The following is a 144179-nucleotide window of genomic DNA, read 5'->3' on the forward strand; positions in this document are numbered from 1 at the left end:
TTGTTTCGTCACTAGAAACAAATAACTAGTATAAGAAAGGTTACTGTTGATAGAGTTTCTACATGTCGCGACTCCTGACTTTATTGTGGTTCAACTTAACGTCTACTTGGAAGAGAAGGAATATCATCTTTAATGTGAATGTCAGACCACAATGCCATTATACCTTCTTCACTCGGCGTAGCCAGAAGAGAACAGAATCTGTCTCTCCTTATGAAAAATCATCAGCTGAAGTTGGAATCGAACCCAGACCATAAGAATATGAACCTATCATCAGTCCAAGAGACCACCAAATTCTCTTCTCTGTCACTCATTTCTCTATCATAACAATGTTGCGTCACACTGGATGAGAATTCTGACACACAGACTCCCTGTAGTGCTTTGCAGCATATTCAGTACATTCATTTGCTTGGTTGACCGAATCGCCATGAACTAGCTGCCTCGGCTACCCACTCCATACATTCGACTCTATTTTGTAATCACCGAAATAAAATCACGTAACTGACACCTACACAGAACTGCCAACAGTGTAGGATGCATAAATTTAAACAAGGAGTGTTCCTTTCGACTTGAGCTACTCTATTGCGCTATCTGTTTGTTAAAAACGTCGTGCAGTGCAAAAAAAAAGCTGTAACTGTCTGCCTCTCAGAAATCTAGATCCGGCCATATGCATAACCTCACAGCACTGTGCAATTCGCAAGTTCTGGAGGAATGGTTGTTGAGTTTTGGAGGTCAGCTAATAGCGTAACGGTAAGCGTCGCGCGCTGTTGATAAGACGTCGCGAGTTTGGGTACATTCCCTGCTACATTTTTTAAAACGCCATACTGCTGTCTGCTGAAATTATTGATCTAATGGAACTTGGAACATAATTCCCTTCACTTCTCAACCCAAAATAGTCGCATGTGGAAGAAGGGTTAACTTCTGCGACATTTTGTTCTTTTCAGGTTTGATAGACGGCCAGGCTGCAGATCCATCTCGAGACCGCATCGTGCCAAAATACGCCAGAAAACTATTTTCGACATTAGCTGTCGTGTGGCAGTGACATTTTATTCTTCATAAAACCTTCTTTGACAGCTTGAACTCAGAACACGTTTTCTACATGCATGTAATCAATAAACTGTATGTGCATTGTTAGGCTGTTATAGATAACATCAGAGAATTCGCATATAACGTTGATGATTAATTTCTCTCTCACGTTAAGTAATGTTTTAACAACACTGAAAGAAACAGTACGAAAATTTTGCACTGTATTATGAGAAATGAAATAAAACTACCCACGATAACCTTATGACGAAAGTCTGTTTCAGTAAAACTGAGTATCTGTACACAAGCGTGCCTCTATCGGCACGAATTAGTAAAGCACTGTTCACTTAGATTCCGATTGGGTCTGTGTTTGATTGGTATGCTGTGTCATACTCAAGTGGTATGCAAATGTGGCATTTCATAAGTACCGTTATGTATTCCTAGAAACCCAAAATTTGTTTGTCAGCAGCAGAAAGAGGCGTTACCTGTTGTGCAGCATTGTAAGTTTTTCACCATTGCACTTTTAGCCGAAAGTATTTTCTTGCGATTTCCTTATCGATGTGTCATCTGACTGCTTGTAGCTCTTTCACATAAGGGATAAAAACGTTACAGTCAGCAAGACTGGAACCGAAAAACCATGAAAGACGCTTTTTCTCTGGTTAGCACGTTTCCACAGAGCTAGGGAAGAAGCATGCGTCTACGTCTCCTCTTACGAGACCAGTAGTGGCTATAACTCGTAAACTGCTATTTAAACGAAGAGATTAGATGTGATTTTCACGTGCAACGACTTTCCTGGGCTGAAAACCGTAAATTTACAATCATTTGTTACAGCTCAAGCGTTAATAACAACTCAGATTATGCAATAGAAATGACAGGAAAAATCAAGTGAAATTTGAGGCTTAATTCCGTGCACACCAGGAAGTAACTCGTCGATCACAGAGTTGCCAAATATATCTTGCCTTGTTGCCATATCTCAGTTACATTACCAGCAGGAAGAAGACGAACCGATGTGATCCTACAGTGGGCTGGGAAGTGACCATAGCTGACGTCTCAAAGACGCGGCTGCTACGGCCTGGAATACGTAATGCGTCTGATTCACATTTATGTAACTGGGTTTAGGGACTGGAGCGTAGTTACTAATAATACTCAGAACTGACTGCAAACTAAGCTTCATAAATCAGTAACTCTCGTAGTTGTTTTTATATATCTTTCATAAGTGTACCCAAAACTAAGAAATTCATTGACGAACGTTTTCGTGCCTCCTGATAGTCGAGCACAACAAACAAATAAAAATAAAAAAAGACTGTGTGCGTGTGTGTGTGTGTGTGTGTGTGTGTGTGTGTGTGTGTGTGTGTGTGTGTGAGAGAGAGAGAGAGAGAGAGAGAGAGAGAGAGAGAGAGAGAGAGAGAGAGAGAGGGAGAGAGAGAGAGAGAGAGAGAGAGAGAGAGAGAGCGAGGGAGAGAGATAAAAATAAAAAAGAATGAGAGAGAGAGAGTAAAAAATTGTGGCAATGAAACGGAATCATGGTATGTAAAGAAATCTTTCATTAAAATGACAAGTTCTACATCATTACGAAATGTCATATTCATGATCTATGGAACAAGTATTAGTCTAATGTAATCTAATCATATCATATTGCAGACTAGTCATGAAGAGGCACGAATTATAGAAATTTTCACCAATATCAGTAACTAAATCTAAACTTGAAAAACAAACAAGATGACATTTTTTGTAATAAACTGGCAATATGCTTGAGTAGCTATGTAGCACGTTCTGAAAGGTATTGACACTATGCTTTGCATCCATTTACCAGAGGGAATCAAAGAAAGGAATAAACACATTACAGTGCATTTACTCTCTGTGCCTTGACTAACACATATGATTCCATGAAAAAAATAAATTTTTTGAAGAATCTCTTGTGAATGGAAAAAGAAAAGGATATGACACTTTAATTATAGCGCACTAGATCAGAATGAAATTAAATCTGTGCCACATTGATGTATTGCATACTAGTGTAATAAAATACTCACCAAATAAAAACGGTTTTGTGCCTCCGTTGCAATGGAGTGTGAAACACAAATTGTAGACAGATTTTATGGGTCGCCACTCAACAACATTAAAGCATTTCACATCGTCGAGAGTGAGGAGTGGAGCCGACGTTGTCGGCAGAAGGCGGGGCAGTGCAGTGCCTCACCCCCGCCGGTAGGCAGAAAACGGGTCACAGAGAACTCACACGCATGCGGTGTTCAGAGAGCAGATGGTCGGCCAAGAAATCTCTCGCTAAAATATTGTTGAACCAAACTGTTATTACCAATGTGACAGAAAGCGAAATATTTTGAAGATTCGCTTGAAATACACTCATAGCTTCAGCACCGAGAGGAAAGGCATGATTAAAATTATGTCGGCGTGTGCTCTCGGTTGCCAGATGTCATACTAGCTCGTCCTGCGTTTTACCTCAAGATTACAGTCGCAGTGGAAGGTGATGCACTCAGACTGCACTCAAGACTTCCTCCAGGAAGTGACGCAGTCTACAATGTAGCCAGATCGAGCATATTGCCGGACATAGAATTCTGATGGCAACACGATTGTATTATCCACCTTGCGGACACGTTTTTTGTTTAAGACTGTATTTACAACACATATTGCACGCTGAACACCCAGAATAATTAACAAAACAAAATTATTTTGTGAGAGCAACGTAAGCTACAGCGTTCGAAGTATTCATAGTATCGTATACGTGTGTGTAAATGTCTTCCAACGCCCGCTCAAGGAAGACAAAGGATACACAGTCTAGCTGCCGTATTATAAATACGCCTCAGTTTGTGGATGAAATCAGACTTAGGTTGATAATCATTTTGAATATTTAGCAGTACTGTACCCATTGGCGTTAAACTCTTTTTCAACCAGTGATTCCCACAGCTACAGGAACACTACTTGTGATACCTCTTAGACAAAATACTTATGCAGTGCCACTAGACGAAAAGATCAACCTGACACAACCTGTGGGAAGTTTGTCTCACAACCTTCGTACCTAGATAAACAGCTTTTCCTGTTTGAGATATCTATGAACGTTGCTGCATAAGACGATTTAAGAAGAAACTAAATTCCTTCAGCTACGACAATGTTCAAAGAAATCGTCTTAACGGCACTCAATCGTGTTACGTGAATCGTTTACTGGCTGTACTCTGCCGCATTTCGCTGGTTGGAAGGCAAAAAGTTTACTCACAAATTTCTCACAAGGAGAAGGGGGACGAAATTTCTCCCACTGGAAGGCCTTGTTGTTCTATTTAGATGATTACAAAATCAGCTAAAACGAACAGTGAGGTTGTCAGTATAAGCACATTACTGTTGTCAGTATGATGTTGCACTGCCCAGGGCCTGTAATGATAAAGGGCCCGTTTAGGTCAGGCATATTGTATACATAAGTGGAAGAGAGAGCACCACCCATTTCCACAATCCGCATGCGTTGCATGCACTCAGAAATTACTGTTACAGTGTACTACGGGAGCCAAATGAGTGAATCGCATATTTTCCGGTGAAAAAGAGCACTGGCAAACAGTCTTCGCTACATTAGGTTACTTAAACTGGTGTCACTCTGAGCTACAATTTATGGTCAGCGACTAAGTACAGGGCTATTACAAATGATTGAAGCGATTTCACAGCTCTACAATAACTTTATTATTTGAGATATTTTCACAATGCTTTGCACACACATACAAAAACTGAAAAAGTTTTTTTAGACATTCACAAATGTTCGATATGTGGTCCTTTAGTGATTCGGCAGACATCAAGCCGATAACCAAGTTCCTCGCACACTCGGCGCAGCATGTCCCCATCAATGAGTTCGAAAGCATCGTTCATGCGAGCTCGCATTTCTGGCACGTTTCTTGATAGAGGAGTTTTAAACACTGAATCTTTCACATAACCCCACAGAAAGAAATCGCATGGGGTTAAGTCTGGAGAGCGTGGAGGCCATGACATGAATTGCTGATCGTGATCTCCACCACGAGCGATCCATTGGTTTTCCAATCTACTGTTTAAGAAATGTCGAACATCATGATGGAAGTGCGGTGGAGCACCATCCTGTTGAAAGATGAAGTCGGCGCTGTCGGTCTCCAGTTGTGGCACGAGCCAATTTTCCAGCATGTCCAGATACGCGTGTCCTGTAACGTTTTTTTCGCAGAAGAAAAAGGGGCCGTAAACTTTAAACCGTGAGATTGCACAAAACACGTTAACTTTTGGTGAATTGCGAATTTGCTGCACGAATGCGTGAGGATTCTCTACCGCCCAGATTCGCACATTGTATCTGTTCACTTCACCATTGAGAAAAAAATGTTGCCTTATCACTGAAAACAAGTTTCGCACTGAACGCATCCTCTTCCATGAGCTGTTGCAACCGCACCGAAAATTCAAAGCGTTTGACTTTGTCATCGGGCGGGTGTCAGGGCTTGTAGCAATTGTAAACGGTAAGGCTTCTGCTTTAACCTTTTCCGTAAGATTTTCCAAACCGTCGGCTGTGGTACCTTTAGCTCCCTGCTTGCTTTATTCGTCGACTTCCGCGGGCTACGCGTGAAACTTGCCCGCACGCGTTCATCCGTTTCTTCGCTCACTGCAGACCGACCCGTTGATTTCCCTTACAGAGGCATCCAGAAGCTTTAAACTGCGCATACCATCGCCGAATGGAGTTAGCAGTTGGTGGATCTTTGTTGAACTTCGTCCTGAAGTGTCGTTGCACTGTTATGACTGACTGATGTGAGTGCATTTCAAGCACGACATACGCTTTCTCGGCTCCTGTCGCCATTTTGTCTCACTGCGCTCTCGAGCGATCTGGCGGCAGAAACCTGAAGAGTGGCTTCAGCCGAACAAAACTTTATGAGTTTTTCTACGTATCTGTAGTGTGTCGTGACCATAGGTCAATGAATGGAGCTACAGTGAATTTATGAAATCGCTTCAGTCATTTGTAATAGCCCTGTATAAGGTCGATGAGTCGGATGCGGGTTTTGCAACTGTGAAATACTTTCCTTCATTATAGAAGTTAATATTAAATCTGAACAAATAATGCGAAAATTTTGAACTTGGATAGCTTGCAATGAAAATATTTCTGTTTATCGCAAAGGAAAACAATTGATTTTCTGAAACATTCTCTCCCATACACAACTTGAATCAGGTCACGTCGACCTAATCTTGTGGAAGAACTGACAGCGACGTATAACGAAAGGCAGTAAGATCTCTTGGCTTCTGGTTCGGAAGTATTCGACAGCCATTTATAGGCGCAAGTAAATTAAGAAAGGCAGCGCGTTTTTGTTATCAAGTAACGTCTTCGTCAATTACTGTAGTTTTAATGTAATCTGCGAGTAATTGCTGATGTTTGATATTAACATGAAAAGGGCTCCGTAGACAGGGAAAGAACCTCTTCTTGGGCAACTACTTCTATAATGACCAAAAGGCATTAAATGATCTTCAAGCACATGTGTTCCAGCTACGGTATGAAGAAAATGATAGTAACAATGACGGTAATAATCCAATTATCCGGTAACTTCACATTTCACAGTGGATTTTCTCGAACTAAGAAATTTGCTGAATTAGTGAATATTTCAAAATGACTTTACATCGAGGCCATGATGCCTAGAAGAATCTTTACATCCTGCTGACATGAGAATAGCAAAATCTCCAAGTCAGAGGATTGCTTCTACATAACCATTTAATAGACTCGCATTTTTTCCACCGTGACTAATTTTGTAAGCTAAGCACATCATCCGTTACAGCACACTCCTGGGGCTGGGAAATGTGGCCACAACGGTCTGGTGGAACGAACAGTCACAGGGGCAATGCGTAGGTTCAGGCATTTACTTTTAAGAGGCACAAACTGATTTACTTTTCCGCTGGTAACCTCAAGAGAAAGACGTTATAATCCAGAATCCGCATTAAACATCACGTTCCTTCATTACCAATTGGCCAGAGCCGCTTTACGTTGGGAAATGACATAGGCGGAAGTCATGGTAAACAGAAATACTCTCTCCAGTAAACTTACTTACATTGAAAAATGTTATTTTATTTGATGAAACGATAGCCATTTAAAGGAACAGGGCTCTTATTTTTCTTGTACTTGATTCAACTAGAGATGTTGAAAAATTTGGTGCTGGACTGTGATTCGAATTGGTATCTCATCTTTCGAGGATCTGAATCTCTCGGAACAGTATACTTCGATCATTTCGTTCCTTTTCCCCAGACTGCGATCTTCTCTAGGTCTCCTCCGAAGGTAGGTATGTGGGTCCGAATCCTGATCCAGTACATAAATATTCATAATTTCATTTCAAGCCCTATCATGTGCATACCAGTCTGCTAGTGAAAATGAACGTGCACTTTTAATGTCTGTTCATGTGTTCCCAACAATCGCAATAGGTGTCGTTATTTCTGGTCAAACACGCACACATCTTACTGTTGGTGAGAAGCAAGTGTTACTTAAGCTATGTTCGTGGATGATAAAGAAGGACGGTAGGTGTGCGGTTCGATTGTCGCTCAGGCACAAAAATTTGTATCGTTATTTTAGATTCAAACATCTAGCAGCTGGTAAGAAAAAATGACACGTAACATTTGATTTTACTTAGTTAACAATCCTATTGCGTGCTGGGTTCGTATCTCCGTCACAGAACTTCACATCATGCGCTTCATCTTTGAATGCATGAACACTTTGTTCCTTCTGAATGCAGGTATATCCCACATCTTTCGTGGTTAGTTAACAGGTACGAAAGGGTCTTTAAAGGAGTCCCAGTTTATTACAAAAACTGTCGTCTTGTTTGTTTTTCAAGTTTAGATTTAGTTATTGATACTGGTGAAAATCTCTGTAATTCGTGCCTCTTCATGACTAGTCAGCAATATGATATAATTAGATTACATTAGATTAATACTTGTTCCATAGATCATGAATACGACAGTTCGTAATGATGTAGAACTTGTCATTTTAATGAAAGATTTCTTTACATACCGCGATTCCGTTTCTTTGCCACAATTTGTTACTCTCTCTCTCTTTCTCGTTCTTTTTTATTTTTATCTCTCTCCCCCACTCTCTCTCTCTCTCTCCCCCACTCACTCTCTCTCTCTCTCTCTCTCTCTCTCTCTCTCTCTCTCACACACACACACACACACACACACACACACACACAAACACACACACGCACACAGTCTTTTCTTTTATTTTTATTTGTTTGTTGTGTTCGACTATCAGGAGGCATGAAAACGTTCGTCAATGATTTTCTTAGTTTTGGGTACACTTACGAAAGATATATAAAAACAACTATGAGAGTTACTGATTTATGAACCTTAGTTTGCAGTCAGTTCTGAGTATTATTAGTAACTACGCTTCAGTCCCAAAACCCAGCTACATATATGTGAATCAGACGGATTACGTATTCCAGGCCGTAGCAGCCGCGTCTTTGAGACGTCAGCTATGATCACTTCCCAGCCCACTGTAGGATCACATCGGTTCGTCTTCTTCCTGCTGGTAATGTAACTGAGATTTGGCAACGAGGCAAGGTATATTTGGCAATTCTGTGATCGACGAGTTACTTCCTGGTGTGCAGGGAATTAAGCCTTAAAGTTCACTTGATTTTTCCTGTCATTTCTATTGCATAATATGAGTTGTTATTAACGCTTGAGCTGTAACAAAATATTGTAAATTTACGGTTTTCAGCCCAGGAAAGTCGTTGCACGTGAAAATCGCATCTAATCTCGTCATTTAAATAGCGGTTTACGAGTTCTAGCCACTACTGGTCTCGTAAGAGTAGACGTAGACGCATGCTTCATCCCTAGCTCTGTGGAAACGTGCTAACCTGAGAAAAAGCTTCTTTTATGGTTTTTCGGTTCCAGTGTTGCTGACTATAACGTTTTTGTCCCTTCTGTGAAAGAGCTACAAGCAGTCAGATCACACATCGATAAGGAAATCACAAGAAAATACTTTCGGCTAATAGTGCAATGGTGAAAAACTTACAATGCTGCACAACAGGTAACGCCTCTTTCTGCTGCTGACAAACAAATTTTGGGTTTCTAGGAATACATAACTGTATTTATGAAATGCCACATTTGCATACCATTTGAGTATGACACAGCATACCAATCAAACACAGACCCAATTGAAATCCAAGTGAGTAGTATTTTACTAATTCGTGCCGATAGAGGCACGCTTGTGTACAGATACTCAGTTTTATTGAAACAGACTTTCGTCGCAAGGTTATCGTGAGTAGTTTTATTTCATTTCTTATAATACAGTGCACAATTTTTGTACGGTTTCTTTCAGTGTTGTTAAAACATTACCTAACATGAGAGAGAAATTAATCATCAACGATATATGCGAATTCTCTGATGTTAACTATAACAGCTTGACAATGAACATACAGTTTATTGATTACATGCATGTAGAAAACTTGTTCTGAGATAAAGCTGTCAAACAAGGTTTTATGAAGAATAAAATGCCACTGCCACACGACAGCTAATGTAGAAAATACGACGTTTTTAACAAACAGATAGCGCAATAGAGTAGCTCAAGTCGAAAGGAACACTTCCTGTTTAAATTTATGCATCCTACACTGTTGGCAGTTCTGTGTAGGTGTCAGTTACGTGATTTTATTCCGGTGATTACAAAATAGAGTCGAATGTATGCAGTGGGTAGCCGACGTAGCTAGTTCATGGCGATTCGCTCAACCAAGCAAGTGAATGTACTGAACATGCTGCAAACCACTACAGGGAGTCTGTGTGTCAGAATTCTCATCCAGTGTGACGCAACATTGTTATGATAGAAAAATGGGTGACAGAGAAGAGAATTTGGTTGTCTCTTGGACTGATGATAGGTTCATATTCTTATGGTCTGGGTTCGATTCCAACTTCTGCTGATGATTTTTCATAAGGAGAGACAGATTCTGTTCTCTTCTGGCTACGCCGAGTGAAGAAGGTGTAATGGCATTGTGGTCTGACAGTCACATTAAAGATGATATTCCTTCTCTTCCAAGTAGACGTTAGGTTGAACCACAATAAAGTCAGGAGTCGCGACATGTAGAAACTCTATCAACACTAACCTTTCTTATACTAGTTATTTGTTTCTAGTGACAAACAAGTGCTATGTAGTGTCACAGGACACTTATTCCATCTTTTATTTGAGCTTCTGTATGTCGATAAAATTGGTTCTGATCTTGGAATGCAACTCAGACTGCACTTAACGCGGAATTTGATCCCTTTGTGACAATACAGTCCGCCTGCAATTTGTTGTATGTTCAAAACTGCAGATTCCTCAACATCTCCACATATTGCGTGTGAAAGGCTTCGAATCCTGGCCCGGGCTATAGCTTTCATTCTGTATTATCAAGCTCTAGCATGAGAACACCTATCTGCCGGTGGGTAACAATTTTGATTTTTAATGTATTTTCATTCGTTGTCAAGACTAACGGTATCTGACGTTTTTGAGTCCCAGTGAGACACAGAACTGGTGCGAAATCATTGTAAATTCAAGGATGTTATTCAGAGCTGCTGGTGGAGAAAAATTCGGTAGCTGACGTCTCTTTGTGTGCAGTCAACAACGATATGTGTGGGGCTCGATTCCCAGTCAGCACTGAACTCTTCGTCATATTATTTCTAGTTCCAACATGCTCGCATGTCGCTGCTGGTGTAACAAACCCATTTTTAACGTTCGTTTTCTCTAGAATATAACAGCGATAGATGCCAGGTTGGAGTCCATGGAAAGAAAAAATTAATGTTTCGGCCCGTCATTTCAGTTAAAACATGTAACTACTGCCGAGAAAATTCGATATGTCACAGTTGATTGTGCTTCGATGACAATCCAGTTAGGTTCTGGGTCCGAATCCCTGTCCAACACAAAGCTTTACCTCACGGCATTCCAAGTAAGCTACTTGTGAAGAAGCAATATTTAACATCTCTCGTAGTTCGTTAACAAAGACAATAGATGCTGAATAGGAATTCGCGTCTGTTAAAAAGATTTGTGTTATGTAATTTAAAGTTGATATTTGCTAACTGATAGTGTCTAAAATCGAGGTATATCACTGTTTGTTTGCCTAGTCAGGAATGACTGTTAGTTTCCGTCAGTCACGAAGTCTTTGCTTAGTCTGCATGACCGGGGTTTGAATCCATATGCATAACGAGACGGTTCGTCGTGTCATTTGAAGTTCATACATATTCTCAACTAGCTGCTCGTGAATAACTCAAATTTTTAATGTCATTTTGCGTTAAATAACAAGTACGGTATGTTATTTTGAAGAGGAAATCATGAATACGATGAACTTACTACGTGAATTACCCATCTGACGTAATAATGAGAGTGGTAACATTTCATGTATGTCATTTATTGTAATAAATGTGAACTTACAATCCTGAAGAACCGTCTTATCTGTGAAAAGGTGTTCCCTGATATTTGTAGTACCTTCGTATTAGTTTACATCTTGAGTTATTGCGATACAGAGCAGTGTTTTCCAGTAGTGACTTGTTGGAACCATTTTCAATAGTCAAACGACTGTACCGAGGGGCGATTAGAGGATCTGCTCGACAGCTGCTCCATGTGGTTTGCATTCGAATCAGGCGAAATGCAATTCAGGTCGTTCGGATACTTTTGAGCACGACTGTACATCAGGTCAGCTTGTGCAGGGGGCGGTTGACTCGTGGCCGTTGGCCACAGTGGATGACCGACTGACCTCACAGGAGACTATGTAAGGAACATGTTTCTCTTCTGGGATCTGTCTGTCTTCGCGTTATATGTACAGGTGTCTAGTGGTTGATAAGAGTACGTATTAAGCAGATGTAATAATACTGTATGGTCCTGGATACGAATTGTGTTTACTACGTTGATATGGTACGGTGGTACTATCGTTTGTGGTGACACAGTCTATTCGGAGATTCGTTTCACACTGTAAAATTCAACCTTTCCTCAATAGTGGCAAACCAGTGTAATTTACGAAGTGTCTTTGGCGATAGTTTCCGTATTTCATTATCTGTAGCCCACTTTTGCAGGGTTTAACTGTTAGTGCAATATGGCTGCTGTATGTTTTCCGATTTGTACGGAATGGTTTGCCACTGCAATCCTACTAATCTGACATTTGCAGAAAGTGGCCGACAATGCTCCCACTTTGGCCAAAGCAATTTTTTTGGGGGGGGGGGGAGATCAGTAAAAGAACCAATCAGAATGCTTCATTTGACGAAGATACATCACATGTGGGGGCTTATCAAAACAAATTGCAAAACAATTTAGAAAAGATATCTGCAGGGTGCAAAAATTGGCAGTTGACGCTAAGCAACGAAAGTGTGAGATCATCCACATGAGTGTTTAGGGGAATCCGTTAAATTTTGGGTTACACTACAAATCAGTCAAATGTAAAGACCATAAATTCAACTGAATACTTAGTAATTACAAGTAAGAAAAACTTAAATTGGAAGGAACACAAAGAAAATGTTGTGTGGAAGCTAACCAAAGACTGCGTTTTGTTGGCAGGACACTTGGGAAATGTAACAGATCTGTTAGCGAGACTGCCTACACTACGCTTGTCCGTCCTCCTCTAGAACACTGCTGCGCATTGTGGGATCCTCATGAGGTACGACTGATGGAGTACATCGAAAAAGTTCAAAGAAGGGCAGCACGTTTTGTATTATCATGAAGTAGGAGAGGAGTGTCACTGAAATGATACAGGACTTGGGATGGACATCATTAAAACAAAGACGTTTTTCGTTGCGGCAGAATCTACTCACGAAATTCCCACCACCCACTTTCTCCTCTGAATGAGGAAATATTTTGTTGACGCAGACCCAAAAAGGAAGAAATGATCACCACGATAATATAAGGAAAATCATGTTACAGAAACGCAGATATTTCATCTCACACTTCTTTCTCATCCTGTTAAGAGATGTCTGAAGAGAGGTCAACTTCAGCAATCGTTGTAGATATTCCGCAATGTGTGCTTTGTTTATCGTTCACATTGGTTTATTTTGTTTCAACATCATTAGCGCTCTAGTGGTGTTGTGAGTTGCATGCAGACTAAGCAGGTCATCTACGCTCCGTAGCGTCATCCTGTGCTCATAAATGGATGCCTCCTGTCCCGTCCCCTGTTGCGATTAGCAACGAATATTTTGGGTGCATGATAGACAATATGAGGAGCGTAAACATCACTGGCCTCTTACGACTTCGAACTTGAGGGGTTCCTTGTGAGAACAGCACTGCCACCAGCGAGACTGATATTGGGATCGTTTCACCCTGCATTTCAGCCTGACTCCTCAATCTTTCTTTTATTCTCGTCAACCCTTCACCGAAGCACAGGTTGAACTCTAGCAGAGAAGCACTGCGCTCTGCCATAGACCATCACCACAACTGTGCGCTTATTTCGATCCTCCGTTCTCTACTATCACTCTAAAAAAAATTTTAAATCTCCCCTACTTTATGGCATACTTCGATACATATAATGTATTATTACTTACGATATCACCAAATTATCGAGTTCTTTGTATCGACATGTCCACTGAAAGTAACAAAACTAGTATGTAGGTACATTCCCGTACCAGTAATATTGACAAGTCACCACCTGTGTGCGTGCATTCCTTGTTGCAGTCAGCGGCTCCGTCAGCTCGATGGAGGCGTTCGGCTTTGACGACTGGTCTTCGTTACCGGGCAGCGGCAACTCGACGCTGCCACTGTGGGAGCTGGTGGCGCGGTCCCCCGCCCTGGACGCCACCACCACCACCGCCAGCCCGAGCACCACCGTGCACAGGTCTGTCCGTACTGCACTAACTGCAGGTGTAAACAGGTCTGCCTGTGCTGTCCGTACTGCAGTAACTACACATGTAAACAGGTCTGTCTGTGCTGCACTAACTACACACGTGCACAGGTCAGTCGGTACTGCACTGACTACACACTTGCACAGGTCTATCAGTACTGCACTAATTACACAAGTGCAAAGGTCTGTCTGCCATGCACAAACTGAACACATGCACATGCCAGTTGGTACTGTACTAACTACACATGTGCACAAGTCTGTCAGTATTGTGCTAACTACACACATCCAAAGGACTTTCTGCATGGTACTAACTATACACATGCACTGCACTAACAACACACATGCACAGGTCTGTCTCTACTGTAATAACTACACATGTATCAGGTCTGTCTTTACTGCACTAACTAAAAACATGCACAAGTCTGTCTCTACCACAGTGCCTACTCACATTCACCAGGCTGGACTGTACTGAACTATCAACATCCACAGGACGTCCCACACAGCACTAATGACACACGTGTACAGGTCAGTCTGTACTGCACCAACTATATGCTTGCACAGGTATCTCTACAAGACACTAACTGCACATGTGCTCAGGTGTGTCTGTACTGTACTAACTATGCAAAGTGCACGTCTGCCTTTACTGCACTACCTACACACCTGGTCAGGTCTGTCCGTACTGCATAAACTACACACATGCAGTGATCTGTCTGTACTGCATTGACCACAAAGCTTCTCAGATCTGTCTGTCTGCACTAAGTACACATGTGCACACATCTGGCTGCACTGCACTAACCACACACAGGAACGGACCTGTCTGTAGTGCACTAAACTACACACGTGCACAGGTCTTACTCTACTGCACTAACTGCACATATAAACATGTCTGTCTGCACTGCACTAACTATACACATGCACAGGTGTGTCTGTACCACACTAACTACACAATGGCCAGGTCTGTCTTTCCTGCACTACTTACACATGCACAGGTCTGTCTATAATGCACTGCCTACACAATAGCAAAGGTATGTTTGTAATGCACTGAACACACACAGTCAAAGGTCTGTCTGTACAGTATAATCGACACACATGCACAGGTCTGTCTCTACTGCCTAATTACACATATAAACAGGTCTGTCTGTAATGCACTAAATACATTCATGCACAGAGCTCTATGTGCTCCACAAAGTATACACATGCACAGGTATACGTGTACTGCAGTAACTCCATATGTGCACAGGCCTGTCTGTAGTGCATTGATTACACACATCCACATGTGTGTCTGTACATACACACGTGTACAGAAGTGTCTGCTACACTGACTACATATATGCAGAAGTCTGTTTGTACCTACCTTAGTTACACAAACGTATCTGCTTCTACCAGCCGCTCTGGGTGAACCGTTCCCCTCTAGACGCCGCGTTCCTCCACGGTTCGTCAACATCGTCGAACAGTGGCATCACTCCTGTTCGAATGTCGAGCGATTCGTCGATTATTCCATACGTCTTCACTGAGTCCTCTCTCAACAGCTGATACCTGCGCATGTTCACACTCCTGTCTATAAGGCATCGTTACTGTTCAGCTGAGTACACATAATGGAAGTCCCAAAGACATTATGCTCTGGTATCGACATGTCCCCTCTTTATTATCCTTGCAAGCCACTCAGCACAATTGCGCTCGAGCGTCACACGTCCATTCGTCTGCTGCCAAAGTTTACAATTTTGAATTTTCCGTCAATGTCTGTACGAATATCAGTTTGTGATCTGACGTTCTTGCGTTGCTTGGTCACCACCTTAGCGTGTTCGGTCAGAGGGTTAGCTGGCTTCTGTAGGGAAAAGAAAAGTGAGTGAACGGATGGACGATGAACTTGGATGCTTGTCGTGGGACGTCCGCCCCGTCCCCGAACAAATAGAACGAACTGTAACGAACAAAATGTGGTCAACACAGAACAAAGTTGGTAGGGCATTTGGTCATCGTGCTAAAGGTCCAAAGTTCAAACGTCACTGCTGACAACTTGTTTTAACTATTAACTCGTTTAACTGTTACGTGAGAGAACATTTTCCAGGGATGTAAAAAGATTTTTCGGAGTTTGTAGCAATGTCGGTTTGGCTGTGTACTTTCGCTTCGTTAGTTGAAACCAGCAAACCATTTCTGTACATTTGTACAGATAGTTGCGGTGTTCTGTCGGACATGTGTGACAGAACATACACCCTCGTAGCGAAGGGGCCAGTCTCACAGAATAAACGGAAACACTCGGAACGGTAGAATAAAGGAAGAATTGCATGGCATGTGCGGAAATATTACTAGCCCCATATAACACTTTTACGGATAACAGAGTAAAAAAGTTGTCATAATTAGGATGTGAACCCAGGACACGTGGTACAACGCTCTAACGCTCTACTAACTTCGCCACCTCTTTTTTCAGTAAAACTAATGCATCTCAACCAACATGGAACCAAACTGAGCGAACCCACAGTCACCCAAGAGGCCAGTCACACAGACAACTGAAATGTGAACACGAGGCTGATGGCCATGCTGGAAGTTGCTCTTGTTTTCAGTTTCACCTATTCGTCTCTGCAAAGTTCTTAATTGAAACGCCCTGCTTAAGTCTTCATGATAGAACACGTAGTTGGAATTGTGGAAAGGGGCCAAAACTTACTGTCACTTGCACTCAAACACACATAACTTTATTTGCTTGTCCAAACAATACAGCAAATATTTTTGGACTAAGTTATCGGCTGAATAGGCCACACTATTTTATGCCTTATGGGCACAACCACTTAAATTTAAAAGCGGCTGAAAGCCATTGACTTAAAATTCAGACTCAAACAGAATACTTAAAAGGCAGAAGGCCTCACGTAAGTAAGTTCTATAACTTGGCTGAAGGCCCAACAGATCTAACACTTGAAAAACAAACAAGTTTAATTGAAGGACTGCTGAAGGCCCATGATTTCAGACGGCAGGTAAAATTAATTAAAAAAACACAAGGCAGAAGGCCTTATCTTCAAGTACGCTGAAGGCCCAACACAGACTGATACTTGAAAGACAAGATCCAAAGCTTTATCTTTAAACAATATTTACACAGGCAGAAGGCCCAAACAGTATAAGATTTAACAAATAAGGAATTAAAATTTTAAAGCGTCCTACAGCCCATTATTGAAAAACACAACTACAATAAATTTCCAAAAGGCAAAATATCCAAAGCTTTATCCAATAAAATATTTTAAATGAGGCTGAAGGTCCAAACAATGCAAGACTTGACAAGTAAGGAACTTTCAATTTTAAAGTGGCTGAATTGCCATTATTAAATCCCCCATCTAAAAGAATACAAATTCAAACCATAGGCTATAAGCCATTAAAATACACAGTCAAACACCAATAAGAAAAGGCAGTACAGCCAGCGGCACTCAGAAGTTTCTGGGGGTCGGTCTGCATTTGAAATATTAACGTTCGCTTAGGGGAGACAGGTAGTCGGCCCAACTATATCCGATCCGCCGGCAACCCAACAAAGAGACAGTCAACGGACCTACCGACAAGACTACTTGCTTTCGACCCGACCAGGACACAAGGAACTCCAAAGCATAAACGTAAAAGGCGTAGCCGCCCACAAACAAGAATGCATAAGCTGCCAAAATTACACACACGTGTTGGACAGAGACAACACGGTGAGGAAAGGACACTGCCTGAATTTTACGTCAGCGGCCAGGGCTGGTAACCGGAACGCTAACGGCCACAAGGCACTTGGACTTCAAAGAACCAAAATACAGCTACAATCCACCGGATGGTGGCCAAACTTTCGCCATCTCGAACACTCGCTGTTGCTCACGGGAATACCGCCAACAGCCAGCCACGAAGACCGACGGCACAGTGTGAACGGACTGGCTTCGGTAATTAAATCACCACTCAGCTCTGACGTCCTGGGTCGGTGAGCCACGAAGCCCGCGGCACTCTGAACAGCTCCCACACACTCCGACACTGCGCAGAGACCGCCAGCTGGCCCGGCCCACTGCGCAGTGCGGAGATTTCCCGGCTGATCCACACCGACCGACCGACTGCCGCACACCGGCTAGCCGGAAACTATAAGGACCGGACCAAAGACAGAACGAGATGCGAATATCGATACACACCGCTGCTGCCACACGTAGAAAGAGGAAGAACCACGGCATAACCGCAATAACCGCGGGAAACCGAACACACAGTATCAGTCAAGGTTTAAACCAACACATACGCCGGAGCCAGTACAGATCATTAGTTACCATTCAAAACAATGAAAAATTTACAGACAGGTCTGAACACAATCATATTCGCACTTTTCTATAGAAAAGAAACTCTAATACATTGGCTTGTTTAATAATTTAATCAATAAATCTCACATAAACTGCACCCCCGATCGAAACAAACATTATACATAATGAGCAACATGACATGGGAACCCCTCAGCTGACATTCATCCTCTGACACATTATTACTGCAACAGTCTTACTGTACTCAATTACACACAGAACATTCAAGGAATTTGGTATCTGAATTATAGTGTAACGTTTTTGAAATTGTTATTAAAAGAGCAAGAAACTTTGTAGCACATTATAAACAAGAACAGCGTAGAAAACGTGAAAATGTAGACACTGATTTAAATTATTAAAACTGCACTCATGTGTCGCTGAATACATATAAATTCCAACAATGGTTAAATTATAGACAATAATTTTCATATTCGCTGTGGGAGTGGTATGATTAGTATACAGTAATGTGTCGACAATACATAAAACCCAAAATATTGACCATAATATATATGGCTTATCAGAATCACAGCATCAGAAGGAAATAATAACTTTTTGAGCCACATATTAGTTTCAAGACCGAATACAAGAATAATAATGCAGATAAAATTCGTGTCTCATTGATGAAATAGATAGCGAAGTGTTTGAAACTGCTACTAATATTGATTGGAGAATTGTGATGGAGGTATGCGATATCTGAGCTTAGTAATAAATCAAAAAGTTCACAGTAGCAAGTTACCAGCAGTGCGTGGTCTTCAAACTTATGTTGTACAGACATAGATGTGACAAGAGAAATCGTTTTGTATTTTATGGGAGTTGTCCGACGACAAACAAACCCACACTGACAACTACAATCATATAGCAAAAACACAATTATTATGACTCGCTACCGAGCGTTAGTAGTTTGGTGAGAACCGACTGGTTTCCCCTGACAGGTAATAACTGAGCAGAAACGTGGCCGTACCCCTGAGGTCGTGGATCACTAGAGCTTCACACTCTAGCGCGAATCACTAGCACTTATCACACACAGTATTTCAAAATTAGACTGCACTGACAAAGAAGTGTTGCAGCGCCCTTGTGACCTCGTGAGTGCACTGTGGTATGCGGGAGCCCCCCCTCCCCCCCCCCCCCCCTCCCCAGCACGGGGCACAATGGCACCACGAGCAGACAGCAGCCGGCCGTTGTTTGCGTGGGTGAACCGTGCTGGGAAGTCGACACAGCAGGAGGACTCGACGTAGACACCTCGAGGGGCAGCCATAGAAGCCTATGGCGCCGACTTTTCCTGTAAGTGGGAAAGCATGTGTACCACGACTAAGGGGAACTACGTAATTTTTGGCACCCCCTCAGGCCCTTTAGCCAACTGTCCGAAGGCAGTGAGATCCAACTTGCTCATGGACGACCAAAAAACTGGGTAACTACACTGAAGAACCGAACAAACACCTGCCTGACATCTTGAAGGACACCCCACGAGCACCAGAACTGCCGCAATGTGACGTGCCATTGACTCGGCTAATGTCTGGAGTAGTACTAGAGGGAAACGAGACCATGAATCCTGCAGGAACAGCTGTCCGTAAGACTACGACGGAGTTGGAGATATCTTCTGAACAGAACGTTGCAAGGTATGCTCAATAATGTTCATGTCTGGGTAAAATCTGTAGCAATTATGGACATGTGGGGTGTCGCATTGTCCTGCTGGAATTTCCCAAGTCCTCAAAATGCACAATGTCTACTTACACAGTTTCAAGAACAAGCTTGAGATGATGAATCTGGGGATATACACTGAAGAGCCAACGAAACTGGTACTCCTGCCTAATGTCGTGTAGGGCCCACGGGAGCACGCAGAAGTACCGCAACACGACGTGGCATGGACTCGACTAATGTCTGAAGTAGTGCAGGAGTGAAGTGGCACCTTGAATCCTGCAAGACTGTCCATAAATCCGTAAGAGTACGAGGGGGTGGAGATCTCTTCTGAACAGCACGTTGCTGGTCATCAAAGATATGCTGAATAATTCTCGTATCTGGGAGTTTCGTTGCCAGTGAAAGTGTTGTAAACTCAGAAGAGTGTTCTTGGAGCCACATGACAACAATTCTGGACTTGTAGGGTGACACATTGTCCTGCTGGAATTTTCCACATCCGTCGGAATTCACAATGGACATCAATGGATGCAGGTGATCAGACAGGATGCTTACATACATGTCGTATGTCAGAGACGTAGTCCAACTGCACACGGCCCACACTATTACAGAGCCCCCACCAGGTTGAACAGTTCCCTGCCGAGATGCAGGGTCCATAGATTCATGAGGTTGTCTCCGTACCCATACTCGTTCATTAGCTTGATACAATTTGCAGCGAGACAGGTCTTACCACGCAACATGTCCAGTGTCGGTGTTGGCGGGCACAGGCGAGGCGTAAAGCTTCGTGTCGTGCAGTCATCAAGGGTAAACAAGTGGGCCTTCAGCTCTGAAAGCCTGTATCGATGTCGTTTCGTTTAATGTTTCACACTGTGACACTTGTCGATCGCCTAGCATTGAAATCTCCCGTAATTTACGGAAGGTTTACAGTTCTGTCACTTTGAACGATTCTCTTCAGTTGTCGTTGGTCGCGTTGTTGCTGAATATTTTTCCGGCTGTACCGATGTCGGAGATTTGGTGTTTTTCCGGATTCCTGATATTCACGGTACATTCGTGAAATGGTCGTATGGGAAAATTCCACTTCATTGCTACCTCTGAGCTACTGTGTCGTCGCTCTTGCGCCGTCTATAACACCACGTTTAAACTCACAAAATCATGATAACCTGCCATTATAAGGGGCGTTCGAACAGAAACGATCCGGAGATATAATTACAGAAACCAGTACCTGTATGTTAGAAGTTATGACCCTGGCTGTTGAGACCCATGTGACACAAGTTGGTGAATGACCGTCTCGTAAAATTCCTGTGGCTGTGATATGAACCAACTCCGCATGTACAACTGGACGTCGTCGTACGAGGTGAATCGTTTGCCCCTCGGAGCCTTTTTAATGGGGCCAAAAATGGTGCAATTACAGGCAGACCTCCCATTTGAATTTCTACAGGAGTGCCGCGACTGTGTTGGCCCTATAAGGCTTTGCATTGTCGTGGAGCAGAATGACCCCACGGGTGAGATTGCCTCCTCTTTTTGATTTGATCACTTGACGAAGGGTGGTCGAGGTTTGCGAGTAATGGTCGGCATTCACTGTTGTCACTCGTGTGAACGACTATGTCCAGCTGTACGTGTGGAACTGGTTAACATCGCAGCCCCAAGAATTTTATGAGACAGCCATTAACCACCTTGTGTCATAGTGGGACAGGTGTCTCAACAGCCAGGGTCAGTACTTCTAACGTACAGGAACTGTTTTCTGTACTTATGCCTCCGGCTCGTTTCTTTTCGAACGCCCATTACAGCAGCAGTAACAGATCTCTAACAATGCACAGTCACTTGTTTTACATAAGCTTTGCCGACCGCAGCGCCGTATTCTGCTGTTTACATATCTGTGTATTTGAATATACATGCCTATATCAGTTTCTTTGGCGGTTCGGTGCATGATCTAAGACAAAAAAGCAACGAATCGTGATAGAATTATTCTAATGGGAGAGTCACTGATACGTATGATGTTCATGTAGAGACAAACAAATGAGTACAATTTCTAAAAGTTGTAACGATTTATTCACAAACTGAGCAAGTCAATAATGCAGTGATCCACCTCAGGCCCTTATGCAAATAATTATTTGGCTTGGCAGCTATTGTCAGTCTTGCTGTTTTATATCCTCGAGGATATCGTGCCAAATTCTGTTCAAAGACGCGTTTCATTGTCAAACTCTCGAGCTAGGCGGAGGACGCTGCCCATAATGCCCCACCTATTTTCAGTTGGGGAGATATCTGATGTGCTTTCTGGTCGAAGAAGTGTTTGGCAAGCACGAAAAACAGCAGTAGAAATTATTGCCATGTGCGAGCGAGCGTCATCTCGCTGGAATGTAAGCACAGTATATGTTGCCGTGGAAGGCAAGAGGGCGGAGTGCAGAATATCGTCGACGTACCACTATGTTGAACACGTGCTGCATATAACAACCAAAGGAAAGAGATCCCAGACCGTCACTCCCGGTTGTTGGGTCGTGTGGTGGTTGGCTGTCAGGTCGGTTTCCCACCACTGACCGTGGGGCTCCAGATCCGTCTTCGGTAGTTGTCAGGAATCAGATCCGATCGCAATTCTTCTCCAGTCAATGAGATTCCAGGCCTGCCTGGCGTGTCTGGTGACGCCCCAGACAGAGGTGGGATACCTACTGGACTGTTTCCGACGGGAGGTCCCGACAATCAGCAGTGACCGTCAGGGGTGTCGTTTCAGTTCAGAGCAGGACCTCTTCAGATGTCATCCGCGGTAAGCCTTACAGTGGAGTGGCGCAGCGACGATAGTCTAGGGGTCGTTTTGTTTCCCTTGATGGCAACCCATGCTGGGCTTACATTTCAAGAGGATATTGTTCCCCTGTACTTCCCCTCTTGCTTACCAGACCCTACCTTGGCCACCATGCTACCGAATCTCTCACCAAACGCCAACTGATATCGTTTGGTGCATTATGGAGTAGGGCCTCGAACTGTGTCATGATTCTGACAGTGTAACACGTCAGTTGGACAGAATTTGGCACGATATCCCTCAGGGGACATCCAACCATTCTATCGATCAATGCCGAGCCCAAAACTGCTTGCTTAATGGCCTGTGTGGACCAACGAATTATTGACTTGAGCAGTTTCTGAACTCTTTCTCTCGAATTGATCGTCCAATTTTTTTGTCATTGTAATCATTTCTTGTACATGCATTTCACATCTATCGCTTTTCGTCCGATTTGGATAGTTCCTCCGTGGGGTATCGATTTGTTTTGTCTTAGAGTGTATTTCAAGATCGTATCTATAGTTTCAACACGGAACGTGAGGACAACATTCCAGTAACACCAGCGTTTAAATAGTCATTCTATCCTCCCTTGTCCGCAGCTCATAGTCGCGCGGTCGCGTTCTCGCTTCCCGAGCACGGGGTCCCGGGTTCGATTCCCGGCGGGGTCAGGGATTTTCACCTGCCTCGAGGTGACTGGGTGTTTGTGTTGTCCTCATCATTTCATCTTCATTCGTGAAAGTGGCGAGATTGGACTGAGCAAAGGTTGGGAATTTGTACGGGCGCTGATACCTACTCAGTTGAGAGCCCCACAAACCAAACATTATCATCATCATCATCATAACCTCCCTCCCCTCTTGTTACTGTGGGGGCTAGCATCTGTCATGCACTTCACATTGGTTTGCGGACGTAGATGTAGTAGACGAATAACGTTTCTTAGACGTCTCGTAAAGAACGTGAAACTGGATCTGGTTTTCCTACAGCATTATTGCTTGTGGTCATTCCACTTCAGATCGGTGTGGGCAAGTTACCTCAGTTTCTTATCTCGGTCCTTATCGTTTCAAGTGATTCAGGACCAGACGCATAATATACGAATAACGGGCCTTTCCTCCTATTTAGCATTGTTTGTGTAGCCCAGGTCCTAGTACATATCACTGGAGTTTTCCGGCATGCTGATCTCCCTACATTCTACATCATGCACTGTTATCTGTCAATCGGCCGACGCCATCATTCTAATGTGTGTGTACTGTGCGTTAAACTGGGGACCTAGAAACGACGGAAAAGGCTTCGTGCCCCCAGAGCCCTCAGTGATGCACCACCTCCACAACAGGCCACAGCAGTCCACCTGTTCCACTGCCATCCCACACTGAACCCAGAGTTATTGTGCAGTCCGGACCCCAGTGGACCCTGCCCCCCACCCTCCCTTGGAACATCTCATATCAGACCCGAAATGTTTGCGTGGTAGAGTAATTATGGTGTATGTGTACGTGGAGACAGTGTTTGTGCAGCAGTCGCCGACGTAGTGTAAATGAGGCGGAATAAGGGGAACCAGCCCGCATTCGCTGAGGCAGATGGAAAACAGCCTTAAAAGCCATCAATGGGCTGGTTGGCACACTGGACCTCGACACTAATCCTCTGCCCAGAGGACTGGTGCTGGGACCGGCACGCCTTCCTTCTCCCTCAGGAAGCAAAATGTCAGAATGCACAGCTAGTTGGGCGGGTGTGTATAATAAACTAAAGTCCCCGTGGACAGGCCACAAAGGCCCAACGGTACTGAGCGGCCGCCGTGTCATCCTTAGCTCATAGGTGTCACTGGATGCGGATTTGGATGGGCATGTGGTCGGCACTCCACTCTCCCAGCCATATGTCAGTTTCCGAGACGAGCTCCTCAGTTTGCCTCACAAGGGCTGAGTGCATCCTGGTTGACCAACAGCACTCGGCAGACCGAATGTTCACCCATCCAATAGCTAGCCCAGACCTACAGCGCTTAACTTCGGTGATTTGACGGGAACCGGTGTTACCACTGTGGCAAGGCCGTTGACCATGTATAATGTACAGCCTTAATATTTCGTTGTCATGTGAATAATCTTCAGACTCGTTTGACGTGCACCCCACTAATTTCTCACCTGCGTCATCAATATCATTTCAGGGTAGTACTTGCACAGAAAGTTCTGGTTTGTTTATTGTATGTATCTCAAACTCTGCGCTCTACACATCTTTTCTAGAAGCGTGGTAGTTGTTCCTTGACGCCACTGCATGTGCCTCATCACTCTAGTTTTTCTCCACTACATGGACGCCAGGGTTTACCTCTAATGTGTTTTCTGATTACTTCTCATTACTTCTCTTTCTCGCTTTGCCTGCCTGTGCCACGGCTGAACAGGTGTGAGCAGTGTATGGCTCGTGCTCATGCCATTTCTTATTTTACATCCGGCTTTTTTTTTCGTGCTCCCACCTCGTTATGTTAGTATCAATTTCTGTTGTCACTGAGTTTCTGCTTTGTCTGCCCATGGGCCACAGCAACAGCGTCTATCAGTATAGCCCTCACGTCTTACCCTTGCTGCACTGCTATTACTTCCTGGTTGTCGTCTGTCGTGGGGTCAGTTGGAATGTGCCAGGAGTGCAGTTCGGGCCTGCCGGTCGGGGAGTTGGAACGCGGCACCAGTTCAGTCACTTGGAGCAGCAGTGACGCCCGAATGTCCACGGCTGGCCCCACCATTGCCGCTACGCATCACTTGAGCTGGGGATGGACATCGTGGATCGTCGGTTGGTCGTTCTACTGGACGACATGAATTGGCTCGCCAATCGCTTATAGGTTGGCTGCGTGTGTGAATCGATTCCCGATTTGTCTCCGTGATTGCACAGCCAAAGCTTAGTGTCGTTCAAGTCTTCGTGCAAGTGTTTGTCCAACTGTGTGTGTAGTTGGTGTCATTACCACTGACAACTTGTTTTAAATGCTGACGGCATACTGGCAGCGAGTCAGTCGGTCGGTGTGGATCAGCCAGGAAATCTCCACCCGGCGCAATGGGTCGGACCTGCTGGCGGTCTCTACGCAGTGTTGAGCATGTGGGAGCTGTTCCGACTGCTACAAGGTTTCTTGGCTCACCGAGCCAGGACATCAAAGTTGAGTGGTGATTTAATTACCGAAGCCAGTCTGTTCACATTTTACCTGCAGTCTTAAATCACGGGCCTTCAGCCGTCCCTAAATTAAACTTGTTTGCCTTTCAAGTGTTAGATTTGTTGGGCCTTCAGCCAAGTTATAGAACTTACTTACGTGAGGCCTTCCGCCTTCTAAATATTCTGTTTGAGTTTGAATTTTTCAGTCGTTTTTAAATGTAAGTGGTTGTGCCCTTAAGGCATAAAATAGTGTGGCCTATTCAGCCGATAACTTAGTTCAAAAATTTTCCTGTATTGTTTGGACAAGTAAATAAAGTTATATGTGTTTGAGTGAAACTGACATCCACTTTTGGCCCCTTTCCACAATTCCAACTACCTGTTCTGTCCTGCGGACTTAAGTAGGGCTTTTCAAGGTCCTCTAAATCCACATCACTTTCACTGAGGACAGGAATGTCACCAGCAAATGTCGTCATGACATTACTGCAAGTTGGATGAGATCGGGTAATTACGATCGACCCCTTCCTTCTAAAATATTTCTCTCTTTCACTCCGCCTCTGTGTTACCACAGATGACGTATCACTGATCTCATTTGTACTGAGACTGCAGTACACGCGCAAGGTGCCAATTTTGTTCCAGCGCCCTGAGTGGAATGCATAAGTTCTAACAAATGCTCACTAACTTGCAGTCTTCTGTAGTTGTTGTGCCCTGCGCAAAAAACGACACGTAGGTCGTGAACCCCTAATCTCGACGCTGTAAGAAAGTCTTAGGGAGTAGTTGTTATTTTATAAATAATTAAGGCTCGAATCAGTTTGTTTATTCGGGATGTCACATGCTTTTTATTGGCGTAACACGAGAAACTGCATAATTAGATTCCACTCTGGAGTCACACACGGCTTTTAGTCTTCAACAAATTAATGAAGTGCATATTTCCGTAATTGGTGTCTCACTGTTCTCAACTATATATCCAAATAACCATATATTGGTGATAAAGTCTTTATAAACACCAACCGCAGCGGACAAGTCTGTCCTCCGACACTGCCGAACCAGCTCTGGTTTAGACACCAGACATTTGCTAAGTCTTAACTGAAACCGCGGCCGAAAACATGTCCGTCTTCCGAGGTTGCCGCCTTTACAGCCGAACCACCTCGCCTGCCATCCAATTTAGGTGCAATCCGAAAATCACCTAAGTGCTTCGTCTGCGTTTTCGTTTCAAAATTATTTATTATTCTGCTGGTTATTAGTACTTTGAAATAATGGAATGTTAGCAAGCTATTGAGAAATGCTTTAAATATGAAATGCAAGTAAATACGCTGCTTAGTTTGTCTAATATTAATACAGAAAATTGTCATTTTGGCGAGCAACTTCCGAATGCAGCAGCTAATCGCGGAGAAGGACCACAATTTAGGCGGTATTTCTCACGATACCCGTACCTAACAAGCTATCTGTGATCGGTACCTCACACCACACTACATTCAAAAAAATGTTCAAATGTGTGTGAAATCTTATGGGTCATCAGTCCCTAAGCTTACACACCACTTAACCTAAATTATCCTAAGGACAAACACACACACCCATGTCCGACGGAGGACTCGAACCTCCGCCGGGACCAGCTGCACAGTCCATGACTGCAGCGCCCCTGACCGCTCGGCTAATCCCGCGCGGCCACACCACACTACGTCATCTTGTCACAGCTGCCTTCTCAACTGATCTGGAAGAGATTCATGCACCTGAGTATGATAGTCACAAAGCCAGAAATATTACAATATTGTATACAAAGTGGTGACCAAATTGACAGGGCGCCTCCTAATATCGTGTTCCAGACCTTCTCTAAATACGATAAGACACAGGTGTCCGTGGACAGAGGTCAACTAACAGATGTCAGAAGACAGGCTGCCACAATACACCATTATGTATGAGTTACAAGTATCTCGATGTTATTTCCTTCGTTACAGTGGATTCAACTGAACCTGATCGAAAGTGGAATGTGAGCACAGCCGCCGGCAGGATCTTCTTCAGTTGCAGCAGTGCTCGGTAGAGCGGCCGCCGCGGCGAAGACACTGCCGTCCACATTATAATGTGTGTATTTTGTATTGAACTGCGGACCTAGGAACGACGGAGAGGCTTCGTTCCGCCGTAGCCCTCAGTGGTTCAGAATGGCGCAACAGGCCACAGCAGTCCACCCACCACACCGCCGCTACACACCGAACCCAGGTAATTTCGGCCCCCAGTGGACCCCCCGGGAATGTCTCATACCAGACAAGTGGAACCCCAATGTTGGCGTGGTAGAGTAATTGTACAAGAACGTGGAGACAGTGTTTCCGCAGTAATCACCGACATAGTGTAACTGAGGTGGAATGAGAGGGAACCAGTCCGCATTCGCCGAGGCAGATGGAAAAACCGCCGTTAAAACCATCCACAGCCTGGTAGGCACACCAGACCTCGCCACGAATCCGCCGGGAGGATTCGTCCCGGGGAATGGCATGCCTTTCCGTTCGGGAAGCAGCACGTTAGACCCAGGGGGGCGCAGAAAGCTATGCACAGAAAGCAACGCGTTTTCTCAGTTGTGCGCATGACGTCACGGTGGAAGCAGCTGTGCCAAACAGTACACAGTTCGAATTGTGTGTGATTGTTTTTCTTGTGTTGTTTTGTGTTTGAAGGAGTATTTTGATTGAGTTCTTTCTTCTGAGGTACTCAGTCAACAGCGGAAACATTCGGAATTCGGGAGTGTTAACGGTTTTTGCTGTAATTGATATTTGATTCGGAACTGAAATAGTTAGCGTTAGTGGGCAGCGGAATCAACATTGTGTTCGCCAGCTCTATAGTTTATGGTTCGTCCTGTGAAATTCTTATTGAAGAATCTACAAGTGAGTGAGAAAATTAATTTTTACAATGCCAGGCTGTGCTATAACGGGCTGTTTTTCCTACAACTGGAGCACAAAGGGAACTGACGTAATGTATCACAGTTTCCCGCGTAATGAAACATTACAATAACTATGGTTGTCGAAATGTTGTAGGAAAGACAGTGTAAATGTTGCGGATGCAAGAATATGTTTTCGCCATTTCGCAGAAACAGATTACTTAAGGGATTTACAGTCTGAATTGCTTAATTTGTCCCGAAAAAGAATGCTCAAGCGAGATGCAGTTCCTTCGCGCAATTTGCCGTGCAGTAGTGCAACTGTCAATGTGTCACCCGCAACAGAAGACAGAACCAAACGGTATAAGAAACGAGAAGTACATAAGAAATCTCTGGAAACTCTGGAAAAGCTGTCACCAAATAAGAAACATCATAATAAGAGCACATGTACAGATGACAGTTTTTTTTTTCAGACACAGATAAAGTTACTTTGATGAATACTATAGCGGCTTTAGAAAGAAGGATTGCTGTTGTTACAAACAAGTGTGTGCAACTTCGAGCTCATAAGTAAATTCATTTCAATGCGATTAAATGAATAGTTTCTGATTTATTTGAGCCGAGGTTTCTAATTTCAAGTGTGTGTCAGTGTGGTTGTGATCTGACATTTTACCGACGTGTGAGGCATAAGCTGCGAAAGAATATAACTCACCAGTTTTAACTGTAATATTTTAGCTGCAGAAAAGCAGTTTAGACATCTCAATTCTGGTATAAACAAAATCTTCCGCCAAAAACTTGACGTAAACGCGCATGCCGTGTCGTCTGCTTGTGAGCGCTTGCTTCCACGCTGACGTCACTAGGCCAGCCAATGGCAGAGCAGAGCGCTTACTGCCCAACCTTATTATTTAGTAACCTTGCGTTAGACCGTGCGGCTAGACGACTGGTCACCGTCGTCATAGTCCATCTCTCTCAGTCTCGATCTCAACAAACATTAATGTACTGTATAATCAGTCGGCCGGTGTGGCCGTGTGGTTCTAGTCGCTTCAGTCCGTAACCGCACTGCTCCTACGGTCGCATGTTGGAATCCTGTCTCGGGCATGGATGTGTGTGATGTACTTAGGTTAGTTAGGTTTGAGTAGTTCTAAGTCTAGGGGACTGATGACCTCATATAGTCCCATAGTGCTCAGAGCCATTTGAACCATTTTTACTGTATAATGACAAAAACGTTACACAACATATACACTGTCCTCGGTATTTGTTAGATGCAAAGTTGCTGCTCCAGCACAGTTCGAGTGCCCCTGCAATTCTCTTCGAGTGTGGGTGGAGTACCAAATAGGTTGAGGCCTGGTTAGGAGGGAGGCGTGCTAGGGTGGTTGTGCAAAGCTGCTGTGGCAGGATGGTGTAGTGGTCAGCACACCTGCCTAGTGAGCAGGAGATCCGCGTCAGAATCCCGGCAGTAGTACACATTTCCATTCGTCGCTTCAATCTGCTCGTATCGTAGATGTTTAGAGGTTAAGAGGTTATAAAGTCTCTAGAACCCTGCATCGGTCTGAGAGCCGCCACATAACTTCGCAATGTATCTCGAAAACTGGCTGTGATATAGCTGTGTCCAGTTATTTCGGCTCTACAAGTGATCGTCATCAGCAGCACACGCAGCAGCCGCCCCCGGGTCCGTGTCGGTTAGGGTCTCCTTGCCGCCTCTGTTGTTACACTGTGTCACTCCGCCGACAGACAGACAGACAGACAAACGAATAAGGCAGCACCAGTGGCGGGGCGGCCACCAACACGGCCCTCACCCCTCGCCACTTGCGCACCTCACTCTGAGCACGACATACACTATGTGATCAAAATTATGCGGACAGCTGGTTGAAAATGACTTACAAGTCCGTGGCGCGATCCATCGGTAATGCTGGAATTCAATATCGTGTTGGACCATCCTTAGCCTTGACGACAGCTTCCACTCTCGCAGGCATATGTTCAGTGAGGTACTGGAAGGTTTCTTGGGGAATGGCAGCCCATTCTTCACGGAGTGCTGCACCGAGGAGAGGTGTCGATGGCGGGTGACGGCTGGCACGAAAGTCGGCGTTCCAAAACGCCCAAAAGGTGTTCTACGGGATGTAGGTCAGGACTCTGTGCTGCCCAGTCCATTACAGGGATGTAATTGTCGTATAACTGCTCCGCGACAGGCCGTGCATTATGAACTGGTGTTCGATCGTTATGAAACATACAATCGCCATCCCCCAATTGTTCTTCGACATTCGGAAACAAGAAGGTGCTTCAAACGTCGATGTAGGCCTGTGCTGTGATAGTGCCACGCAGAACAACAAGGGGTGCAAGCCCCCTCCACGAAAAACACGACCGCACCATAACACCACCGCCTCAGGATTTAAATGTTGGCACTACCCAGGCTGGCAGATGACTTTCACCGGGCATTCGCCATACCCACACCCTGCCATTGGATCGCCACATTGTGTACCGTCATTCGTCACTCCACACAACTGTTTTCCACTGTTCAGTCGTCCAATGTTTACGCTCCTTACACCAAGCGAGCCGTCGTTGGCATTTACCAGCGTGATGCGAAGCTTATGAGCATCCGCTCGATCATGAAATCCAAGTCTTCTCACCTCCCGCCTAACTTTCATAGTACTTGGAGTGGATCCTGATGCAGTTCGTAATTCCAGTGTGATGGTCTGGAGAGATGTCTGCCTATTACACATTACGACCCTCTTCAACTGTCGGCGCTGTCTGTCAGTCAACAGACGAGTTCGGCCTGTACGCTTTAGCGCTGTCTGTCCCTTCACGTTTCCACCTCGCCATCACATCGGAAACAGGGGTGATGAGCAGTGTGGAAGTCTCGCGTACAGACGTCTGACACACGTGACACCCAATCACCTGACCACGTTACAAGTCCGTGAGTTCCGTGGAGCGTCACGGCCTGCTGTTATATAACTGGCGGTTGAAAGTCCTAATCGCTGCCAAACGGCCGTGACTGTTTCACAACAATGATAAGAGAGCGCTACCACGCACATGCTTTTCTTGGCGTATGTAAATGGTTCAGTAGAGCTACGTGTCTCGAGGCAAAAACCTCATCCTCAACTGACAGCAGCAATGAAAGATGCGTTTTACAAGGTGCATGTACCAGCGTTGCTCAGAAAGTAATGTACCGCATTTTTTTCTCATCTGGAAACAGTGCTACGAATGAGAAACATTGCTTACGTATTGTTTGAACTCTCCAGAGTGAGCGCGCCAGTTTTCCGTCACTTCCGAGAGATAGCGTAGCTGCAGGATGTAACACCTCGGTTCAGTTTACAGTGATAAAAGATGTAGAAAGAATAATTTAAAATTAAGAATCGAATTTTTAGAGGGGAAAATAGTGTAGAATCAGAGTTCGGTAATTGCAGTCGAAAATTATAGTACATCAGCAACTAGTTTAACTTTTAAGTACAGCAAAGCCACGGAAGCTCCGTCATGGAGAAGGCAGCGACGTTACACTCTTGTGATGAAAAACCTATAAAAACGCCTGATCGTCAATATTGTCGCCTTTTTCTTCCTTGATTGTTTCGTTAAAGGACGGGGAATCCGTGTCAGTCAGCGAGACAATAATGAGGTTGGACTTTATCGTGTTAAGATTCACGATAAACTGTTAGAATATTATAGAGATTAAAAGTGATATAGTGTACGATGACTGTTGGTAGCACTTTAGTGCTAGACTGGAACTTTACGGACATGTAGACGACCGAAACTCAAATTATCTGCTGATACGAGTGAATTCAGAGGTACCGGTATTTAGATATTAACGTGTGGACTTTTGAAAGTGTCGTGTGCCGTTAGTTGCAAATCTGGACGTAGAGCGCGTGCATATCGGCATTTGCGGACTATTTAGATTCCTCTAGGCTAGGAACCTTTTGAATAGACCATTATCCATCAGCATCTTAATCCTTGAATATAGAGTGAAAGTGAAATACAAGAGTTTTGCACTTATTTCATTTACCTGGTACTAATCAGTAAAGGTTTTACGGCACGAGCCGGCCAGAGTGGCCGAGCGGCTCTAGGCGCTACAGTCTGGAACCCGCGACTGCTACGGTCGCAGGTTCGAATCCTGCCTCGTGCATGGATGTGTGTCATGTTCTTAGGTTAGTTAGGTTTAAGTAGTTCTAAGTTCTAGGGGACTGATGACGTCAGATGTTAAGTCTCATAGTGCTCAAAGCCTGCCATTATGCGGCGCCAAAGCTATTCAGCAGTAAGTCAGCACCATCTAGCGGAAAGCGTAGGCGTTAACTAACACGCTAACAGAAGTGAACATTCACGTGTTTTACGGACTGCTTAATATGAACTTTTGTGACTCTTTCACGTCCCAACTCCCGCCGAAAGCCTGTGTTAATCATAAAAGGGGAGAGTTTTAGGCGGGCAAATTACTAAATAAAAGCGACATTTACAAGACTCGCAGTAATAGCAAGACAGGCTCGCACCTCATAGGAAAGTCGTCGCTGTCACATCAGGAAGTAAAGCTGGAGAACCTACCGACGGTACGTATCTACGAGCAGACGTCGACGTGGAGTATCTAAAAAGGGAACCACAAGAGAGTTGGGGATGCTTCAAGGACAGTTTCAATATGGCGTCTGTAGGTGATGTACGTTATTGCCGTCATTGAATTTCCCACTGTAGAGAAAGGAAATGTGGAGAATATTCAGAAACGGTTGTGCAAATTCTATGGAGCATCTGCTGTCGACAGAAGTACAGTTAATCGCTGGGCGCGGAGGGTGAGTTTCATCAGAAGGCGGTCCGGCGGAGCTCCACGATTTGCAGCGGTCTGGGAGACCATCCACGGCTGTCACACCTGACACAGTGCAGCGAGCTGATGTCGTCATTCGCGAGGACAGACGCATTACGACTCAACACTTAATGCTGGACCTGGAAGACATTTGGAGGACGATGATGAGGTGATTCACACAGTGGAACACTGGATCTGCCACAAGGACAAGCCCTCATTTCGTGCTGGAGGAAGGCCATAAAATGGGAGGGACATAAGGTGCAAAATTGGGGGGTGAAGACATAACACCGTTCTTTCGTGTGTTTAATTCTGATTACGTTCAATAAAGAAATGTGGAAGGGAAAAATGCGGCACTTTACTTTCTGGGAAACTCTCTTACACATCAAAATTTTTCTCTACAGTCCATGGCCAGCGAAGGATAACACTATGAAAGAACGTTTCATTACTTTGTTACCCTGCTGTTCCCACTAATTTATTTTTAAATGATCAATCTCGTTCTTCCTATCAAATGGGTGTCTTCTTGTGGGGTGTTCAGTTGCCTCCTCCGTTCCTGTGACTCTTGTCCATCATTGTTTTGGACAGTCAGCATGTCAACTACCTCTATTACGCAGCAGAAGCGAGGTGGCAGTAAAATCAAAGTCTGTTTACATGTATGTTTCGGGGTGTCCATTGTGGTATCTGTCACTTGCAGCGTCTTCTGCTCACCTTGCTGATGAAATCTCTATTCGAAGATGACAATGAACTATATACTATTCTAAGCTTCATAAATGTTTATACATCGTCGTGCCTCAGAACACGCTTCTTATTAAATAAAGTAAGTAAAGGAACAAAAACAAGAAGAAAAGAAGTTGTGACTGGGAGCGGTCTCTGAAAACTCTTTTCACAACTGATAGTTTTTTTTAAATTTGTTGCTGCAGCTGCAACGTTGTGGCCCGTTCCCTGCATTTACTGCACACACAGCTCAGAACGAGCCTTCCCCTCACTGGAGACGTCACGGGCAGGGGTGGGAACTGCTTTCTTGCAGTGCAGAGGGCGACCCTGGTGGGACTCGGGACTCCCCTGGGGAGGGGCGACTGGGCGGCGCAGATCAAAGGCTGCAATCCGCCAGCAATCCGCCAGCGACCTACCGCCAACCTGCCCCAGTCAAACGGCCACAGTCGCCTTCTCTCAGTTGTCAGGACGCCTCCATCACATGGGCTTCTAAGCTCACACTATGACTTTTCATATTGTTGAAAATATTAGGAATCCAATATATCGTTATTTAAAAAATGTCATTATCAACTATCGATATATCGACGAAAAGATACATTGGTGTCTAAAATTAAGGCAACAAACGCACATTTTACAATGTTACGTTTATTTTGCAACAAACCAATACAGGAGGGGTAGGGGTAGGAAGAGTGGGAGGGGGATGGGTGGGGGAACAATATGTTCAGGACCAGTGAATGAAAAGGAAGGATTATCACCTGTTGACATAATCCTCTTAGCAGAGGAATAGCTTAAGGAGCTGTCAGTCAAAAGAGAACACTAGATTTGCTCCTAAATGTGTACTTGCCTCTGAATGTAGGCAACCGGCACTAACAAAATGCACTGATGTCCTTGCTGCCCCACTACTTTAACGATTATAGTGTGAATTTGACAAAGGATGGGGAAATAGCGGAATTTTCGACAGCAGTGTATCAATGTACTAGCTTATAAAAATATTGGCTGCTGGTTTCAAAGCTGTATATTAGGTATTGATGTAGTATTATTTATTCTGTACATCAACAAGCTGGCTTATGCCCCTTACAGCAAGATTTGCAACAAACCAATACAAACTACCGATACTAAAGTAGAAACAATGTAAAGAATACAGAATGGAAACAACTGCAACACACACAACGGTGGACAAAAATGTTCTTCGTTTTTTCCAACTTAACACGTTGCACACACATTCTGACAATTGGTTAATATGTTGAATATGGGTGTGACCACCCCTGGCAGTGTTACAGGCCTGACAGTGATAGGGCATGCTACGAATGATGTCATAAATCTCATATTCAGACAGTAACGCCCATTCTTCCTGCAGAGTTTCTCACAAGGTTGGTGGATGCTGACATGATGCAACCCATCTTCTAGTGAATGTCTGATGTGCTCTATGGGATTCAAATTGGGAGAGCGAGCAGTCCACGCAATACATGCAGTATCTCGCGTTTCCAACAAAACATCAATAGCTGTGCTTTACGAGATCGAGAATTATCCTCTATCAGCACGGAGTCTAGGCCCACATCACCTCACAGCAACTGCATGTGAGGTCCCAAGATACCATCACGATAATTGACAGCAGTTAAACCTTGCTGATCACCCATTCAATTTGATAATGCGACTTTTGGGTGGTCAACATTATCCCAGCCGACATCATTGGGCATCCTCCTCGATATCGGTCTCTTTCCACAATGTCTGGGTGCCAGAATCGTATTCCACATTCCCTCTGGCTGAACATCCATAGTGAATCACTCTCCAGACCAAATATAGACTCATCTGCAAAAGGAACACTGGCCCACTTTTCTACCATCTAGGTGGCATATTGACGACTCCACTCTAGAGGTTCCCTTCCATGAAGATGCATCAGAGGTACACATACAGCAAGTCTCTGGTATTAAAGGTCACTCTGCTAAGGTATTCTGTACTCCCTTTGCCGTGATACAACAGGTCCAGTAGATACTGCGAGGTCAGGTGCCAATTGCTGTGCAGTACTAAGACCTACCATCATGCAAAGTTCTCTCTTTGTGATGTCACACACAGTAGGTCCTGACCCAGTCTTTGTGATAAAGTTTTGGTCTCTATAATCTGTCGCCACATCCGACAAACGACACAACAATTCACACTAAGCCTTTGGGTCACATCAGTTTGTGACTGTCATGCTTCCATACTTCTTACGACCCTCTACTGCAGAGTCTGGTAAGCGTCTTATCTGCAAATGTATACACAGCGATTGTAGATGTGGGACTACCCTTCAAACAGTACCGCGTCAGATGGGTGCCATGTCACCATCAGTGGCATGGCTGTACATTGAGCCTTCTTCGGTGCAGAAATTGATCCTATGGACATATGTCGACAGTTTGTTAGAGTAGTGGGGCAACAAGTACATCAGTGCATGTTGTTAGTGTGGGTTGGCTACATTCAGAGGCAAGTACACATTAACCCATTCTTCTGTTTAGAGAATTATGACCACTGGGGATAGTTCTTCATTTTCATTGACTGGTCCTTAACCTATTGTTCCCCCACCCATCCCCTTCCCCTCTTCCTACACCTCACCCTCCTCCTTCACCACCTATCTGCGAAATTGTCTCACTGACACAAGCACACTTTTGATATCAATTTCACTGACTATTCAGTTAAATTGATCAGTTAATTAAGTACTGTGCTAATCCCCAAAGTCTCCCCTCTCTCTCTCCATCCCTACATGGAAATTGACGCCTCTCTGCTGGACAGGAAATTCAATTACATAGCAGAGGATATATTGTTCAGTTATAAAAAGTTCATTCTGCGGGGGTCGGGTCTCTCTTGCTCATCATTCTCTCCTGTTTCGGAAGATGCGGATCTTGTAAAACACATCGAAAAGAAGTAATTAAATCGATCGCTGTTATTCTGATGACACAGGAAATACCACCATGAAACACATGTAATTACACTGTTAAATATATTTAGATTGCGAATCATGCGCCATTCACCATTAGCCGTCCACTGGCCACACAGAATGCCCACTTGCAGCACCGTGTGAGCAGGTTGCTTGGGATCCAAATGCATCCATCAGCAGCTGCACTGTGCATTGGTGTCTGCTCAGGCCCTGCAACTGACAGACCGGATGTCACTCTAATCCCTGAACAAAGCGTCAGGTGGCAGCAAGTGTTTGATATTGAAACCTGAGAGACTCCTGTCGAAACATGTGCTCTCTCTGTCTCTCTCCACTCCTGTAGCCTATCACTGCTGTACCTGCATGTGGTATCGGTTGTGATCAGACCAAACCACAAACATAGCAGCATTTACCCATTAATGCCCTGTAGAACACCGACACATGTGAGAACTACTTCCAAGGCCGGTTGGGATGGCCGAGGGATTCTAGGCGCTACAGTCTGGAACCGCGCGACCGCTACGGTCACAGGTTCGAATCCTGCCTCAGGCATTGGTGTGTGTGATGTCCTTAGGTTAATTAGGTTTAAGTAGTTCTAAGTTCTAGGGGACTGATGACCCCAGAAGTTAAGTCCCATAGTGTTCAGAGCCATTTGAACAACTTCCAAGGGAAGTGGCCAATTGGGAATCGATCCAAAGATACTGCTGACATTAAGAAATAATTAATTTCTAGTCATGTAACCGTGATGTAAGGCAGACACGGTAGCTATCTCACACACAAGCAGATTGACGATGTCAGAAACTAGTAGCCAGCTGACTCGAAATATACTTTAAAAAAGATCCTTGAATACAAAGAGATTATACCAGGTTTCTCTCGACTTTAATCGATTTTCTGTCATCTTTCATATTTTTTCCACAGTTTTCCTTATGTATAAAGACATGTTGCTGACTTACTCATGTGCTGTTTGATTTTCTACAGAGAACATCTGTGCTACTAAAACATCCTTCGGCTAGCCCTCTCCCTGATGATCCACTTGCATGACCTTTGGGTAGGATGAACATGAAAAGTATAGTAACAGTCGTTTCGCACCTATGTGAAACTGAAGACTCGATGTCATCCAACATGTGGCACAGAAATGGCCTGCTTAGAATACATCTTCTTTTGTTTAGAGGAGGGTCCTGAAACATGTTTCCCATCGATAGACATGTTTCATCACACATGAGTTGGAAGTCCTCTGATGCCTGCAGTTTGGAGAGGTTTTCTGCTAACAGTCCCAGGTAGATAGCGCTCTAAGTCACGCACAGAATATGCAATTGTATATGAGTTGATCGGCCCTTGTATCTCACAAGTCACGCATCCGGAGAGAACAACAGAAAAAATGATTAAACGCATGAGAAATGACCTGCAGCAACATGTACCTTTCTCTCCCTCTCAACCGATACTCCATCTGCTTTGTATCGTCCTTTAACGCAGATCCATGTATGTTCAGAGGCAGATAGGTCTCTTTTCCAGGAGAGCATCAAAACCAGAAGTTGACTTGCATGTGTCGCTGTTACCTCAATAGACATCCATTAGAAAGTTGCCCTGCAGCAATTGTTTGTTAGCTGACACCTCAAGGTTGCGACTGACAGAGAGTTCAGAGAAGTACATTGTAAACACTGTTTATCAGGGTTTAAAACACCTAAATAGTACAAATTCCAACTGTCATGCGGGTGAGCTCGAGGTTGGAACTATGAGCAGTGACGCCAAAATACTGTCAGGTCGGCAGGCGCGCTTTCAGCTGGGGGGCCGCGACGTGGCTGAGCCGTGCAGCTGGCTCGCCGAGTGCACCACAGACCACGTGCGCTCCGGCCACCTTCACGTAACGCAGACGGTCGTCACCTGAGTTTGGACTGACTCGCAGACCTAGCAAGCCGAGGCAGCCGACCGTAACTGTGACAAAACAGTTTTGTTTCCGAAGTGGGAAGTGAGTGGAACGGGACGGCAGTCCCCTCGGGCTACCGCGATAAGCAATGATGGCCTGATACTGTGTCGAGCGGCAGACAGGTCACGAGTTGAAAATTTGTAGCGGAACTTCTTACTGATTGAAAGTGATCATTTCTGAAAGGGAAGGGGCTGAATACTCCGAGAAAATCCAAACATGTTGCGAGAGCTTTCGCTGGTAAGGAAACTCAACTGTTAAGAGGGGATGTCTGACAGAATTGTTACGAACTGCATCCTTCTGTAGGATAATACTGAAAAACTGTGCCTAAGGCAGGAAATTGCTGGATTACTTACTACCATACCGCCAGTTAGTATAGTGACCAAATGCAGCTACCATGTTCCAGCTACAAGTGTCGGTTCCTTAACTACTGATTGAGGTGGCTCGTAGGAATTGTAGCTCACTAAATTCACTGAAGAGCCAAAGAAACTGGTACACCCGCCTAATACCGTGTAGGGCCATCGCGAGCACGCAACACTGCAGCAAGAGGACGTGCCATGGACTCGACTAATATCTGAAGTTATGCTGGATGGAATTGACACCATGAATACAGTAGGGCTGTCCATAAATCCGTAAGAGTACCAGGGGATGCAGATCTTTCTGAACAGCTCGTCGCAAGGCATCCCAGATATGCTGAATAATTTTCGTGTGTGGGGAGTTTGGTGGCCAGCGGAAGTGTTTAAACTCAGACAAGTTCTCCTGGACCCACTCTGTAGCAATTCTGGACGTGTGGTGTGTCGCTTAGTCCTGCTGCAGTTTCCCAAGTCCGTTGGAATGCACAATGGACATCAAAGGATATTTTTGTTGATGCAATAATTTACCAAAAGCCGTGTGGCCACCAAGAGCTGTCGCATGACGTTTTGATTCACGGATCCAGTTATTTATCTCCTTCCGTGTATAGCCTGAAGATGATATCAATGTAATGCCAAAACTGGCAGCACATAAAGTAAAATAAATTTCTACAATACATACGGCTGTTGGTGAATCATTGCATCAAGAAGTTAATGCCAGCCGTTGTCCCACGGTCCATAATGGATCAACGAAGATTCACTGGACGCAGGTGATCATACAGGATGCTTACAGACCTATCACTTATCAGAGTCACATCTAGACGTATCCGCGCTCCGATATCACGCCACCAGCACACGCCCCACACCATTAGAGAGCCTCCACCAGCTTGAAAAGTCTCCTGCTGATATGCAGGGTCCACGGATTCGTGAGGTTGTCTCCATACCCATACTCGTCCATCCATTTGACTCACCTGACCAGGCAACATGTTTCCAGTCATCAACACTCCAGTATCGGTACTGACGGGCCCACGTGAGGCGTAAAGCTTTGTGTCGTGCGCTCATCACGGGGACACGAGTGGGCCTTCGGCTCAGAAAGCTCATATCGATGACGTTTCGTTCAATGGCTCGCGCGCTGATGATGATGGCCAAGCTCTGAAATCTGCAGGAACTTGCGGAGAAGTTGCACTTCTGTCACGCAGAACGATTCTCTTCAATGGTCGTTGGTTGCTTTCTTGCAGGATCTTTTCCCAGGTGCAGCCGTGTAGGAGATTTGATGTTTTACGGGATTCCTGACATTCATGGTACAGTCGGAAATGGTCGTATGGGAATTTTTCACTTCATCGCTACCTGGGAGATGCTGTGCTCCTTCGCTCGTGCGCCGACTGTAGCACCACTTTCAAACTCACTCACATCTTGATAACCTGCCATTGTAGCAGCAGTAACCATTCTAACAACTGCACCAGACGCTTGATGTCATATAGGCGTTTCCGACCGCAACGCCGTATTCTGCCTGTTTACATATCTCTGTATCTCAGTATGCATGCCTATACTACTTTCTTTGGCACGTCACTGTTTTTTTATAAAGTAATGAAGTGCAGTGCTTCACCTGCTTTTAAAATATTAAAGATTTGTCTGCCGTTACTATGAAATAACAAAAGATGAATCAAATTGTGGTAACAATAGTAAATGAAAATAGCCATAATTCATTGATAGCATACAATATAAATAGAAGGCAGCTGACTGCAGTCTGTCTCTACGCAATATGCTGCTATCTGCTTGCAGCCGTTGAAAGCAGAAGGTTAATAGGAAAAACATAGTTGTTCAACTTCAGATTTCAGCTGTTAGCACTTTGTAATATCAAACTAACGGTACAATTCCTGACAACAACATGATTTTTATGCAGGGTTTCAAAAAAATTACAATGAATTGGACGTAACTCTTGATTTTTTTATAGTCTTCAGCTGCTTACCACTTTGCAATGAAGCACCAAACATTTGACTGGGCAAGCTTTTTCTCCCTATTTAATTTAATATTTTCATTGTAAGTCTATAGAAATTGAGAGATCGACATTTTTACTACTTCATTCAATTTCTACGTTGATTACTCGAATTAATAGGGATGAAAAGTCGACAGTCATTTATTTCAGTCATCTCTTATTTTCAGAGGTTTTAACAGTCAAGTTGACTGGAATACTTTATTCGTAGTACTGAATGTGGCAGGGGAAAAAACAGGGAGCGAAAGGCTATTTACAGTTTGTACAGTTCGAAGAGTAGAGGGGCATGAAAGGGAAGCAGTGGTTGAGAAGGGAGTGAGACAGGGTTGTACCCTATCCTCGATGTTATTCAGTCTGTATACTGAGCAAGCAGTAAAGGAAACAAAAGGAAAACTGGGATTACAAATTAAAATCCATGGAGAGGAAATACAAACTTTCAGGTTTGTCGATGACATGGTAATTCTGTCAGAGAAAGCAAAGGACCTGGAAGAGCAGTTGAACGGAATGGACAGCGTCTCCAAAGGAGGGTATAAGATGAACATCAACAAGAGTAAACCAAGGGTAATGGAATGTAGTCGAATTACATCAGGTGGTGCTGAGGGAAGTAGCTTAGGGAATGAGACACTTAAAGTAGTAGATGACGTTTGTTATTTGGGCAGCAAAAAACTGATGATGGTCTAAGTAGAGAGGACATAAAATGTAGACTGGCTACGGCAAGGAAAGGGTTTCTGAAAGAAATAAATAACATCGAGTATAGCTTTAAGCGTCAGGAAGTTTTTCTGAAAGTATTTATACGGAGCGTAGCCATGTATCGAAGTGGTAAACAGTTTAGACAAGAAGAGAATGGAAACTTTTGAAATGTGGTGCTACTGAAGAATCCTGAAGATTAGATGAGTAGATCAGATAACAAATGAGGAGGTACTGAGTAGAACTGGGAAGAATAAGAATTTGTGGCCCAACTTGACTAGAAGAAGGGATCGGTTTATAGGACACGTTCTGAGGCATCAAGGGATCATCAATATAGCACTGGAGGGAAGGTGGAGGGTATAAATGGTAGAGGGAGACCATGAGATGAACATAGTAAGCAGATTCAGAAGGATGTGGGTTGCAGTAGCTACTCAGAGATGAAGAAGCTTGCACGGGATAGAGTAGCATGGAGAGCTGATTTAAACCAATCTCTGAACCACGACAACAACAATATTCAGCGTAAACTGGCGTGGGAAAAGAACGATTTTCAACCGAAAAACGGTTGCTTGAGCGATCGCACTCGTCCCTAGAAAGCCTGTAGCTGCACTTGTTCACCAACGACTGTGTGACATGACGACAATGGTGGTCGCTTTCCTGTGCTCACAAAATGACTATCGTCAGGGCAGACTGGCACCTCTCTGTTCAGTCGACTAAGGACCTTTCCGCTCAGGGACAGTAAAATGTAATTGATCGCCTACTGAACTCCATGTGACAGGGAACGGCAACTTCTCTGGTGCCCTGGTTGTTGCAAGTTTTTAATTTTTCGTTGCGATCTGTGTGTTTTTCTTAGGAGGGGATACGTGAGACTGAGATGGAATGCACGAGAAACATTCCGTTGCGAAACTTCGAGAGTGGCAGAGTGTGGGCTGGTGCACGCAGACTTCAGTTTCGGCAGACATCAGTCACGTCGCCGTTGACACTGAGTCTCTGGGAGCGGGGGGGGGGGGGGGGGGTGGAGGGGGGCGGGATCCGCCAACATCTGGAACTGCCTTCAGTCTGCTACGGCGGACTTCAAATCTCTAAACCGGATGCTTGGCCCCAGTTGAGTTCGTCAACGCTAACGGAACATGCGGAAGCACGGCTATCACTTTGCCTCATTCCGTTAATTTATTTGGTATCTTCTCTTTCGCTTGTGACTGGACGACCGATTTGCCATTGATTACCCATTGACAACTTCACCTGATGCAAGCCCAACTAACATCTCCATAAAAGGAAATGATCAAAGCAACTTTGCAATACCGTTAGACCGAGTAACGTCTTTCATTCCACTTGAGGTGGCCGATTGCAGCCCCTCCATACGCCAAGGTGTAAGGGTTATTGGTGCAGTGGAGGGTGTAAAGAGCTGTGGAGACACAGACACGGAGTTGAAGGAAGGTTACATTTGGGATGAAGGCATCGACACAGTGTCAATGGACGGTATGGACCTAGGGGAGTTTGTGGGTGGGCAGGGATCGGATACTATGGAAAGGATGCTGTAATGTTGTTGTGCCATGGTAGGAGAGATTTAGAAAAGGGTGGTGTGGGGGGTGAAGGTGAAGTGGGCCTGGTTGTGGGAGTAGGTGGCATAAGTGGTGAGGTGGAAAGATGGAACGAGCAGCAGGGGCGATTTGGGAAAGGGTGTAGGGGCACTGGAAAAGGTGAACGTTTTGAAGTATGGTGACAAAGCAGATGATGCCCTCCGCTGTAGGGGGAGGGTGGAGCGAGTTGCTGGGGTGAATGGGGTCATCGATGGGGCAGACAGGGACAGTGGGCTCAGGGGTGACAGGAGCAGGCTTTGCTTTACATTTCGAGGAGTAGGTAGGATGGGGTTCGTTACAGGTATTGCAGGAGGGGGGCAGTTCTTCAAGAAGTGGGAAGCTTCACGGTGGGGACACGTAGGCGGGCTCTTGCAGGCAGCATTGACATGGTCATTGTACTTATGCAGGATTGGCAGTGGTAGGATTGGAAAGGGAGCAGGAGGGGTCCACTTTATGACATTTATTGTAGATTAGGGCCATCTCCGTAAGGAGGCACTCGATGGAGGAGGATGATTCAGTGAAGAGGCACATTAGGTAAGTCAGCCCAGCATCATTAAAGATGTGACGGGCCGAGTGCATTTCAATGTCAGGATGGGAGTTTAACTCTGCCAACACCTCAGCCTCCATGACCACAAGGCTTTGTGATCATGGCAGTGAAGGTCAGCAGAGGTTGGAGAGGTTGACGCTGTTGTGGAGAGGACAGGGTGTGGTAGGGGCTAAAAGTGGCCCATGTGCCAAATTGCATACCTGGGATTTTGGAGAGGAGATCGGTGTGGAAGGAAGCATTGGAGGATTTAACGAGGAATGAGGAGATGGGGGCACTGGGAAAGTATTTATGGATGGCCAGGGTGAGGTTTCAGGCGTCAAAGAATTGAGGGTCAGGATTGGAGAGGAAGGTGTGGGGGCTGGCGTCACATCCATAGGGGTGGGCGGTTTTGGGGATCAGGGGTTTTGTTTGTGGAGATGGTGGGGCAGGGTCAACATTAGGGTATTTAGCAGGTTTCTTGGACAGGGTATCGTGGTGAGGGGGCTGGGGGATGGGTTGTATGTGGAGGTGGCGTGGGGCAGGTCCTCCCTAAGGGGGAGGTGATGCAGGGGTTGGAGGCATGGGTGTTGTATGATTGTGGTGCTACTGGCAGAAATCTGTGCCAGCTGGGAGCCTGTCGTAGGAGGTGGAGTAAGTGGTGGGAAGTCTGAAGGTGGCGATGGGGTGATAGCTAAGGGTGGGGGTGAGTCAGGTCAAGTGAAAGCCGAAAACGGCGCAGGAAAGGGGTGGACAGGGTGGGAAGGGAGGATGGGGATGAAGGCAGCAATGATGGTGATGGTGGTTGGAGCAGCTGAGGGGGAGGTGTAAATGATGGAGGTGGTGGGGTGGGACGTGGTGGTGTTGTGCAAGTGGGGGATGAAGACAGTGACAGTTGTGACGGCGACAGTGGCAAGGGCGAGAAATGGTGGCGGCAGTGAGGTCAATGGCAGCGGCGAAGGATGGCGGCGGTCCTGACGATGATGATGGAGGCTATCGCCGAAGGCTTGAGATTTTATCCCGAGCTGATGCAGCAGCAAAACCGAGAATGTTTTACATATCAGTGCCATCACGAAGGACTCGATTGTCATTGCTAAAACTGATCGCACTATCCAATATGGTGCTTATTGCAGTACATTTTCCCATTTTACAGTGTCTTTTCCATCCCATCCGTCCACTGCTAAACTGTTGATTACTGACTGACACTGGTTGCTTGAGATGGAGAGTCTTGGTGGGAGCATCACTTTCCAGGATTGGCGAGGACTGAAAGAATGGTCACATACATAGCTGCGATATAAAGAATCATTGCTCCTGGTCTCTTAAAAAATGTAACACGAGGGCATCTTCTATCACATCACTGTGGAGTGTGAGTTTCAATGGAGAAACTCTCCATGATTCTGCAAATTCTTCCAGTTTCCATATGTTGTGATGTCTTCCACATTTTTTGTCTCTAGGAAACCCCACCTCTGTCTTTTATTGCATCGGCCCTTATCATTGTGAGAGCAGCTTAGTTTACAACATGCGATGTACAGCTGTCTGTGAGAGCCAATTGACTGAGATGTCGGTTTAGTGCATGCCACAGTCCTCGAAGTCACAGAAGAGAAATAAAATGCCTGGTTGTGTACACAGCTGTAGTAATAGACTGCTTCGATGCATTACAGAAAAAGACCATGTGTAAAAGTACTTATGACACTACTACATAAGAAGCCTCTCCTTGGTACTGATATTCGATATGATCTTCCTCGAGTACAGGTGACAAAACCTTACACTGATCTGTACAAGTGACTTCCATCACTGTCCAGTGGCTCCAACGTACCAGTTCCAGTATGTTTAACGGGATCGCCACATATGTCAAACATCAGCATGCATATAGTATTTGTTTTCAATATATTGGAAGAGAGAGATGTGGTTATATATTACCAAAGTTTCTACCAGATGATATTAGCGAAATTTTATAGTTTGCAGTATTTATCTTTCGGATGGTTCAGAACAATAAGGAGGGAGAGAATGTTTGTGTGACAGACATGAATGATTCCTGGAGCAGGCTGATCTTCAGATGCTGTGACTGTATGTAGTTTGTAAACACACTGCAATGCAGTAATAAAATCCTGGTCCTCCTTCGAGTTCCCGTATGATCTGAAGTCTTCTTAATTTTTCTGTTAAAGAACACCACTGACCACTGTAACTGCTAATACCAATTTTTCTAATACCGCTTGTTGCAGCAGAAAGCTTCAATTGACACTGACCATTGTACTCGTATATGTTTTGCAGAGCTCTGGTCAAAACACAGTCCTGTCGCCTTAATTCAGCTCAACCTGTTTCTCCACGAGATGCAGTATGTGGTATACAAAGCGCTCTGTGACTGCCACTCAGTTGCGACTTGGAACGGACACTGGACAAAGCTCCAGGGACGGCAGGATGGACACTGAAGAACAGTTACAAGATGCAGAAAGGCTGCCTGAAACCATTCTGGAGTTTTGCTGTATTGGGTCCTTAGCAGATAGGTTCGAAAAACGTAACTTGTTCGCAGATACAAGAGTGCCAGGAATATAATTCGCTGGGGGGGAGTGTCATGATTAAAAGACGCCTCCATAGGATCCAACGCAAGTGTGTGGCAGAATGGAGGAACTTGATTTCAAACCGCTGACAGAATTTCTACCAGAAGTAGACTATACAGATGAAAAGCCACTGTATTCGACATAGAATTTGGTATATTGCTAATTATTACAATCGAGCATTCCATTTTTAAGTGACTTCTCACGTAGCACATCATGTACTGTTTGTGATCATTGTCAATCAACCATCATCTTTCCTCTGCTATACCCCATGGATAGGTCACAGAAACTCTGTTACACTGTCTACACGGCATCGAGATAGAATGTGTTACAGATACTATTTGTTAGAGTAAGCAATATCTAGCAACGGCATGTGTTGACAAGTCAATCAATCCGTTTTGGACTTTTTAAACTGAGGAGTCTATGTTAGGGACGGAACTAGTGTATACATCCCAGCCGCTGGTGCTCGACTCGCATTGTGCGGCGGTCGGCAGTGGCAGTCATGAGAGGGTCAGGCAGCGACAGGAAGTCACGGATTAGCTCGGCCTCTGGGGACTGGTAGTTTCTCACCTGGCCAGCGCTTCAGGTACACAGTGCACTCGGTAGATGGCGCTGGACTAGACTCGAGGCGACTCGAAGTGACTGTTCAGTTTCCCTTTTCGTCTTGATACACAGTGTTCAGGTAAGTTAATGAGCGCTACATTCGTAAAAAGTATCGTGCAATATATTATCCATGTTTCTGTTGTCTATGTTGCGACCTGCGACGAGTAAAGAGTGTTTCAGCCCCAAATGATGTTGCTACAGGAGTGCTGTACATAGGGGCAGCCTGTTACAGGAGCAAGCACGTTCCTGTCAAACTCATCCACCCTCACTGCCCTAAGCTTCCTCCACAGACCGTCCTCCTTCTTCTTCGTGAATCCCACAGGCTAACTACCGCTCCTTCCTCAGGCCCTGTGACCGGGACACACTCATCCGCAAATGGCAATTATAGCGATACCTCTGGAATCTCCTTACAGCAAGGAAACGACGGGACTGGTGCCTGACATGCACACGCCTCAACTCCCCTCCCTCCCCCCAGGCCCCTGTCATCTCCTCCAAGTACTGGTCAGCCTTCCACCACCTTACTGGTAGCCATCCCACCCGGCGTTACCCTATTCTCCACTACTGTCACCCCTTTCCTGACAACCTTAGTAAGGTCTTCTCCATTCCTGATGTTGCCCATTTTGATTACTTCCTCTTCCATACTGTCCTTGAATGCACTGATACCTCTGTCCCACTGCTCGCCCCTAGTTTCCAGTACTCGGATCAGTTACCCCAGTGGAGGTTGGAACCCTCCCTCGGGCATGGGTGTGTGTGTGTGTGTGTGTGTGTGTGTGTGTGTGTGTGTTTGTCCTTTGGATAATTTAGGTTAAGTAGTGTGTAAGCATACAGACTGATGACCTTAGCAGTTAAGCCCCACAAGACTTCACACACATTTGAACATTTTTTCAGTTACCTCCATCAGACATTAACACTCCCATTATCACACTCATCAGACCCATCCTCTGCTAATAACACAACACCACCCCTGATCAAGATGGTGTCACTTACCACCAGCTCAAGGAATCCCCCCATCCTTCCTGGCTGCCCTTGATACCCTGCACAACATCCCCCTCTCCACTGGCTTTTACCTTGACCTGTGGATGACTTCTCATTTCCTGCTGCTCCCTAAAGCCAATAAACCCCTGACACCTCTTCCTGTCATCCCATCTGCCTCACTTCCATGTTCGGTAAAATTTCGAGTCCATCCTCTCCTGCCATATTCATCGCCACCTTAACCAGCACCACCTCCTTCCACTTACCCTGTGTGGCTTCCAGCCATCCTTCTCAGCTGACGACCAGCTGCTTAGCCTTACCATCCTTCTCTCCCTTCAACTGAACTCCCATTGCTCTGATATCTTTGTTTCCCTCAACCTGCAGAACACTTACAACCATATCTGTCATTCCGGGTTCCTCTTCAAACACCAGTCCTATGCTCTCCCTATCAATTTCGTCCATCTCGTTGCTTCCTTTCTCTCCTCTTGACCCTTGTCAGTATCCACAATTACAAGTCCTGTAATTCCTATCTCTCCACCAGTGTGCCCCAAAGTTCTGTCCTTACCCCTCTCCTCTGTCTCCAGTATTCTGCTGAAAATGCCCAAACCTCCCCCAGCTGTTAATCTTCTCCAATTTTCTGAACTCTCCAAACCTACCTTGACAAGTTCTCCACTTGGTGCAACCACAGGTTCCTTCATATCTTCATATTAACGCCCCCCCTCCCCCAGGACCCAGGCAATCATCATAGGACACACCATCCACTCCTTCTGTCTCTGTAACTTCTATCAAACCATTTATCCCTCCTATCAACTCTGATCCTCACCTCCCCCTCCCAACCTCTGTCCTTTTCCCAGGCTTCCTCTTCTCTCCTCCCTTCCATCCTATTTCTTCCCCACCTACCCCCTCTTTGAATCCCTTCTCTCCCCTGAGTCCTTTTTGCATTCTCCTCCTCTGTCTTCCCCAACCCTTCTCGCAACCACCCTGCCCCACCCTTTATGTGTCCTCTCTGTTCATCAGCTTGCCCTCTTTTTGCTTTTCCTCTCCTCCCCCATTTTTTCTCTCATCAGTCTGGGTTCTTCCCCCCACCCATCTGCCTAAGTTCAGTGTTGAGTGCGTATTAAGTGTTGTGCAACTTTTGCAGCGTTGCAAGCAGACACCATAATTTCGCTGGCTGATTTTCATCTCTTCTGAAAAGAAACCAGACTGTGACCATATTTCTTTAATTGTCTGTCTGCTTACTGTGTGTTTTAATTAGCATCACCAACCCCTTGTTTTTATATTTTTCACTTCTCCAACTTTCTGCCATTTTGTGATTTACAAAGTCACCGTTTTTATCGCCTGTTTTTATTGTTTATTTCTTCTTATTCTGTTTTCAATTATTCTTGTGGCTGAAGAACAGTGCCCTAAGCTGCTGCTAATAGGAGATGGTGAAATCGAAACCCAATAAAGAAAAAATAATGGGACCAGTTGGACAGTGAGCTATTGTTCTAATGTCCCTTCCAGCAGCAACTGTTCAGGTGTAGACTGGCAGGAGGCTACTCACCTGTACTTCAGTGATAGGGTGCTGTCCTGTTGTTATTACCACCCGTCCTTCCCATACAGGTCTGTTGGCTGGACTGGCTATAACAGCTCTCCAGTGCTGGACTAATAAGGAAAATGTCCACGTGACATCTAGTAGATATTGATAAACCTGGTTAGAGCTACTGTCTAAAGCTCGATTAATGGAAACTCAGATCGTTTAAGTGAACAATGTTCTGCACTGTGTTCAAAGTAATGAAGTCTTGCCTCCATCCTATTTGGCAGCCTAGAACAGACTGAGTCCCTTTCCTGCCAATTTTCAGATGGCGGATTGGGGAGGGGGAGGAGAGTGGGGAATTGGAGAGTGGCAGCAGTGTCCTCTGGTGGTGGCGTTGTGAACTAGGTCAGCTGGTGCTCACACAAAATTTGATACTCCCACCAATAAATTTGAATTTCTCGCCGTTTTTTGAATTTCCCACTGAGATGTGAATTTGCAGCCATTTCTAAGGGAGGGGGTAGGTGAGGTGAAAGTGTGGTCCTCCCAGCCCAGCAGCTCAACACAGGCTGAGTCAGTTTCCTGCCATTACTTTCCCTGGCCTCCATTTTGGATTATGTCTCCGGAAGGAAGGGGGAGGCAAAGGGGGGGGCTGGGAGTTCCATCAGGGGGGCCCTCGTGCCACCTGGGGAAAACTCATGACATCATCTGGTGGTGTGTGGGGTTAATTAATTGATCGATTAATTTAATTTCACAATTAATTTGATATCAATTTGGTATCCGAAGTGCACCAGAATCGGCTGTGCACCACTATTGAGGAAATGGCGATTTTTAGGAACATGTTTATAAGTCTCAAAATAAACGAGCTTGTGCAAATTGCGTGCATATTGCACAAGATTATCAGAGACAGGGTGGTATTAATAATGCAGATTACATATCATTTCTCCGTGAAGAGACACAAATGAGTTGAGAAATTCATCAGATGCTGTTCCAGGTCAATATCGAAGGCCAAATGCAGAAATAACAGAAATAAGGAATAAATTAATCACCTATTTTAATCACTACCCATTATTCTGTGATAATTACTGGTGACATAATTTAGTGTTACAATAAGATTTTGCTAGCTATTAGTTGAGCTATATCTTGTCCAATTCGTGTATGTAATAACAAAATAATTATTCCTTGGCTAATGAAAATATTTATATGAAACTGATTAAAATCTTACCTGAAAAGTTAATTTTATATCCATCCAAAAGCAAAGTCCTTCACTTGAGGTCTGTCAGTTTTCACATTTCTGTCATCTTCACGGCACAAAACCTTTGAAGCAACCGTAAAAGACCCTCAATAATGTCTAGGCTGAGTGGTGAGTGGTGGAGATACAGCGGCAACATTTTTTGCCCTACCACTCCTGCCTAGCCTAGCTGGCCATCCCATATCGCCACTGAACTCAATGTAAACATAAACATGACAGTCATACTGTGCTGCTCTACCGCCCACTGTTAACCGCTCGTCCTCGTACTGTAGCCGAGGCCTGGCTCACAGAATCTAGTAGACACACGACGTTCCTCCCTTGAGTTGACATGTCAACTCTGGCCCTTCGGAGGGCATTCAGATAATAAGATAATTAGAAAAAAATTCTGACAAATCCTGAAACAGCAGACACTAAGGTATACAAGACAGATGCTAGGGAAAAGAAGAACAGAGTTTAAATATGATACGCAGTGTACAGTTTTGGGCAGTAAAGCCCTTGAGACCATAACAACGTAACATGATGTGCCTGAAGTTACTGCAGTGTTGTATACTAGCTGACTTCAAGTATTGTAAAGTATTGGTTTGAACAGTAGTGCTGCTGACAAGATGATTCTTGCATATGCTGTTATTTATATACATTTGACGATGCTGGTGCTAATTTTTTCTTTAACATTTGACGATGTCACTATGGCTCCAGTACATTAGGACATGTTATTAAGAAAAAGATCTGAAGATGGTCATTATAGACCGAAACCGGTAGTCTGATGACAAAAGTTTGTGACCATAGACGTGAAGTAACGGAAATTTCTACATCTACATGTATACTCTACTAGCCACCAAGCGGTGTGTGGCGAAGGGCACAATTCGTGCCACAGTCACGTCCCCCCCCCCCCCCCCCCCCCCAGTACGAGCTCTTATTTCCCTTATCTTTAAATGGTGATCATTGCGCGATTTGAAAGCTGGTGGTAATAAAATATGCTCTGCATCCTTGGTGAAGATCGGATTTCGGAATTTAGTGTGCAGCCCCTTCTGTTTAGCGTGCTGTCTATCTGCAAGTATGTCCCACTTCAAACTTTCTATGAGATTTGTAACGCTCTCGCGATGGCTAAATGTAACGGTCACGAATCTTGCCACTCTTCTTTGGACCTTCTCAATCTCTTGAATCAGGCCCAACTGTCCCATATAGACTAACAATACTCCAAGACTGGACGAACTAACCTATTGTAAGCTATTTCCTTTGTTGAAGGACTGCATCGCTTCAGGATTCTACCAATAGACGGCTATCTAGAGTTCGCCTTGCCCGTTACTTGCGTAATCTAATCATTCCATTAGAGATCATTTCTAATAACACCCAGATACTTGACGGACGTTACCGCTTCCAAAGACTGGGCATTTATTTTGTGATGGTACATTAATGGGGATTTTCGCCTTGTTATACGTAGTACTTACTAATATTGAGAGATAACTGCCAGTCATTACACCACGCGTTTATTTTCTGCAAATTCTCATTGATTTGTTCACAATTTTCGTGTCATACTACTTTACTGTAGACTATAGCATCATCGGCAAACAGTCTAAGGCCTCTGTCAATACCATCAACCAGATCGTATATGTAAATCGTAAAAAGCAGAGGACCTATTACGCTGCCCTGGGGCACACCTGAAGTTACGCTTTTTTCTGTCGAAGTCACCCCGTTCAGGACGACATACTGCTCCCTGACTGTTAGAAAACTTTCTATCCAACCGCATAGGTCATCGGATAGACCGTAAGCCCGCACTTTTTGTAGCAAGCGACAGTGAGGAACTGAGTCGAACGCATTTCGGAAGTCGAGAAATATGGTATCAACCTGGGAGCCGGTATCTAGAGCCAGTTGTATACGATGTACAAAGAGGGCCAGCTGTGTCTCGCATTACCGCTGTTTCCTAAAACCGTGCTGCTTTCCGCAGATGAGCTTCTCAGAGTCTAGAAAGGTGATTATGTCTGAACACAAAATATGTTCCATGATTCTACAACAAATCGATGTCAGTGAAATTGGCGGTAATTATGTGCATCCGCTTTTCTACCCTTTTTATGGATTGCTATGACTTGGGCCTTCTTCCAGTCCCGTGGAACTTCCTTCTGTTCCAAAGATTTCTGATAAATGATGGATAAGAAATGTGCGATATTTGTAGCATAGTCAACATTAAATCTTACAGGGATACCATCTGGGCCAGATGCCTTTCTGGCGTCCTAGGATCTTAACTGTTTTACAATCCCAGATATTCTAAAGACTCTGTCAGCAGCCATCCTTTCGTTTGTTCGATAACCGAAAGGGGGAATGGGGCTGCAGTCCTCTACCGTAAACGACCTTTTGAAAGCTAGGACAGTCTGAAACCGCGAGACAGCTACGGTCGCAGGTTACAATCCTGCCCGGGGCATGGATGTGTGTGATGTCCTTAGGTTAGTTAGGTTTAAGTACTTCTAAGTTCCAGGGGACTAATGACGTGAGAAGTTAAGTCCCATAGTGCTCAGAGCCATTTGAACCATTTTTTTTGAAACCTAGGTTTAGAATTCCGGCCTTCTGTTTATCATCAACAGTTACATTACCTATACTGTCAGCAAGAGAAGGTATTGAATTATTTGTAGCGTTCACAGATTTTAGGTACGACCAGAATTTTTTGGGGTTATTTTTAGAATCCGCACATAAAATATAGCTTTCAAATTCGTTAAAGGAATCTCTCATTGTCTTTCTGACAGCTGCTTCCATTTCGCATAATTTCTGTTTGTCAGTGGGGCAGTAATGACGTTTAAAACGACTGTGCAAATTCTCTGCTTTCTCAGAAACTTCCTCATATATTTGTTGTACCAAGGTGGATCCTTACCCTCCCCTATACTTTTGCTAGGCACATACATCTCTAGCACATGGTGAACAATACCTTTAAATTCCGACCAAAGATGCTCAATACCATTGTGTCCTGCAGGGAATGCTTGGGGCTCACTATCTTCATTAATGACACTTTTATTTGCTTTCCCAAACAGGAAAACTCTACGCTGTTTCTTTGGGTTTTTTGCAACTTTCACTGTCATAGAAGTCACAACGACATTATGGTCGCTAATACCTTCTTCTAGATTAACTTCCTCAAAAAGATCAGGTCTGTTTGTCTCCAAGATATCTAACATGTTCCCATGTCGCCGGCCGGCGTGGCCGTGCGGTTCTATGCGCTACAGTCTGAAAACGGGCGATTGCTACGGTCGACGCTTCGAATCCTGCCTCGGGCATGGATGTGTGTAATGTCCTTAGGTTAGTTAGGTTTAAGTAGTTCTAAGTTCTAGGGGACTGATTACCTCAGAAGTTAAGTTCCATAGTGCTCAGAGCCATTTGAACCATTTTGTTCCCATCTCGAGATGGTTTTCTAACCAGTTGCTCAAGGTTGTATGTTGAGAGCGTTCCTAGAATAACTTCCCACAAATCTTTGCTTCTGCCCCCTTTGATAAAAATTTAGTTTTCCCACTCACTGGATGCTAGATTTAAGTGTCCACCTAAAACTAATGGATAATTTGGATATTTACTTCCTGTGTACTCAAGACTTTCCCTGAAACGTTCTGCGACGTTTGTTGTGGATGCTGGTGGTCTATAAAAACAACCTAATGCAATGCTCAGTCCTTGTCTGATTGGCAGCTTTATCCAGACTGTTTCACAGTCCGACCCAGTATAGATCTCAACTGCGTTTAAACAGCTTTTAACTGCAATGAAAACATCACCTCCCATACCATCAGTCCTATCCGTCCCAAACTTTTTCCAATCCGAGTTCAAAATTCCACTGCTTTTTATGTCTAGTTTCAAACAGCTTTCGGTACCTAATACAATATTGGCATTGCTATGGTTTATTTCAGGCATTAACTTGTGGATCTTGCTACAGAGACTTCGACAATTTACAAACATAATGTTTTACTTTAGATGCGAACATTTTTAGGTTAGCCTTTACCGCGACTGTTACTGACATTAAATGAAACAACAAGTTCACTGCTACCAATCACCGTTTTATTTATTTCCACGACGCGTTTCGAAGGTTTAAACCTCCATCATCAGGTGGGTTTACATTAGTAAGTATTACATTTGTGTGTGTGTTGTGTTACGATTCTTGGAGGAACTTGTGACACTGCCTAGTGGAGAAAAGAGACACTATTTCAGAATATGGTTTAGGATAACTTTTGACGAAAAATTAAACTGATGTCTAATGGAAAACATTCAATAAGTAAACTACAGTACCTTCAGTGATCACAGGTTCCTCTTGCTGTCGTAACACATCACATGTATACTGCCACATTTGTAAACAAATATGGCGTCTGGAATCAGCTGGGTGCAAGGTTCGTATAGCAGAAGTGAAGACATAATAGCAAAGTGCAAAGAATATACATCATAACAATATTATTACAGAATAATTGCTTTAAGCATTTGATGGTGTTTGTTTTGAGGTGTCAAATACATGTGTGTGTACTTCAGGTGGTATATAAATCCAATTCTGAAAAGTTAAAACAGCAAACATTCATACCTGTTTATACAATCAGGTGAAATGTTAAAATGGCTTAAACTTCATACTTATTGATAACAATTAGGTGAAACGTTACAGACTATAATTATAATGATCAGATTGGCTACAACAGTAAAATCATACATGCATTACACTCTTTGATTGGGGTTAATAAACAGATGTGAAGTGAGGGGCTGGAGGCAGGAGGAGAGGTAGAGAGAGAGAAAAAGTGTGTGTGTGTGTGTGTGAAAGGGGGAGGGAGAGGGGAGAGACAGAGAGAGAGAGAGAGAGAGAGAGAGAGAGGAAAGAGTGATTATTGAGAGGAAACATTTACATGGCAAGGAGTCTTAAGATTGCATGTTGCATATAGTGGCTGCCTAAAGGTTGGGGTAATACATTGGTTAATGCTATGAAATATGCAGATAGATATACATTTGTGCCAGTAATTGATGTACATACAGTTTTAAGCTTACAAGGGGCATGAGCTGTTGGTGTGATGAATTATCTGTGAATGAGGTCAATCTCTTGTAATCTTGGCAGCTGTCAATATTTATGGTAAATATTAGTTGTTACAATGTTTCTTCCTTATTGGATGGTGAGTAGAAAGTTAATGTTGTTGGAAATGTGTTTAATCTCCTTTTGTATTCTGGCTGTTGGATCTTTATGTATTTCAGTTATGTTGCTGGTTTGGAAGAAGTCTAAAGTTTTTTCTATGTATGTTGTTCTGTCCATTACAACAGTTGTGTTGCCCTTGTCAGCTTTTACAATTATTGCATTATTCACGTTTAATTTAGTCTTAATGGTACGTGTAAGGGTAGTTGTTGCTTTATAAGATTGGCTAGTTTTTTCTTCTGTGTAGTTTTCGTTTTCTGTACGATGAACTCGGTGTACTCTTTGACTTTTTTGGTTATGGAATCATATTCTAAACTATGAAGCAACTTTCCCAACTGTAATTCTGCATTATAAAACTGTGTATTGAACATTTGTTTTTTAATATAAAGTTCTTTCAGTCCATTTTTCACCCAGAGTTTTCGTGTGATTTCCAGTGATTTAAATAAACGGTGACTGGTAACAGTGAACTTGTTGTTTCATTTAATGTCAGTAACAGTCACGGTAAAGCCTAACCTAAAAATGTTCGCATTTAAAGTTAATCTGCCCAGTCAGGCAATCAAGGCTATTTTCGAGTACAAAAACAGTGCAGGAAAGGTCGCAATGACGACACAGCACATACACTTCAATAGGAATTGTCTCAAGAATAAAGTCATCGCAAATTATGTCAAGATTGGCATCAAAACAAACACAACAACTGCGAAGAAAACACTACAACACATACCACAATCCACAACTCCTCTTGCCACCCCGCAGCACACAAAATGGCAGCATTCCGGTACATGATTAATAGAGCTATCCAACTACCACTCTCAGAAGATAAATGTGATCAAGAAATTGAAATAATACAACAAACAGCTATTGAAAATGGTTATAACAGCTCGATCGTAGACACCCTAAAACACTCAATAATGGCAAAGGAATCACAACACAAAAAACAAAAAGAAAGTAACATCTTCCATACAATCGCCTTTCTGGGTAACATTTCATACTAGATTGCCAATGTCTTCAAACGGAAAGGCATAAGCATATCCTTTACAACAGACAACAAGATTGGACAGAAGTTACCCCACAACATCGGCACACGAAACCCGCTTCATCACACAGGTGTGTACAAAATTGAATGTTAGGACTGTGACTGCTTCTACATGGGCCAGACAGGCAGATCATTTGAGATTAGGTTCATGGAACGCATGGCAGCACTAAAAAACAAAAAATATCACACATCAGCAATAGCCACACACCTGCATGAAACAAAACACAATGTTAACAACACAAGTATTAGCATCCTACACATCCAACCAAAAGGCAGAAAACTAGACATCCTTGAAACACTCCAAATGTACAAACATCAAATGAAACAACCAGAATCTATCGTAAATGACAAAAATGACAATATTTAGAATAGTATCATCTCCATTTTCAGCAACTGCCTACACTTATAAAAATGCACACACACACACACATACACACACACACACACACACACACACACACACACACACACACACACACACACACACCTAATATTTACCATAAATATTGACAGCTGCCAAGATTACAAGAGATTGACCTCATTCACAGATAATTCATCACACCAACAGCTTGTGCCCCTTGTCAGCTTAAAACTGTATGTACATCAACTACTGGCACAAATGTATATCTATCTGCATATTTCATAGCATTAACCAATGTATTACCCAACCTTTAGGCAGCTACTATATGCAACATGCAATCTTAAGACTCCTTGCCATGTAAATGTTTCCTCTCAATAATCGCTCTTTCCTCTCCCTCTCTCTCTCTCCCTCTCTCTCATCCCTCTCCCTCCCCCTTTCACTCACACACACACACACACACACACACACACATACACACACACACACACACACACACACACACTCACACACTTTTTCTCTCTCTCTACCTCTCCTCCTGCCTCCAGCCCCTCACTTCACATCTGTTTATTAACCCCAATCAAAGAGTGTAATGTATGTATGATTATACTGTTGCAGCCAATATGATCATTGAAATTATAGTCTGTAACATTCCACCTAATTGTTATCAATAAGTATGAAGTTTAAGCCATTTTAACATTTCACCTGATTGTATAAACGAGTACGAATGTTTGCTGTTTTAACTTGTCAGAATTGGATTTATATACCACCTGAAGTACACACACATATATTTGACACCTAAAAACAAACACCGCCAAATGCTTAAAGCAATTATTCTGTAGTAATATTGTTATGATGTATATTCTTTGCACTTTGCGATTATGTCTTCACTTCTGCTATACAAACTTTGCACCAAGCTGATTCCAGACACCATATTTGTTTACAAATGTGGCAGTATACATGTGATGTGTTACGACAGCAAAAGCAACCTGTGATCACTGAAGGTACTGTAGTTTACTTATTGAATGTTTTCCATTAGACATCAGTTTAATTTTTCGTCAAAAGTTATCCTAAACCATAATCTGAAGTAGTGTCTCGTTTCTCTACTAGGCAGTGCCACAAGTTCCTCCAAGAATCGTAACACAACACACACACAAATGTAATACTTACTAATGTAAACCCACCTGATGATGGAGGTTTAAACCTTCGAAACGCGTCGTGGAAATAAATAAAACGGTGACTGGTAACAGTGAACTTGTTGTTTCATTTAATAACATAATGTTTTGTAGAGTAGCTTGTCAGGTAGCATTGCAGATATACACAGTGCCTTTGGCAGAGCTACAGGTACATAATGTACAAGATGTGTTAAGCACGGAAGGAAGAGAGTGAGGGGTTTCAGCCAGCTGAGGCGTTTTGCCACTAGCACCACGTATTCAGGAACGACGTATTTTTTGGTTGCAGGCACGCGCTGGTTCTGGTGCTGGCACCCACAGTGCAAGACATCCGGCGCGATCTCAAGTGGGCGTTCCTGCTGCACACGTACGGCTTCGCGTGCCTCTTCTTCGTGCTCGCCTTCTACGCCTTCTTCTCCATCCTCAACCTCAGGTAGGCCTCCCTGCTGCACACTAGTTGCGTTGCCCAACTCTTCTTTGTGCTTCTACGCCATCTTCTCCAGTCTCAATCCTAGTAGGCCTTCCTGCTGCACATGTATTGTTTCACCTGCCACTTGTTTGTGATCGGCTTCTACACTTTCTTTTCCATCCTCACCAACCTCTACTTCATATTCGCCTTCTACGCCTTCTTCTCCATCTTCAACCTCAGGTAGGCCTTCCTGCTGCACTTGTATTGCTTTACCTTCCACTTGTTTGTGATTAACTTCTACACTTTTTTTTTCTATCCTCAACCTCAGGTAAGACTTCCTACTGTATACATATGTCTTTCCCCACCTCTTTTCTTTGCTCACCTTCTATGCCTTCTTCTCCACCTACTATCTCAGTTGATGACCCACATTTACCTAAAGTGTTGGTCATTAAAGATTATAACACCGTTAAGAATATCACAATAGTAATTGTTTCGAATAGTGTGTACACAGTAAAGTAGAAGCAATGCATGATTTAATTTGTAGGTGTTTTTGTTGCATCTAAGAGGCGAAATTTAGTTTGCATTGCTGCCACCTGTGAAAGTAACAGCCGTACTAACCTGTACACTGAGGGAGAACGTTGTATGCTGCTTCTATTCCACAAGAACCATAATGGCTGGAGAATGTTCGCGTGAAAGTCTCTTGGTAACTTGCGACAAGTTTTTCAGTGTGTGAGATGTCCGGAGAAAATGCTACGTAGGGCCACATTGAACGTGGGTGCAGGTTAGGACATGTAGGACAACATGTGGGATGGTGCTATTTTGTTCAAAGATAACGTCACGTAAAATGTCGAAGGAATGTCACAGCCACCAGTCTCAAGAGATCGGAAATTTCATGGTAGCTGTCCAATTATAGCATGCGAACCTGCAGTGATCGTGTTGTGTACCCAATGGCAGCCTAGGTGCTGGGCGTATATGACAGTAAAAGTTCATGTTGGATTCAACAGTATTATGAGAGACATAAATTACTTCTCACTGACATATTGAGTAGCAGGCAGGGACGATTAGAAGACTGTTACACTCTGGGCTTTTGCCCAAATTCTTCTTCGGAAAAAGAAACACACACACACACACTCTTCTGCTGTCTCTGGCCACGGTGGCTAGAACGCGGCTCCCACATTGAACGAAAGCAGCAATCGAGAGTTGAGCTGGGAAGCGAGACGGAGGGCGTGGTACGAGTGGGGAGAGAGAAATGCGCTGTCCGGCAGAGTGCGCCAGAACTAGATGGCGACTGGACAAGGCTGCCATTTGCGATGTCGGGAACCTGATGCTCTCATTTTCCGCTCACCACTTCCTCCTCAATCTCCACCATAGATGGCAGGCCTCTCCTCAGACACCCATAAATCTGCTACCCCTCCCCCTTCCCAGCCCAGATCTGGATTCCTGCTTTCGTTCAATATGAGAGTTACAATCTGGCCACAAATGCCTGAGACAGCAGGATGCGTGCTCGAGTGTTTTCTTTTCTTAAGAACGCTTTGGACAAAAGCTCAACGTGTAACAGTATTTTCAGTGAGTCTGTTTGCAACTCAACGTGTCATCTTTACAGTGAGTAGCAATCTACCCTCCTCATAATATTTTCGTGCGTAAGTGAGATAATAACATTTGCTTTCCTCAGATCCTCCAGAGACGTATAACTCCGTCTTGGTGCCACACGCCACGGTACCACTCCTATGACCAGTGTTCGTGCTGGCCGCACCGCTGTCAGTACACCTCTCTCTTCTGCCGCGTCAGAGGAAGCCACGACAATGGTCGGCACACTGTCCACAGTAACGGTCGTCATGCTGATGGCCTATAGTGCTCCGGACGTCGTTTCAGTGTCAGTACAGTTAGTTTTCTCTCTGTAATTGTACCAACTTCTTGACTCAAGATACAAGTTCCCTTTAGGATCGTGAATGGAAGAGCGAACTAGGTGTCTCTCATCTCAGGCGCTAGTCACGTGGGGCTGTTGTATGGCATTGTGGGTATTGAGTATGTTGACCTCAGGCGACGACTATAAGGCAGGTCTTCAGTATTTCTGGTCCCACGAAAGTGGTCGAATGAACAGAACAGCTTCACTACAATATTCTACATTTCAGAGGGCAATGGACTTTGTCGTCAATGATACTTGCTAGAATGTGATAAAGCTCCTACGGTCTAAACTGCTACTGACCCTTTCTGGACCTACCACCTACTACTTCCCACTCAAGTAGCTCCTCAGTTGAAATAACAAAGCTGCGTTACCCCAGTCTAGTCTTTTCATCGAGAAGAAGTTCCCAGCAGTTCTTAGAATCATATACAGGTTTTTTAAGTAGCATGATTCCTATTTGACAGAGCTGAATATTCACTGACGTACATGAGACGCTAATAGAATTTCACAATAGGGCCTACCTCATACAGTATCCCATCTGTGGTGTCTTGTGGAGTAAATATAAAGACTGTTGGGAGGACACCTTCCCCTGTGTTATCAATGGAATAATGAAATAGTAAAATGACTTTGGCAAAAAGATCTTAACGTGCATTTGTAGTTGCACTGGAAAAGGAAACATTCACATGCTAGAAACGTGAAGGTATTACCGTGTAGCACTGCATCCAACCATTACAATGGCCTGAACTGGATGTGGAAGGGACTCCACAAGAGTCATGACGTGTCCAGCTGAGACCAATCACTTACGATATACATTGGGGTACTAACACATTGTGGGGATATCAGTGGCCACATTTCATCCTCTGTTTCAAATCATCCTTGACATTTTCTATGAGGGTGCTTAGCGGGTCTATCGAAGTGGGAAATGGCGCCCAGTTGTTCACCAAACCAGGAACGTATGTGTAAATAAGGCCGTTTACACCTTGGAACACGGGAGTGTCAGCAATGTGCTCACCATATAAGGGCATGGCCTGGTCACCGAAAAAATGTGGAAATAAACATCCTGGTTCATAGTTACGCTAAGTTGAATGGGTAAGCCCTATTCACAGAACAGAAAGCAGCCAAAAAGCATCTACTACACCGTGTCAGCAGACTGTCGTCCCACGCAAAGCCTAGTCAGACCACAATGCCTGCAGTCAACCAACACGACCTGTGTTATCTGGGCCGAGTGCAGCATCATCAGCTGCTGTGAGAAGTGCCAAATCTACTTTGCACGCAGTCCCCTTCGCAGTGTTCGGTCAGAAGCTGGATGACACTGGTTGAGATGAACCAGTATTCATGAAAAGCAGTAATTTCAGGTTTGAAACCGATTGTCGCCCACAAGGCCGACACTTGCTTCTGACACCTGCCAGTTAGCATCCCATTTCCTCCATCGTCCCTACACCATGTAACACTGTTGCAAGGGCTACTCCATTCCTTGCAGACACACTGAACTGTTTCCGTTGATACATCAGAAATTCATGAAACTTCAGTCGCAGTTTGGCCAAGGACATGTCCAAACATGACACCTGTTTTCTATCACTGTGCCACACCTCCATGCTTACCTACCATACTGTGCGTCTCCACCCAACAGAGTGTAGAGCCGAGTTCGAGTCTCGGTTCGGCACACAGTTTTAATCTGCCAAGAAGTTTCATATCAGCGCACACTCCGCTGCATAGTGAAAATTTCATTATGGAAACATCCCCCAGGCTGTGGCTAAGCCATGTCTTCACAGTATCCTTTCTTTCAGGAGTGCTAGTTCTGCAAGGTTCGCAGGAGAGCTTCTGTAAAATTTGGAAGGTAGGAGGCGAGTAAAGATGTGAGGACGGGGTGTGAGTCGTACTTGGGTAGCTCAGTTGGTAGACCACTTGCCCGTGAAAGGCAAAGGTCCCGAATTCGAGTCTCGGTCCGGCACACAGTTTTAATCTGTCAGGAAGTTTCAGAGTGTCATATCAGCAAATCCTTGCGACTACTTGAAGGGTAACAAGAGCGCCTGGTGCCAGATGTACAGATTGTACATCGTGCCATTGCGAGCAGTTTTGAGGGGCTGACTTGTTTCTTGTCTGCAGAGTTTATTACTTGTCCATATAATCACCATCCAGATTCAATCATTTGTCATATATCTTAGCGAGTTGACAAGGTTATTATGGACAAGATATTACCAGACAGAGGGGGGAGGTGAAGATTGGCAGACAGTTAGGGAAGGTGGAGGAAATGGACAAGGAGGGAGGACCACGTTATGGACAGACTGTGTGTGTGGAGGAGAAGTTAGAGAGGGGTAGGAAGAGATGGACAGAGAGAGAGAGAGAGGGTTAGGAGTATGTTTATAGAAAGATGTAGGAGAAGGAGATGGAGAGAGTCAGGAGGAGAAGTTGGATGGATAAAGGGGTGAATGCAGGAGGGATGTGGAAGATGGCGAGGGGTAGAAATGAAAAAAAAATTATTTTATTTTTGGGCCAAATTACATAGTGAATACTTGTAGTTTCATAAATTGTAATTACAGATGAAAATATGTTACTTTTATCAGCAAATAACAGTTCAGAATTTGTTAATTAATATTTTATTTTGTTAATAAATATAGACTTTAAACCAAAAGAAAAGAAGTTGCTATTACCAAGAATGAATCCAGCGACTTGGAGCTGCAATGCTTATGTGCTAGCTATGCAGTGAACTGCTTTTTCAAAGAAGTAACTTTTCTTGTTATAAAAGGAATTTTACTTAGGTCACTCAAGATTTTACATTTGTGCAATGCTAGTATTTTGCAATACTAATACCCTAAAAGGAATAAGAAACAGGTGACACTAAATAAATATGCAAAATTAGTAAGTGAAAAAATAAAATATTTAGATCAGACTGATGAGAAGTTTTTCAAATTTTGTATCCATGCTCCTGGTGGTATTTCCACTCTGAGAGCTCGTTGTGGTTTTACAACGGATTGTTTCTCCACATTTCATAACATCTGCAAACACGATATCTTATAGATTCCAGAAAAGCGTTCCATAACAGTTATGAATGGACAGTTTGGCCTGCCTTTCCGGTCTTTTGAGGGTAGCGTTATGGCCGCACAATGCAAGAGTCGTTCAATAAGTAATGTCCCACATTTTTTTTCTTCACAACATATTTATTGTTAAGAGTCAGAATATGGTGAAAATTTGCATCAGTATGTCCTGTCTATGTCCTATTCTTCTACATAGACTCCATCACGTTCTATGGCTGTAGCCAACGTTGTGGAAGAGCTTGTATTCCCTGCTGGTCCTGTAGGCGACCCAGGTTTTCACTGCATGGCTGACACTCTCGTCCTCTTCAAAGTGCGTTCCCCGTAGAGAATCTTTAATCTGCCCAGCAGATATAAGTCTGAGGGTGGCAGGTCAGGACTATAGGATGGATGAGACAGTGATGTCCAACCCAATTTGGCGATGTGTTCCCTGGTTCTCACACTTGTGTGTGGGCGTGCATTATCGTGTTAGAGCAAGATTTCTGCTGGATTCTTGTCCGATCGCACACGTCGGAAACGGTTCTTGAGTTCATTCGGAGTCTTCACGTATGCCCCTGAATTGAAACGCTCTTGGCATCACATCCACCAGAATGACCCCATCATAATCCCAGAAGACTGTCACCGTGACTTTTCCGGCAGAGGGGGTTGCCTCGAATTTATTCTTTCGTGGTGAATGAGGACGATGCAACTCCATGGACTGCATTTTTGTTTCCGGCGCAAAGAGGTACATCCAGCTTTCGTACCCAATAACGATCCGTGACAGAAAGGCTTCTCCGTCGGTCTGAATATGCTCCAAAAATTGAGATGGTTTGAATCTTGTGGTTGTCTGTGAGCATTCGTGGAACCCATCGTGAGCAGCTTTCTGAATATCCGAGAGTCTCGATCATTGCAGACGCACTTCCAATGCTGACCAGTTGTCGAGCTGTGATGCGCCAGTCGGCACGAATAATGAATGACACCCACACGATTCAGCACGTCTGGAGCAGTGGCTGTGACAGGACGTCCCGAGCGCGGCTGATCGTGGAGCTCTGTTTCGGCATTTCCTGAGGCTTTAACGTTCCTTACCAGTCGCCCAACTGTACTCCTATCAAGAGCAGCATCGCCATAAACTGCACACGAACGTTTACGGATGTTCACCACGGTTTCTTTTCCTGCCCGCAAGACTTCAATAACGGCAAGCTGCTTGCAGCGTGGGTCGTATGTGGACACCATTTTCACGTTGTACTACTGCTCTGCCATCTACCAGAACGATTCGAAACTTCACCGGCGCACAAAAGAAGCACCAACAAGGAAGTTTGTCTGTGTATATTAATGGCTTTAAGAAAAATGTCGGACATTTGTTATTGAACGACCCTCGTAATTTGCTCCACATTGCCTTAGGAAACCCATTTCTCATCACTGGTCACGATTCGGTTTCATACTACTATTCTTTCCATATAATATGAAATGGAACGTACAGTTCAGTCCTTTCAATGTAGTAATAACAGCAACTTTTTTTTCCTTTATTGAGTTGCGATTCCCCCTGAAGGGGGCGGGCTGGCAGCAGCTTATTACGCCGCTCTTAATTTGTTTGAAAAAGATGAAGATAATAAAAAATAACAGTTGGCGATAAAATCGGTGACGTAAAGGTAAAATGGCAGAAAATTCTGGAGCTTAAAACATAAAACACAGGGTTTATGATGCTACTAAAATACACAGGAAGCAGAAAAATAATAGACAGACAATTAAAAAACACGGCGACAGTCTGCTTTTTTTTTTAACAGCAACCAACCATTGTCTGTTAAAAATAAATAGCAGTCCTACTAGTTTAGGAGTGAGACATTCGTTTGAAGTGATGGCTGCTCACATTTATATTCTCGCAGGGTAACTCATAAGTACCTCTAGTGATTCGAGATGACTGCAGGAAAATTAAAAGGCATACGAAAAGGAACGACACGTACGAGTCGAAAGAACACGTCTGCATGTTTCGATTCGTAACTCGCAGCCTGCTGTAGTTGCAGAGCATACCGCTAGGGACCAGACGTGTCGGAACACGTAGACAAATCATCGAGTCCGTGGCGTCGCATGAAATCGGTTCGTACCTGCTGATAGTCCACCGAATGAACGGGTTTCCAAAGGTGGCTGCTGCAGTAGCGAACTGCCGTGTGATTCTTGTCAGCAACAGACACGACAATCATCGCGTAGCTAGCGGTGGGCTTACTCAGTGCTGTGCCGAGGCTGAGACCCAGGAAGCAGGCGATCTGTTGAAAAATGGAAAGAAAGACAGAGACGAGAAGGGAGATTTAGGAATTCACCGGAAGAGGCACGTGTGCTCACCTGCCTCACTGCCACTGGTTCCGGTCTTCCGCCTGTCAGAGGAGGTCTTTCCCTCGGCACGAGACTGAAGCGCAAGTTGTTGTCACGCAGAGTGCAATGTGCTACAAGCAGCGTCATAAGGAAATGTCCGCTAGCGGACACGCGTCACTTGTGTGTCAACATCCCGCCTGGTTCGTACAGTTCGTGCCAATACATCTATCTAATGTACCACAATGCAGTTTTGTTGTTATTTCGCTAGAGTTGCACGACCTCAAAGGTTCGCCAACGGGCGTTGGAGCCAAAGCTTTCTTCTTTCTGCCGATTTCTGCCAACTGAGGAGTGGACTGAAACTGTTTCACCCAGACTCCTCCAGGGTATTCGATACAATAATATTGTAAATGAAATTGGAAACAGGTCGGACATAAAACACTCCATTTCATCTCACTTAAATTTCCTATCAGGAAAGCGTTAAATAAGAGCTCTGTACATTATCTGGAAAAATCTGCAGCCGATTTTAGTGAAAAAAAAATAGAAATATTTACACACCGGAACTGAGTTAATGAGCCGGCCGCGGTGGTTTCGAGGTTCTAGGCGCGCAGTCCGGAACCGCGCGACTGCTACGGTCGCAGGTTCGAATCCTGCCTCGGGCATGGATGTGTGTGATGTCCTTAGTTAGGTTTAAGTAGTGCTAAGTTCTAGGGGACTGATGACCACAGCTGTTAAGTCCCATAGTGCTCAGACCCATTTTTTTTTTTTGAGTTAATGAAATAGCTGCTTTCAAATTCCAGTAGAAAGAGCCGACGAAGATCACGCACTTAGGTTCACGTTTGGATTTTTTTTTTCGAAATATGAGCATTTGGACACAGTCTCAGCAAATTAAAGCTGATAAAAAGAGGTAATACGACGAGCATAGGTGAAGCAGACTGTCAAATTCATGTCGACAGAATACGAAATAGTTGCCAAATTTGACTTCAATGACTTAATCAATGAGCTTCCTCCACTCAGATCAACAAAATGTAAAGTTGACGTATAAGAAGAACAATGTTGATGGAAAGGAAAGTGTTCTCAACAGTTAATTATCATCCTTTTTGCGTTATTTCCTACTAATGATTCTTTACTATAGAACATGATAGAAACAGTGTAATGTACTTGTCACAAACAATAAGAGATAGACCTTACTTTATTTTCAATACTTTTAAATTACTCGCGCAATTTGTAATTTGTTTGCTACATTGATACCTTTAATTTCTCGTATGCAAAAATTTTCGTATACAGGGCGAGTCACGTAACATCCTTTTCATTTCGTGACCAGTTACACTCATCGAAACAGAGTTTTCATCAAATGTTAGAACATTTAGGGGCAGATACCTTTTGTTGGGTTAACGTTTTAGCGCTGTATCAGCGGAGGAATTGAAGCAAGTACCTTTCTGTAAATGGAGCCATGTACTTTTTATAACTGCATTCGATAGATCTTGAGAAGACGTTTACAGTGATAGAGCGTTTGTTAATGTTGACGTTGAAACCTGTCGTAAAAAAATCGAGAACTGACCTAGACTGTGAGAGCATGGTGGCGTTTAGAACCCGTGAGGCGAAGTAAGGCCTCACATTGTACTTTCCTATGACCCTCCAACATACGTTTACGCTCCACGGCCGTTGACGTCGCACCTGATGAAACGAGTGTGGATTTTCGGCTCCCTAGTAGTGCATGTTATGCAAATTTACATTAGTATGGTTAGTAAACGTTGCTTTCACGCGTTAGAAAAACGTGGGGTCGTCTGTCAGTTGCTGAAGGCCAAACCGACGAAATTCTCTACGACGTTCGAAATCGCGGTCGTCGAGTGGCTGAAGTGGTGCCAGACGACAGGGATGGAAATTGTGTCGAGGCAGGATTGGAATGGTAGTCGTCTGGCTGATTCGACATTCATTGCCAATATGTCTCGTACCACAGCGCGGATTCATTAGCGTCAGAGCCAGAACAGCTGCTTCTTGTTCTCTGTCAGTTGCAGTCTTGTATCTTGCCCTCTCTCTGACGTCCACGCAGCCTGTCAACACAAGCGTCTTTGATAATTCGTGCAAGTGGCTGTGCGCGTCGCACATTGGCGATCCGGATGGATAGCCATCCATATACTGCTGTACTGCGTTTCTTTGCATTCACCATATGAAAGGAGCACACCCGACTTCTTCTCACTGGTGTGCGTGTCTGCTCGCAGCAATGAGCGGCCAGCGGTGCAGACACAAGCAAACAGGCAGACGAGTCGTCACTCTGACACAGCACTTGATTTGGCGGTGTTTGCACCAGTAATCAGATTCCGGCCACCGCGCTCTCCAGTTGTAGAACATTTCTCTAAATTTTTCTTTTTTTTTTGCCACAGGTTTCAATGTCAACATTAGCAAACGCTTCATCGCTGTAGCTAACTTCCCAAGAGCTATCGAACAAAAAGTATACAGTTCCATTTTTAAAAAATGGTACTTGCTTCAATATCTCCTGATAACAGACAAAAAAACACGTGCCCCTCAAAGTTGTAACATTTGGCGAAAAAGCTAAAACCGTGTTTATGTGTAACCGTTCACGACACAGTCTCTGTGTGTGTGTGTGTGTGTGTGTGTGTGTGTGTGTGTGTGTGTGTGTGTGTATCCTCAGCAATACTTCATTTTCCGCAGCTCGTGGTCGTGCGGTAGCGTTCTCGCTTCCCACGCCCGGGTTCCCGGGTTCGATTCCCGGCGGGGTCAGGGATTTTCTCTGCCTCGTGATGACTGGGTGTTGTGTGATGTCCTTAAGCTAGTTAGGTTTAAGTAGTTCTAAGTTCTAGGGGACTGATGGCCATCGCTGTGAACTCCCATAGTGCTCAGAGCCATTTGAACCATTTTTTTTTATACTTCATTTTTATTAAACCTATTTTCAAATCACAAAATGTCCTTTATCAGTGTAGAAAAATTGCCGACATGTAGTTCTTCTGGGGACGGGCGAAGCTATGGCAGTTAATGTTTCAGGAAATTCATGAAACTTGGCTGAATAAGAAAATTTCATTAATTTGCTTCAGGTTTCGGTCATTGACCATCATTTGGCGCCTGAATGAACATCAGAAAACGGAAATGACAGCAAAACCTAATGTGCAAAAATTCATAAAGATATGAAATCGAGAAAGGTAACTAACGAAAAAATTGGTTACATGTCGACCACGCTGAATCATACAGTCGTATTAACTGTCAGTTTCGTGAGCAATAATATGTAATACCAACACTTTTCATGCATCAACAGTATTCCCCATGCACACGCAATGAGTAACTGGGGATATGTAGTCAGGGCATAGCATTACAAGCCAAAGCACTTGTAACCCCAAATACCATACCAAGAAGATTTCCAGTAGATATAAATGATGACATACAAGGACTATATTAAGATAAAAACAAACAACTGTAATTACAACAACTACAACACAGTCATAAGTAAAAAACGTACAAAAACCAACATCACTTATCAAACCAGTTCTTCTCTTTTTCTGTCTGTTGAGTAAGCATTGCATGACAAGAATCTAAATAAAGTGACCTATGATGAAAACCTTTAAAGCAGCATTAAAAGAACAGTGCCAAATCCTAGGTACAACGTGTAAATCGAGGTATCACATGTCCCAACAGAGAGGAACACGGCAACAAATAACTATGATTACTGTTCCCAGAGATTACTGAGAAGCTACATCAACATGGAAATCAGAAAACCAGGGTTAAACAGTACCAGATACAGAGTGTTACAGCTCAATAACTTAATAAAGAGTACCTTAGTGATAGTACGCAAAAGACCTGTGAATAATACATTATTTTATGTCCAGATGTGTGGCTGAAATAATGAAGCACACACATGTAGCTTGCAGTCAAGCAGGAGTCGCATGCAGTACATTTCCTGTGAGTGGTCAATGCGCAATATATAAGTTTATGAACTTCAGACAAGCCTAATGGGGCTTATAAAAGTTACTGAGATCCAAGGAAAAATCAGGGTCCTATGGGGTAAGCAATTAAACATGTAATTGAATGGGATGAAGTGTGTGGCCAATAAATGGAAAAGTTAAAAATATTAAATAAAAAATACTAGGTTCACTCCAAAAGTAATGGACACTATTTTTATAAAAATACAGTTTTCATTCTGCATGTGTGAAAGTCTTACAGTGTGTGGATACATCCTTCTTGCTGGTTTTCCAACTTAGTTCAACCTGTTCCCGTGAGTGGCGCCTTCACAGCATGTCTTCAAGGTGGCTGCTACACTTGACGTTCGTCAGAAGCAACGTGCTGTCATAGAATTCCTGTGCTGTGGAAACGAGACAGTGGGAGACATCCACAAGAGGTTGATAAAGGTGTACAGAGATGCTGCTGTCGATCGCAGTACAGTTAGTCGGTGGGGCAAGCAGCTCACGTGACGAAAGCGGGCACGGCAATATTGAGGACTGTCCTCGCAGCGGCAGGCCTTGTACTGCACACACTCCAGCCAATGTGCAGAGAGTTAAAGAACACTGAAACACCCGCCTTACAGTCCTGACCTGGCCCCATATGACTGTCTTCTCTCTGGGAAACTGAGAGACTCCCTTCGTGGAACAAGGTTTGAAGATGATGACTCCCTTGTGCACGCTGCCAAACAGTGGCTCCAAGAGGTTGGTCCAGAATTTTACCGTGCGGGTATACAGGCGCTGGTTCCAAGATGGCGTGAGGCAGTAGAGAGGGATGGAAATTGTGTGGAGAAATGAAAATATTGTTCCTAAATGATGTATCTACAAACTGTAAAACTTTCAAACATGTAGAATAAAAGATGGAGTTAAAAAAAATAGTGTGCATTCTTCTCGAGTGACCCTCGTATATATAAAAACAGTTTTCAGCCTCTACAAGCAATTAATACTCCTCAAATCCAGTAGAACAACAGCCACAAGAAAGCAATAATATAACATCCCACACTTTAAAAGTGGGTTGTGAATTGGTAATAGAAATCATCAATATGTCTCACATGTAACGGTAGCGAAAATAAGAATAAAATTATCAAGAAATACAACGAAAGTAGTGAGCATAAATGATACCATACCAGCTTAAAAAATCACAAAGCAATACTAAAAAAAATTACACCACAATATATAAAACGTTTCTTGGCGAGTGGGGCGAGGGTGGGAGGTAATACAACTTAAGAATGTGAACACATAAAACACTATCTGAGTAAAACAATAAAATCAACAAAATATACGTAAACGATTATCCACATACAACCTGTATATCAGCTATCACATTGCAAAGCAATGATCTGTCACAATGCCTTAACATAACGGCCAAAAAGAACTCCCATAAAGAAACAAGGGAAAAAAATGTGTAGAATTAACTACAAAACTGTACCATCTACATTACAAGCGAAAGATGTAAGAAGGCTAAAGACATTAACTAACTTTATTGTGAGGAGGGGAGGGGATGCCGGTCTGCCTGCTCCCGACACCAGTCCACTGCGGGACGGGCACTCAAACTTCTTAATGGCACTCAGTGCGGGTTCCCAGGACTTACCAGGCATGTAGCCACCCCACGACTGATCCCCGGCTCCCTTACTCAAGTCTCAGTAAATTGTTTACACTACTGACCATTAAAACTGCTACACCACGAAGATGACGTGCTACAGACGCGAAATTTAACCGACAGGAAGAAGATGCTGTGATACGCAAATGATTAGCTTTTCAGAGCATTCACACAAGATTGGCGCCGGTGGCGACACTTACAACATGCTGACGTGAGGAAAGTTTCCAACCGATTTCTCATACACAAACAGCAGTTGACCGGCATTGCCTGGTGAAAAGTTGTTGTGATGCCTCGTGTAAGGAGGAGAAATGCGTACCATCACGTTTCCGACTTTGATAGAGGTCGGATTGTAGCCTATCGCGGTGGCGTTCGGCGTATCGCGACATTGCTGCTCGTGTTGATCGACATCCAATGACTGTAAGCAGATTACGGAATCGTTGGGTTCTGGAGGGTAATACGGATCGCCGTGCTGGATCCCAGCGGCCTCATATCACTTGCAGTCGAGATAACAGGCTTCTTATCCGCATGTCTGTAACGGATCGTGCAGCCACGTCTCGATCCCTCAGTCAACACATGGACGTTTGCAAAATAACAACCATCTGCACAAACAGTTCGACGACGTTTGCAGCAGCACGGACTAACAGCCCGGAGACTGTGGCTGTGGTTACCCCTGACGCTGCATCATAGACAGGAGCGCCTGCGATGCTGTACTCGATGACGAACCTGGGTGCACGAATGGCGAAACGTCATTTTTTCGGATGAATCCCTGTTCTGTTTACACCATCATGATGGTCGCATCCTTGTCTGGCGACATCTCAGTGAACCTACATCGGAAGCGTGTATTCGTCATCGCCATACTGGCGTATCACCCGGCGTAATGGTATGGGGTGCCATTGGTTACACGTCTTGGTCACCTCATTGTTCTCATTGACGGCACTTTGAACAGTGGACGTTACATTTCAGATGTGTTACCACCCGTGGCTCTACCCTTCATTCGATCCCTGCGAAACCCCACATTTCAGCACGATAACGCACGACCGCATGTTGCAGGTGCTGTACGGGCCTTTCTAGATACAGAAAATGTTGTAATGCTGGCCTGGCCACGTCTGGTCAGTGGTGGCCGAGCAACTGGCTCGTCACCTTACGCCAGTCACTACTCTTGATGAACTGTGCTGTCGTGTTGAAGCTGAATGGGCAGCTGTACCTGTACACGCCATCCATGCTGTGTCTGACTCAATGCCCAAATTGCGTGCAAATGTAATCACATGTCGGTTCTACTATACTATATTTGTCGAATGCATACCCGTTTGTCATCTGCATTTCTTCCTGGTCTAGCAATTTTAATGGCGAGTACTGTAATTACACAGTCCCGGAAGTTAGAAGCCAGCGTCGCAAACCAAGTATGCTCCTATTCCGAACCGCGTAATTCAGCGACAGCCGACCCTTTAGGCTGACGAAGTCTGCCGTGCCTTCGGTGTTATCGGCGACGATTTTCGAAAGTAGACTGCGTTTGGCCTACGTACGTCAACAAGACGTTCGTAGAGGATGTTACAGCCGCGAGCGACTAGCGTGCAGTGCACGGGAGACAATGGAGACGCAAAGCCGCCATGCAGGGGAGCCGCTGCAGGTATCGCGAGCAACGAACAGACAGGACAGACCAACAAGCAGGGGACGACAGACACTACGGCGGATCAGGACACAACGCGAGGCAATCGAGCAAGCGTTGAGGTGATCGACACTGCAAGACAATAACGCAGGAAGCCTTCTACAATGACAGTTCGTGACAGGGAGCTGGAGCGCAGTACGGCCGAGATGCACGCACGACCTAAGGCGAGTACCAGACTGCCGGAGTAGCAGCGCGCCGCTCTCTAAATACAGGACCGCGGGAAACACGATTGGCCGCGCGTGTCACGTGGTACGGGGAACTGGCCCACTCACACGGCGAGGTTCGCGGCGCAGCCGCGCGCTGGTGCACAGACACCCCAAGTGCGTATCCACTTCCGTACTCTCTGGCCCGTATTCAACATCCTCCGCTGTATTCTGCAGAACTGTTCAAGTTTTGCACAAAGTTTTGCATGTTCCTTGCCACTGTTGAGTCTTTTACCATAGGAATTAAGGGAGAGGATGTTGTTTCGTGGCCAGTATCTTCTTTCTGCAACACAATTGCACACATGTATTAACAGGGTACTTCGTTTACATAAACATGAAGCTACTCACCTTAAGAGTGGTACAAGATCTTCCGTAACAATCTACGTTAGCCTCACTCCTGGTGAAGTACAAGTGCCGATATAAACACTACGCTGGTCGCAATGTACTGACAGACACCATTTAGCCACGCGGGATTAGCCGAGCGGTCTCAGGCGCTGCAGTCATGGACTGTGCAGCTGGTGCCGGCGGAGGTTCGAATCCTCCCTCCGGCATGGGTGTGTGTATTTGTCCTTAGGATAATTTAGGTTAAGTAGTGTGTAAGCTTATGGACTGATGACCTTAGGAGTTAAGTCTCATAAGATTTCACATACATTGGAACATTTTTGAACAGACGCCATTTAGGATGCGAGTTAGTGTGCCAGAGGTGAGACTCCGGTGTCCCTGACTGCGCCCTCCGGCCGGCGGCGGCGATCTGAACACTGGCGGTCCACAGGGCGTTGGCGGCGTGTTACTTGCTGGTCTGTCTTTGGCCTCTCTCGTGATGGGCGCACTTGATGCAGAGCCTACTATCGATCTTCTTCCTACATCTTTGCCGACCGGAGTGCTAGTGACAGCTTACATCGGCATACAGACAACTGCAGTACTATAGCAGTATCCTTGAAGAGCTCGGAAAAAATTTCGATACTTGATGAAATTCAGGTGCTGTCATCAGTAGGCTAGGTGAATCCTACTGGCAGAGCGTTCTGTGCAGACCCGGAACCTCCCGCGTTGTTCCAGGTCGCTGATTTCGGCGCGCCCCTTCATGTCGTCCATCAACGGCTTCCTGTGTCTTCTCGGCGCTTCCAGGGCCGGCTGCCTCTTCATAGACCCCTACAACCTCAAGGAGGTGAGTCTGCATGTAGCACTGTGCATGACGATCTTAAGAACACTGTGCATGTGTGTGTGTGTGTGTGTGTGTGTGTGTGTGTGTGTGCATGTGTGTGCGCGCGCGCGCGCGCGTGTGTGTGTGTGTGTGTGTGTGTGTGTGTGTGTGTGTGTGTGTGTGTGTGTGAGAGAGAGAGAGAGAGAGAGAGAGAGAGAACGCCTGTGGGGCAGAGGTTGGTCTTGTCTAATATTTCTTTGAGGGCAGGGAAAAGAGTTCCATTGCAGAGAACTGTATATTTATTTATCACTTGTTTACCCTCCACGTGGCTTTTTGTATCTGATAATTTTCTTCAACTATTAGATATTGTGGAGGGCTGTTGCTGCATTTGAGCATTATGTGTGCAGTCCCTTTCCACAAACACACACACACACACACACACACAAAATTAATTAATTTCAGCCATACCCATAACAATTTTCAAATCGTAGTTTTGGCTTAAATAATTTGTCTACTTCAAGGTGTAAGTGGTTGCAGATGACGAACTGTGAAACAAAACAGTCGCTGTAGAAACATAATATATCAGGAAAACCACACCATTTGGCGAAAAGGTATGAATTCACAATTTTATATGTTTTTTCGTAATATCTGTAATTACGATTTAAAAACTAATATTTGCATCTATACAAACAGTAAAGAACATTCTTTATCTTTAACAGCCATAAAATAAAAGTCCACTGAAGGTGCTGCAACTGCAGTCAAACATGTTTGGGCACTTTGCTCTCCAAAAAAATATGTATTATCCAGATGATGCTGTCGCTTACAGTCTCATGATATCGCCAAAAGAACAAAACGAGTTGCTAAACTGCTTAGGTACGTCCGAAATGTGGCAATTAATACTAAAAATTAACATTGTCGCACAAGCGTGTGGTTCTCGGAACGTGCAATAAAACGTTCTGTAGCCCATGTTCAAACCTTCACACATGACTCACACTGTTTTCCCCTCAGAGTGCCGAAACGATCCCTGCGCGATTGTCGTTGTCGACGCCTTCCCGGTATTCCAAAAACCCGTCTTGCAACGTCGAAGCACGTGCCTTTTTGACAGAAATTGATTCCCAAATACGTGGTACGTCATTGGAAACGTTTCAGTAGCACAAGTTTCAGATTTAACCCAGATTCACGAAGGTATGCAAATATTTTAATATGTTATTCTTCAAGTGAAACTAAAGGTACAAAGTTCATATAAACATAGGACCGCAAACGTTTGGTTACTGATATACGCCTAGTACAAAATTTTACCGGAAATTTGGCAACTTTCACTAATATGAATCCATTGCAAAGCTGTACGAGATTAAAGTAAAGTACAATTTCCATTTACTTTGTTGTTGTTGGTCTGGTGAATGTAATGAAACATGTCTCAGACATGCATCTGCAGTAGTTTTCCAGAACATCTAGAGAAGGGAAGACGTAATTTCGTAAAATTTTTACTTATTAACCATTTGGCTCAATTTGTTTTTTAAATTCCAGACAGTTCCACAAAGTTTTCAACAGAAATTGTAGAGAATGTAATTTTGGAAGCATGATGGTAATAACATAATAAAGGGCCGCATCTCCCGGATGTAAATGATGTACTTTGTGCTTGTGGTAAGGACAGAGATTATAGTGTTTCTATGTGCGCCGTACTTTAGATTGAGAAATTCCTGACCATTGAGAGATACGTCGTGTACTGGAACCTGAGCTATGTTGAACAGCATCCATAAGATCCTCATCATCATCTTCACGTATCGAGCTCTGGTACTGGCTGTGAACGCCAGGTAGAGAACCTGTCTCCCGTAACATTCGAAATACTCCGTTAATGGTGCGTGCATTCGAAATCCTCAGAGTTGGATAACGTACGCGATATTCTTTAACTGCAGCCATAGCGTTACCACCACATTTGCCATAAATAAACTCCATATCAGGGTATTACTCCGTCGTAAATCTGAAACGTACCTTGCCACAGTGGATGCACAGGTTCCCCTCTGATCACCGAAATTAAGCGCTGACGGGCGTGGCTGGCACTTGGATGGGTGACCATCCGGGCCGCCATGTACTGTTACCGTTTTTCGGAGTGCAATCAGCCTCGTGGTGCCAATTTAGGAGCTACTCGACCGAGTGGTAACGGCTCCGGTCAAAGAAATCCATCATAACGACCGGGAGAGCTGACCAAACGCCACTCCTATCGGCATCCTCAGGAAGACACGGCGGTCTGGTGGGTGCAATGGGTCACTTGTGTCCTGAAGACGGAGTGCTTTTTTATTTCATAAACAATCTAGAAACTACAACAGTAACTACGCGATTAAATATTGTCTTGTCATTACGTTTTGTCACTGAATATTACAGAAAACTAACTCGTTTCAAGGTTAGGAAACGGCTGAAACAACTCACTAACGGTTGCCAACAGTGACATAAATGTTTCTACATTCTTAATGGAAAGTACAAAAATTTACTTGTACAATAACTTGCTTCTCTCGATGTTGTGGGAAACTACTGCAGTTATACTTCTGCCGGCCGCTGTCGCCGGGCGGTTCTAGGCGCTTCAGTCCGGAACCACGCGGCTTCTACGGTCGCAGGTTGGAATCCTGCCTCGGGCATGGATGTGTGTGATGTCCTTAGGTTAGTTAGGTTTAAGTAGTTCTGAGTTCTAGGGGACTGATGACCTCAGCTGTTAGGGTCCATTGTGCTTAGAGCCATTTTTTTGATGTTATACGTCTGGGACGTGTTGTATTAGATTCAGCAGATCATCAACAACAACATATACCGAAATCTTTCTTTACTTTAACCTCGTACAGTTTCACGATGGCTTCATATTAGCATAGTTGCTATGTTTCAGGCAATTTTTTTTACTAGTCGTAACTGTGTAACTAAACACTTGCTGACCTATGTAAATATGAACTTTTTTCTTTAGTTTTACTTGTAGAATAACATTTTAAAGTATTTGCATATATTCGAGGAGCACCGTGCATGCAGTATGCCGGACGGAGACTCGAACTCGGGACCTTTGCTAGTTCTGCAAGGTTCGCAGGAAAGGTTCTGTAACGTGTGGAAGGTAGGAGACGAGGTACTGGCAGAAGTAAAGCTGTGAGGACGGGGCGTGAGTCGTGCTTGGGGTAGCTCAGATGACGGAGCACATGCCCGCGAAAGGCAAAGGTTCTGAGTTCGAGTCTCGGTCCGGCACACAGTGTCAGTCTGCCAGGAAGTTTCGTATCAGCGCACACTCCGCTGCAGAGTGAAAATCACATTCTGCACCCAGTATACAGTTGGTCAACGGACCGCTGCATTGCGGTTGGAAACGGAGACGAAACACAGGTTGACGTACGAAGGCGTGCTCACTCACCAGGAGCTTAGAGCAGACTGGAGTTGGTCGAGATGCGAAAGTGAGACCGCGCTACGACCAGTAACAAGCTTGGTGATGCGGTCGGCAGGCAGAGTTTCCCACTGAGCTATCCAGCCGCTCTCCCCGCCTCTGTTGCAGACGATGCCCCGCGTCATCGGCTCCGTGCTCTGGGACGTGGGATTCCCCTGCGTGACGTCAGCCTTCTGCCTCATCCAGCTCGCTTTCTTCCAGCTCACCCAGGTAGGCCACCGTCTCCGTCTGTGCTCTTTTTATTTCTTTATGACCATGTATTCTTCATAAAAAGTAAGAAAGGTATCCACGGTGTGGGGCAGTGGTTTAATAATAATAATAGCAATATATCATAAATCATAAGTAGTAGGAAATTGCAATATAGTTCAACGTCTTTTACGAGAGCCTGGAAGCTATTTCTGTGGCCAGCCAGAAAGCGATGGAGAACTTACTGACCATACTTCCCAGTCTGCAAGTCCACATTCTTGTCCAGCCCACTGAATGAAAAGTTTCTCTTCTCTATTTCCTCAGCGGTATCAGTACTATCATTATAAATGAAGATTTTGAGTTCTGATTGATTGATATACGAGGTATGTCCACGAAGTAAGTTTCGTTTGGTTATATACAACAAACGTGTACAGATACAGAAAAAAATATTTATTTTACAAAAATCTACAACTGTTAAACTACTTTTCTACACAGCTCCGAAATTTTGTAGGCACTTGTCAGAGCGTGGCACAAGTTTTTGTGTGCCTTTTCATAGAAGTTTGCCGCCTGTGTATTTTGGGTATCCAACGTGAGCAAAGTTTTCGATATTTCAGTTTTTCAGTAACAATTTCATGAATTGGTGATCGTGAGATTTGCAGAACTTCCACAGAAAGGGCACTAAGTGTAAACTTACAGTTGTGCTTAATCTTCTCTTCAATTGTGTGAACCAGTTCATCAGTAACCACAGACCGGCGTCCACTTCGTTCTTCATCATGCACTTGATCACGCCTTTCATTGAACAGTCTGACCCATCTTCTAACCATTAAATCACTCATAGCATCTTGTCCGTAAACCTCGCAGATTTGCCGATGAATTTCCTTTGGTTTAACTTTCTTTGCATTTAGAAAACGAATCACAGATCTGATTTCACACACGGCGGCATTTTCAATTAAGGCTGGCATTATAAAGAAGCACTTTGGCAGCAGCGATCTGAAAATGGCGTACATGTCTTCTCCTCGAGTCAGAGTAACTGGCGCGCATGCTCGGAACTGCGATGGTAGCGCTGCCGCGGATAGAAATAGAATCGGAACTTACTTTGTGGACGACCCCTCGTATTTGGTTAAGTTTCACACGGACAACAACGTAATATTCATAGTGTTAATACTAATAATCAATCTCTCTATGCTAAACAGCACTATGAGCAGTTAAGAGGCAACCTCTGCAGTAAGTTCCTACCAAATTGTCTTTCGCCTTGACTACTGATAATCAAAATAATTGGTCGCCACAAAAGTGGAAAATAACTGACACCACTTGCTACGCGGATTTTTTAACCTTCTAAGTAACTAAGAGTTACTTCTGCGAAATCCAAGTGATCCACGATGGTGTACGGTCGTCACGAGTTCGCTTTCTATTATTACTGAAAATATACGTTTAGTAATAGCCTAGCGATAAAAACTGTGTATGAAACACAAATATCACCCTGAATCTCAATGGTAAAACAACTAATGAGATAACCAACTAACGAAGGGGTGCGACAAGGCTTCTGCATCTCTCCAACTTCGTTCAACATCTACATTAATGAAATAATACGTGTATGGACATCAGAAATTCAGAAAGGCATCAACCGAGAGAGCAACATACTTTTAAATAATTTGCTATATGCTGATGATGTAGTGATACTAGCAGATGAGGAAGATGACCTTCAGAAAGGAATGTACTCGCTAAAACAAATAAGTGCAAAATGTAACATGGAAATTTGAAAAGAAAAAAATAATGGCCTTCATGGGGAAAGAAGCAATCAGAACCAAAATAGGGATAGATAAGAAGATTGTAGAGCAAGTAAACCATTTCAGTTACCTCGGATGTGAAACTACATACAGCTACAGCACAGATATTGAAATTAAATTTAGTAAATTCAGCTGGGTATGTGGAACAATTAACAGAAACCTAAAAAACGAAACCAGGAAAGACACTCAAATTTGACAAAACTGTTGCAATGCCTACACTCCTCTATGGAAGTGAAACCTGCGTGATTACCAAGAAGCAAGAAAGCCGGATTCAGGCATAAGAAATGAAATTCCATACAGGTGTTAAATATTGCACAAGAGAAGACAGACTAAGAAATCAAGATATTAGAGCAGAACTGCAAATCTTTAGCCAGAGTGATAAAATCCGAGATAACAGAAGAAAATGGAACGAACATCTACAAAGAAAGGAGAGTGAGAGACTTTCCTTAAAGGCGAGAAATTATAACTGCCATGGGAGAAGAGACTGAGGAAGATTCCGACAGAGATGGGTACCGTAACAGGCAGTTCCTGCCTAATTCACTGACGCTGATCTTACGGCAGACGGGTTTGAACTGAAGGCTAGTCTTGCCTGCTGGTCTGTATTTATATACTGGCCAGCGGACGGCCAGGGGAACACTTGCTGTTACCCGCTCTATGCCCACAGCAGCAGCCTCTAAACGGTCACTTCGTCAGACACATAATATTTTATAACAGTGTCATAAATCAGTTTAGAATCTCAGTAATTTTTGTATGAATGTAGTTAAGTTAGATAAAATAATAGAAAAAGATGTAGACTGCTTGCAGTTAAACTTTGACGTCTAGAACTTTTACGATAACTGACAGTGGATCATGACTTCTGAGCCACAGCTTTAAGAGACCTTGTATTTGTTATTATTTACGTCTAAGCCTTGAAACTTGTTATAGCTCATTTATTTAATAGGTTTCATCACGTGCTGTAACCAAAACTTCCTAGCATTAATATAACAGATACTTAAGCTACTAAAAATAAGGACATTTTTGGTTCAAATTTAGTTTTAAGCAAATTACTCGACAACTATGCGGTTACAATGCGGTTACGTAGTTAATGTTTTTATGTTGAACTAAAGCTTCATACAGATTTTCATATTTCTAAGTCTAATACTTAGCACCTTCATTTTTTCTTAGAAACGTCGATTCTGGTCAAAATATTGCATCAATCACGTTGAGACTTGTACCAGTTAATTTTTACAAACATCTGCACATTGTGACCAATTTTTGGTTCCCAGCTTTATTATTTAGCGCCGCTTATTTTTTTTCCTTATGACCATGGATTTAGGGAATAATATTCTCGTGATCAATTTGAGATTTGACAGTTGAAACATTAATACACTGAAGCACAAGGTGACAAAGTTTGGAAAAGCTACTTTAACTTTCAATTCCATTCTTAAATTATGTTGCAATGCTTGTGTGCTACGCTCAGACGCGTTGTCGTGACGTGGCGATACTAGCATTGAACTGGGGTAAGTCCCACCACAACTGCTCGCCTCTCTAGCTGACAAATGATGCAGCAGCGCTTGTTTCGACACAATGGCTTGTCGAAGCAGATCAACAGTCTACTGACCACGCAGTAAGGACTGAGACTAAAGCAAAGAAACACAGAAGTGATTAGGAGCAATAGATGTGAAATTGCGGATAAAGTTAACATCAAATTTGGGGACTATAAAGTAGACGAAGTGAAGGAATTCTGCTACATTGGAACGAAACTACCAAAGACAAGAAAGACATAATAAGCAGACTGGTGAAGGTCAAGACGGCATTCCTATTCAGAAGAATATTAGTGCGAAACATGGCCCAAAGCTGAGGAAGAAATTTGGAGAATGATCATCTGGAGCACAGCACTGTACGGCAGTCAGTCACGGACTGTGGGAAAACCAGAAATGCTGAAAACAGAGGCGCTTGAGATGTTGCATTGTAAACAGATGTTGAAAATTAGACGGATTGATAAGCTGAGATAGATTTTACTTTATTTATTTTTTTGACTATCATGTTCCACGTAACCGTACAAGCCACTTGCACACGGGACGAGTCAGTACATTCTTTACAGAAAGCTCATTACAAAATTTAGCAACAAATTTATATGTCCCATAGACATATCAAGTCTGAAATTTATCTATGATAATTAATGCATGCCAAAGCTATGAATAAAAATTTGTACCAAGGCCAGGTATAGAGCGTGCGCCTTCTGCTCATTACGCAAGAGCATTACACAACAGCTGCGTAACCCTGATTTTGCAGTTAATACAGCTTCACGGGTTCCCATACGACGTCTCCCTCCCTAACAAAAAAATGGTTCAAATGGCTCTGAGCACTATGGGACTTAACTTCTGTTGTCATCAGTCCCCTAGAACTTAGAACTACTTAAACCTAACTAACCTAAGGACATCACACACATCCATGCCCGAGGCAGGATTCGAACCTGCGACCGTAGGGGTCGCGCGGGTCCAGACTGTAGCCTCCCTAACACAAACGCCAATGTACGCCTCAGCCCATTTTGATGTTCACGTTCTTAACGTGGTTCAGTATTGCAGACGGTCTCCAACACTGGAATAGCACCTTTGCATTGAACGAAATGGGGATTTTCCTGCCTGTACCTCAGGCATAGATGATACATTAATCAGATGACGTTGTATGTTCCACACACAAACGAATTCGCGACTTAGTGTATGACACTGAACACAACCCAAAACAGAAGGACCAGGTTCGAATTCTGCCCATGGTACCAATTTTAATTCATTTCTTTCGCCTGCAGTCATTATTGTAATGAATTAGTTACACATGAACAAGAATTGTGACAGACTATATGAAGAAACATCCCAATACACAGAAAAAATCTTATCTATGTGAGAAACTCGCGTACCGAGTAGAAAGTGTGCTACAGGAAAACCTTTCAGCTTGTATTTGAAGACTTGCAGTTTACCACTTCATTTAGGTCAGTTCTGCTGAAGCCCATTGGAAATGAAACTTGGTAAATAGTGCAAACCTTTCTGTACAGTGTTTTCGGAAATGTTATCCAAAATCGTATCACTTTTTCCGCTTGGGGTTTACTGAATGAATGGTGTGTATTCTGGGTGACTGAATATACTCAACAACAAATCCCACGATGGAAATAACGTACAGGGATGGAATAATTAGATTTCTGAGAAACTTTAAAACTTCCAACACGAAATGTCTGACCACGTTTTTTTAGCCTAATGATATTCTTCGTGATTGCGGGTAGTCGTAATAAACAATAATAAACAAGTTAAAGAGGATACTATGGATTCCCTTAAGAGATCTGGCAATAAAAGAAATTTGGAAATTTGTCATAAGGTGTTACGGGACTGCTTAGGTCATCGGTCCCTAAGCTTACACACTACTTAATCTAACGGGGGGGGGGGGGGGGGGGAGCCGCGGACCCCGTGATGAGTGATGACAAGACGCCTCTTGAACACCCCCCCCCCTCCCCCCGCGCGGCTATCTGGCAAGAAGTTCCGTGGTATTACAGGCAGGGGTCTGTAAAACGCAAAACTGTAAGAGAAGGCAAAGACTGAAATATACACAAAAAATAATCGCGAAAGTGTGGGGCCGCAGGAGATGAATTTGTGGCAGGTGGCACCAAACCGGTCTAATGATGGAAGAAAAAAAGGTTGTTCGAAAATAAATTTTCTGTGAGAGTTCAGATGGAGAAGACATTATGAAATGCACCTTTTATTTGGACATTTTTAGAAGTTTGCTGTCAGCAGCCGTTAAGTAATGTATAGAATGCATATTTCAACCATCAGCTGCGTTTATTTTAAACCCAGGCATCTACCGGTTTCGCTCTTGGACCATCATCACGGACGAAAGGTTAAAATGGTTTAAGCCAGCATATTGCATTAGTCATTACTTAAAATGGGTAGTGCATGTCTCGAAAGTAAATATACGGCACATGACTTTAAAAGCGCACACAGTGCTCTTTATACATTTACTATTCGTGTGTTTGCTTTTAAAGTCCTGTGCCATAAATTTACATTCGTGACACGCACTACACATATTATGAAATGATCAATGCAATAAGGTGGCTTAAACCATTTTAACCCTTCGTCCGTGATGATCGTCCAAGAGCGAAACCGGTAGATGTCTGGGTTTAAAATAAAAACAGCTGATGGTTTAAATATGCATTCTATACATTTTTTGTGGGCGCTTGAGTAAAAAGTGTTGCATGTCTAGTTTTGCCATTGCTTCTGGTAGCCGACACAGAGATAGGTGGGGTGAAATTGGGCCATGTCAATGAGCTCTTATATATATATATATATATATATATATATATATATATATATATATATATATATATATATATATGACATCTGTTAAGAGAGTTCTGTTTAGTAATACAAAGGAGCCATGTCCACCGAGTGTTGGATGCAACATGTAGTGATTAGGAGTTTCACATTTTGAGTAATTCAGGGAACGACAGAAGTAAGTAAAAAAAAAAAAAAGTAATATTTTAAGTAGCTTTGCTCTCCAAACTTCAAATTAAAATTTATGTGAAGTGGTATACCAGATAAGCTAATTGCAGCATATAACACATTAGCAGTTTGAGGATTTTTGCGAATGAAGAGAATTCAAAACCATTTAGGAGGGACCCACAGAAAATGTAATGAACATCTTAATCTGTCTACCCGTATTATGAAGAAAGTCACTAGCCAAGCAAGTGATAAATTAGAAACTGATAAAGAGAATGCAGATGAATGATGCTGAGAAACACAGAAAAACGGTGAGAAACAGGTGCAGGAGGCAAAAACAGCAGGAAGGGGAGAGAGCCTCACGAGACCTTTTCCTTACATCCGACTGCGCATTCGTATCTAATATCAGAGAAAATGATTCAGTTGGAGAGATTACTCACCAAGCGGCGGCAGAAAACACACATAAAAGACTATTGTAATTTGCAAGCTTTCGGAGCCAGTGGTTCCTTCTTCAGACAGAAGCGTTCAAGGGAGGGAAGAAGGACGAAGGAAAAAGACTGGAGAGGTCTAGGAAAAGGGGTAGATTTCGGGAAAGTGACCCAGAACCGCGGGACAGGGGGAGAAGGAAAAACCGATTGTTGGTGACCGCATTGGACGAGATTTGAAAAACTTGGAGCGTAAAGGTGTAAGTAAGGCAGGGTAACATGCGGACAGAGATTACTGCTTAAACACCATGCGTGAGTTAATGAGGGTAAAAAGCTAAGTGCATTGTACGTAACAGAAATGGAAAGGGGGAGCGGTGAAAAACAGACGAGAAAGACAGTGAAAGATGAAGAAAACTAAAATGGAGTGAAGCAAAGAGTAGTTAATGTGAAGAAATGCTGAGACGGAAGAAATTACCGTAAATTAAGGCGAGGTAGGTGGTGAGAACGAAGGACAGGTTGTAGTGCCAGTCCCACCTGCGGAGTTGTGAGAGACTGGTGTCAGGGGGAGGAATCCTGTTGGAGCGTGTGGTGAAACAGGCGCCCAGGTCACGAAGGTCATGTTGTGGAGCATGCTCTGCAACAGGATATTGCGAGTTTCCAGTGTATACCTTCTGCCTGTGTCCAAATTGATAATCTGGCTGTAGTTATTCCGATATAGCAAAATGAAGTGTGTTTGCGTAAAAGCTGGTATATGACGTGTCGTTTGTAGGTGGCTCTCCATTTGGTAGTATATGTTTTGCCACTCACAAGGCTGTTATAGTTGGTGGTAGGAGGGTGCATAGGACAAGTCTTACAGTGGGGACGGTCACAGGTTCAAAATGGTTCAAATGGCTCTGAGCACTATGGGACTTAACATCTGAGGTCATCAGTCCCCTAGAACTTAGAACTACTTAAACCTTACTAACCAGACTGAAGCGCCTAGAACCGCTCGGCCACAACGGCCGGCGACGGTCACACGGGTAGGAGCCATAGGGTAGGGAGATGGATGCAGAAGGAGCACAGGGTCTGACAAGAATATTGTAGAGATAGGGATGGCGACGGAAAGCTATTTTAGATGTGGTGGGCAAAACTTCAGACAGAATGGATCTCATTTCAGGACATGATTTTAGGTAGTCATGGCCCTGTCGAAGTAGCTGATTAACACATTCCAGACCAGGATAATATTTAGTCACCAATGGTATGGTGTGAAGCTGTTTTGTGGAGAGATCAGCAGTAGAAGTATTGGATGTGATGGCCTGGGAAATCTGCTTTTTAACTATGCTGGTGGGGTAATTACGTGCAGTGAAGGCTGAGATGAGAATGCTAGTGTATTGCTGAAAAGAGTTTGCATCAGAACAAATATGTTTGCCTGGGATGCCAAGGCTGCATGGGAGGCAACGTCTGACGTGGAAAGGATGGCAAATGTCAAAATGTATGTACTGATGTTTGTTGGTAGGTTTACTGGGGACGGAAGTGTGCAGATGGCCTGCGGTGAGGGCGAGATCGACATCAAGGAGACTCCACGCGATTCGGAATAGGATCATGCGAAATTTAATTGGGAGGAGGTATTCGGGGATTCCAGGAATTTTAGCAGGTCACCTCACCATGAGTCCATATGGTAAAGATGCCATCAGTGTACCTAAACCAAGCCAGGGGCTGAAGACTTGTGGACCCAAGGAGAGCCCCGTCCGAGCGACCCATGAAGAGGTCGGCACAGGAAGAAGCCATCCTGGTTCCCATGGCCCTACCCCCCCCCCCCCCCCATCTGTTTGTATGTCTGCCCCTCAAAGGTGATGTAGTTGTTGGTAAGTATACAGTTGACTAAGGTGAGTAGGAAGAATGTCATGGGTTTGGAATCAGGGGGACGCTGACTGAGGAATGTTCAGCAGCAGACAGAACTTGGACGTGGGGCATGTTGGTACAGAGGGAGGTGGCATCAATGGTGACGAGCACGGTGTGCGGTGGGAAAGGGACGGGCACGGATTTCAGACAATGTAGGAACTGGCTGGTATCTTTGATGTAGGACGGCGGTTGCAAGTGTTGTAAGTAGGCTGTTTAGGTTTTTATATAGGTAACGCCACGTAGCGCTCTGTATGAAAATCACTGACTGTGCTGTGTGCAGTCTGTGGCTGGTTGGCATTGTTGTACTATTCGCCATTGTAGTGTTGGGCAGCTGGATGTTAACAGCGTGTAGCGTTGTGCAGTTGGAGGTGAGCCGCCAGCAGTGGTGGATGTGGGGAGAGAGATGGCGGAGTTTTGAGAGTGGATGATCTGGACGTGTGTCCATCAGAGACAGTAAGTTTTGTAAGACTGGATGTCATGGACTGATATATATATTACGGCTTTTGAACGCTGTTCTCTATCAAAATCTATCATTTACTAACTATGCCTATCAGTAGTTAGTGCCATCTTTTATTAAGCTGGCAGTATTGGCGCTCTCTGTGTTGCAGTAGTTCGAGTAACCAAGATTTTTGTGAGGTAAGTAATTCATGAAAGGTATACGTTATTGTTGGTCAGGGCCATTCTTTTGTAAGGATTATTGAAAGTCAGACTGCGTTGCGCTAAAAATATTGTGTAACAGTTTAGTGATGATCAGAGTAAGTAAAGAGAGAAATGTCAGAGTACGTTCAGTTCTGCTCAGCTGTTTAATAAAATGAAGTAACGTAAGGGGTATCCAAGCACAGTAATTCATAAATTTTTCGAAGGGGAGGTTTCAGTGTTCATTAGCTAAGTCCGGTGGGTGCGTTGACGCCAGCAGGATGAGAAAGGAATTAATGAAGAATATGGAGGAGGTGCTGTTCAAGATGACAGTGGGAAAATGCGCACCTTCGTAAGATAGGCACGTAATCTGGTTTAGTAAATGTCTGACAGTGCTGTCGACACAAGGTACTTACATTAAAAACTAATGTGGCAGTGAAAATGTTTGGCGCGGAGGTGGTCCACTTACCCTCGAAATGCCAACTGCTCTCCAATAAGCGTCTGACTTTTTTGTGGAAAAGCAAGACCTGCAAGGAAAATTAATCTTAACTGTAACATCTTACGTTATTTACACTCTGAACTGTAATAAGACGCTGTCCTCGTGAAACTTCATTTTCTCCCTGTGTACAAAATGTTGCAAGAACCTACGAGGCGTTTCGACAACCGCCGACGTTCCGACACGTGCGCACCTTACCAGTCTCCAGGCAGAACTGCAACGAGGGAGCGCTATGCGAGGTAATTTAACACTTCGGTATGCCACCAGGGAATCATCGCACGGCGTATGCAGAAAGACAAAGTACTACTTCACGACTTTTCCACCTTACTCAAGTAGCTAGTATCTAAAGAGACTGCATTCAGACGTTCTGAAGCCTGTTTAAATTCTCATTTCCGTGACGACGAACAACAAAAGTGTCGGATATACAGGGTGGTCCATTGATCGTGACCGGGCCAAATATCTCACTAAATAAGCGTCAAACGAAAAAACTACAAAGAACGAAAGTCGTCTAGCTTGAAGGGGGAAACCAGATGGCGGTATCGTTGACCCGCTAGATGGCGCTGCCATAGGTCAAACGGATATCAACTGCGTTTTTTCAAATGGGAACCCCTATTTTTTATTACATATTCGTGTAGTACGTAAAGAAATATGACTGTTTTAGTTGGACCACTTTTTTCGCTTTGTGATAGGTGCCGCTGTAATAGTCACAAGCATATGGCTGACAATTTTAGACGAACAGGTGGTAGCAGTTAGGTTTTTTAAATTAAAATACAGAACGTAGGTACGTTCCAACATTTTATTTCGGTTCTTCCAATGTGATACATTTACCTTTGTGAACTTATCATTTCTGAGAACGCATGCTGTTACAGCGTGATTACCTGTAAATACCACATTAATGCAATAAATGATCAAAATGATGTCAGTCAACCTCAATGCATTTGGCAATACGTGTAACGACATTCCTCTCAACAGCGAGTAGTTCGCCTTCCGTAATGTTAGCACATGCATTGACAATGCGCTGACGCATGTTGTCAGGCGTTGTCGGTGGATCACGATAGCAAATACCCTTCAACTTTCCCCACAGAAAGAAATCTGGGGACCTCAGATCCGGTGAACGTTCGGGCCACGGTATGGTGCTTCGACGACCGATCCACCTGTCATGAAAAATGCTATTCCATACTGCTTCAACCGCACGCGAGCTATGTGCTGGATATCCATCATGTTGGAAGTGCATCGCCATTCTGTCGTGCAGTGAAACATCTTGTAGTAACATCGGTAGAACATTACGTAGGAAATCAGCATACATTGCACTGTTTAGATTGCCATCGATAAAATGGGTGCCAATTATCCTCCCTCCCACAATAGCACACCATACATTAACCCGCCAAGGTCGCTGATGTTCCACTTGTCGCAGCCATCGTGGATTTTCCGTTACCCAATAGTCCATACTATGACGGTTTACGTTACCGCTGTTGGTGAACGACGCTTCGTCGCTAAATAGAACGCGTGCAAAAAATCTGTCATCGTACCGTAATTTCTCTTGTGCCCAGTGGCAGAACTGAACACGTCGTTCAAAGTCGTCGCCATGCAATTCCTGGCGCATAGAAATATGGTACGGGTGCAATCGATGTTGATGTAGCATTCTCAACACCGACGTTTTTCAGAATCCCGATTCTCGCACGATTTGTCTGCTACTGATGTGCGGATTAGCCGCGACAGCAGCTAAAACACCCACTTGGGTATCATCACTTGTTGCAGGTCGTGGTTGACGCTTGACATGTGGCTGAACACTTCCTATTTCCTTAAATAACGTAACTATCCGGCGAACGGTCCGGACACTTGGATGATGTCGTCCAGGATACCGAGCAGAATACATAGCACACGCCTGTTGGGCATTTTGATCACAATAGTCATACATCAACACGATATCGACCTTTTCCGCAGTTGGTAAACGGTCCTTTTTAATACGGGTAATGTATCACGAAGTAAATACCGTCCACACTGTCGGAACGTTACGTGATACCCCGTACTTATACGTTTGTGACTATTGCAGCGCCATCTATCACAAAGCGAAAAAAGTGATCCAACTAAAACATTCATATTTCTTTACGTAATACACGAATATGTGGTGAAAATGGGGTTTCCTATTTTAAAAAAAAACGCAGCTGATATCCGTTTGACCTATGCTAGCGCCATCTAGTGGGCCAACCACAGCGCCATCTGATTTCTCCCTTCAAGCTAGACGAGTTTCGTTCTTTGTAGTTTTTTTGTTTGATGCTTATTTCGTGAGATATTTGACCCCCCCCCCATGAACCATGGACCTTGCCGTTGGTGGGGAGGCTTGTGTGCCTCAGCGATACAGATAGCCGTACCGTAGGTGCAACCACAACGGAGGGTTATCTGTTGAGAGGCCAGACAAACGTGTGGTTCCTGAAGAGGGGCAGCAGCCTTTTCAGTAGTTGCAAGAGCAATAGTCTGGATGATTGACTGATCTGGCCTAGTGAAACGTCCCCTATAAACAATTTATACACGACTGTGCTCAAAGTGACACACAATATTTTTATTAGCGCAACGCAATCTGACTTTCAAAAATCCCTACAAAAGAATGGCCCTTACGAACATTAACCTGTACCTTTCACAAATCACTTACCTCACAAAAATCTTCGTTACTCAAGCTACTGCAATACAGCGCCACTACTGCCAGCTAAATGAAAGATTCAAACTACGGAAGGCACTAACTACTGATAGGCATAGTTAGCAAATGAAAGATTTTAATAGAGAACAAACAATGTATTTACCTTAATAGTCATAATATATATATCAGTTCATGACAAATTTCAAAACTCCGCCATCTCTCTCCCCACATCCACCACTGCTGGCGGCTCACCTCCAACTGCACAACGCTACGCGCTGTTCACATCCAGCTGCCGCTGCCCAACACTACAATGGCAGACAACAATGCAAACCAGCCACAGACTGCACACAGCACAGCCAGTGATTCTCACACAGAGCGCTATGTAACGTTGCCAATAAGAAAACATAAACAGCCTACCTACACTTGTAACAATAACCAAAACGGCCTTGCTGTGCTGGTACTGCGAACGGCTGAAAGCAAGGGGTCACTACGGCCGTAATTTTTCCCGAGGGCATGCAGCTTTACTGTATGATTTAATGATGATGGCGTTCTCTTGGGTAAAATATTCCGGAGGTAAAATAGTCCCCCATTCGGATCTCTGGGCGGGGACTACTCAGGAGGATGTCGTTATCAGGAGAAAGAAAACTGGTGTTCTACGGATCGGAGAGTGGAATGTCAGATCCCTTAATCTGGCAGGTAGGCTAGAAAATTTAAAAAGAGAAATGGATAGGTTAAAGTTAGATATAGTGGGAATTAGTGAAGTTCGGTGGCAGGAGGAACAAGACTTCTGTTCAGGTGACTACAGGGTTATAAACACAAAGTCAAATAGGGGTAATGCAGGAGTTGGTTTAATAATGAATAGGAAAATAGGAATGCGGGTAAGCTACTACAAACAGCATAGTGAACGCATTATTGTGGCCAAGATAGATACGAAGCCCACAGCCAACTAGCTCTGCAGATGACGAAGAAATTGAAGAAATGTATGATGAAATAAAATAAATTATTCAGATGGTGAATGGACACGAAAATTTAATAGTCATGGGTGACTGGAATTCGAGTGTAGGAAAAGGGAGAAAAGAAAACGTTGTAGGTGAATATGGATTGGGGCTAAGAAATGAAAGAGGAAACCGCCTGGTAGAATTTTGCACAGAGCACAACTTAATCATAGCTAACACATGGTTTAAGAATCATGATAGAAGGTTGTATACATGGAAGAACCCTGGAGATACTAAAAGGTACCAGATAGATTATATAATGGTAAGACAGAGACTTAGGAACAAGGTTTTAAATTGTAAGACATTTCCAGGGGCAGATGTGGACTCTGACCACAATCTATTGGTTATGACCTGTAGATTAAAACTGAAGAAACTGCAAAAAGGTGGGAATTTAAGGAGATGGGACCTGGATAAACTGAAAGAACCAGACGTTGTACAGAGTTTCAGGGAGAGCATAAGGGAACAATTGACAGGAATGCGGGAAAGAAATACAGTAGAAGAAGAATGGGTAGCTTTGAGGGATGAAGTAGTGAAGGCAGCAGAGAATCAAGTAGGTAAAAAGACGAGGGCTAGCAGAAATCCTTGGGTAATAGAAGAAATATTGAACTGATGAAAGGAGAAAATATAAAAATGCAGTAAATGAAGCAGGCAAAAAGGAATGCAAACGTCTCAAAAATGAGATCGATAGGAAGTGCAAAATGGCTAAGAAGGGATGGCTGGAGGACAAATGTAAAGATGTAGAGGCTTATCTCACTAGGGGTAAGATAGATACTGCCTACAGGAAAATTAAAGAGACCTTTGGAGATCAGAGAACCACCTGTATGAACATCAAGAGCGCAGATGGAAACCCACTTCTAAGCATAGAAGGGAAAACACGAAGGTGGGAGTATATAGAGGGGCTATACAAGGGCGATGTATTTGAGGACAATATTATGGAAATGGAAGAGGACGTAGATGAAGATGAAATGGAAGATACGATACTGCGTGAAGAGTTTGACAGAGCACTGAATGACTTGAGTCGAAACAAGGCCCCTGGAGTAGATAACATTCCATTGGAACTACTGACGGCCTTGGGAGAGCCAGTCCTGACAAAACTCTACCATCTGGTGAGCAAGATGTATGAAACAGGCGAAATACCCTCAGACTTCAAGAAGAATATAATAATTCCAATCCCAAAGAAAGCAGGTGTTGACAGATGTGTAAATTACCGAACAACCAGTTTAATAAGCCACAGCTGCAAAATACTAACACGAATTCTTTACAGACGAATGGAAAAACTAGTAGAACCCGACCTCGGGGAAGATCAGTTTGGATTCCGTAGAAATGTTGGAACACGTGAGGCAATACTGACCTTACGACTTATCTTAGAAGAAAGATTAAGGAAAGGCAGACCTACGTTTCTAGCATTTGTAGACTTAGAGAAAGCTTTTGACAATGTTGACTGGAATACTCTCTTTCAAATTCTAAAGGTGGCAGGGGTAAAATACAGGGAGCGAAAGGCTATTTACAATTTGTACAGAAACCAGATGGCAGTTATAAGAGTCGAGGGCCATGAAAGGGAAGCAGTGGTTGGGAAGGGAGTAAGACAGGGTTGTAGCCTCTCCCCAATGTTATTCAATCTGTATATTGAGCAAGCAGTAAAGGAAACAAAAGAAAAATTCGGAGTAGGTATTAAAATCCGTGGAGAAGAAATAAAAACTTTGAGGTTCGCCGATGACATTGTAATTCTGTCAGAGACAGCAAAGGACTTGGAAGAGCAGTTGAATGGAATGGATGGGGCCTTGAAGGGAGGATATAAGATGAACATCAACAAAAGCAAAAGGAGGATAATGGAATGTAGTCGAATTAAGTCGGGTGCTGTCGAGGGAATTAGATTAGGAAATGAGACACTTAAAGTAGTAAAGGAGTTTTGCTATTTGGGGAGCAAAATAACTGATGATGGTCGAAGTAGAGAGGATATAAAATGTAGACTGGCAATGGCAAGGAAAGCGTTCCTGAAGAAGAGAAATTTGTTAACATCGAGTATAGATTTAAGTGTCAGGAAGTCGTTTCTGAAAGTATTTGTATGGAGTGTAGCCATGTATGGAAGTGAAAAATGGACGGTAAATAGTTTGGACAAGAAGAGAATAGAAGCTTTTGAAATGTGGTGCTACAGATGAATGCTGAAGATTAGATGGGTAGATCACATAACTAATGAGGAGGTACTGAATAGGATTGGGGAGAAGAGGAGTTTGTGGCACAACTTGACCAGAAGAAGGGATCGGTTGGTAGGACATATTCTGAGGCATCAAGGGATCACCAATTTAGTATTGGAGGGCAGCGTGGAGGGTAAAAATCGTAGGGGGAGACCAAGAGATGAATACACTAAGCAGATTCAGAAAGATGTAGGTTGCAGTAGGTACTGGGAGATGAAGAAGCTTGCACAGGATAGAGTAGCATGGAGAGCTGCATCAAACCAGTCTCAGGACTGAAGACCACAACAACAACAACAACATTTGACCCGGTCACTATCAATGGACCATCTGGTGTATCAAGAAGTGTCCGCAGGTTTCAATGTAACCAAGTCCAGCTAGACGTTCTTCGAAATTTTTCTACAAGCAGAGTGGCAAGAATAGTCCAGAAAGGGCAACCCATCGGAACTCCGTGTGACTGTTCATAGATCTCGTTGTTAGTTAGAAAGTAAGCGGAAATCAACATGTCTCGAACTTCTGACGCTGGTCATATTTGATTGTGTGCTGGTGATAGTTGCTTATGACGCGTGTGCATGGGTATGTGTGTGCGTTTACCTGTTCCTGCCTATAAATGTTTTAAGTTTGCCCGCTGAGCTCTCTTTCTTTGTATTTCTGCCTTCAAAATGGTGAAGTGGGCAGCTGTGGAAACACCGGCGGTTGTCGAAGACGTTATCCGACTGCAGTCCAGTAGGCTGTTTGAACGTTGTATTCATGTGTGCTGTCTTTATTATTTTCAGTAAATAAAGGAAAATACGTAATTTTTTTCACACAAGTCGTAATGTCGACAGGGGCTATTTGTTTTCGTCAATCGTATTACACAGGGTAATTCTGAAGTCCATCAAAGATTTTGAACAATCGGGATTGATTAACCGCCAATCTCAACATAACATATGATAGACTTCGTGAAAGGCAACAAGGCTCAGTGAGCATTACGTGTAATAGAATTTGGCCATTACCAACCGGTAGTGAGTAAAGAGCAGTCCGTCGCGACTTCCAGATGCACCAGAACAAGGAAGTGGTACCAGAAATTCGAAGAAGGCGGTAGTTTGTGTGGTGCATAATGTTTCTCCGAGCAGGCGTCTCGGAACAGTCAGTTCACTGTGACAGGGACGCGATGTTGCCAAGTCCCGCAAACTCCGCCTATCGATATGGAACAAAATCTCGTTGAACGACCAGACGATGTTCATATTCACACGGCTTCTACATTAGTATGTTCTACAGAAATTATCTCATTTCAGTCACCTCGGTTCAGCATGTGCCCTGTTGCCCAGGTGGCCCTGATAACTTCTTCCGTGCGTGATGGCAGTGACGTGTAAAGGCGCGAATGGCGTCCTGTGATACAGCCATCCACGTTGCATGCGCCTGTTTCATTTATGGTGGTCAACAGTGGGTCATAGTGCTGCACCCGCCGTTTCACCATATCCTGCACACTTTCAATTGGTGACAAGTCTGGTGATCTGGTGTGCCAGGGCAAAATGACTGACATCCTGTGACACCGTGAACGCACGTGTTCGTGCAGCAACATGTGGTTGTACATTGTCTTGCTGAAAAAACAGCGCCTGTGCTGTTGTGCAGGAAGGGTCGCACGACGTCATTCACATACGTCACACCGGTCAGAGTGCCCTGGAATAGCGCCAACTGTGATTTTCGATGGTACCCAATGGCACTCCACACCATGAGTCCTAAAGCTGGCACTGTATGTGTTGTACGAGTAGGGTCACTGAGAGTCCACTCACCATGTCTGCAGCGAACCAGAATGCGGCCATCATTTTCAAAAGAACGGAACCAGGATTCGTCCAGGTAGGTGGCCTTGGCCTCGAACCCGCTGGCCGACACGGTCCAAATGCTAATCATGTCTGCAGAACACAATAACGTACATGTCCTGTGAATATGGACGTTCTAACTCTAGTCGTTTAAGGTGTGTTGTTTTTTTCTGTACACGACTGTGTATATGTCAACATGTTGTACATCCAACGTCCTTGTATCTTGTCCATTGTGAGAACGCAAGACGTAGCGGAAATCAGCCACTGGGCAGCGCAGACTTCAGAGATGGTACGACGCTGTGGAGCAGCTGGCCACCACACGAGATCACCGACTGTTGATTCTAGTTGCTAATGGATCGTTAAAAGTCGAAGTTGCGCTATGCGTTTGTGAGTTTTGATGGTCGCATATTGAATATTGCATGGAGGCTAGCGAGTTGTTCGCTAGAGCTGCACGAGGTAGGCGTAATTTCGTAGGAGAATTGCTTGTATTGCTACAATAGGTGCAAGTTCAGCAGAGATGTAGAGTTGACATATGGTGGGGTCAGACTAGTTGGTGGGTCGACAAGCAGATGACTACCGCGGATTTTAGTGACGTCGAATGATATCTCGCGAAGACCTACAAACGAGCGCATGATACATTTCTGTTTTGCTACGTTCCCAAACACGGAGATCCGCCAATACGAATTACACTAAAGAGCCAAAGAAACTGGTACATCCGGTTAATATGGTGTAGGGCCACAGCGAGCACGCAGAAGTGCCGCAACACGACGTGGCATAGACTCGACTGGCGTCTGAAGTACCGCTGCACGGATCTGACACCATGAATCCTGCAGAGCTGTCCATAGATCCGTAAGCGTTCGAAGGCGTGGAGATCTTTTCTGAACAGCACGTCGGAAGGCATCCCAGATCTGCTCAACAACGCTTATGTCTGGTGACCAGCGGAAGTGGTTACACTCAGAAAAGTGTTCCCCGAGCCACTGTGTTGCAATTTGGGACTTCTGGCTTGTCGCATTGTCCTGCTGGAATTGCGCAAGTCCGTCGGAATGCACAGTGGACAAGAATGGATGCAGGAGATCAAAATGGTTCAAATAGCTCGGAGCACTATGGGACTTAACTTCTGAGGTCATCAGTCCCCTAGAACTTAGAACTACTTAAACCTAACTAATATCACACATATCCATGCCCGAGGCAGCATTCGATGTTCAAATGTTCAAATGTGTGTGAAATCTTGTGGGACTTAACTGTTATGGTTATCAGTCCCTAAGCTTACACATTACTTAACCTAAATTATCCTAAGGACAAACACACACACCGATGCCCGAGGGAGGATTCGAACCTCCGCCGGGACCAGCCGCACAGTCCACGACTGCAGCGCCTTAGACCGGCAGGATTCGAACCTGCGACTGTAACAGAAGATCGGTTCCAGGCTGAAGCGCCTAGAACCGCTCGGTCACAACGGCCGGCTGTAGTGGATGATGCTTACATTGTTAAGCGCTTGTTTATTTTCTGTCATTGTGGTACCAAATTCAAAACGAAATCTGATATATATTCTCATTTCTCAATAGCTTACATTTACGAGATGGAACAGAAAACAGAATCGGGTGCTATGTGTACAGAGGCTGCTGTCACAACAACAGCTATTTCGGTACAGCCAACATCACTCGACGTAATCCGCACTGTCAAATGGAATGTTTCGCCGGAACAGGTGTATTATCCAGAGTCTGTGTAAGCATATTGCGCTTACAAAATTGTTAAGGCTTTCGTGGCCACTTGTTGACAAACTGCCTATTGGCTTCTGTCTCGGGTTCTTCGGCCGACGTTCGTCTGATGATTTTACTGACGTTTCGCCAGCACGAGTGGCTGGCATTGTCAGAGCTTCACCCTCCGCTTCCGGTGGTGAACTGCAGCCGAGCTCGCGGCCGCAGACTATATGTTATATGTACCTGGCGCACCAACGTCCGAGGGCTTCTCCGCGGTCATTTCCGGTGCGGTTCTCCTCTTGCTACCTGCGACGGTCGTTCGCTGCAGTACGGGAAGCCAGGATCCGTTTACCTTAAGGCTTTCCTCTTTCTTGTACAAACTGTTCTCGTGTTTTAGTATTTCTACAGCTACTCTGAACAAGTGGTTGCGATAGTACTTCTGTACAGCCAGAACTTCCTTGTCGGCGAATTTTATTACGTGGTCGGTTTCAATCAGCGTGTGCTCTGCCATAAGCGACATTGCAGGTTGGGGAGGTAGAGAAATCGGCCGCAGGCACTGAATGAGACCGACCACGTAATAAAATTCGCCGACACGGAAGTTCTGGCTGTAGAGAAGCGCTATCGCACCCGCTTGTTCCGAGAAGCTGTAGAAATACAAAAACACGCGAACAGTTTCAACAAAAAAGAGGAAAGCCTTAAGGGAAACGGATCATGGCTTCCCGTACTGCAGCGAACGACCGTCGCAGGTAGTAGGAGGGGAACCGCACCGGAAATGACCGCGGATAAGCTCCCGGACATTGGAGCGCCAGGTATATATATATATATATATATATATATATATTTTTCACCACCGGCAATGGAGGGTGAAGCTCTGACAATGCCAGCCACTCGTGTTAGCGAAACGTCAGTAAAATCACCAGACCAACGTCGGCAGAAGAACCTGAGACAAAATCAAATAGGCAGTTTGTCATATTAGCATTCTTTCTGTGGTGTCACCGCCAGACACCACACTTGCTAGGTGGTAGCCTTTAAATCGGCCGCGGTCCGTTAGTATACGTCGGACCCGCGTGTCGCCACTATTAGTGATTGCAGACCGAGGGCCGCCACACGGCAGGTCTAGTCTAGAGAGACTCCCTAGCACTCGCCCCAGTTGTACAACCGACTTTGCTAGCGATGGTTCACTGCCTACATACGCTCTCATTTGCAGAGACGACAGTTTAGCATAGCCTTCAGCTACGTCCTTTGCTACGACCTAGCAAGGCGCCATATTCAGTTGCTATGTATCCTGAACAGATAATATTGTGAATCATGTACCTTCAAGAGCGACGTTCATCATTAATGGATTAAAGTTAAGTATCAAACTAATTACGTCCGCTTTCTGAATTCTAATTCCTTGTCATGTTCCAGACCTCACGTCAGTATAGTCCTTCCCTCCTCACGCCAGCCTCCGTGAGCTAAAACGCGTGCATTTCAGCCTCCACTCGTAGCACGGTGTTGGATCTTCTGCCAACACAACACTTTCCTATTTGCTTCTACCAAGAACGTTACTGTAACTACACTCCTGGAAATGGAAAAAAGAACACATTGACACCGGTGTGTCAGACCCACCATACTTGCTCCGGACACTGCGAGAGGGCTGTACAAGCAATGATCACACGCACGGCACAGCGGACACACCAGGAACCGCGGTGCTGGCCGTCGAATGGCGCTAGCTGCGCAGCATTTGTGCACCGCCGCCGTCAGTGTCAGCCAGTTTGCCGTGGCATACGGAGCTCCATCGCAGTCTTTAACACTGGTAGCATGCCGCGACAGCGTGGACGTGAACCGTATGTGCAGTTGACGGACTTTGAACGAGGGCGTATAGTGGGCATGCGGGAGGCCGGGTGGACGTACCGCCGAATTGCTCAACACGTGGGGCGTGAGGTCTCCAGAGTACATCGATGTTGTCGCCAGTGGTCGGCGGAATGTGCACGTGCCCGTCGACCTGGGACCGGACCGCAGCGACGCACGGATGCACGCCAAGACCGTAGGATCCTACGCAGTGCCGTAGGGGACCGCACCGCCACTTCCCAGCAAATTAGGGACACTGTTGCTCCTGGGGTATCGGCGAGGACCATTCTCAACCGTCTCCATGAAGCTGGGCTACGGTCCCGCAGACCGTTAGGCCGTCTTCCGCTCACGCCCCAACATCGTGCAGCCCGCCTCCAGTGGTGTCGCGACAGGCGTGAATGGACGAATGGAGACGTGTCGTCTTCAGCGATGAGAGTCGCTTCTGCCTTGGTGCCAATGATGGTCGTATGCGTGTTTGGCGCCGTGCAGGTGAGCGCCACAATCAGGACTGCATACGACCGAGGCACACAGGGCCAACACCCGGCATCATGGTGTGGGGAGCGATCTCCTACACTGGCCGTACACCACTGGTGATCGTCGAGGGGACACTGAATAGTGCACAGTACATCCAAACCGTCATCGAACCCATCGTTCTACCATTCCTAGACCGGCAAGGGAACTTGCTGTTCCAACAGGACAATGCACGTCCGCATGTATCCCGTGCCACCCAACGTGCTCTAGAAGGTGTAAGTCAACTACCCTGGCCAGCAAGATCTCCGGATCTGTCTCCCATTGAGCATGTTTGGGACTGGATGAAGCGTCGTCTCACGCGGTCTGCACGTCCAGCACGAACGCTGGTCCAACTGAGGCGCCAGGTGGAAATGGCATGGCAAGCCGTTCCACAGGACTACATCCAGCATCTCTACGATCGTCTCCATGGGAGAATAGCAGCCTGCATTGCTGCGAAAGGTGGATATACACTGTACTAGTGCCGACATTGTGCATGCTCTGTTGCCTGTGTCTATGTGCCTGTGGTTCTGTCAGTGTGATCATGTGATGTATCTGACCCCAGGAATGTGTCAATAAAGTTTCCCCTGGGACAAAGAATTCACGGTGTTCTTATTTCAATTTCCAGGAGTGTATATACGCTGTGTCTCAAACATTTTGCGTCAAATTGAAAGAGGTGTTTGGGGGTCGACAACCGATTAAACGACATAGGGAACCAATTTTCGGAGGTCCATTTCTACTCTGTTGTGGCCATACAAAGCGGACACCGTATAACAACAGCGTTGTTATACGCCAGTCTGAACACCTGTATTGCAACGGCGCATCAGGTTCTGCCGCAGTCTCTCAACGATACGTGGTCATCTATTGTACCAGGAGACAGGCAGTTTCGACCCTAGAAAGCGACTTTTCATCCATTTCGTACTCCAACGTCTTGACGTAACCCCAGAGGAGAAAATTCCAGAAGTGTGAGATCCGGCAGTCGCTCCCCATCCAACCCAGCGGTGAGGGTACGTCTTGTCCAGGCGCTCGCGGACATTAATATCAAAGTCGGCTGGTCCACCGTAAGTGAAAGAGAGAAACAGAGAGAAACGGCGTGTCTATCATAAGCCCCTTCCCCTGAAAATTTCACCCCTTCATACCTCCTCCGTGTTACCACAAGTGACGTCTTACTGATCGATCTCATTTGTACCGAGACTGCAGTACAGGCGAACTGCCAAGCTGATTCCACCTCCCCGAGTGGAAAGCGTAAGTTCTGAATAATGTTGACCAACTTGCAGAAAACAGCACGTAGGTCGTGAACCCGCTATCTTCTGGCCGTAATAAACTGTTATCGAGGACCTGGTACTGCGTAAGTAATAAAATGTTGACTTGGTTTTTTTTAAACGGGATGCCACTCGTTCTTCATTAGCAGAATACGAGAAACTGCACAACTACAGTCTGCATTATAGATCGCAAATAAGTTCCATTCTTCGCACTTTCACAGAAAACAAACACTGCCTTCGCATTCTAAAGAGCTCGGTGCTTGCCTGCACGGTCTGTTACTAATGACCTGCCGTGCTCTCTAAGTCTTACGTCAGGAGGTTTACAACCGCGTTTCACAGATAGACTGAGAGAGTCTTTCAGAATCTTGTTCCAAACGCAATGCGCATTCATCCTTTTAGAACATCGTTGCCTCATTCCTTCTACTACAACAACAATATGGGAACTGTGAGTCCGCCTTCATCAAAAACACTTTGTTATTGTGTATGAAGATGGTACCTGTTCTTTCGGACACGTTCATACAGATAAGGCTTGCCGGTCAATGATCTTCTTCAGTGCAGGTGCACTCACACTGCTCAAACTCTTACGGGAATCGGTAGATTGACTGCCACGAGTAATGAGTATATTGGGCAGGGGTACAACAAATGTTGTGTGTGGACAGTAAGTTGGAAATGTGGGTCTCGCGGGAAGCGTACCAGAGATAAGTCCCTGCAGTCGCAGTATCCTCTGTGTCCTCGATGGCTTTGTCGGATGCCGGCACCGTAGCTCAGCGTCTTCGGTCAAAGGGGCGCTGGCCCTCTGGAATAAAAACAGAACTGAGGTATGGAATCAACGAACAATGTTACTTGTAATGCGTCTTGATTGCAAAATGTGTCACATGACGCAGCATGGGAAAGTTGCTATATTTGGACGGGTTACTCCTGTAACCGAAATATCAGATCTCAAGATGGTTCTAGATGAGTCGAAACCGGTCATATGAATAAATATTTTGCAGTCGAGACGGATTATAAGTAAAATTACTGATTGCGGCTATCCTATCAGACGTTATGTCTGTTTTTGTAAAATCAACGATCAACTTGAAAGGATTCCTGTGACGTCTGCCCAGACCAAACGCAACGAACATTGCCGGAAAAAAAGGTCGTGTAGAGCGTCTGCCATGTAAGCAGGAGATCTCGGGTTCGAGTCCCGGTCGGCGCACACATTTTCAACTGTTTTCGTTGATATTTATCAACGCCTGTAAGCAGCTGAAGGTCTCGATTTCATTGTTATTTCACTTTGTTATCAGTTTACTTATTTATTCCCCAAACTAGTTTCGGCGACAAATGTCGCCATCATCAGTGGGTTATTTAAATCTTATTTATTGTACTTTATGGTATGTTTTCAAGAATTATTATCACTTTTTGCGGCATATTTTCTGTGCTTTTCTGTTGCCGTTTTTTTCTCAGCGTACATCGTGTCATCTACAAGTTCGTTCGACGGCATGTAGCTGATTCTATACAAAGAGAAACAAAACTTTCTCACTTTGCTTATGATCCAGAACAATACGCCATCTAGAAACAGCAACATGCCGTTTAACGAACTTGAAGATGACACGATGTACGCTGAGAAAATAAACGACAACAGAAAAAGCGCCGAAAATATTCCGCAAACAGCGATAATATTTCTTAAAAACAAACCATAACATACAATAAATAAGATTTATAGAAACCACTAATTATGGCGACATTTGTCGCCGAAACTACTTTGGGGAATAACTAAGTAAACTAATAACAAAGCGTTTTGCATCAACGCGGCCTCGCAATTCCGATATTGTTGTATCTCTATGTAAACACGGACCAAATGGAAGAATTCCAAGATTAAGTTGTCATTCCTTCTACCTCTGTCACTGCTGCTGCAAATCGTAACAGTGGATCTGTAACGGCTGTGTATTTTCTGGCGTCTTTCATATACCAACATTATGTGGTTTTGTAAAATGCAGGGGCTAATTATCTCATTTCGTGCCAGACTTTTATTCCACGTTCCTTTCATATTTAAAACCAGGGTGTCTCATTGTTCTCAGTACTTCATACTACGTAACGTTCTATTTAAACCTTGTTTACTACGTTCATGTCGGTTATAAGATTTTCGTGTTAGTGTTGTATCGGCATTATGTCTCCGCCCTCGTACTTCATAAAATAGTTGGCAGAAACCACTTCGCCGGTAAATACTACTTGATGGCCGACTTACACGTCGCCTTTTGCCTTTTACTCCCTCACTCTTCTTAAATGATTGCCATACTTTTCAGTCGCCTGATAACCATTCTTCTCCTTTCTCTATCTATGGAAATAATAGGCCCTTTTCTGTCGCCTAATCTACAACCCTTCGTAAATATTCTGTCGCCTAATAGTTATAACCTTCCAATTATCTTAAACCTCTTTGCCATTATTATTATTAGCCTATCAGTGTATCATAATTCGTTACAGCGGAAACCACTTCGCTGTTTCAACCATATTTCTATTTTAGCACAATGTGAACATCATCTCTAGACAACATTTTGTTAGTTCCATTATTTTTACCACCACAATTTATTCTATCGTACAATGTCAGATTCACTTGCCTGATTTAGCATGGCCCTCTTCTTCCACAGCCTTCAACTTATTTTAATCAGTTGTATATAATAGCTCTTGTCTTGCTTCCTTATTCTTAAAATATTTTCAAAGGTTTGTTTATCGGTGTAAATATTTAAAAATTGTTCCACTACACACTTTAAAATCTGTTCTTTGTTATGTGCATTAATATGGTACTGGTGTCTTGTTGTAACTAAATTTTGTGTTCTCTTTCTCGTGTATCAGTAAAAAAAAAAAAAAAATGGCTCTGAGCACTATGGGACTTAACTTCTGAGGTCATCAGTCCCCTAGAACGTAGAACTACTTAAACCTAACTAACCTAAGGACATCACACACATCCATGCCCAAGGTAGGATTCGAATCTGCGACTGTAGCGGTCGCGCGGTTTCGGACTGTAGCGCCTAGAGCCCTTCGGCCACCCTGGCCGGCTGTATCTGTAATCTTATACTTTGTATATTCTGGCTTTTCCACATACATTATGTCAAATGTCTGTTTTTCTCCCGTGCTATGCAGGTGTTTCTCCTGATGGGCTTCTTTCTTATTTTCATAGTTTGTTTCTTTGTTGTCGCACTCAGTGTAAGGTAATTTTCTCATCTTACCGTTGATAGTGAAGTTTCTTAAAGAAGGCAGAAATAGTTCTGAAAGAAAGAAGGGGAAGAACTAACAACAGGGAAAGAGAATGAAATATGATGTCGGTTAAGTGGGGCAGCAGGTAATGGGCGCTTACGGACCAATAGAACAAAAGTTACTGCCCCCTGAGGTTCGTATGTAATAGTATTTTTTTCTTTGTCACTGATTGACATTTCACCTTAAACTTGTTGCGACGGTATTTCTGTGGTAGAATGAGGCACTTTATTCACAACTTTCTGAAATTTGACCACGTAATCCACCCTGAAAGCATGCTTCTTGGAACTGAACTGACAGCTTTGTCTACCAGAGACGAATGCAGTATGCCTTTGATCATCTTTTGCTAGACGTATCTGACAGAAGATGGTGTCAAGTATTTGTTTATTGGTACCTTGACGCCATTGAACATCGGTTCAGGACCTTCTACTACCTTAGTGCCACAGGTCTGTCGTATAATGACTTTTTCACCAAAAGCCCTTCTCTCCGCAAACACTCCACCTCTCGCCCTGTTTTGTGCGTCGAAAGACCAGTATTGAGTCAAGAATGTTTGAACAAATTCTTTATATGTTTTACATGTACTGCTAACCCCTGTTCCCCACGGCATTGCTTCACCTTCTAACTTGCTGGCCACGAATATGATTTTTTGTTTCACTATCATATTTTCAGTAATGACGCCATCAAACTGTTTAATGAAGGATACGGAGCGTGCAGTTACCTTACTAGAGAAGTGATGGAATTTATGTGCATTAGCGTGATTTATTACGTCAATGACATGAACAATACGATTCCTTGTTTCTTGTTCGCTCCAAATTTTGACTTTTTGTTTAAGTTCATTTTCTATTTTTTTATCTTGCATCTCAGGAAGTAGTTGTTCTTCCATTTTTCTCAGTTTATCGTGAATCGCATTTGTGTTCCGTTTACAAGAGGATGATACATGTGAAGCATTACATCTCAGTATCTCATGGTCATTTTTGATACTCTGTAAATTACTCGATTATATCTTACGCTTATCATTACATGCCTCGATAGCTCTACTTTGCTCTTGCCCTACATTACTAATGTCTTTAATTGCTGCCAATTTTTGGTCAACTTTTTCATTTCATGGTGAACCTTGTCATTTAGTTGTGACATACAAACTTTTAATTTTTTAGCCCATTCTTTTTTTCAAAATCTATTTTCTTGCAACTTTCCTCAGATTTAGCTTCAAGATGTTAACCTTTTGTTCCAAAGCATTGAGCTTAGCGTTAATTTGAGCTATTCCTAAATTGACTTTTTCTAAAACCCTATCTATTTTATTTTATGTTTTTGCATTTCTTAATTCCTCCTTATTCTCTTTCGTTGCTAGTTTTTGTTCTTGCACAATTAATTATAGCGTAGACCTCATACCCTGGTGGTCATCCTGAGTGGAGCCCCAGCTGTACCATGACTTGATGTACCTAACTTGTCTGTTGGCTCATTAGTAATGTCGACGCCAGTGTCATTTGCTATGGCACCTACATTCCCACCCATCACCTCATTTTGACTAGGTACCACATATTCTGGGGTACATTACCACTGTTTTCCACTAAATCAACATTTTCGCTGCCTTCATTGTTAGTTAACTCTACATTGCCAGCGAAATCATTCGTGGCTGCTTCAAACTTCTCTTTCAGATCACTGGTTATTGAGTTTACTATTTCAGATTCATCACCAAAGTCTGAATCTACGTTTTCACTTGAATTATTTTTGACGAAATTTGACATATTATTTTACCCATATTTGGCACGGTTTCATATATTTGTATTTGATCGAGCGGATTGTTACTACTAGTGGGTGACTGAACTCCGTCTCTAGTTCTGAGAACTTATCTCACTTCCTTTTCCGCCAGACATTTTACTAATACTAACGTTCCAGTGACAAATCTTACAAGGGAACCTCCCCATCGCACCCCCCACCCCCCACCCCCTCCCCACATATTTAGTTACAAGTTGGCACAGTGGATAGGCCTTGAAAAACTGAACACAGATCAATCGAGAAAACAGGAAGAAGTAGTGTGGAACTATGAAAAAAATAAGGAAAATATACAAAATGAGTAGTCCATTCGCAAGATAGGCAACATCAAGGAGAGCGTAACCTCAGGAGCGCCGTGGTCCCGTGGTTAGCGTGAGCAGCTGCGAAACAAGATGTCCTTGGTTCAATTTCGTCCCTCGAGTGAAAAGTTTAATTTTTTTATTTTCAGACAATTGTCAAAGTTCAGGCATTCACACATAATCAACTTCGCTCTCCAAAATTCCAGGACATGTTCAGATTTGCTTGGACGTATGCAGGATTTGACGGTCTACACACGTAAAAATTTTAAAACGTTAAAAACAAATGGTTTGACAGAGCACAGGGAAAGCTGAGCGACTGTGAAACTGTTGCATTCGTATGTTGCAGTTTATGTGACAAACTCTTACGTTTTCATCACTTTTTTAGGACTGGTTATCAGATCTACAAGAAAACCTAAATCGGGCAAGGTAGAACGATATTTTTACCCATTCGCCAAGTGTACAAGTTAGGTGGGTCGACAACATATTCCTGTCATATGACGCACATGCCGTCACCAGTGTCGTATAGAATATATCAGACGTGTTTTCCTGTGGAGGAATCGGTTGACCTATGAGGGGTTGGGTTGTTTGGGGGAAGAGACCAGACTGCGAGGTCATCGGTCTCATCGGTTTAGGGAAGGGCGGGGACGGACGTCGGCCGCGTCCTTTCAAAGGAACCATCCCGGCATTTGCCTGGAGGGATTTAGGGAAATCACGGAAAACCTAAATCGGGATGGCCGGACGCAGGTTTGAACCGTCATCCTCCCGAATGAGAGTCCAATGTGCTAACCACTGCGCCACCTCGCTCGGTGTGGTTGACCTATGACCATGCGATCAAATGTTTTCGGTTCCCATTGGAGAGGCACGTCCTTTCGTCTACTAATGCACGGTTTTGAGGTGCGGTCGCAAAGCAGAGAAACTACACTTATTACAGTGAACAGAGACGTCAATGAACGTACGGACAGATGATAACTTTGCGAAAATAAAGACAACAATATCTTCACTCAAGGGAAGACTGGAATCAAGGACCTCTAGTTCCGCAACTGCTCACGCTAAACACGGGACCACGGCGCTCCTTGGCTCACAGCCTCCTTGATGTTGCCTATCTTGCGCATGGACTACTTAGTTTGTATATTTTGCTTCTTTTTTTCACAGTTCCACATAAGTTCTTCCTGTTTTCTCGATTGATCTGTGTTCAGTTTTTCAAAGCCTATCCACTGTGCCAACTTAAAAATAAATCTGAGGGGGCTGCGATCGGGAGGTTCCCTTGTTAGGCTACGGTACGCAAGCGCAACACCTGCAGTACTTTTCTTCCTCGACTTACTGCTGCCGGTTCAGGATCTGCACGTGACGATTTGTAACGCACTCCAATCGACCACACACACACACACACACACACACACACACACACCGTTAACTTTTATTCTCGCAGCACTTCAGTACTTCCTATCACTGATTTACATCGATACTACTTTCATGGTAACAAAAAAAAAACACACACAATTTTGTGCCATCACTTATTATACAGAGGGGTCCAAGAAAAGTACCCACTGTTTAAAAGTCCATAACTGGCAAACTAATTGACGGAGTTGTCTCACCTCTGGTAGTGTAATAGTTTGTAGTTGCGGCAATCGCTACCCAAGCGTTGTATTGTTTTGGGGGTTGACAGCCGCCAGATAGTCAGTGTTTTGTTCTTAGCTGCACCTAGTTACTCGAATAAACGTGGCTGGCGCAAGGCTTACATTCGATGAAAGTGGTATTTCCAGTAAGAAAACGTTAATGAGGTTCAACGGCAATGGCGAAATGAGTATGAAACAGAACCACCGACACGTTTAACGATTCGACGCATTCGAGACAAATTTGAAGCCGAAGGCTGTGTTACAGATGTACACAGACAACGATCTGGACGACCTGTAGCCCGCATCTCGTGGTCGTGCGGTAGCGTTCTCGCTTCCCACGCCCGGGTTCCCGGGTTCGATTCCCGGCGGGGTCAGGGATTTTCTCTGCCTCGTGATGGCTGGGTGTTGTGTGATGTCCTTAGGTTAGTTAGGTTTAAGTAGTTGTAAGTTCTAGGGGACTGATGACCATAGATGTTAAGTCCCATAGTGCTCAGAGCCATGTGAACCATTTTTTTTTAAATAAATCACTATTCGATCGTCACGTTAGTTCAGTATTCGGACAGACGGCAGTACCGCATTTGTTTTCAGCGTTCACACCGGGGTAAATACTTCGAGTGAGAAGGAAAGTGTGTGTTTACAAACGCGGTAGTCCGCCCCGATAGCTGGGTGGTCAGCGTGACGGATTGGTACCCTACGGACCCGGGTTCAATTACCGGCTGGGTTGGGGATTTTCTCCGCTCAGCGACTGGGCGTTGAGCTGTCTTCGTCATCATTTCATCCCCATCCGGCGCGCAGGTCGCCCAATGTGGCGTCGAACGTAGTAAGACGTGCACCGAGGCGGCCGGACCTGCCCCGCAAAGGGCCTCCCGGCCAATGACGCCAAACGCCCATTTCCATTTCCACAAGCGCGGTAGACTGTCCAGGTGGTACGATGCCAGGCAAAGCTATTAAGGGGAGCCGGAGGTGGTCAAATCCAAAAAATTACGATTTTTTTGTACCGAAAATTAATTGGAACATTCCTCATTAAACTTTGAATTATTCTTCTACTCGGCCTAGAAGTGGAGTTATTACCATTTTCCCCCACGCCTGCAGAGGAAATGGGCGGCCGCTGAATGCATCTAACACCCTCTCGTGACTTCCTGGCGAACTGCTTGGGATTTTCTCGGCCTGTTACGCATACAGCGCCTTATGTTACGCATACAGCGAGTGTGCAAGTGTTGGCTACATTGTTTTCTGTGACAAATGAAGCGCTAAGAGCGCGGAACATCGTCTCTTTGGTGTTTACCGTTTCGAATTACTTCAGTGATGCGCCTGTTGTTGGTAGTATTATACTTCTTGTGTAAAGCGTTGTTCTGGTTACGATGCCACGTTTTAGTAACCGTGTATATAAGAAGAGGAAGAACGTAGGGAAAAGAAAATTTACACTAATACCAAGTTTCGATACTACAATTACTGAAACAGTGCGTTCTTCTACTAAGCAACACATGGCCGGCCATAGCCCTGTGACATCTTCTAGCAGGAAGCTGACTGGTGGAAGTGACAGATTTCGTGAGTATATTAGTGACAGTGATGACATTAACGAAGTACTGAATATTGGATTATTATCTTCTGTGCTGAAATAAAGTGTTCTGTGCAAAATGTGTTCAAGTGTAGGAGTGGGACTAGAGATAACAAAGCAGTTTGGTTTAGCTTGTGAGATGAAGATAATCTGTGTATGTGCAAGTATCAAGTGACTTTCTACAATTCACATGCCACTCTCTTTGGTGAAAATGGACGATCTAGAGTGTTTTATGTGAATGTTCGACTTGTGTATGGTCTTCGATCCATTGGAAAAGGGTCTGCTGCTGGTAAACTGTTTTGTGGTATTATGAACTTTCCATCACCTCCAAGCAAATTTGGCTACTACTGTGAACTGGTAGGATCCTCTATTCAAGATGTGGCTTTGAAAACCATGAAGGAAGCAGTGGACGAATCTGTAGAAATGAACGATGGTTCTAGGGATTTGGTAGTGGCATTAGATGGTTCCTGGCAAAAGAGGGGTCATAAATCCCTGAATGGGGTTGTAACTGCTACTTGTGGTGATAGTGCAAAGGTGATAGATGTTGCAATATTATCAAAACATTGTAGGTGCAAAAATAAAATCAAAGGAGAGGGCAGTGGAACCTGTGAGGCAAATTTTTGTGGATCAAGTGGAGCAATGGAAGTGGATGGAGTGAAACAAATTTTTGAACGTTCAGTTCCCAGATACAACGTTAGGTACAAATACTACCTTGGGGATGGTGACTCCAAAGGTTTCAAGACTATAGAGGAACTGGAGCCATATGGAAATGAATTTGTAGTTGAAAAGTTGGAATGCACTGGACATGTGCGAAAGCGTATGGGTGCACGGCTTCGAAGGCTCAAACAAACTTTGGGTTCAAGTAAGCTCAGTGATGGAAAGACAATAGGAGGGAGAGGCAAGCTTACTGATGAGGTGATTGAAAATCTACAGACATACTATTGGTATGCTATAAGGCAAAATACTAGTAATGTTAGTGACATGCGAAAAGCAGTGTGGGCATTGTTCGTTCATACTGCCTCTTCCAACGAATACCCTCAACACAGCCTGTGCCCAAAAGATTCCTGGTGCAAATATAATGCAAAAAAGAACTATGATCACAAACACGGTTTGCCAGCAGCTGTGATAAATGCAATAAAACCAATTTTTCATTACTTAGCACTACCAGAATTGTTACACAAATGTCTACACGGAAAGACGCAGAATCCTAATGACAGCTTAAACAATGTGGTTCGGAAAGTGGTTCCTAAAATGATGTTTGTAAGCATAAAAACACTGCACTTTGGCATTTATGATGCAATAGCAACCTACAACCAAGGGAACAGTGTGAAGTGTGAAGTTCTGAAGGCATTATGATTTACAGCAGGGGTGAAAACTGTACGAGCACTAAGAAATATTGACAGAGAAAGGGTAAGAGGAGCAGAAAGAAGAGAAAGGCATATGAAGTATGATGGAACAACAGACCAGAAAAGATGACAGAAGAGGAAGCTTTTGGAGGATGAAGAAGAAGACCCTGATAATCCATCCTATAGTGCAGGAATGTATTGAGAAACTTTGATAGCCATTTCCCGTAAATTAGAATTTTTCGAATATAAGGAACATTTTCTCAAAATCCACTCAAGCTAGAGAGATGAAATTTTTATACAACACTCCTAGTGGTCAAACTTACATTGTAACACAGCCATTTGGCAATATGTTCAGTAGCTTCATTTCAGTTTAATTATAAAGCAATTATTGGAAAAAAATTTGGGTCATTAATAAAAAAACAATTGGAAGGAAACTAAAAAAGATACTTCAAAATCCCTCTGTCATAACTGCAACACTAAACCACTCTATATGTAAAAAAAATTCAAATTTTTCTATTTGGTAGTTTATTCATAAATGTTCCTCAAACTTAGTGATTTTAACTTGGGCAGCATAGGCACCTCCGGCTCCCCTTAAATCACGGCGCGAAAATCAATATTCTTCGATAACAGGCCCGTCGTAACACTGGCCTAGCACGGCCGTTGGTGAGTAGCGTCTGGCCGCACTGTTGACAAAAGCGGCGTACACCGCACGCGCGGGAGAGCCGCTCTGCGATTTTCGGCAGAGGGAGTTTGAATATCGCAAAACAGTGCGCATGCGCGATTTCCGCGGCGGCGCATTCTTCGTGCGCGTGTTCTGAAAACGAGGCGTCGGCGAGCGGATACGGTCAGTCGTACCTAGCCACGAGCAAGGCTGAACTACCTGAAGATGTTAGACAGTTGTTTCGAGGAATTATTGTGGAATTTGCACAACGTGATCCGGCGGCAAACCCGTCAAGACCATTTACAAAGCTAATACTAGTTTCAAGATACGACAGCTTGTGATTTTTCACAACGCAGCAGGTAAAACATGTAGTCAAACTGCTGCCATGCTCGACGTAAGTAAGAGTACTGTGGCAGATATCGTCAGACGATTCAGAAATGAGGACTGTGTCAACTCTGCACCGCCAAAGGGCCAGACAGCCACCAAAGTTGGATGCACGTGACAAGCAGCAGCTAATACAGAAAATGAAGAACGATCCTAGACTCAGCGCACTATAAAATGACTTTCATCTTAATAATATGAATATTTATATATGTGTTTGGGGAGAGAGATTGATTTTTGATTGAGATTTTTACTTTAAGTCGTAACTGGTACCTGAATTTTGGTTGCTGCCTCCTTGAATGATCAGCTTCTGCACCAGTTGTTGACGTATTACAATTAGGAGGAAGTTATTGTTCTTTAAGGTTTAAAATGCGACTCTGTTAGTTACTTGGCCGTATTGGGGATAGCTTCGAGCCCAATATCTCGTAGCTTTTCATACCTAAGGGATCTGTTGTGCACACCTGCGTAGTCAGCGCCTACTCAACTTTCCCACTAGAGTGCGCCCCACCAAGCACAACAGCGCAGGCGCAGCGCTCGTCCGTCTCCGCACTACGAGATGGCGCTGCCTGAGAGACGGACCAAATTCTGCTTCCGCCGATCCGCGTATGAATATGTAACACAGCCAAAGAGATTGCTGCTAACGTAGAACCTTTTCTCCTCGCGGATCACACTCGCACAGTGATACCTGAATGTGCGAGGTATTATAACGAGTGGACAGACCTGCGATTAGTCAGTCTGCATTAGTCTATAGTCAAGTTTCAGTCTGCACCTAATAGGATTACCATATTCCTGCACATAGCGATGAAGATAAACGTATAGACACTTTGTCAAGAATCAGAGATATGTGAGAATAAGATTAACGTACCAAGACCAAAGGAACTTCTGATTGTCAATTGTAAACAGTATCCAGAATCAAGTTATGTAATGTCTATGCTTTTTATTATTTTAATAAATGTGTGTGAAAATTAATCAAGTTCTGTTTACAGTTGGTCACCGTCAATCTGCTACTTTAAGCATGCAGGTGGCATTTGTATCGTCTGACCTAACGGCAGAAGATAAACACGCCACGATAAGACCACGAGACATATTGCTGACACTCACCTACTTCGTTAGAGCGACAAGTCAAATAATCTGATGGTGTGTGTACCGAAGGTCTTACAGTACACACACCACAGGACCACAGTTGTAAATAAATGAGATCAAACAGCAATCTGCTTTTCGTGAGTAATCCAACTACTGTAATTACGAAATTATGAGAAGTTGTTCTTATTGAATAAAAACTATAGAGAATGAATTTCTTTTCCTGTATTTTAGTGAACTTTGTACACTTACAATTCTGTCGATTGATGGACAGCAGCGACAATGAAGTTCTCCTCCTTTTCCAAAAACAAGATATTTCTATTCTGCACTTCCAGAAAATTAGTATACAGAAATGTTTGACAACTCTTACACATACTTTACTCGGTTTTATCACTATAATGTCAATTTTTTATTAAATGTAACGATACGTTCTGAGCGACAGCCAAGCAACACGGCCTCTTTCCACGAGATACAGATTAACAGTCCTCTCTTTTTTTTTATAATAAATCAATTGTCTTTATTTTCAGAGTCCATACTCAAAGATTCAAATTTACTGTCGTTGTGGGGATTGCCCGCTAAAGAGTTTCTTGCTGTCCAGCTGCGCTTCACTTCACTTCAAGTACTTTTTGAATCACACTTACGTTTACGGTAGTCACATACATTACTGGGCTTCTCAGAATAAAATCAGGCACAAATTAATTTAAAAAAAGCAGTGAGGCACACATAACCGCACCGAGATTAGCACGTGAGCTGCTAAACGAAACTGGCAAGAAGGAACATCCTCAAACGATTTGCAGACTATTGAATGGAAGCGGCTACAAAGGACGAGTGGCCAGGAAGAAACCATATGTATAGGTACTTTGCCAGGACGTTTATTGCGAAGGATGAAATGTGGTGGAACGACGTTATTTTTGGCAAAAAAAGTAAATTTATCGTTTCTGGGTCGGATGCACGAAGCATGGTGTGGAGCAAGAAGAACGAAGAATTTGCAGTCAGGAATATTAAACCGAGTGTAAAGCATGGAGTTTGTAGCGTTCTTGTCTGGGACTGTATATCGATATTTGGACAGGGCGAACTGGTGTTCATCGACAGTATTATGGACAAATATGTCTATTTGAACATATTAAAGAACAATTTACGGAAAAATGCTGAAACCATGGGCAAATCAAGCACGTTCAAGTTTTACCAGGACAATGACCCGAAACATAAGGCGCGCATTGTGCAGGAATATTTGGTGTGCTGTTGTCCCAAAGTCTTATAACCACCATCTCAGATTTCAACCCCATTGAGAATCTGTGGGAAGAACTGGAGCGACGTATTAGAAAAATATGAGTATCGGCCAAGGAAACCCTGAAGCCTCGACTAAAAGAAGAATGGGAGAGTCTACATGCGGACTACTTAAAAAAGATCGTTTGCAGTATGCCGCAGCGTTTGAAATAAGTGATGAAACAGAATGACTACCAGACAGAATTTTGAAATATTTAATGTTCCACAAAATCTTATGTTGAAATGATTAGTTCTGCAAAGTGTCCGAACACTAAAGTAAAGTGAATATAGCACCGAGTTGTATTTAAATAGTATTATAAAAGAACTTATGTAAGTTATCTTAATAAAATTTATGCTATTATATACAAGACACATCACGCAATATAATACCTGGTTATATGATACGTTTGTTTTGTTACGAATAAACTTATGATGCTACAAGTTTAACGTATCATAGTGCCCGAATGTTAAAGTGAATCACTGTATATAGTTGAACTGAAGTTCAGAAACAGTTAAAACAAAGTTCTAAGCCTACTTACGACAGTTCTTATGCAGTTCTCTTGTCGTTTTAGAGTTCACACGGATTACAGTCTAGACCCAGTACGCTGGTTCCTTACATTTCACAATTCTCGCTAATAAAAGTTGCCTCATAGTTCCAAAGCACTTCGACTGCAAAGCTATCCCTACCAGGGATCGTTTATTGCAAGTCAAGGAGAAAGACAGAGAGAAATGGCGATAGTGATTTGATTGTGTGTTAAACACCCCTTCCCTCGGAAATTTCTCTGCTTTGTACCACTGTTGTGTTACCGCAAGTGACGTGTCGCCAATCTCATTTGTACAGACACTGCAGAACGCCCCGAGGTCCCTGCTTGCTTTCACCGCTCTGAGTGGGAAGCATGAGTTCTGACTAATGTTCAGCAACCAGCAGTCCTCCACAGTTGTTTCCCCTTCACAGAAAACAGCACGTAGGTCGTGAATCGGTTATCTTCTGGCTGTAACAAACTGTAACCGATGAATTGCTACTGTGTAAATAGTTAAACTTGAATTGGTTCAATGCCAGCCGCTTTTTATTACCAGAATACGAGGAACTGCACAATTATAGTCCACTTTATAGATCACAAATAATTTCTGTTCTTCACACATTCACAGAAAATAAATAAAATAATGACATGTGTGTTTGCTTAATCACTGTCACACCACTTCTGAATTATAGGTTAAAGAAACCGGAGATCGCTAGTTAAGTTCTTAATCCATGCCAACCACGGCAGTCAACATGTCCATCGTCTGTGACTGCCAGTCGAGCTCTGACCTGCCAGCAAAACCACCACACCCACCATCCGAGCCCAGCACGACTCGTTGACCTCCAAAGTGCTTCATCTGCCGTTTGGTTTAGCAATTACTTGTTATTCTACTGGTAATTAGGAAAAAGCCTTGCCGCAGTGCATACACCGGTTCCCGTGAGATCACCGAAGTTAAGCGCAGTTGTGCATGGCCGGCACTTGGATGGGCGACCATCCAGCCGCCATGCGCTGTTGCCTTTGTTCGGGGTGCACTCAGGGTCGTGATGCCAATTGAGGAGCTACTCGACCGAATAGTAGCGGCTTCGGTCAAGAATGCCATCATAACGACCGGGAGAGCGGTGTGCTGACCCCACGCCCTTCCTCTCCGCATTCTCCACGGAGGATGACACGGCGGTCGGATGGTCCCGGTAGGCCACTCGTGGCCTGACGACGAAGTGCTACTGGTAATTAAAACGTTTGAAATAATGGAACAATAGCCGGCTATTGCGAGATGCTTTTACACTGAAGCGCCAAGGAAACTGGTACGGGCATGCATATTCAAATACCGAGGTATGTATACAGGGAGAAAGGCAGCTGCGCTCGGCAACGCCTATATATGACAACAAATGCTTGGCGCAGTTGTTAGATCGTCTACTGCTGCTACAATGGCAGGTTACCAAGACTTAAGTGAGTCTCAACATGGTGCTACTGTTGGCGCACGAGCGATGGGTCACAGCGTATCTGAGATGTCGATGAAGTGAGGATTTTCCCGTACGACCATTTCACGAATGTTCCGTGAATGTCAGGAATCCAGTAAAACATCAAATCTCCCACATCGCTGCAGCCGGAAAAAGATCCTGCAGGAACGGGGCCAACGACTGAAGGCAGTCGGTCAACATGATAGAAGTGCAACCGTTCCGCAAATTGCTGCAGATTTCAATACTGGGCCATCAACAAGTGTCAGCACCTGAACCATTCAATGAATGATCATTGATATGGGATTTCGGAGCTGAAGGCCCACTTGCATATCCTTGATGACACAACACATAAGGCTTTGTGCCTAGCCTGGGCTCACCAGCACCGACATTGGACTGTAAATGACTGGAAACATGTTGCCTGGTTGGACGAGTATCGTTTCAAATTGTATCGAGTGGGTGGACGTGCATGGGTATGGAGACAACCTAATGAATCCATGGACCATGCATGTCACCAGGGGACTGTTGAAGCTGGTGGAGGCTCTGTAATGGTGTGGGGCATTTGTAATTGGAGTGATATCGAACCCCAGATACGTCTAGATACTACTTTGATGGGTGATACATACGTAAGCATCCTGCCTGATCATCTGAATCCATTCATGTCAATTGTGCATTCTGAAGGACTTGGCTAATTCCAACAGGACAATGCGATGCCCCACACATCCAGAATTGCTACATAGTGGCTCCAGGGACACTCTCCTGACTTTAAACATTTCTGCTGGTCACCAAACACCCCAGACATGAACATTACAGAGCATATCAGGGACGCCTTCCAATGTGCTGTTGAGAAGAGATATCTACACCCTCGTACTCTTACGGATTTAAGGAGACCCTTGCAGGATTCGTCGTGTCAATACCATCCAACACTACTTCAGACTTAAGCCGAGTCGATGCCACGTCCATGCCACGTCGTGTTGTGGCACTTCTGCATGCTCGTGCGGACTCTACACGGTATTGGCAGGTGTGGCATTCTTTTTGGCTCTTCAGGGTATATGGAACGCAAGCAAATTCATTATTTAGTTTTTATGATATTAAGAACAGAAGTATATCCATTTGGCGCGCTTCTTCTGAACACAGCAGGCAACTGCGGAGAGGGACCATAATTTAGTTGGTCTGTCTGACGATGCCCATTCCGAGTAAACCATCTGTCATTGGTAGCTGACATCACATTACGTCATTTTCCCACTGCTGCCTTTTCAGCTGCTCTAAAAAGTGCTTCTTGTATCGGAATGTGTTGGCTGCAATGCCAGAAATATTACAACTGTCTTGTTGAAACTACATCGTTTCATGTACGCAAGGGGTATAGCCTCCAAGAACTGTCCCACCAAATTTCACAGGAACACCAGCAACGTAGACCAGTGAAACAGGGAGGCAGGAAATAAGGTCCTGTTATGTGGTCTTGGACAGTGCCCACCTATATGTTGACGGAAAATCGTCGCCGGTGGCCATCGGTGTGGGTGGCTTGCGCCTTGTCCTCACTCACCGTGCTGGTGCATTGAGACTGGCCGCAGTATGGTTTGAACAAATACTAACAGCTATGTCGTTCTTATGTGGTGAGCTTTGTGTGTGTGACAGTCAGACAATAAGGACTGATTTTGGACCATTAGTTTCCTATCTCAGTACAATCGGTCGGACCCATTATCACTTAAGTAGATGTCTGATTGTCTTTATTGGGAACGTCTACTAGCTACACATCAGAGAGTTCGTGTTTCACGTATTGTATGAACTATGTCGTTGCTCTTGGCTATTTATCTCTACCGATTTTTTCAAATGTGTCATGGACTCTAGAATTATCTTTCTGTGTTATGTTTGTGTTTCTGTGTGTGTGTGTGTGTGTGTGTGTGTGTGTGTGTGTGTGTGTGTGTGTGACGAGGCAGCCCCACAACGCTCGCTAACTTCCGCTGCCCCATTCCGGGGTGCCGCCCACGCTGCGCCGTGCTGATACCGTGCCGGCGGCTGCCACTTTGCAGCTCAAGATCGGCCCGGAGCGCATCCGCCGCAAGTCGTGCCTCTCGCTGGTCATCACGGCGCACTTCAGCTGCCTCATCGGCGCCGACATCGTGGTCGGCTTCCACGACCACCTGCAGGTAACGCCAGATGACCACCTCTCCCTGCCAAAAGTCTTTCCACCAGGTGCTGTCGCCACCGGACGCACGACCGTAGAAGTGAAGACGAGAGCGCAGGCCCCTACAGCCAGTGTCAGCTTCATCGTCCACCTCGGCATCGTGCGGTACCATCATGAAACACTGCAACTGTCATTAAGTTTACGTTTCTGCCGTCTGCGGCGTGGACCTTCTCAGTTCGACTAAATTTCAGACCTGTGGGTGGTCTTTGCTATACACAAAGTGTCAGAGGTGGTTCAGGGAAACCTTCTGAGTGTTTTGGTATAAGGAACAAGCAATATAAGGCAGCTCGTTACGGAGCAGTAATCTAAGTATGAGGCGTATTCGGAAAGTTAGGTCCGACTAGGCGTTAAACGAAACCACTGTGAAAATCCGATGGCACTTTGCACAGATGTGTGGGGCAGTGTCTTTAGAGTGCCTGTCGATCGCTTCACGTCGCTCTTTTCAGTTCAGAGAGCAAACTGATCACGTAGAAATGCCTACAACAACAGTGCCTCCTGCCAAGTATGTGGATGTAGTGAGTGCTGTAACGGCGACCAGAACAGTCGCGGGGTAGTGGTGACAGAAACGCGGATGGACCCGCGGAGCGGCCCGTGAGCAACAACACAACGGGAGAGGACAGACACGACCAACAGCGGACATAACGACACAACAAGAACAGACAATAGAGTAATGAACAAGACAACCATGTCCACTGGAATAGAAGCACAAAGTCAATGCGCTGTCTGAGACAATACTTCCTGAGACACAACGCGATGTCAAACTGCTGGCTGAGCGCGAGGCAGGCGCTTCAGTATGCCATCGGGGGCGCCGCTATTCGCTGCTGGGACCACGTTTTCCACTGTGGTGGCCTCACACGAAGAGCGGTGCCATCGTGAAACATTGCAACATTGCAACAGCAACATTGCCACAACTTACGGCGCGATGGTGCAGAGACCTCTGGGGTCTTCGACATCCGTGACGTCTGGCGGGGATTCAAATTCCGCGCCGCGCGGCACCAGAGTGAGAGGTTTCGCCTGAAGCTATGCAGCCCACATAACATAAATGCCATGCGTTCTTCTAGCTGCATTCTGCAGGCCAATGAAAACGCTCTTGCAGCGTTTTCTCTGGAAAGTGTTGGACCATTCATAATACAGGTCTTAATTGGCTCCCTCCATTGTTCAGATCTGCTCACATGAATCGCTGGCTACTAAGACAACATTCTGACACAGACAACGAAAGGGAGACGAGGCTAGAGAACTGGCGGAGGATGCAGGCGGCTGCTTTCTGTAACGAGGCTGCTGGATGGTTTGTACAGCGCCACGGCAAACGTGTAAGACAGAGCGGTGACTATTTAGAGACGTAGGAGGAAGGTGTGGCTAACTGTTGCGAATAAAATATTATTGATTTTCGCTGTGGTTTTCGTTTCACAACTGATCGGATATTACTTTGTGAAAAGCCCTCTTATAATATGTTCCATTTGTTAGCACGAGCACCCTCGTTTCTACGGAAATACCATTGCTATAACGAAAAAGCCTGTTGCATGGTATCACCAAAAGCTGCAACATGACACTCAGAGTAATGAGACAAGCCTCGTACTCGAAAGGCTCGTTATGTGGTTGCCGCTGCTGCATTAAGAGCTCAGCTTACACTAGAGTGACAAACGTCATGGCATCCATATGCACATATACAGAAGGCGCAGTACCACCTACAAAATGGTTCAAATGGCTCTGAGCACTATGGGACTTCACATCTGAGGTCATCAAACCCCTAGACTTAGAACTACTTAAACCTAACTAACCTAAGGACATTACACATATCCATGCCCGAGGCAGGATTCGAACCTGCGACCGTAGCGGTTGCGCGGTTCCAGACTGTAGTGCCTAGAACCGCTCGGCCACCGCGGCCGGCGAACGAGGTTAGGACTTACAGTTGTCAACAGCAGGTGTGGTGGTGGTGGTGGTGGTGGTGGGGGGATGGAAACACCCCACACAGCGCATACGGTGCACGTATGCATTGATGTGGAACATTTTGAGTACGGGACCGATACAGTGCAAATTAGGGCAAGAAACCCAACGAAACGCAGTAAGTACACGGTGACACAGAATAACAGAAATGTTTTGAAATGAGTGGTGGCAGCCATGGGCAGGTGGTAGCACTGCGGGTTCGTGACAGTTATTGACTAAACAGTCCGCCATTTCAGTAATCATAGATCTGAGGAACGGCCAACAGCGTGCGTTAGCCGTAACAATGATTTATACGAACAGTGATAACTTGATAGCGGCGCAGAGGGAGTTTCGACGTTTTTGTAATTTAGAATGTCGTGATGCCGTTCCGTCGAAGCACGCGACAAAATGTTTGATGAATAACTTTCAAGAGACTGGATCTGCCCTGAAGAAGAAGCCAACAGGACAACAGGACGATCAAGAAGTGTGCGTTCTCCAGCAAGCATTGATGTTGTGCGCGAGTCTGTCTTACGGCGCGCACGGCGCTCAGTTCGTAACCAAACAACAGTGGATGGAATGTCCCGGCAGAGTGTTTGCAGTATTCTTCATCTTTATTTAAAATTCATCCGTACAAACTGCAGATGGTGTAACAATTGATGGACAATGTTTACCGGTTTCAATTACGATTCTGTGAACAAATGATAACAAAAAGGAACAATTACGATGAATTTCTAAACAAGTTGTGGATGTCAGATGAGGCACATTTTGATCTCACAGGTTATGTGAATAAATAGAACTTCGCTACTGGACAAACACAAATCCTAATGACATCCATGAGCGCCCTTTTCGCGCTAGTAAAGTGACAGTATGGTGTGGTGTTTCATCACATGAGATTATCGGATCGTATTTTTTCGTAAATGAGCAGGGAAACACATTAACTGTCAATACCGATCGTTACGTGGAGATGTTACGAACTTTCGTTACACCTGCATTGAACAACTTTCCAAACGTTCAAGAAGCCTGGTTTCAACAGGACGGAGCATCACACACCGCATGGCAAATCAACGGCATTGGTTCGAGAACTGTTTGGAAACTGTGTGATCGCCCGATTCGGTAACACTGACTGGCCCCCTAGGTCGCTAGATTTATCCGTTTGTTTCTTTATTCTTGTGAGGCTACCTCAAGACCAAAGTCTACACGACTCGATCAAGAATCCTGGATGAATGAAAACAGAGAATTCGGGATGCAATTCACAGGATCCCAGCTGAGATATTGTAGCGGTCAATGAGGAATATCGACAGCAGATTTCACGAATGAATTCGTACAGGAGGACGCCATCTAAAGGACGTATTCTTATTTAAAAAATGGTAAATGCCATCAATGTTTCGTAAATGGCAAATTAATAAGATTTCAGGTACTATGAATGCAATTTCTTTCCATCATCACTTCTAGTTTTATTGGATTGTGGAAATGTTACCGCTTTTCTGTGTCGCCCTGTATGTAATGAATCAGTATAGACCTTGGCTCCCTCATACCAAAATACTCAAAGGTGTCCCTAAACAACACCCGAAACTTCTGCTGTGGGGGGTCCATACCACCTACAGGGTATAAAAATCATCGAATGCGAAATTTTAGGACCGCTAGGGGTCTAAGGAGATTTTGACCCTAGTAATGTTGAGAGACGTTTCCAAACTGATGTGCGAGACTGTTGTCTTACAGACGCCGCTGAGAATGTCGTCCGCTTACATTAATGCCGGACACGCGCAAAGCGACCTGCGCGCCTCACGGACAACGGCTCCCGCTCCAGCCAGACGGGCTGCCAGCTGTGCTGGAGTGTCGGTCTGTGTCTAGTACACCAGCCACTTCATGTGTCCTCGCGAAAAGGAATTCACATCGTTGAGGTCGGAGAAGGGCGTTGGCGACAGCACTCACCCACCCCTTCCCATCGAACAATTTATTGTAAACGAATGACTTTTGACTGTGTCAACACGGTAATGTGAGATTTTTATTAAAGAGACACCCGTCTCACTCTCGTAAGCTAACATTAACGGAGTGCTGTTATCGGAATTACGGTGTAGTTTGAAAGATTAGTTTTACCAACTGCGACATAATCGCATGTATAAACAGTGATCCAATACTGTAAAATGCTATTTTATTTCAGTCTCTGATCACAATATGAATTCTGTAGACGATGACCGGTTTCAGTCTGTAATGACCATCCTCAGATCTAAAATATATAAATATATACATCTAGTGAGCAGTGTGTCTTTTAACATAAAACAGCAATATGTATCACAATATACTGTCATACAAACAGGGAAATGTACAGATAGAATATGGTATAACGTACCTTTTTTACACCATGTCCTAAAGTGATACAGCCATAATGTCATCGTCAAAACATATAAATATAATCAGCATAGCATCGTCACATGGATCTAAAATATGGTGTAGAATAGGCCACATCGTCCACATAGTGATGATTGCCAACTAACTACGGAAGTACAGTAGCATCCAGAAAACCTGTTTGCCTACACCCTCCCTAGATGTCGCTACTGTGGGCTTGATCATTTACGCAAAAACATAATCTGATAAAAACACATTAGATAAAATGCATGTAGCAGACTTATTAAAATTGAAGACTATCATACAAACCAATTGTGATACATTAAAAGATGAATGCAGTTACCCATGTAAAATTATTAAAAGGAAATATATGAAGAGTATAGGTCCGAACATTTTTTATGGTGAATTTACGGTCAACAATTAATATAGCGTAATACATTACCTGTGGCAACCTATAAATTGCTTATGAAAGACAGAATGACTATATGACAGCTCAGAGAGAGAGACAGGTCAATGAACAGCGCCCTCTGTTGGGTCGGCCACTAGGATCTTATGTAGGCGCACACCAATCGTGAGAACTTAAGCAACAATTTTATTTAAATAATGCTTATATGTTTAAACGTTTTTTGTGGGAGAAATGTCACGATGTATGTTAAGCCCTCTATTGGTTCACTAGATTATATATTTTAGATCTGAGGATGGTCTTTACAGACTGAAACCGGTCATCGTCTGAAGAATTCATATTGTGATCAGAGACTGAAATAAAAAAGCTTTGAAAGATTAGTACCACTCATCTCACTAAAATTTCAATTTAAAAGTACCATGTAGTTACGTTGTTTTAAATTTAAGGCATTTCAGTAACTCTGAAATCATTTTCAGAAGCAAATAAATTTATGCAGAGTAACCTTCACTTTTGTTGCAAATATTTCACTTACTAAATGTTCCATTAACAAGATCCAGTGGAAACAAACCTGATGTTTCACAATGAAAGTTGAAAATGAAAAGCTTTTTCACATACCGAAAAGATTAACTAACACTGGTCCAAAGTGTGCTGAAGTATAAGGTAACAAGACTGATGGTAATGCCTAATACATATACACGATGACAATTATTGAACTCTATGAAAATAAACGTGAATTAGTTGCAATCTACGGCGTGGAAACACTTTATTCTACACGTAAGCGTCACTAGAGATCTTCGAATTTAGGTTATGACATGTTCGATATGCCTGCCATCATTGGTGATGATGTGGCACAGACGAATAGCGAAATTCTGCTTGAGAACGCTAGAGTGTCGGAACATCGATGTTGTCGATGACCTCCCTCATGGCTGTTTGCAGCTCAGCTGTGGTTTGTAGTTATTTCTGTACACCTTGTCCTTAATGCAGCCCCACAAAGAGAAGTCGCATGTGTTCAATGGCGGCCAATCCAGGCGCATGCCAGTGGCCTCTGGGTACCCAAGAGCCAGAATGCGGTCCCCAAAGTGCTCCTCCAGGACATCAGACACTTTCATGCTTCGATAGGGTCGAGCTGAGTCTTGCATGAACCACCGGTTGTCGCAATCAGTATCACTTTTGGTAATGGGGATGAAATGATCTTTATGTACCGTTCGGTAGTCAGCGTGCCATCGAGCAACATCGCACCGATTATTCGGTAATTGGGCATTGCCCACCATACAGCCACCCACTGAGGGTGAAGAGACTTCTCGAATGAGAAGTGCGGATTCTCAGTCCCTGAAATGTGCCAGTTTTGCTTATTGACGAACCCATCCAAATGAAGTCGGCTTCGTGACTAAACCAAACCATACTATTTCACACCATGCCCCGCGGCCAACCATGCAGTTTGAACGTCCTAACGCAAACCGTTCTGAAGTTATGACGATTTTATTTCATATAGTTCAATAATTGCCGCCCTGTATATTGGCACGTGGATCAGTATCTCAGCTGGCCAGGTTCTTCAATATGGTCCTTGATCATCAGGAACAATTTCTCACACGTAAAAGGTGGTCCTCCTGACTAGGCGATGCCCCTTCGCGTAGGATTGGCTGTTGGGAACCACCCATCCACAGAACTGGTTTAGGTTATCGTCTCAGGTATGACACACTGCAGCCATTTACCGTGCTGGTCTCTCGTCCGATACACCAGAGCCTTGAAAATAGCTCTGGCATGAAAGTAGAGAAGTTAATTGATCAGTATGGTGAAGAGTTTCGGTTCGAAATCCATCAGGTGTGATCTACCTCTCTTACACATTTATTACTTTTATTCAATTAATTCGTTTAAATATAATTATTTTCATTTCTAATTTCTTACCACATCGTTTCAACCACCGTTTTAACACTTTTATTTGCTCGATAAGATGCACAAAGGTCAGTGAGTCGCAGAATTTTGGAACATGTTTTACGCTCGCGGATTATCAAGTTACAGGAGACCGAAAATTTCATCTGCAAGAATCAATATGAGTTTCGAAAACAGCGATGGTGAGAAACCCAGCGCGCTATGTTCCTCCACGAGACCTAGAGAGCGGTAAACACAGGTGCCCAGGTAGACGACTTGTTCTTTGACTTCCGGAAGGCTTCGATACGGTTCCGCACTGCAGCCTAATGGAGAAAATAGGGGCGTACAGAGTAACGGACCAACTGTGTGATTGGACTGAAGAGCTTCTAACAAACAGAATACTGCATGTCACTGTGAACGGAGAGAAGTCTCCAGACGCGAAAATAGCTGTGTGCTTGCCATAGGGGAGTGTTTTAGGTCCATTACTTTTCACAACGTATACAAATGTCATGGTAGATAACCTCGGGAGTTCCATGACGCTTTTCGCGGATGATACTGTTATGTACAGACAAGTCTCGATGGTATAAAATTGTAGCGCGTGGGTCATGAGTGGCAAGTAGCCGTGAAAGGTGAACAAATGTGACTATCACGAATAAGAAGACAGATTCTTTATTATATGATTGCGCGATTGCAGAACAATAGCTAGATAGTTATTTCCATCAAATATCAGGAAGTAGGCGTGTGGAGCGATTTCAAGACGAACGACCACAGAAATTACTACGGGGTAGGCAGATGCCAGACTCAGATTCATTTGGAGAATCCTCAGGAAATATAGTCCATCAACAAAGGAAGTATCTTATGAAACATTACTCGAACATTGTTCGTTAGTATGGGATCCATCCCAGCTAGGCAGAAGACCAGCACGGATCATTTAGTGGACACGAAAGCGTCACAGAGGTGATGATCCAAATACAGTGGCAGACGCTCCAGGAGTGGCCTTGTGCATCACGGTGTGGTTTACTGTAAAAAGTTCCAGCAGTATATGTTCCCAAAGCAGTCAGCCAATGTGTTGCTTCCTCCCGTGTGTATCACACGGAAAGACCACGAAGTTAGAACCTGAGAGTGTTCAGCCCACTCAGAGGCTCTCCCACTATCGGTCTTCCCACAAACCGTATCTGACTGGAACAGTAAAGGCAGAAAGTGACAGTAGCACACAAAGTGCGCTTCACCACTCATTGCAGGGTGCTTGCGGAGTAGAGATGTAGAAGTAGATGTAGCTGTAGAAGTAAATTTTTAGAGATGATTAAATTAGTTAGGACAAAGAGTCCCGATGGAAAAAGAATAAAAGGGAGTTAGGAATGTGAACAACTGAAACAGTCAATAGGATGGTTGAAATGGTGCGGCAGAGAATTTTAAAATGCCAAATACACAGTCACAAACGGCACACACTGGGTGCTGGCAGCAGATGCTCTCCATGTCAGGCGCCCCTCAGTTCTGATCCGTCACCACGTAGGTGGCGTCCATAGATGGTATCCTACTCATTATTCGACCACAATAACTTCAAAGGGTTCAGTCTATGCGCCTACATCAATGTCAGCTACTTGAGAGGGCACTGACACCAGGAACTACATTTGGTATCGACCAATTAGATTCTGCATGGAACTCCTGAGGTTATCTACCAGGTCGTTTGTATACGTTGTGAAAAATAATGGACCTGAAACACTCCCCTGTGGCACGCCCACAGCTACTTTCGCGTCTGAAGACTTCTCTCTGTTCAAAATGACATGCTGTATTCTGTTTGCTAGAAACTCTTCATGTCCTCCTGCCCATTGTGGATAAATGTAGACACATAGTGGCACTCGACTAGTTCATCAACTGTTTCAGTTCATTGCCTAGAGCTTCAGTTAATCTCATACAGTTTCAGTTCTTTGCATACAGGATCAATTCATCACCTGCTGTTCTAGATCTTTACCTTCAGATCCGGTTCATTGCCTACAGTTCCATTTGATGGCCTACAGTTCCACTTCATAACCTACAGTTCCAACTTGTTTCCTAGAGATTCAGTTCGTGACTGACAGTTCCATCTCATTGCCTAAAGTTCCTGTTCATCACTTAGAGTTCCAGTTCATCATCTGCTCTTCCAGTTAGCCACCTACAGTTTCAGTTCATCATGTACAGTTCGAGTTCATAACCTAGAATTTCAGTTCATTACTTACAGTTCACGTTAACCGCCTACAGTTTCAGTCCATTGCATAGAGCCTCAGATCATCACCTACTGTTCCAGTTCATAGCTAGAGTTCCAGTTCATTATCTACAGTTCCAGTTCATCACCTACAGCCGCATTTCATTTTGTAGAGCTTCAGTTTATCATCTACATCAGTTCCACTGATATAATACAGAGCCACTGTACTATTTCACAGACTGTCTGTAACTTTTACGATAATAGCTTAAGATGAATTCCATAAACTGGCTATCAGCAATGGTTGATTGCGTGTGGATGAAGAAATTGTAAAATTATTAAGTTTGGACCGACAGTTTTTCTGTCCTCACACCGTTAGAATATATTGCAGATTTGACTCAACCTGTTACTCTGTAACTCAGTAATCCTGATACAAGAAAAGTTTTCGATGCAACTTTTCAGTATGTGAAATGTGGCTAATTGTTGCTACAGTTCTGTCTAGCCGGGCAACAGTGCTCGTTTTCTCGTAGGTCAGGCAGGAGAAGAGGTCTTCAAAAGATGATTGGAACCGTTTTCAGTAGGCGATTAAAGAACCACAACGCAACAACTTAAAAGCAAGGCTGAGATGTCGTTTCCAAAATGTTGTTATTTTCAAGGCTCTGTTGGATCACAGGAAATTCTGAAATCGTTATAATCGATTACTCGCAAATGATGGCCCGACAGGGTGGCGGCAGGGTGTGATACCTGGGACCCTGGTGAAACCTACACCGCAGTGCAGACAGTTTCAGACCTTCGGACCTCACGACGCTGCAGTAGGGGGGTGCTGAGCAGAGCTGGGTGCCGGCAGGTGGCGCGCTACTGCCTGCAGGCGGTGTTCCTGGTGTGGCCGCTGGCGCTGTCGGCGGTGGCGCTGTACGGCGCCTTCAGGGTGCTGTCGCTGCTCGAGAGGGTGCCGGGCGTCGGCCTGCACGCAGACTCCAGGCACAAAGGTCCGCCGGAGCTGGCTGCGCGCGCGCCAGCCTCCGCTGCCTCTGCTGCGCTCTGCAGTCCGCGTACCGGTTCGGTGCTGCTCTCCGCGCTACTCTAGCCTGTAGGAGCGCCCACAACACTGCACAATTACTGCAGCCTACACTGACTTGAACCTTCTTACTCTGTTCCTGCCTTAGTCTCCTTGCACAATTCGAATCGCACCCCTCTCCCTCCTCCATCCTCAAATGCTCTGAGCACTATGGGATTTAACTGCTCAGGTCACCAGTCCCCTAGAACTTAGAACGGCTTAAACCTAACCTAAGAACATCACACACAGCCATGCCCGAGGCAAGATTCCAACCTGCGACCGTAGCGGTCACGCAGTTCCAGACTGTAGGTCCCAGAACTGCTCGGTCACTCTGTCCGGCCCTCCATCCTCACAGAAGCACTTTCCTGCATTACCAACAAGATTGTTTCCTGACGCGTGATGATGTGAGGCACATGAGAGCATTGAAATAGTTCAATAGCAAGAAATGAAAATTTCTGCCGGACTAGGACTCGCATATCCCACTTCTGACGTTTGGTCATTTTAACCACCTTGGCTACCCAAGCATGTTTCCATCTGGCCAAAATACCCATCTTGCCACACACTACTTCTGAAGTACCCCCCGTCCACCATCTTCATTGCTCGCAGCATCTACCACGATTCTGCAATAAGTCGGGCCTAGGGTGCATCCAGACTGAAGATATCATGAAATGCCAAAAGACACATATATCACTATTATAAGTGTCCTGTCTATTCAATCAGACATTTCTGAAAGAAAAGGTATTGCATATATGCTGAATGAGAATGCATGAGAATGTGTTCTACCCTGATTCTTTTACTTATATTGTGTTATAAATTTCTATTCTCCACATTTGACATGCTGAGAACCACACCGCCATTGATTTTGAGGTTATACAGTGTATGCATGCTCCTCACACCAATTGACTTTATGCTGAACTAGGCTTCTCTGTGCTGTTGGTCCATACTGTACACTGTCTTCAGCAGTAGTAGGGTAAAGCTGTTCCTGCGCCACTTCTGATATCAAACTGATACCAAATTAATTATGCAAATTAGTTAATTTATCAATTAATTTCTAACCCCCTCTTATGACATCATAGCTTTTCCCCACCCCAGCCCAGGAAAACATATCGGAAAATTCAAATGTTGGCAGGAAATTCAAATTTTGGAGTGAAATACAAATTTTGTTGGAAAAATAGATCAAATCACGTCCACTAACCTAATTTCTAGCACCCCAGTTTGCTGGAATATTCAAAAAATGCCGGGAACTCAAATTTCACAGACTTGTTTTACAGTGCAGCCAGCAGAAGAAATTCCCCTCCATTCCTCCTTTCCTTTCCACTCACCTACTTCCCCCAACCACTACCCCTCCAATCATCCACTGTGGTACCTTAAGTCTGCGCTGAGATTGTCGAGAGGGTGGATATGTTTACTTTATGTGCGATGTATTCCGTGGAAGAGATGTCAGTGCTGGATAAGGAGTTTAATGGGTATGTTAGGCGCAATCGTGAAACAGAGACCTATGGCCATAGCTTTCTGGACGATTCCTGGAAAGCAGCAATACTGGATGAACATATGAAGAAGATGAACATGTTTCTTGAAATAACGAAGCTGTAGTAAGATGGGGTTAAGTTAAACTTCGCAACTAATGGTTCTGAATACCTGTCCTGGAACTGTAGACCACTCAACAACACCCCAGTGAGTCTTCCGAAGTGCAAGGGGCAACACACACACATATGTTCTGGCGCAAGCATCCACATGTACACAGTGTACAATTGAGGGGATACTGGTGGTGAGCTGGGATTATTTTAATATGTGTGCCACATGCAAGCACGCAGATGACAACTGCATCCACGGCTCCCTACACGAAGACTGGAAAGGGGAGATGATGGATCATCGTAAAAAAATACTTTTCAGCACATAGTGGTGTCACAGAGAGATTGTGTGGAGATACATTTTGCAGGTCATACAGGTTACTGCTTGTGCTGGGACTGCTCCATCAATAAGTCTAAGAGACAATTGTTTGTTGTTCAGCAACAACCCCACACTGACTCGAGTAGTGCACAAAAATACTACCAGAGATCTCTTGAAACAGGTTTAGTCTCCCCTCCACCACCACCTGAAAATTGGTAGGGGCCAATAGGAGTGTAGTAACACCACATGCTGTCATGTCATGACTGTCTTGGCTATATAAAGCAGGTGGGGCAGTTCTCTGGTCTCGGTTGCAGTCACTCTCTGGGAGAAGAATTAGAAGACGGACCATGTAGCATCATCTGCTACAGTCAAGGCCGTGCAGCACACCCCAGCTAGAGTACGAATAACTGTAAAAGTAAGTATGTATATATTTTTAGCTTCACTGCAGTTCCATTTTTCCTTTGTTCAGCTCCATTTCCTTTGTTTGTGAGGATGCTCATTGCTTCCACTTCTTTGCTCAGCAGTTACCTCTGACGTGTCCAGGCAGCCAGCAATGACCACCTGTTTGCTGGGGCATGCAGTGACCTCCAATGTGTCAGGACAAGAATCGGCAGCAGCACCATGAAATCCTGTTGTGCATCTGGTTAACAATCGGCAGCAGGACAATGAAGTACCACTCAGCAGTGAATAAATCCAGCCTGTCCCTGAGCTGCAGAAGAATGCAGGTCGTCCTACCCTACAAGGTGCAGACCAGTATTGGTTACCACTGTACGAGCCACCTGAGAAGATTCCAGTGCCACTGCAAGAAGAATGAGAGGTAGATATGTAGATGAGAAGCTACCAGTTCCATCTTGCGCTCTAATGCTTTTCGCAATAACATACAATATAACATACACAGGTTTTAATATGGGTGTAGCAGCATGTGTAGTAGCTAACGACTCACCTACCGTTTGAAACGTTTAAATAACAGTATACCAAAATATGTAGACGCTAACACGTGGCATATGTTGATAGAAACTGAAAATGTATCTAAAATGTTGACGTGCGGTTTCCTCAGCACGAGTGGATGAAATATAACTTACTGAAGCGTGTATCAATCAGCGGATGGCCACCAAGTTTTATCCAACTAGTGTTCCAGCAAACATTAACTATGGTGCTCTAACTCTCTCAGTTACGACATTTTATGATAACTCATCACTGTGTGTGAAATCACAGAACACGTCCATTCATCTGTGACACACCACAATCACAAACTTTTTCGGTCTATCCTGTGTGTTGGAGAGACTGAACAGACGGCTGCATTTGAATCTGTGTATAAGGACGCTGCAGCCTGCCTCTGAGTGAAACTGTGCGTATTGACGATTCACACCACTGCATCGATTCAAGGAGGGAAAAAAAACTAAAGGACAACCAATAAGTTTGCGAAAAATTCAGCCTGTATTCCACACATACAAGAAAACTCTATTCGGTGAATTCTGTATAGGACTGAATGCGAAGAAAGAACCTGTTGATTTTTCAGATGTATTGCATCCAGTGCAAGATTTTTGATTGAAATAGCAGCTCTTGGTAATATTGCGTTATGATGACCAGTATGCTATCACCAGTTTCATTAACCGCCACAGTGGTAACAGGATAGACGAAATATTTGGCATCAGCAAGGTGAAACCATACTTCTTTGGCATGCGCGTTATATGTTTAACAGATATTGCAATATAGATGGATGACAGTTAATTTCGAAGAATACCAGGTCTACTTAACCCTCCAAAACCTTAAATTATTCACCCAAAGATCTGGAAATGTACAGTGAAATATTGTGTTTGACTGATCTCCATAAGAAAGCGAATGGAAAATTGAAAAGCCGAAGCAGTGTGAAATACAAAACCATTCCAATGCCTATATCAGATAGGGAAAAAATATCAGTGACGGTATTAACATTCAACACAAAAGAGTGAACACTCAATTACCACAGTATATATACTATGACAATCCCAACAAACCAATAGCATGGCTACGACTGCTTATGGCATCAGCTGCCACTGGCAATACTGCACATTCGAATGAGGTTGTTTCAGTAATGTCAGACCTTGGAGATAGAGATGTAATAGACTAAGTATGGAGACGGCAGTCTGGAAACAGCAGAAACCGGTACACAAAATATACCGTCCTAGAAAAATAATGATTGAAGCTTTGGATGACCTATGACTGGTGGATCTTGTGTACCTAAGCGCTAAGGAAACTGGTATAGTCATCCTTATTCAAATACAGAGATATGTAAACAGGCAGAATACCCGTCCCCCGGTCAGCAACGCCTATATAAGACAACAAGTGTCGGGCGCAGTTGTTAGATCGGTTACTGCTGCTACAAAGGTAGGTTTTCAAGACGTCAGAGAAGTTGGTGAAATAGTCGGCACATGAATGATGGCACACAGCGTCTTCGAGGTAGCGATGAAATGGAGATTTTCCCATACGACCATTTCACGAGTGTGCTGTGAATATGAGGAATTCGGTTAAACATCAAATCTCCAACATCGCTGCTGCCAGAAAAAGATCCTGCGAGAATGGGACCAATGACGACTGAAGAGAATCGTTCATCGTGACAGAAGAACAACCCTTCTGCAGATTGCTGTAGTATTCAATGCTGGCCCATCAACAATTGTCAGTGTGTGAACCATTCAACAAGTGTCATCATGTGGACCATTCAACGAAACATCATCAATATGGGCTTCCAGAGCTGAAAGTCCACTCATGTAACCTAGATGACTGCACGACACAAAGTTTTACACATCGCCTGGGCCGTCTACACTGACATTGGACTGTTGATGTCTGGAAACATGTTGCCTGGTCGTACGAGTGTCGTCTCAAATTGTTCAGTGGATGAAAATGTATGGGTACAGAGACAACCTTATGAACCCATGGACCCTGCATGTCAGCAGATGACTGTTCAAGGTGGTGGAGGCTCTGTAATGGTGTGGGGCGTGTAGAGTTGGTGTGATATGTGACCCCTGATACATCTAGATACGACTCTGACAGGTGACACGTACGACAGCATGCTGTCTGATCACCTGCATCCATTCACGTCCATTGTGCATTCCGACGGACTTGGCCAATTCCAGTAAGACAATGCGACACCCCTCTTGTCCAGAATTGCTGCAGAGTGATTCCAGAATACTCTTCTGAATTTAAACACTTTCACTGGCCACTATACTCCACAGACACGAAAATTATTGAGCATATCTGGGATGTGTTACAACGTGCTGTTCAATAGAGATCTCCACCTACTCGTATTGTTACCGATTTATGGACAGTCCTGTAGGATTCATGGTGTTAGTTCCCTCCTACACTACTCCAGAAATTAATCGAGTCCATGCCACATCGTGTTGTGGCACTTTTGTGTGCTCGTGCGGGCCCTACCCTATATTAGGCAGATGTACCAGTTCCTTTGGCTCTTGGCTTCAAGCATGTTTTAATGGTTACTGATACATTTTGTAAATCTGCCTGGACATTAATGCGGAAAGAAAAATGTGGAGAAATGTGGCAGAGGTGTTTGAGAGCTTGTTGCAAACAGGAACGAATCGATGTCCAGACAGCTAGCAAACAAATCTCGGCGGCGAGCTATATAGTAGGTATTGCCAGACTGTGATGGAACAGTGCGGAATACTACTAAACTTCCACTTATCTGAAGGCGAGTATCGTGGAACGTCTGAACAGAACAATAAAAGATCTAATGTGGAGCATTTTAATCTTCGTGGACAAATATCGTCCCACAAATAATTGCACTGTATAATCTAGCCGAACACAGCACAATACAAATGAGACCGATCGATGTTTATGATAATGGACTCACTGTAACGGCATACAATCGCATTAAAATGCTGGATCCATTGGTGATTCAGTATGCATTTCAAAACACAGGACGGAATTTGAGAAATCATACCTCCCAAACTGGTCAGTGAGATTTTCACAGTTTCCAAGGTGCAGAAAACTAATCCGAAAAGTACATCTTAAAGGGTAGCAGGGGCTCTGAAATTTCCGGATGCTTTTACACAGAGGAATCGCAGAAGAGTTCAGAACCATATGCAGTCCACATAAAGTGTTTCATAAGACACTGTGGATAGAGCATTAGTTAAATGGCTTCGTTTTCTTGCAACGCGGAACTGCTGGATTGGCAACGTCGATTTGCAATATGCTAGGGAGCAGAAAGCACAGCCTGCACGGTAGCGTAACACGCACAGTAGGAGATGCATCGTACGAGTAGCTATACTGGTATTGTCGATGAGCCGTGGCCGCCTTAGTTTTGACAGGCACGGCACTCTCGTGGCGCCCCTCACTACTTGAGTCGCTGATATCAATCCTGATCCTACATCAGGAGCCAGAGTCTTGGTTGACGGGTGTGTTGTTAATTTCTGGTGGGCCATGATACTGACAGTTAGCAGGAGGGCACGAGGCTGGGAAATTGTTGGTCTTGGGGGACTCCTACTGCCCGGCACAGGCCTCGAGAAGCCGCAGGTGGTTAAATCGGTCAGACGCAATCTTTGACTGCTGGATTGAGCATTTGTAGCGGTGAGTTGCGGGGAGAACAATCCTCATTGAGTGTACTCTACTCTGCAAGTTTAAATTTAACAGCACCTCGATGACTTCTTGTATGGATTGGAAGCAACAACACCCCTGCCTGGAATCCAGGAAACCATGGACCCTTCCCACATTAGTGGAGTTCAGTCTTCTTTTTTCATTGATGCTTCCTATCGTAAGGCCACTTCTGTGTTAATGTGGAATTAGTTACACTACTGGCCATTGAAATTGCTACACCAAGAAGAAATGCAGATGATAAACGGGTATTCATTGGACAAATATATTATGCCGGAACTCACATGTCATTACATTTTCACGCAGTTTGGATGTATAGATCCTGAGAAATCAGTACCCAGATCAACCACCTCTGGCCGCAATAACGGCCTTGATACGGCTGGGCATTGAGTGAAACAGAGCTTGGATGGCGTGTACAGGTACAGCTGCCCATGCGGCTTCAACACGATACCACAGTTCATCAGGAGTAGTGACTGGCGTATTGTAACGAGCCAGTTGCTCGGCCACCATTGACGAGACGTCTTCAGTTACTGAGAGATCTGGAAAATGTGCTGGCCAGGGCAGCTGTCGAACATTTTCTGTATGCTGAAACACTCGTACAGGACCTGCAACACGCGGTCTTGCATTATCCTGCTGAAATATAGGACTTCGGAGGGATCGGATGAAGGCTAGAGCCACGGGTCGTAACACATCTGAAATGTAATGTCCACTGTTCGGAGTGCCGTCAATGCGAACAAGAGGTGACCGAGACGTGTAACCAATGCCACCCCATAACATCACGCCGGGCGATACGCCAATCGGGCCATGACGAAAAATACGCTTCCAATCTGCGTTCACTGCGATGTCGCCAAACACGGATGCGACCATCACGATGCTGTACGCAGAACCTGGATTCATCCGAGAAAATGACGTTTTGCCATTCGTGCACCCAGGTTCGTCGTAGAGTACACCGTCGCAGATGCTTCTGTCTGTGATGCAGCGTCAAGGGTAACCGCAGCCACGATCTCCGAGCTCATTGTCCCTGCTGCTGCAAACGTAGTCGAACTGTTCGTGCAGATGGTTGTTGTCTTCCAAACGTCCCCATATGTTAACTCAGGGATCGAGACGTAGCTGCACGATCCGTTACAGCCATGCGGATAAGATGCGTGTCATCTCGACTGCGTGGGATACGAGGCCGTTGGTATCCAGCACGGCGTTCCGTATTACCCTCCTGAACCCACCGATTCCATATTCTGCTAAGAGTCATTGGATCTCGACCAACGCGAGCAGCAGTGTCGCGATACGATAAACCGCAATCGTGATAGGCCACAATCCAACCTTTATCAAAGTCGGAAACGTGATGGTGCGCATTTCTCCTCCTTACACGACGCATCACAGCAACGTTTCACCAGGCAACGCCGGTCAACTACTGTTTGTGTATGAGAAATCGGTTGTAAACTTTCGTCATGTCAGCACGTTGTAGGTGTCGCCACCGGCGCCAATCTTGTGTGAATGCTCTGAAAAGCTAATCATTTGCATATCACAGCATCTACTTCGTGTCGGTTAACTTTCAATTCTGTAGCACGTCGTCTTCGTGGTGTAGCAATTTTAATGGCCAGTAGTGTATATTTACGTGGCTCCAAGTGATTATGTGCACAGTCATTGGTCAGTGTAACTGATGATAATTTTTTGTTCCAGGCCATATTCCGTGCAAGTGTATGAGCATTCTCTGTTGCTAACAGAGCTGATGAAATTGAAATTGTAACATAGTTTGTGTCGAAGGCAAGCGTCCGTTTGTTGATGAGTATGCGCTGGTCATGCCTTAGCACACACTGATATTTCACTCTTTTAATCTTTAAGTAATTTTAAGGAGTGTTAATCTTGTAACTTTCAATCATAGTCTCTTTCGCAATAAGTTATTAGTGGCTACATCCTAGGCATTCTCGTCTGTAGCCTTATTTGGGCAGATGTACTGTTCCCTACTTCAGTGTGCTGGCAGCGTAGTTTTTGCAGCGGACAAGGTGTTCATGCTTCCCGGGCCCGCAGCAGAGACGTGTTTTCTTTGTGCTGCGGCGACAACGTCTACTAGCTGCACTGTGTCGGCTCAACTCAAGTAGACTTCATCGTTTGATACGTGCGCCAGCGCAGGGCCACCAGTTAATCCAGAACTTTCGGTGTATTCAATACTGTGAATTCAGCATTCTGCTTCGAAGCGCATCCTGCAGGCCGGAAGTTCCTCGTCCCTATACATGCCCTTTAACCACTTGTTTAAACCAGCACGCTTATCGCTACTTCTGCAGCGTGTTAAGTTTTAAGGCCTTCTATTTAGGAATACGAACTGTCGAGCATTTCCTTTTATCCACATTCATTACCTGCCTTTACTCACTGTACAACTTCCCTTCTTCTGACCTGTCAGCTGTGATAGCTGGTTGCAGTATTTGCCAGCCTGTCTTGTACTTTGGGTGACTTTATATTTATTTAAGATCATTTTCATGGTTTTTGCTGGTGTGTACCAGCTGGTAGTCACAATGTCAATAGTATTCCTCCCAAGTTTTGCTAGTATTAAGGGCTTTCCAACAGCCAGAATCAGTGGCGTGACTTGTTTTCCTTTACTTTGGGCGGGCGTTGTCTATTTGTTTAAGGTGTTGCACATTCTTGGGAATTGCTACTAGATTTAGTGGCAGTCATTTGTAATTTATTTTACAGGTAGAACTCAGTTTGGTGAATACACCTTCAGCCACGCCTAGCTGGGGTAACTTCTTATTTGTACTAGGCAACTGAATATGTCTGGTTTCGAGCCCTGTTCATAATGGTATAAATTGTCAAAGTTTGCTATCAATGAAGAGGTACTGTTCAAATTCTTATATTTTGGTGATCGCTGATATGTAATTTGTAATCATACTAATTCTTGTTAAGCAAAAAAGTGTTTTCCATGAAATAAAACTGACAAAGTACGTGGGTCCACTTCCTTGTGGTTTTCCCTAAAATTATCACTCAATAATCTTTCAGCTAAAATCTACATTTCAGTTTATGATTACTGCATACGTGGTACAAAATTTCAGAAACTTCTGGCTCGTGGTGAAGGGGGGTTAACCTGCTTGGCGAGGCGTGTTGCGTGCTTGGAACGCGACATTGCATACCAAACAAAAAAAGACCTCCCAAGACGTTACGCTGCGGACTGAATTGTAACTAATCAAGCCGAAACAATACGTGCAAGAAAGTACAGTATTATAGGGCGGCGCATTGCACCGTTTGTAATTGATAAAACCGTTGTTGTTGTTGTGGTCTTCAGTCCTGAGACTGGTTTGATGCAACTCTCGATCCTACTCTATCCTGTGCAAGCTTCTTCATCTCCCAGTACTTACTGCAACCTACATCCTTCTGAATTTGCCTACTGTATTCATCTCTTGGTCTCCCTCTACGATTTTTACCATTCACGCTGCCCTCCAATGCTAAATTGGTGATCCCTTGATGCCTCAGAACATGTCCTACCAACCCATCCCTTCTTCTTGTCAAGTTGTGCCACAAACTCCTCTTCTCCCCAATTCTATTCAGTACCTCCTCATTAGTTATGTGATCTATCCATCTAATCTTCAGCATTCTTCTGTAGCACCCCATTTCAAAAGCTTCTACTCTCTTCTTGTCCAAAACATTTATCGTCCATGTTTCACTTCCATACATGGCTACACTCCATACATATACTTTCATAAATGACTACCTGACACTGAAACCTATACTCGATGTTAAGAAAGTTCTTCAGAAACGCTTTTCTTGCCATTGCCAGTCTACATTTTATATCCTCTCTACTTCGACCATCATCAGTTATTTTGCTCCCCAAATAGCAAAACTCCTTTACTACTTTAAGTGTCTCATTTCCTAATCTAATTCCCTCAGCATCACCTGGCTTAATTCGACTAGATTCCATTATCCTCGTTTTGCTTTTGTTGATATTCATCTTATATCCTCCTTTCAGGACACTGTCCAATCCATTCAACTGCTCTTCCAAGTCCTTTGCTGTCTCTGACAGAATTACAATGTCATCGGCGAAACTCAAAGTTTTTATTTCTTCTCCATGGATTTTAATACCTACTCCGAATTTTTCTTTTGTTTACTTTACTGCTTCCTCAATATACAGATTTAATAACATCGGGGAGAGGCTACAACCCTGTCTCACTCCCTTCCTATCTGCTTCCCTTTCATGCCCCTCGACTCTTATAACTGCCATCTGGTTTCTGTACAAACTGTAAATAGCCGTTCGCTCCCTGTATTTTACCCCTGCCACCTTTAGAATTTGAAAGAGAGTATCCCAGTCAACATTGTCAAAAGCTTTCTCTAAGTACAAATGCTAGAAACGTAGGTTTGCCTTTCCTTAATCTTTCTTCTAAGATAAGTCGTAGGGTCAGTATTGCCTCACGTGTTCCAATATTTCTACGGAATCCCAACTGATGTTCCACGAGGTCGGCATATAACAGTTTTTCCATTCGTCTGTAAAGAATTCGCGTTAGTATTTTGCAGCTGTGACTTATGAAACTGATCGTTCGGTAATTTTCACATCTGTCAACACCTGCTTTCTTTGGGATTGAAATTATTATTTTCTTCTTGAAGTCTGAGGGTAATTAGCCTGTCTCATACATCTTGCTCACCAGATGGTAGAGTTTTGTCAGGACTGGCTCTCCCAAGGCTGTCAGTAGCTCTAATGGGATGTTGTCTACTCCCGGGTCCTTGTTTCGACTCAGGTCTTTCATTGCTCTGTCAAACTCTTCACGCAGCATCATATCTCCCATTTCATCTTCATCTACATCCTCTTCCATTTCCATAATATTTTCCTCAAGTACATCGCCCTTGCGTAGACCCTCTATATACTCCTTCCACCTTTCTACTTTCCCTTCTTTGCTTAGAACTGAGTTTCCATCTGAGCTCTTGATATTCAAACAAGTTGTTCTCTTTTCTCCAAAGGTCTCTTTAATTTTCCTGTAGGCAGTATCTATCTTACCCCTAGTGAGATATGCCTCTACATAACCATGTATAGTGAAATTAAGTTGGGCTTGAGTATGAATTTCAAACAAGTTATAAACGCCGCACGTCGTGCGCTGATGAAGAAACAGAAGAAGAAGAATGCAACGGTGAAGAAGGAGCCACGGCAGGGATGTGGAAGAAACTGTCCTGACAGCGATGACCGCAATCAAAAGCGCTCGGAAATATAAGGCAGCGGTTAGAGCAGCCAGGCTTTTGCCGATACCCAAGACATGAGGGGTGGAACTACCCCCTCCCCCATCCCCGCTCTCACGGGTCCCTCAGCCAAGTGTTCACTGGCGGGGTGTGCTGTTGCCATTGCCAGAACTGTCTAGAACGCACAGAACTTGCAGGAACAGCTAGCGGAAGCTCTAGATGGAAGCGGCAGCCATCGAAAGAGGATTATACACTAAGTGATGAAAAGTATTCGGACACCTGGCTGAAAATGACGTACAAGTTGGTCGCGCCCTCCATCGGTAATGCTGGAATTCAGTAAGGTGTTCGCCCACCCTTAGCCTTGATGGAAACTTCCACTCTCGCAGGCATACGTTCAATCAGGTGCTGGAATATTTCTTGGGGAATGGCAGCCAATTATTCAATGAGTGTTGCACTGAGGAGAGGTATCGATGTCGGTCGGTGAGGCGTGGCACGAAGTCTTCATTCCAGAACATCCCGAAGATGTTCTATAGGATTCAGGTCAGGACTCTATGCAGGCCAGTCCATCACAGGGATGTTATTGCTTTGTAGCCTCTCCACTACTGACCGTGCACGTGCAGTTTGAACAGGTGGTCGATCTTGTTGAAAGATGCTATCGCCATCCCCGAATTGCTCTTCAACAGTGGGAAGCAAGAAGATCCTTAAAACATCAACGCAAGCCTGTGCTGTGATAGGGCTGCGCAGAACAAAAAGAGGTGCAAGCACCCTCCATGAAAAACACGACTATACCATAACACCACAGCCTCCGAATTTTACTATTGGCACTACACACGCTGGCAGATGACGTTCACTGGGATTTCGCCGTACCCACACCCTGAAATCGGATCACCACACTGTGTACCGTGATTAGTCACTCCACACAACGTTTTCCCACTGTTCAATGGTCCAATGTTTACGCATCTTACACCAAGCAAGACGTCGTTTGGCATTTACTGGCGCGATGAGTGGCTTATGAGCAGTTGATCGAGTATGAAATCCGAGTTTTCTCACCAAACGCCTAACTGTCGCAGTACTTGCTGTGGATCGTGATGCAGTTTGGAATTTCGGTGTGATGGTTATGCATAGATGTCTGCCTATTACACATTACGACCCTCTTCAACTGTCGGCGGTCTCAATCAACAGGCGAGGTCGGTCTGTACGCATTTGTGCTGTACATGTCCCTTCACGTTTCCACTTCACTATCAGATCGGAAACGGTGGACCTAGGGATGTTTAGGTTTGTGGAAATCTCGCGTACAGACCTATGACACAAGTGACACATGACCACATTCAAAGTCCATGAGTTCCCTGAAGCTCGACATTCTGCTCTCTCACGATGTCTAATGACTTCTGAGGTCACTGATATGGAGTACGTGGCAGTAGGTGGCGGCATAACGCACCTAACATGAAAAACATAAGTTTTTGGCGGTTTCCGGATACTTTAGATCATATGGTGTACCTGAAACTGTAGAAGAATGGACTAAATCTTCATAAATAAAGAAAATCTCATTGGCCACCCTACCGGACAGACCATTTACAAATACATATTTGCTCAAGTGTGTTAGGAAAATATTCAACATTCTAAGATTCTATCGTGTAAAAATGTTAATGCCGTGTGGCCAAGGCCTCTAAACCGGTAGACCGTTCGCATGGTCCAAGACTTTCGAGGTTTATGCGCGATGCATTGCGAAAGAATAAAGGGAAATCTTGAGATTGTGGAACTGTGAATTTAGAAGTTGCTGGGGGTCCTGGAACCCACTTACTGTCGTATGTTAAGTAAATCTCTGCAGATCTGCAACTACCAGAAGCGTTACATCGATACTTCACTGGCAGAAGACGAGTGCTCTATAATTTCCATTGCTACTAAGTTTTTAATACTTACCTGTAGTGGCATCTGTGCACCACGCTCCTCCTAACGTTTACGAAGGAGCATTTATAAGGAGGTGCATTAAGCTTCCGCTCCTCGGTTGAGGTTGAGATGCCATGTCATGTACTCCAAGTACAACAGAATGGTCGTCACTGCTGTACACGAATTGTTTTCCACTGATCCATTTAACCAATGGAGGGTGGAGTATTGCACTGACTAGGCTGGAGATGGACAATAGCATTCCAAATGTCACAGAGGCTAACAATCAGCTTTATCTGGACATTAATGGGGAAAAAGAAATCACGGAAATAGAACGTGGTGCATTCGTTAGAGATAATTTAAACCAAGTTTTAAACCAGTCTGGGTAAGCGATTGAGTGACAAGCAAACGCCAGTCCACTTAAATCTGGAATAAACACGCCGAATGCAACCATTTCGTTTAACCAGAAAAGTTCAATAGGAGAGCTACTACGTTTCACCAAACGACAGGTTTTGAAGAAGAATCCTAACAAATTCTACAGATCTGATAAGTGGGTATACTCCCTGTCAGTAAAATCCGTGTCGAGTTTTGACATTGTAACGAACTCTCATCTGAGCAACAAACTGATTCACGTCAGTTGGAACTGACAGTAGGATCGTTGAAACCCCAACCAACGTTATATACCTCCCAGTAACAGTTAAGACATAGTATTATCAGGAGCTAAGTATTGTGGATAAGAATAGTCAGCTAGTCGACATTCGCGGTGAAGATATCATTGTCAGATTGCACATAAGGCAGGAGACTCAACGCCAGTGACCTGTAACCTGCCGGCCCGGGAGCGGCGAAACCTGTTTGAGTAGACCGGAGGCGGCGGCGTCCTTGAATCAGCAGAGGCCCATGGCTGTTCTCCTCCTGAGCTTTTCTGTCATCCACGATGGGTGTGAATTACAAAAACACCGCACACGACTTGCACCGCGGCAGTTCAGAACAGAACACAAAGGTGACAACAAGTGCAAATACAAAATTGTTAAGGCTTTCGTGGCCACTTGTTGACAAACTGCCTATTGGCTTCTGTCTCGGGTTCTTCGGCCGACGTTCGTCTGATGATTTTACTGACGTTTCGCCAGCACGAGTGGCTGGCATTGTCAGAGCTTCACCCTCCGCTGCCGGTGGTGAACTGGAGCCGAGCTCGCGGCCGCAGACTATATATTATATGTACCTGGCGCGACAACGTGCGGGAGATTCTCTGCGGTCATTTACGGTGCGGTTCTCCTCTCGCTACTTGCGATGGCCGTTCGCTGCAGTACGGGAAGCCAGGTTCCGTTTACCTTAAGGCTTTCCTCTTTCTTGTTCAAACTGTTCGCGTGTTTTTGTATTTCTACAGCTTCTCTGAACAAGCGCGTGTGATAGTGCTTCTCTACAGCCAGAACTTCCGTGTCGGCGAGCATGCAGGAGCATGCAGAACGAACTCGAGCGCTGCACCGAGCGACAGAAGAAAAAGTTTGAAAGATGCCGGAAGCAGACCGACAAGGCGATTCCCGACATGTCACACACAGTGTTCAACCTCACTGAACGACAACTGACCGAAGAGGAAGTGTCTGTTCTTCAAAAAGGAGGGAATTTCGCTATCATCCCGAGATCTATACCTATGGAGGACATCATTGCCAACACCGAAGCAGCCATTCGGACCCTTCCATGTGAAAGGGCAGAGGAAATACGCACTGAAACAGCCAGGATACTGCGCCGAGCAAAACCACCAGCTTGCAACCCGAAGAAAGAAGAGCTACAAGCCATTAAGAATCTCAACGCCGACAAGAGTATATTGGTACTGCCTGCCGATAAGAGCAATGCGACCGTCGTAATGAAGACCGAAGATTATGAACAACAGATCCGAGACCTATTAGATCCGACGACGTACCGAAAACTAAGCGCAGATCCGACGTAGCGTATCACACGGAATACGAATCGATTAATCAAGGGGTCTTCTCTGCCGGCGGACATACAGAGAAACCTGCGCAATATAGAAGCCCTACCACCTCGGCTGTGTAGATTACCCAAGATCCACAAGAACAACGTTCCACTGAGACCGATCGTTAGCGCTCCTGGATCACCGACATATAAACTGGCAAAACACTTGGCCTCTCTGCTCCAGCCACACGTGGGGAAGACCGACACACACATAAAGGACTCAGGACATTTCGTTGACAAGCTGAAGAAACTGAAACTTGCACCATACGGCATCCTGGTCAGCTTTGATGTTTCGTTATTTACGAAAGTGCCACTCAATGACGCTATGGAGCATATCGGTTCCATTTTCCCGCAAGACATCAGAAAGCTGTTCCATGCATGTTTCACCACGAGCTATTTCACGTGGAATGACGATTTCTACGAACAGCTGGAAGGCGTCAGTCCTATGGTGGCCAACTTCTTCATGGAACAATTCGAAGCACACGCACTGGACTCGGCGACTTGCAAACCTAAGGTGTGGTACAGGTACGTCGATGATACTTTCGTGGTGTGGAGCCACGGTGAAGAACAGCTCGCTGACTTCCTAAGACACTTGAACAACCTCCATGCCAACATAACATTTACCATGGAAGTAGAAAACGACAATAAACTGACATTTCTAGACGTGCTGGTCACAAGGGACGGCGAAAACCTGGGACACAGCGTGTATCGAAAACCGACACACACGGACCGATAC

The sequence above is a fragment of the Schistocerca piceifrons genome, chromosome 11, assembly GCF_021461385.2.
Source record: "Schistocerca piceifrons isolate TAMUIC-IGC-003096 chromosome 11, iqSchPice1.1, whole genome shotgun sequence".
NCBI classification, from domain to species: Eukaryota; Metazoa; Arthropoda; class Insecta; order Orthoptera; family Acrididae; genus Schistocerca; species Schistocerca piceifrons.